The sequence below is a fragment of the Strix uralensis genome, chromosome 14 (genome assembly GCF_047716275.1).
Source record: "Strix uralensis isolate ZFMK-TIS-50842 chromosome 14, bStrUra1, whole genome shotgun sequence".
NCBI lineage: Eukaryota > Metazoa > Chordata > Aves > Strigiformes > Strigidae > Strix > Strix uralensis.
Genome location: NC_133985.1, coordinates 22193836 through 22336661, shown reverse-complemented (window position 1 = coordinate 22336661; position 142826 = coordinate 22193836). Strand labels below are relative to the sequence as shown.

Below are 142826 nucleotides of genomic sequence, written 5' to 3'. Positions count from 1 at the left end.
TAACCAGGCTGAAACGCTCAGAGCATCAAACACGAGCAGACATTCGACGTACTCGAGTGTTTTTCTTCCCTTCTTCAATTGCTGCTTTGATTCTCTGACTTTTTCTTTTTTTTTCTGACATGCAAATGTTACTTCAAGCTCTTCCTGTTCTCATGTCAGGTGCATGCAGCCAGCTTTCTCACAGCAAAATTGCCCAAAAGCTTTAAAGCCTAAAAGACGGGGGATTGCCAAGGAGGAGAGACTTCATATACACCCTCATCTCTAGAAAAACACCCCGGATGCTCCTGAACCAGCCTGGCCCAGCCTCCAGTGCAGCCAACAGCCCCTTCCCAGAGATGCGGATGCAGCGTGTGCTTTTGAGGATAGACCACGAGAACCTGATTCTCAGCTGATCCCCCAACACTCACTTCCTCACACACATTAACCAGTTTGCCAGTTGCAAAAAAACACCCTTTCTATTTTTGGACTCACACCACTCGGCCACCAAGCCCCCACAAAAACAGAGCTTTCCAGTTTAATGATGCTGAAACCAGTGCATAACCCTGGGCTGCTGTAACCCCACACACCCCCCAGCACAATCCCACCCGTGCACCCTTCCCACGCAACGAAAACAGCCATGAAATTATACAGGTATGAATGCTACCGTTAGAAATTCATCGTGATGCTGTTGGAAACACAGCGTGGTTACCCTGCTCCCGAAAATAAATGACCAAAAAATTGAAACGCGGCTATTGGTGTCAAGTTTTGGGCAGCCCATAGTACTCAGGGTAGTTGGTAGACGGATCAAACAGCTCCAGAATCACCAGCCCCACAGACCTGGGGTGCCCACGCTTTACTTCCAACCTCCTGAGACATGCTCTGGGCAAAGCTTTGGCAGTTCCTGACGATGCCGTTTCAGCTCCAGGTGGCTCAGTCTCAATATTCTGTTCTAGTATTGAGTTTTGGCTCCTCAAGCTCCCGGCCCAGGCTCAGCCCTGGGTGAATTCCCACTGTCCCCAGGCACCAAGCACCAGCCAGTGGAAAAGGCAGGGTAGGGCTGCAGGAGGGCCGGGGCGCTGCCAGCAGCTATTACAGCCCCGAGAAATATCTGAGTCAGCCTTACGCGTGATAAAACGTTGACTCATATTTTCAGTTTCTTATTTTTAATCATAATGCTTCTGTGGCAAATTCATGCAATGCCATGCTCTCCCACAACCCCCACCCCTGCGATGGATTTGCGTCCCTTAATACTTAATTACCTTAAAATGTTCATTGCAGTGTTTCTCAATAACAAACGCAGTTCCTAAGGTCGTGTTTTCCAAAAGAGCCCAGGCATCTTGTGAGGATAGAGATGTTGAGGAGCTAAAGCCATCGCTCACAGCCCTGGCAGATGGAGCACCCTCAGGGAGACCTCAGCGGTTCTGAAGGCGCAGAAGAAAGCAAGAGGCAATTCAAAGGCAATTATACGGGAACAATTAACCAGAAATGGGAAGCGGCACACATTGAGGGAGTTAACCACAGGAACATGCCTTCGGCGCTACCTGCCAGGATTACCAACGCCAGCAGGTGAGTTGGTAAATCAGCACCTTCCTGGAAGCTTCCACCAGCTTCACAGCATTCCCCCCTTTATCTGTAGTACTTTGCCATATGGGCCTGATCCAACACACATACACACGTTTTCCTGCTTCCCTGGCAGTTTATTTCTATTTTTCGAGGATGTAAAAGGCTCACCATCCCCACGCGTGCCAACACGGATGAAACCCCTGACTTTGAAGAAACCCAGGCACTTCCCGCGCTCCTCTGGTGTGCTCAGCGTCAGCTCCTGGTAGAAATTTCCAACAACTCCCAGAAGTTGCCCGAGTATTTGCCACTTCTGCAGGCTAGGGGAGACGATGGGCCACAGCTCGTTCTGCGAGGCTGCTTGACGAGCTGTCAGCAGTGCCTGTTTGTGAGTGCACGTGCACATCCGTATGCCCAAAAGCTTCCCACTCCCACTTTTCCCGTGTGACATACCATTTATTTTCAACTGTCTGAGAATTTCTGTAGGAATAATGCTTCGTCTCAGGAGCACCTGAATATCTATCACCTTAATCAATCCTTGAGTCATTCTAGCAACTAAATCAACAAAGCAAAACCAAGAGTATGGAAAAGTCCAGGCTGCTTGACTATCTAGCTAAGTAACTCCAATAATTTAATTCACCTAAACCATGTGAATCAAGAATATAACGAAGGTCATCGGGGGAACTGCTCTGCATCAACAGGAAGCGTGATGTAACGCTCAAAGCAGAAGATTAGGATCAGGAAACCTGCCACTATTTGCTTTTCCTCTCTATTCTGTACTTTCATCATCTATAAAACAGGAATACTGACATTTTTCCTACAGATGCACATTAAACCACTTCATTAATGTTTATGCAGCGATTGAGGTGCAGATGAGAAGGGCTGAAGATACCACAAAAGGTTGTGAGTGATTCAGAAGAGCTGGTGCCCTGGGAAGCACCAAGGTGCAGCGTGAGCATGGGTTGCAGGACTTCTCTGCAGGCAACGCAGGGGCCACGGCGGGTGCAAAATAAGCACCAAACCAGGGTAGGAAAGTGCTCTGGAAACAAATGAGACAACGCAAAACGCTACGGCTCAGTCCCTCAGAGGGTGTCCCGACCGAATACTCCTTTTCAAATTTATTATGTTGCAGCGCCGTTAGAGATCTGTCTGTGGAGGTGCAACCCCCCTCCTTGGGCTGCTCGGTGCTTAATGCAATTTTCCCCCCCTTGGGTCACACGCCAACCCAAGAGGAACAGGGAAAGGTGGGAACCGGAGCACAGATGCACTCCCTTCACGCTCCTGACTCCTGCCTCCCCCGTTGCTTGGGGACGGACCACGTGCCAACCACACGCCTCGGGAAAGGCAGTGGAGCAGAGCGTTAAGGTGCCCCCACACCCACCTGGGTCCTGCCCCCCCTCTCCTACCGTCTGAGAACAATGACAAAGGCGGAGGACCAGAGCATTAAGGCACTCCCTCAGCCCTCTTGGTCTCTGCCCCCTTCTCCTACCGCTTAAAGAACAATAGGAACCATCAATACCCCCTGACAGCCCAGTACACCTGTACCTGGGTTGTGGCCCAAAGGGGTGATACCAGAACTCCAAGATCTAGCAAGTTCTGTGCCTGCACAACTGGTAGGAAGTACCAGAACATTCCGTCATCTGAGTTGGGCTGAGATGGAAAAGTACCTGACGAAAGTCAATTTTCTCAGACCCTATAAACAGGGATTCCAAGCGAGACCCTTTGAGCTCTGCTGGATGGCAGCGGCTCTGACCAGCATCTCCCCTGAGCTGGGATGCCTCTCGGGCTCAGACTTCTCGAAGTTTGAAGATCATCTGCCCACAAAGCCAACAGAAGGTCAGGGTGACGTCAGACTTCTTCTCAACTCTCAATTTTCACCCCCTGAGAAATGCATTGTCAGTATTTGCTCCAAACTCAAGAAAAGGGAAATTTTAACTACAGGTTAGTCTCTTCCATCCACTCTTTACCTCCCATCCACTCTTTATTCTTACCCACATACACACGTTTGCCTTCACGAGTGTGGATGTCTACATATTTCACTGAATATTCAAATATGTCCGTGCTGTCTGTGTATTTACATACACATATACATATATTCAGAATACCCTGTAGTAAGTTAGTGTGAATCTTGTCATTCTCGCATCTGTAATCAAGTCACTATTTTAGTCATACTTTACTAAATCACTTTGTTAATCTTTAAATCGACCAACCATTAAGTGCTGCTAAAATTTAACCTTTGATCTACCTCACACTACAAATAAATTTTAAATTGTTATTCAATCATAGCTGTGTGAGATACTTTCATCTGCGACACCACCTAGGAGTCAAGACTTACTTGGGCCATTTCTTCCTATCGCTGGAGTCTGGGACAGGAAAAGATGCTCCACATGGCAGCTGGAAGGGTTAAAATAGTAAGGCTAAAATAAAACTAAATTATATAAGTCAGTCTAGGAAATATTGGCTGTAACACAACTCCAAAACCAAGTGCTAGCTGGATTTGTTAAATAGTCATAATTAAATCAACTATATCTCCATTAGCAACTTATTATGCTGTAGAGCAGGATTCATTCAGCAAGATGGTTCAGATTTTTATGAGTGCATTTTATAATACCTGGACAGCAGAGCCGTTCTCTGTGTGCGCAGTCCAGCAGTCAAAATTACGATTGCTATTAGGCAGCAATTAAGTGGGTACAAAGCACTCTGCCCACTTCACTGTGTAAGTGCGAGGACGAGCCAAACCTTCTCTGTCAATTTGCTTTCTTTTTTTTTAGCAGAAAACTGGGTTTTTGACAAAACAATTTGCTTACAGCCACTATTTGCTTTCTGAGTAAGTTCCCTCAGCGACGTTTTTAATTTTCAGTGGGTTAAATGCTGCTGCAGCTTTCTGTAAGAGAATTAAAATAGTTTTGTTTTGCCGGTTTTCTGGTAAGGGGGTATGTGCTTGTACCCCACTGCAGCCTTAGCTGCTGCCTTAATCCAGACCAGCCCAAAACAGCCTCCACCAGCCTGTTTACCACTCAGCTCTGCGTGCCTCTGCTGCTTCACCCTGACTTACGGGAAGCAATATTTTACATCCCGATGACTCAAAGTTCACGCAGCACATCCATCGTCCCTTCTTATTTACAGCACGGTGACCCTTTACGTGGCCGCAACGACACACGGCACGACCCGCTCCGGCAGGTTTAAAGCGACTGTGGATGCTCCTCACCACAGTAACCCTGATCATCACGGTTGGGTTTGTTCTTTCAAACCACAGGATTTACCCCCAGGGTGTCTAATTCCTGTTTAATTCAGCCTCTCCTGTCCCCGTGGCCAGGCTTCCAGAGCTGAGCTGCTGTGACTGCAGCAGCGAGGGGTTCAGCTACTGCCACGCACGAGTATCTCCAGCCTCTGGCACGCACTGAGTTATTTCTCTTCTACTTTTTGCCACCTTTCTGCGTCTTCCATGTTATGCTGGAGCTCTGCAGGATTTGATGATGTACTTCAAGATACACCAGCAATAACGACCAGATCACGGGAGCACGAATCAATGACCCAGCAGTGGTAACTCCAGGTCCATCACCTCACCCGCCTCCTGCCAGCTCTCCGGGCTTCTGCATTCGATTTCTGGATCAGCTTCAAACCAACATTAAAGCCAACAACTGCTTCATCCCTTTTTTTCTCCTTTTTTCTTCTTTCCCCCTCCCTTTTTTTTTTACTCTCTTTCTTTTTTTTTTTTTTTTTCCCCAAGACCATAACAGCAACAAAGGAATGCTCCTGCTAACAGGGACTCGGTCATCAGGGCTGTCTCAGCATTGCAATGCAATCTGTTCTCAGAAACGGCACTGCCAAGAGGAAGCCAGACATGTTCACAAATACGTGTCCAAATCAAACATGTCAACATTACAAGCCCTAACAAACAAAAAACTCACTTGAAAGCTGCAATCCTTCCTGCTCAAGGCCATGATACAGTCATGTTCTCAGGCTCACCTTCATCGGGCTCAAAATAGCCCAAAAGTCCCCAGCCCACCGCAGCCAAGGCCAGTGTCCAGGCTGGCTCCTGCCGCGGGGCTGTACGGCACATTGGGAAGGCAAAACTTGACCCAGGGCACGCACAGGGTCAGAAACACGGCTGCAAGGGCTGCAAAGTCAGCCAGCCTTTAAGCTGAATAAGGCGCCTGGCAAGCCTGGCTCCACTTCTTCAGCTGTGCCCGTTGGGATGGAGCCCTGGATGCTCCAGTCCAGTTGGGATGGAGCTCTGGATGCTCCAGTCCAGTCCAAATACCCTCTGATGGGAAGCCGGGCATGAGGAGAAGGGGGACGGGCAGTGGTGCACACCTCTGCGTTGACGTGAGCGAGACCCAAGACCAGACTCCTGCAGCCCAGAGCGTACAGCGAGCAGCTACAGACACGACTCCCAATCCCAAAGCTTATCCATATTCCAGCTGTATTACTTAAATAAAAAAACAGTGTTATCCACCAGGGATATTCTTTTCTTTTTCCCATCATGTTTCCAAGGCAAAAGAACTGACATTATCAAGCAGGTTTGCTGACTATAATAGAGAAAACTCGTATTATTGAACACTCACACAGGCTTTTCTGTCCCTTGCTCCATGTACGCTCTTGGTTCTAAACAAAGGAGAACAGACAGGATAAATCAGAGGGCACGATGTACTTCAACAAATAGATATACTTCTTTTTTTTCTAAAACTGTCTCAATTCTGTTTATATTGGCTAGGAGACAGCATCCTCCATCCTCCTCAAACATACCAAACAAAACCCAAGCTAATGACATGATTCCCGTAATCAAGGTCACCGGCCTGGTTTTGCTGGAGCGTGCAGCTGAATTTTATACCCAGGGCGGAACTCAAAACTTAATTTAAAATGGGCTAAGTATCAAAAATTTAAATAATTTGCTTCACAGGAAGAAAAGCACTCAGGGAATGCTTTTCCCCCAAAAGAAAAGAGGAAAGTTAGAAAGCTTGCAGGTCTTCTTGAGTGTTTCATCTAGAGGAAGCTGCCAGGTAGCTGTGATGGTGCTAAAGTCAAGGGCAAAGCTCCTCTCCACCTGTGTGAAAGCAGGATTTGACTCCATCTCCTTTGGGCTACACCCAACTAGGAAGGAGGGTAGTTTGAAGAGAGAAGGGATGGCTCACTGCTCAAACCTGTCTGCAAAACAAAACAAAAAAAAAAAGTCATTTCCCAGCTGAGAACCTCACCTGGGGCATCAGGGCTTTAAAACAGCAGCTGTGGCTCTGCCACAGCAAACAGCGGCCACTCCCTGCGCACGCGAGGGGTGCACGCCACGGCATACGGGCGATTTCTCTCCAAAGGAGGAAATCAGCCTAAAAGGAGGACTTGCAGATTGGGTTGTTGACACAAGGAAACCTGCTTTAGCTCGTAAGTCTGTAGTTTGCTTGACACAGAAGAAAACAAATCGGATTTGAACCGCGCAGTGAAAAGGCTGGGATAGCTCGGGGTGCGGATGGAGGGGAGCGCGGTGCCCGGGGCTTTGCGTCGTGGCTGCTTGGAAAACATGCAAGTGCAAGTCCTCCGTCGTCCCCTGCCAGCCCGGCTCCACCACGCTGCCACCGTGCAAGCCAGAGAGGGATGCCCGCGGCTGGCAGCAGCTCTTGGGGAGGGGAGAGGGGAACGGCTCTTTTCTACAGATGATTCCAGCTTAAAGTGTTTGTGAAACACTCTGTCTTGGCAGCAGGCAGAGGTGAGCTTGCATGAATCATACAAGGAAATACAACTATATAAAACTGGCAAAGCTGAAACTACTGCAGAGAGGGCAGCTTTTTCAAAGATGGGGTGTCTGGTCTTCTGCTCCTAGCCCTACATTTGGGTGGGTGAGGGAGAGCAGTGGGATAGTCCCACCCTGAGAACCCCGCAGAAGACCACGAAGGCACCAGGGAGCTGATGAGCAAGGCCATGCTCATTTAGATGATGAGTATGCTACTGCTCGCTCTCCTCCTCAAGGCAAGAGGCAAGGGACTCTCCCCAATAGACTTTGGGCATGAGGAATAAGAAGGAAACACAGATGATTCGACTCATCTCCACTGACCCATCATTTAGGGGAAAAAACAGCTTTCTTTTCATTGAGCAGAAAGGATAAGCAGAAGAAAAAGAAAAGCTGCAGGGAATCCCACACAAGTTTCTTATAGTGCACTGTACTTTATCTATCAGAACTAATAAACACAGTTACAGCTGCAGGGCATATATTCACACAGCTGGATATAACATAACAGAGTCGCTGTGAGGAACTACATCAGCACTATTAGAAAAGGCTGCATTTTATTTTCAGACCAGCATCTAGCCTTCCGTATAATGCAGACAGACGTGCAGGAGCATCCCCTAAACTGCTCCCATAGTGAGCTCAACGCCTGGGTGCCTGTGCTACCCGTGCCTGCAACGCTTTCTGCACAGCACGAGCCAGCTTTATTTGCACTGTATATTTAATATAAATTAAAGCTCTTCCACTGCACCTTCATGTGCTGAGGGACCTCCCACATATATGCTTGTTACCACCAGGTTGTCACACACTACACTTATTAACCACAATACTTCTTCAGAGGAAGATGATGCAACGGCTGCATGGGAAGTGTTAGCTATTTTGTACAATGCTGTTTATTGTTTCAGCAAAGAGATTTTCAAAATGGAACAGTCACTGCCGTGTTTACTGACCTCCTCAAGAAGGGTTTTGGCTGTGCCTTTTCTTTCCTGAAAAGGAGGCAAAAGTATCAGGATGCAAAAGTCAGTACCGGTTAGTGAAGTGGTGAAATCAAGGAGCCCCATCCCTGACCCGTGACCCTCCTCTGCACCCACTCTGGCTCCTCCTGGGGGCTGAACTCCAAGGGCTGAGAGGATAAGACAATCCTTTTTCTCTATCTAATCTCTCCTCTGCTGCATTATCTCAGCACAAACACACACTGGTTTCTCCACCGCTCAGTTAAACTCTCTCGGGGCGGGGGGGGTGTGCAGCAGCCACGGTGCTGCCCGGGGTACAAACAGGGCTGGGGGAGCTGGTCCATCCCCTGTTGGACAATGCTGCCGAGGAGCAGAGGTGGCATCGCCATCCCCAGGGAAGGATCGCGCAGGGGAACTTTGATCTGTGCAAATAACGCATGTGGAATTAAAAGGTCTGCCTGTTTTCTTTTTTAAGCTTGCAGTTACCCTTCTCTCATAAGGGGCATAAATCAGTTCAGCTTCATCGGTTCCAGCCATCTCCATCATCCTTAACCTCACAGGAACCTGCTGCCTCCAGGCACTCTACATCACACAGCAGCAAAGGACGGACTTAAACCACAACATAATATATTGACAAAACCAGATGTAAGTGATAAATAGTAAATTATGAATGTGCATTAAAAGCAGGCGGGTAAGATAATAATGAATCACTAGAAGCAAAATTATTGTGTCAGTCGACCTGCGGCGGGGCTGCTCCACAAAGCCATTTCCTTGGCGGCAGAAAGCGGCGTGTGGAGGCGAGCGCTGAGCAGAAGCTGCAGCGGGGTGCTGGGCAGGGTGCTGCTGTGCAACGCAGCCACTCTGGTGATGTTAAATAGTCGGTAATGTAACCTTTCCACTGCACGGCCTGTCGGGGAGCCATTAGCTTTTATTGCTCTCTAGAAATCATTAACTCTAGATCCAAAAGTCTGTGAGGACAAAACCAGGATAAATGGAGAGTGACAAAACTAATTTTTCTCCAGATTAAAACTAAATTCTGTTTTCAGACTTTGAGTGCACTCGCACTCTCAAAAGTGAAATTGTGTGGTTGCCCTCCACCCGGCAACTGCTTAATCACTCCTACTATATGCAAAAATCACAATTAGCACGAGCAGCCCTGGGGACCCGGCTGTGCAGGACCTGCCCTCCTGCAGACACACATTCCTGCAGCACCAGCTGGGTTTTGGTCCAGACATGCAAGGATGGCTACAGTCAAATTAATTAAGGCCCATTGACATCACGTGAAAACCAATTTCATGCTTCCAGAAAGCGAGGTCAGGCCAGTTCAGTGCGTCCCATCAGCGGGCGCTGCTGTCTCTATAACGAACCGAGGGTAATTAGCTGTCCAAGCCCATGCGCCCATGCCTGGCGGGACCACGCAGCCCTGGCCTGGGTAGTCCCCAGCACCACGGCTCAGCGGGATTCAGGCAGGGTGAAACCCAGGGCTCTGTGCATCTTTCACGGCCAAGGTTCATAGCTCACATTCCCCAGGAAGGAGCAATGTCATTTTTTTAAGCTTGCAGAAACGCTGCGGGATGTGGACACAACTAAAGCTTTTCAACAGCTTTTATGGGAAACCCAGAGAAAAGAAAGCAGAGGCTCAAAGCTTGTCACCTCCAGATTTCCCCATTCTGCACCTTCCACCAGCAGATGAGGCAAAGGCAAAAGCTGTTTCATCTGTAGAGCCAAGAGCGGAGAAAGCTGCTGAGTCGCATCCATCAGCAGACACCTCTGGTTTACACAAGGCTGCCTGATGAGAATCTCGGATTTAAGACGATCCTTTTCCTGTAAAAGGGTGGCAGAACTGGTTTTGCAGCCCTTGGGTCATGCTGATTTGCTGATGGAAAACAAGGTGCTTGAATGGGAGAGCAAGCAAGCGAGTTTTATTCAGCTTAATCACTGAGTTAATTAATTGTGTACCAGATGAACACCATTTAAGTTGTATAACTAGTATAAAACCTCCTTATGCAGGGTTCACTTACAACAAGAGCCTCTCACCCATGAAACCACAGCCTTCCCTCCAACAGCAAGTCTCTGTTGCTCCCAACAGCTGATGGAGGCACAGGACAGAGGAGAAGCTGCCCTGAGGCTTTTCACTAAGGTCAATAAAATCACACAAGGTGTTCCCCATTCACCAGGGAGACAGTCTCAGCTGGGACAGACTTACTTGGGCTCTTAAATTTAGCAGCATAAGGATAAGCTGTGGAAAGATCTTGTTAAAATAAATGCAAAGGCTCTATAAGGCAAAGGGGACCACCCCAAACTCCTCTGAAGTCTCTGAGCACTTTTACCAGCAGCTTCATTGCCCCTCAGGAGAGGAATCCCCACCTCTGCCCATGACTTGCCTTTCACAGAGAAGGAAACAGCTACGAGCATTATGATGAACAAATGGACGGGCTCCCAATCTAAACTAAAAATGCAAAAAACTAAAATGCAATCCATATCGGGTGGGTATCGGGACATTGCAAACAGAAAATAATCCTAAACCAGCATGGACTGTGCTGGGCTGAAGATTTCTTGGTTGTTTTCCCAGCTGTAGAAAGCCTACAGACTCCTCCAAAGCAGCGCAAGAACGGCTGCGCTGGAGGAGGAATAGATTATATACCGATGAATTAGTGGGGAATGACAGGCTCGTTAGCAGAGTAATTTAATGTGCTCATGAATACGACTTCTATGCTGCACAACATGAACTGGGCAGCGAAACAGCGGTTCCAGGAGTTCTGGATCCTGATGAACTCAGCTCGAAGCGGTGGCTGGCTCGCCTCTGTGTAAATAGAGCTTCCTTTGTGCGGGCTCAGATACCGACCCAGCGGGAAGATACGGCAGAGGCTGATCCCACAAGAGCAGGCGAGCGCTCTGCCCCGCCAGACGCCTGCAAACCACTGGAGTAATTTTTATTAATCCACTGAAGAATGACTGCCCAGTGAATGTGAGCTAGAGAGGGAAGAACCTGCTCTTCCCTTCCTCAACCTCAGTGTCCCAGCAAGGGTGTACAGTGCTTGACACCTCCTCTGCCTGTTTCTTAGATCAAATCTTCTTCCGCAAATAAACCCCTCTTCCAGGTTCCCTCCCGCCTCCCAGGTGGCAGAGCTCTGCCTGCATTCGGTGTCCTGCAATTTCCCTGCAATGCTCCGTAGCGCCCGTATCGAAAAGGCTGGAGTGTTTTGTTATTTTTTTTTTTAAAAAAAGACTGTATTTGCTTTTTTTTAAGCTTATTGTAGCTGAGCCGGCTCCAGGATGAGGCTGTGTTTGGCAGATGTCCATGGCTGCTGTGAAGCGATAAGTGTGGCGGCCGCAGCAGCTCGCCTTCCCCCACGGCAGCTCGAGACAAGACAGGAAAGGGTGGGATGGGTGTCAGCTTGAGAACAAGCTGCGACAAACATGAGGCAGGAGACTGAAACCCCTGACATACCAGAGATGCTGAAAAGGCGACCACAGACCTCCTGGGCCATGAAGGAAACGAAGCCCCGCCGAGCTGCCCGGCACATGGTATGGGTCCCAGAGTGGCACAGATCCAAAGCCAGTTGTGTTTTTCATGGTTTTATACATCTTTCTCTCCAGCCGTGCTTCACCCTACATAAAAGCTCTTTGCTGTCACACCACAGACCTGAACTTGACCTCTAGCCCTGGGGATAAACTCAACATTGGGGGTGAAGCCAAAGGTTTCTGTGCAAGGGTCCCAGGACAATCAGATGTGGCTCCCAGCCTACAGCTCAAAGCCACTGCTGGAGGCTGGCTTTGGCTTCCAGATAAAAAAAAATGGGCAGAAACAAGATGGAACCATGCCCAGGCTTTGCGAACGGGGGGCAGCCACTCCCTTGCGCCTGTCAGACAGCATGGCCATTGTGTACAGCAATTTTGGGATTAAATAAGAACAGAGAAACATTCTGTTGAGGAAGAGTGGCAACTGCAAGCTCCACTTCCAGCAGATGAGAGAAAAGGAGACGAGTAAAATGAAGTGCAGAGGAGGGCAAAGGGACTGGTAGTAAACCACACGCTCTTCCAAGTGCTCAAGGCAAAGCTCTGGCACAAGATTTTGATCCCAGACTGGTATAAGTGAGCTCAGTGCATTCATTTCTTCCTGACTGCTGCACCTGACAGCTCTGATAGGACCAACAGTTCTCTACCCTCAACCTGAGATGCTCCTCCAAGATCTCTCGAAGCTGCTGCTCTTCTCTCAGGGTTCCTCAGGATCTGGAAGCTCTTCAGAGTGCCCAAGTCCCCCCAGAGCAGCAAATGTTGGGGTTTCCCAGCTGAGGCCCTCTTTCAAACCCCTCCTCCAGATGCAGACGTGGAGGCTACCCTGAAGTGGCAGATGATGGTGGGTGTCTCCAAGGTCTGAGACCACATGGACTGCATGACCACGGGGCCTCCCTGGTTGCACTTTGAGCATCTTCCAAGTCTCTCTGCCTCTGCACCTCACCCCAGAAATCTCCACAGGCTCCACGTCCTCACCTTCACACGCTGCCCAGGCAGAAGGGAGCTGCTGCTCCCCTTGTTCTTCCTGCATGAGCAATTAGCAGCTGCAAAGAGAGCCTGACATACCCCTCATCTCTTGCGGGGGATGTTGGGGTGGGGCAAGGTGGGCTCGATGGGTGCTCTGCAACTGTTTTAACCTGTGCCTTGGTTCAGGCACGTGGAGACTCCTTCCCATCAGAGCTGGCTCCGGGAATTGCAGAGCGGGATGGAAAGAGAAGGAGGAGGGAAGCGTGCACTGCGCTTGGTTCCCATCACCCTTGGAGCAGGGCTGATCCTGACCCTGACCCTTGCTGTGGGCAGCTGACTGTTGGCCATCGGGGCCACGTAAGGAAGCGTCACGGCGGCGGTCACTTGTGCCTTGCCTTGAGCAGACGTTCCCCACCGCTGTGGCCGGGAGGGATGACAGCACTGGGGCTGGGACACCCTGTCAGTCGCCAGCGAGCCACCAGCCCACGGAATAACCTGCACAGACGCTCTGCAGAGCAAGACAATCCACGCAGAAAGACAGAGCCCGGCAAGAGGTGCAAGGGATCGCACCCAGCCTGCTCTGGGGTGGCTCCTCCAGCCAGCACCCCGGGCCACCCCCGCTTCTCGTGGGTGCCACTGCCCTCTGCAGTCCCCAGAGGAAGACGCAGCTTGTCACCATGCAAGGACGTCCCTTGGGTGTCCTCTCCTTCCAGCCCCACCTCACACGGGCTTCCCTACAAAGTCCCAGCCCAGAAAATAATTCATGCAAAGAATTATCCCGCAGTGGGAGCACTGGGGGCAAGCGGGGGCTCTGATCCCCTGTCCTGGGCATCGCACCAGTGGGGAACTCCCCAGCCAAGTTGCAGTTCTTGCAAAAGCTGCCGAGGAAAGGCTGAAAGCCTGAGCAGAGCGTGTTATCCCACCCTGATCCCTCCACCCATGTCCTTTCACAGGAAACCTTCCCTCTCACAGCCGGTTCTGAGAAAGCAGCTAAACATGCCCCGTACATCCGAGAGCGGGGCCGTGGCCAAACGCTGCCTTCACTCATGTAGTTTGGGCCGTCCCTGACTCAGCACAGGTGTCTCGGTCTAAACTGGCTACTTTAGGCTGTGATTATAGTTGGTAAAGACTCAGCCAGTGGAGTGCAACACACTGGGCTTGAGCTGAAAGTGGAAGTCACAGAATCAAAGAATCACAGAATCATCTCGGCTGGAAAAGCCCTTGAAGATCCTCCAGTCCAAGCATTCACCTCACACTGACCGTTCCCAACTCCAGATCCCTCAGTGCTGGGTCAAAGCGGTCGAGGTGAGGAGTCAGAGAGCAGCACCAGGAGGGGACACACCGCGGACAACAACAGATTTAGCAACTGGTGTAAAGGTCTTTGTTGAAGCTTTTTAGACCGCCAAGACCTGGCTGGGTCAGGATCAGGGCAGTGACAGCTCAGAGCCAGCTCTTCCTCAGCCACCCGTGGAGACGCATCGCTCCAGAGGCAGAGAGCTGGTGAGCCATGGGGACACCTCCGAGTCCCTGCTCTTCCCCACATGGAGAGATCAGGAGAAATGCCCAGGGAGTCTGCTGGCTGCAGGGAGGTGTCCCGAGGAGCGCTCTCGCTGCAGCCCAGCCTGGCACTCCTGCCCAGCCACCTCACAGGCTGCCAGCTGGGACGGACCTTGGTCTGAGCACACTGGCCATGCTGGCATGCTAGTAGCCATGGTTTTGAATCAACATTGCTGCTTTGAAGGCTTTTCTTAGTAAGCCAGGCAGATTATAACACACAAACTCTACACCTTCATGCAAGAAGCGGAAATAGAGCCTCTTGTTTTATGTGTCTATTAGCACAAGCGCTGAGCAGTATTTGCTTTGTAGCAGCGAGTTAATCATAAAGGCAGTCTGGTATGTGGCTTGTTTGCAAAATGGAAAGCAGAAGATAAGAAAGGGCATCTGCGCCGAGGGCTCTGGCACCTGGGCGCTTCTGACATAGCTCGAACAAAGACTAACACCACCCACGGCTCCCCCATGACACCCTCCGCCGCCCCTTCCTCCAGCCCCGCGTCCTGAGTCCAATTTAAAAAGGCTCTGATAATATCGCCGTTAGAAACACAATCAGGGTAAGAACAACAGCGAGGCTGGGCCGATTCCTGGGGGAGAAGTGGCAGAAGGATGTTCCCCGACAGAGCTGGAGCTGAAGATTGAGATCCACCACCGCTCCCTGATCCCAGTGCAGCGCAGAGCGCTCGACTCCCAGTACCATGAACTGGTGCCAATTTTCAAGACCTGATAAGCTGAACAAGAGCCTGCGGGGCAAATTCACCCAACGTTTAGTTGTGTCAGAGCTCATACAGTTCTACCGGTGATGAATCTGTATCTTCAGGTAGAGAATCGTGATGGGCTCAAGCGCTCTGGGAACAATGTTTCGATGGAGAAACAACAGGATGGCGGCGACAAACTCAGGCTCTGAACACCAAAATCCCCCAACTCGCATCGTTACAAGACACTTGGGCAACGTCAATACATCTCCGCTGTCCCTCGCCCCGTTCCCTGCAGCAGAGGAATGGTGCTCACTCGCTCTGTGCCGTCTCTCCACATTGCTCAGGCCTGGCATTCGCCGTGCTGGTAAAACCCTGCTCTGAGGACAAACGGCACCATCCCACCAGCTCTTCCAAGGTACACAATGCCGGAATACTTATTGTGCGATTCAGGGCTTGGCTTTTTGGTCTCACTTCTTGGGCTGGGACGGAACTGCCGTTCTAGTGACCAGCAAATATTCAAGTGACGTCAACAAGCGCTTTACACATCCGAAGCTCAGCTCACTCTCAGCTCTGTGGCTGCTCCGAGCACTCGGTGCTTCTGAAGAGCACCTCCCTGGCTGCTGCTCCTGCCCGCGCCGTCCCCACCAGCCGCCCTGCTGCCAGGCTGGGCTCCGGACACAGCCGCCTCCTCCAGCCACCGCTCCCAGAGCTCCCTCCCGGCTCCTGGGCACAACACACCAGCCTGGGACAGGGATGTCAGAGCCCCCTTCACTCCACCACAGCCTGAAGCACGTACCTGATGCCGCAGCCTGGCTCCAGCACATACCTGGGGTCAGCACACACCCTCGGTTTAAAAATCAGCAAAATGGGACCACGCTGAGCCAGCGGCGTGAACACGGGCTGGAGGCAGACTGCCCTTCCAAACATGCCGTTGGCTCTGTGGTGAATGGGACCTTCTCCCCAGCTGCAGCACCCATTTTTCGCTTGCTCCACCCGTCCCTTGCAGAGAAAGCGAAGGGTGTTACTTGCTCTTCACTAACCTACAGCTGGGCTATAGGAAAGGCACATCCCGAGCATGGCTGGAGCCGTTTGATGTGTTGAGGGCTCTGTTCTCAAAGGGGGGGCAGGCAGAGATCACAGCTGTTACTAGAGGAACAAACTGAATTTCACCTGCCAAAGGCGAGGGTAAAGCCTGGGGCACTCGGCTCCAGCAGCAGACACCCACGAGGGGACCCTGTCCCCACTGGTCTCCATCCTCAGAGCAGGGTTGTCTAGTCTTAGCCTAGCCTCAGCCTTACCACCTTGTCCCAGGCCCCCAGCTCACACAGTTCCACCAGTCTCCTCTAAACCCGCATTTATTTCTCATCCTTTGCAGGTTCCTGACCTTAACCTCTTTTTCCTGCTGTGGCACCAGCAGCATGTTCCAGACCTACAATTAATACTTGACCTGACCTAGAAGAGAAGGCAATTAAGCTTATAGTTTATAATGTCTGTAAATCAGTTTACATTTGGGCAACAGATTTACAAGATTACAGATTTACAGAATCTGTACTCCATTCCCAAATGTAAATCCCTTGCTTGGAGCAGAGAGGGAGGCTGGGTGGGCAGCGCTGCTGCAAGGAAAGGTCACCGGAACTACGGCCATCTGAGGGACAAGGGTCAATCCTTGCCTCCTTCTTGGCTGGAATAAAATAAATACATACAGCAACAAAAGCCAAGCTGAGGAGGACATCCAGGATGGACCACTTTCAGCTCTAACAACTAAAGTTGACAGAGTTATAAGCAACTGGAAACTTGAAACCAGGAACCTGCAGCGGGATAAACTGAACAACCCGAGCGACGGGCAGCAGCGCCCGGTTCATCAACAGCCTGGAGTAACCTGTTATCTCTGGCACCACACGCACGAACCCAAATATAATTTAAAGGTCAGACTTTCACAGGTTCCAGCTTCAACAGGAGCTCCCAGCAGCCCAAAAATCAGGCCCTTGGGGTGCAGGGAGCCTGCGGGACCCTCGGGAGCAGCTGGATAGAGGCAGTGGGGAAGGGGGAACAGAGGAGACTTTATCACCTTCTCATCTGCCAAACAGGCAGTTATTTCACTCAAACTCCCACCTGCCTATAGCAGAGGAGAGCACTAAGGAGCCAAGAAGGGAACCAGAGACAGCAGCTCTCCTCCACTCCCCGCAGCAAAACCCTGCCCCGGCGGGCAGGTACCTATAGATCCATATGTGCTACCTCCCCCGCCGGGCTTGGCCCCGCTCCCCAGCCACACGCAGCCCCTTTCTGGAGCACCCTGACCCTCCACTCCCATCCCTGCAACCCCGGCCCCTGGGGGTGTGTGTGCCCCCCCTTTTCCCTAAGCCTGCAGGGGATGCCCAGGGACCGGCGAAAGGTGCTGCTTACCTCCTGCTGCCGCGGGGGAGGCGGGGATGCTGCGGTCAGGGATGCTGCGGTCAGGGATTGCTCCGGTTGGGATGCTCCGGTGGGGGATGCTCCAGTCAGGGATTGCTCCATTTAGGATGCTCTGGTTGGGATGCTCCGGTCAGGAACTGCTCTGGTTGGGATGCTCTGACGGGGAATGCTCCGGTCAGGGATGCTCCACCCGGGATTGCTCCGGCCGGGGATGCTCCGGTGGGGCCGCGGTACCAGCCGAGCTCCCGCCGCCCCCAGCCCAGCCGCGGCCCCGCTCCGCAGTGACACCGCGCTGCGCTTTCGCTTTCCCTTTCCCCGCGGAGAAGGGGCGGCCCCGGCTTTCGGCCGCCCTCCGGGGAAGGGGCTGGGGGGCGGGGGGGGAGCAGCAGGGCTGGGGGAGCCCGGGGGGGACCTGACCTAGAGCCAGGGGTACCCCAATATCGGTGGTCAGAGCGACTCCTCACTCGGATGTTCCAAAGCGAGTTTCTGGCTCCCTGGGGTGCCTGAACACGGTGTTTCCCGGGACCTGCAGCACAGCAGGGCAAGAGGGACCTTCGCTCTCCCCCGAAGAGACCAGAGTCCCTGTAGATGTGACAGAGCTGGCCCCTGCCAGGTGATTGAGCACTTGGTTTGTGAGGGAGAGGCGCTGGGAATGGAGGCAGCGACTGCCTTCAGGGGAAAACAGAGGAGAGCTCCTGCCCGGCCCCTCTCTGCAAGTGTAAGCAGGAGCCATATGAACTCTGGTAGTTTGGGGGTCGGGGGGTGGTGGTGGTGAATTCTATCAGAGCCATAAGATTTCTGATGGCTAAGGACAATTAATCGAAAGGAAATTAACTTGGTTCACCCCAGGGTCAAAGAACCCTCCAGATGGTCACAATTAAGATGCCTCGAGAAGTCTCACTTCCAGGGGGGAGCCAACAAAGAGCTTCCCCCCCCACCACGGCCGAGGGGAGGAGAGCTGAGGCTTTCACGAGCAATTAGCAGGAACAACAAACCTCCTCCTCAGCTGTTCTGCTTCAGTCCTCCTGTATGGCTGCACGCTCCAGGAGGCAACCTGGTGCTATGGGGAACATTCACTTAAGGCTTTAAAGCTGTTTTCTGCAGGAATGTAACCAGTTACCCAGTGTTCTTGGGCATTTCCTGCTTATCACTCTCATTATTTACCTTGCCTCAAAACAAAGCTAATGTAGACGCTTGCAGAAGGGATGTGTGCAGTTTTTCAGAATTAAAGAGGCAAGTGATGGAGGTAAGGGCTGCTAGAGTCAGAGGTCCGGTGTAAGTGAGGCAGAAAAATGGTCTCCCTACAGCTGTGAACATCCCTCCCCAGAAACTGCACCGGCTCAGCAGAGTGCAGTAGCTGGTTTTGTTTTCCTCCCCTCTCTCAGCAGCACTTGTGTCTGCACAGGGATTTTAAAGATGCTGCTCATGGGCCCCATGCAGAACGACTCCAAATCTAAGAAACACTCCAGTGCACAGGCTGCTGGAGGCACTGAGGATTTGACATTCTTAAAAGGGTTTGTTTTGATTTGTTGTGGTGGGTTTTTTTTTTTTTTTTGTGAGGGAGGGGAAGAGCAAGGGGAGGGCTTAGCCTTGGATCCAGGGCAGCAAGTCCTGATTGCACAAGGGCTGCTGGCAGCTCTCCAGCTGAGCTGAGGTGCAGGATCGTTGCTATTTGGACATTCACAGAAACCCCTTATACAAAACGATCCCGTGTACAAACAGTCCAAGAGATACCAGACCAACTGTGAAACAACAAAACCTCACACTAACAGCACTTCAAATAGCTTCAAGATTTATTTCTAAACTATGTCACAACTGGGTTAAAGAAAGAAGGTTGGTATTCGGTGAAGCAGCAATATCTTGCCCTTGTCAAACGTTTTAAAAGCCTCACAGAATCATGATCTTTATATTTTGCAACTGGAAAAATTAAGCCGAGAGGAACTTCCCAAGGAAACAGCCCCCAGAGCCCCCAGTCCCCATAGAGCGTCCCATGGGCTACACAGGTTTTCAAGAAATGCTTAAATGATCTGGGAATCTGAGGCACTGCTTCAAAAGTAACCTGAATTCTAGCTCCTGGGGAGACTTGCTGAAACGTCAGTTACCTAAATCATATTTGAAAGGTGGGTCATGGGAACCAGTCACCCAGTTACTTCGGTGGCGGACTGCAGGGGGTGCACGCCCTGTGCACTCGCCCTCTGTGAAGTTTCAGACCCTGGCCTAAGAGCCATTCCTGGCTGCCAAGAGATCCGAGCTGTGCACGTCACCGAGGGGATTTCTGCATCTCTACCAGACTGTTTTAACTTTCACCCTTGACAGAGTTGAAGGGGAAAATAGGGAACTTGGGAAGAATCATTTAGATCGATGAATGCAGAGAGAGGAAAGCGTGTCTATTTAGTGACATATTCATAAACACCTCAAAAAACCTGGAGTCCTGCTTTACCTGAGTCATGGTTCTGGACTTCTCCAAATACACGAGAGCAAAGCAGGTACTCCCTCTGCTACCACAGCTGCTCAGGACAGCCTCTTCCTCACGGGACAGAGCCGTGAACACGCATCTCATCACAGGGAGGCACTTGTGACCCCTCTGCAGTACAAGTTAGATCTCTTCTTCAGTGCAGGAGCGTTGTTTTAAAGGTATCCATTTCTCTTTGCATCTCAAGACTTCTGCACTACAAAGAAAGAAAAAAAAAAAAAAAGAGAACAAAACCAAAACCAAACCCACACCCAACCAAGCTTTCCCACGTGTCTACCAGGGGAATCTCAGCCCCAGGGCAAACACACTGCTCCCTGCGCCTGCCCTCACCTCCCGGTCGCTGTGGCCCTTTCCAACAAGGGTGGGTTTCTTGAAAGCAGACTGGGAAGCTGCTCCCCAACCCACCTCCTGCTGGGTAAGGGGTTCTTCTCCCTTTCTGGGGGCCTTCACCCCTCCCTGAAGGGGTAAAATCAGCAATTCAGGCTACAGACAGCAGGGGTTTATTTGCAGACAGTCAGCCAAGTATTTAGTTCTGTAAACATCTTAAGTAAATTCCTGCTGCCCCATTACCTCACCTTCATACTTCCCCACTGTTTTACTGCATTTATTTAAAAGGAAGTAAAATGTATTAGAAGAATAGAAGTGACTCAGGTTTTAAAGATAGTTTGTGAAGGTTGGTCCAAACTCAGAGGAGAAATTTCTTCACAAGGTGGGCAAAGATTTTTACAGATAAACCAGACCTGCGTGTACCATGTACAAGATGGGCCAAATGCTAATTATTGAGTGAAAAAAACCTCAAAGAGTCCCTAATTGTTTCTTAAACTTCCTAGTGTATCACACTCAGCTGATCTTGCTGGTGGTACTTCTGCTTACAGCTTAATATAGCACGTGCGGGGGAACCCCACAAAACCCCTGAGACTGAGTCTAGTGATGATGTTTGCACAGCTCGTTATCTCGGGCCACGTGATGACTCCCATACAGTTTCACTACAAACATTTTAGTGGCACCTTAGAGAAGCTTCTTGCAATTTTTCAATAACCTGCCCTTTCTAAATAACTGTTGAACTGCTGGTTCTGTGTGGTGCTGACATTTGGAAAATGCTCCCCAAGAACAGGACCCACAAGATGACCTTTCAGCAGATCAGGTGCCCACACTGCTGCTCCAGCACCCACCTCCCATCCCCTCTTCCATGGCCAGCAGCCACACACAGCGCTCAAGTTATGAAGTTCTTTGCTTAGAACAAATATTTAAAAAAAAAAATTATGGAAAAAAGTCATTATATATAATACAAGATTAATCAAGGTAAAGCCTGCAAGACTACACCAAAAAAAAAAAGCACCTCTGTTACACAAATAACACATTAAAACATGAGGATGTAAAAAGAATTATGAGAATGCTTCATTTTAAAGATAATTCCAGATATGATTTTATTCTGAATTTTACAAATAACAAGCATTTTTCTATAAAAAACCTAGGGTAAGAATCAATTTAGTTACAGCTAGGAATATTTACATTGTCAGAAGACATTTCTGGATTTTTCTATATACAAGGCTGTGGCCATTACTGAAGTACCCCCAAAGGCATTTGTAAGGCATTATGGTACCTGAACCGATTCTATGCTTTAAGAAAACCATCTACAACTGTCAAGATGAAGGTTCTATTCTACAAATACTGAAATAAAAATTTGTTCACAGAGACAGTCCCATCCGTTTCCTCATGTGCTTACTGTGCTCACGTGCGCAGGCCCCCAGAGAGCGTTAAAAAGAAGAGCCCCTCTGGGTGAGACTATAAAACCGAACCAGCTGTAAAGCAGAGATGGGTATAACTCACGTTAATCTCAAATTCCATGGGATCAGCAATACAGCAGTAGCATCATCATAGCTCAAAATGGAAGTCCTCTGAAAAAAAACGTATTTTTACAGTGTAGTTTGGCGCACAGTGACAATGTTCCAGAATACCTCACAGGCAGCACACTGAGGGCAGTTTTGTGTAGAACTATGAAGGGGTTGTGCAGTTAAAAGAAGATGATTAAGCATTCAGAACCCAATCCTTGGCTTGACTTACTGCAGTCCAATTCCCTGGGTACTGCACCACCTCCCTGAGCCGCCGCCTTCCGAGCAGTACCTTGGGAACGGGGGAGGAGGCATTCACACCTCCTACCAAAAATAGTGTCAGAAGTCATCCAAAGCTGCCTGCTTCTGAAAGATGAAATACTACACGATGCTCATGCGAGCATTACATTCACTGTCAGGAGTCAGAGAATGCAACAAATACAGACTGTGGAGCATCACAAGAAATTAGGGTTAGCAATTCTGAGTATTTCGACTTGCAAAGAAACGAAAGTTACAGGATTATGCAACATGCCCAAGATGATGAAAGAAGTCAGTCCAAGAGCTGGAAAGGAAGAGATCCTAGTTCCCAACTCGAGACCATATGCTGTCTTCTGTGGTGAAGATAGTGTCGTGTGCTTTGTTCTCTAGCAACAGAGAATTTTGCCTAGCCAGGTAATTTTGTATAACCCGTATTGCTGCTGTAATACAGGTCATGGGCACCAAAACTATTCAGTGTTTCCCAGGTGAAGGTTAGCCTGAATGTCAAAGTCTCTATAATCTTCCTCTGCAGTACAAGGAGCTCATAGGTTTATCACAACTCCTCTTTCAAAGACAAATTCTGTCCCTTCCCCCTTACAAAGTGTCACTCACTACTTCTTGGACGACAACAGGAGCAAAAGGCTTTCCCAGAGAGCAGGTCCTTCCCCACCAGCCAGTGCTCTAGGCAAGACTCATGTTTAGGCGTGGTCCTAAACCCATCAACTCTTCACAGAAGGGACCATCTGTGTGTGACTCCACCACAAGGCCAAAAAAAGCATCTCCCACGCAGACCATGACTAACACCACAGCTCCGCGGGGGTGGTGCATGAGCAAAACAGGTCTCAAAAATGCAAAGTTCCAGTGGTCCATTTAGGGCAGAGTCTCAGAAAGTCAGTCCCAATCCTGCTTTGCACCAGAGTAACGCAAAGGGCCGTGCCAAGATGTGTATTCATGAAATCAGACCTCGCCTGGGAGCGGGTCACACCTGACAGCGCGGGCCTCGGCAGACGCCCTTCGAAGCCCCGACACGGTGCGGCACCGGGGCTTTATTCTGCAGGTGTATCTGCAGCCACACGTGGAGCTGCAAACCTTACCCGTCGCCAGCACTGATGCCACTCTAAGATTTGCCAACGACTGGATCAGGTCCTTTCATCTGCATCTCATCTGCACAGATCAGATCACCTACCAGTATTAAAATATTCCCTCTGTTTCTTCTGGATGCCTATCAGTTGCATTCTGCCTAGCCACTAGAACATGCTCCTTGTTTTAGAGATAAACTTGAAAAGAGTAGGATAAAAAAAAGTAAATAAAAATTCACCCAGTATGCTATATTAAACATACTCTACATTTCTGACTCATACTTTTTGTTTTTAAAAAGATAAGCAAGTAAAAAAATGGGGTTTTTTTTGACACAGAGATTACCATTGTGTTTTGTAGTATTAGTCATAACCAGGAAATCCCCCAATTTGTCTGGATTAAAAAAAACCCAACAACAAAAAACCCCCACAAAAATCTTTAGTAAACATCAGAATATTTAAATATTCAAGAACAAAAGCCTCACTGTCAAGGCACATACCTGGATAAAACAGTGGATAACAGTTAAATCAGACATTAAATGGACTCTGGACTTTAGGACAGGAATTTCCATGCTAGATCATGTATCAGGCAAGCACATATCTTACATTTCAGGATATTTTCTGAAACTGTTTACAGGAAGAGACTTATGGGACGCTGTTGTTTACCTTGGCAAATTCATTACAAGGAAGTTGCAGCTAAATGTGTTTTGTCTCAGATTCCTGCGGTTATTAGATAATTCTTCTACAACACACAGAAAAGAAGCTGCTTCCAATTGTTCCAGTTCCTAGAAATAAGGTTTACAGAGAAGAATATCCATATCAAGTCTTAGAACATACTCTTTTGTTTGCAATGAATATTTGAAAACAGAGGTGGCAAGCCCGACAAATTGTACCATGCCTTTTGGGCAGGGGAGACTGGCCGTTACATGCTCTCTCCTGACATGTATTTGCTCATGTCAAGGCTGTTCTGTGGTGTGCAGCGAGGCGTGCAAAATCCACAGTATCAAGTTTTGCACTAGCTTCAAATCACACGCTGCGTTTTAAACGCACCTGCCAAGGGCCTGTCAACCTATGAAACAGGGGTGACACTGAACCTGCCCAAACCTTTGGATTTCTCTCCTCTGAAGAACTGATACTATGACGAAACTGTGTTTCTCAGTATTATTCGCTGACCTGGTAACACTGGCCAACTTCCTGCTGCATCCAGAAATTAAAATACTAAATGAGTAGGTGAGAAAACGCAGGGAAAGCGGAGCAAACCCTAAAGCTCAAGACACTGGTAGGAAGAGTTTAAACACGCCAAACCACCGTAGTCTACCCAGTGTTTTCTACTCTCTTGTTTCTAGGACAAACAGTCTGGAGGGCACACATCAGTCCAACTGCAGGAGCCAGTTACCAAGGACAGAATAGGGGGTACTGGTTAACGAAAGACTGGAATCAGCCACTGCCACCTACGTATTTAAATACAGTAGGAAAATGCAAAACTCCCACGACCAGCTGCCGCAGCAGAGAAAGGCCCCTACCAGCTCTGGCTACCAAGGTTTAGATTCTGTTTATTAAGTCTCTGCAAGACAGAACGAAACACAAGTGCCACAAGAGAGAAATCTTTCACCGCTCACATCTGTCAAAGTATAATCAGAACAGCACAAACGAGACTGGGTGTAGGTATACATTGTATGTATTTAAAGAAACACAGGTAATCCCAAGTGTGCTTCCATGACCCAAGGAAAAATTTCTTGGCAGACTGTCAACAAGATTTGTTTGTATTTTTTTAAAAAAACAATTTGAAAACAATTCACTGATTACACGAGTTAAGTGAAAGAACAGACCTCACAGCAATCACACAGTTGGTACTTGAGAATCAAGAAGCAGTGGTCAGAAATAAATTCTGAATTTTGTTCTCAGTACATTCCACCATGAGGTCAACGCAGTGGCACAGATCAACACAAAAATTTATCTCTAAATATATTAATTGTGTGCGTGTGTATGTGCACGTGTGTGAAAAGCACAGAACGAAGAATTGTTTGTCATCCAAATTGCACAGATGACAAAACAACTTACTCATAAAACTTCCACCATGCATCAGAAGGGAGAACCCCAAACTGACACCACTCCCTCCACACACAGATGAAACCTTTTGTATCATTTAAAAGAAATATGACCCAGAAACAGGCCACATTCAGGGTCAGATGTAAACAACTTGACCATACAGGTACAGTTGAAAACCAGCGTTGGAATCAGTGAATTTTGTGAGCAAAACTTCAGTGCTACAAATACATTGAGTTAGAACATATCAAGTTAGAATTAATTCTCAAAAAACTTTGCATCTTTCTGAATTGGTAACAAATTCAGCACGTGCAAAGTCGTTTGAGTGAGATCAGAGAGAGGCTTGTTCTCATAACCTTTACTACAATAAATAAGTTTCCTGTCCAGAGACAGAAGTCAAGGAATCAAAACCAAATAGCAGCTTCTTCTGGCAATTTTTACTTCTTGATGTGCATTAGCTCTGGAGAAGGTTCACTGAAGAATCCAGGTACCCTGCCAGCCCTTGAACTCATTTTCAAGTATCTTTCAGCTGAACCATACACTTAAAGTTACAAAGGATCGATCAGATACTGTTCCATGGTTCTACTGCATTAGAACAACTGTGGCTGAAAAATCTCACTGAAGGCTATACAGTATTTATGTTCATATAAAAAGAGAATGTATGGAACACACTGTTTAAATTAATAAATAAGGTTAAAATTACAGGAAACAAAAGTGTTGCCACTAGCCCTTTCTAGAACGAATATTAGACAAAAAGTCCATTTAACTTTCAGTCCACCAGGAAGTGCACAGGAGTTCCATCAAAAAGCTGTGCTTTTTAAAATCTCTGGATTTTCTTCTTCCTCCTTGGAATCCCTTGTGCTACTAGACGCAGGCCTGAATTCTAATCTGGGGGGGAAAAAAAAAGAAAAGAAAAAAAAAGAAAATAACTTAAAGAAATATATGAGAGAACAGAAAAAAATAAATTCTTTGATATCCTGAGCCCTATTTGACATTACAGCCTCCTCATTTTAATGCTGCCTTCAGCTGGACAGGTCCCTTTCTTACACCAGGTGTATGTTTATTTGTCATCTTTAGCCAGAGCCGTGGCAAAAGGCTGAACGCTCACATGCCTTTTTAGGTCAGTTGAACTAAATTGGAAGAGTTCAGCCCTTCACCAGTACTTCTATGACTTTCAGAACCTAGAAAGATAGATTATAACCCACCAAGTGTCCCTACACCTTTATAAAGCAATACACTTTTACAAATGCTTTCCTTGTATGTACTTTTATTCAGTCCTCAGAGTAAGATGATAAATTTGGAGCCAAGAGAGGTACATATGAACATACACACTTGGGAAGAGGGACCAGGATTCCAGCCAAGCTCTTGCATCTTCAACAGAGCACTAACTATATTCCCTCTGACAATACCTAGGCAAGTCCACTCTTCTCGGAATAGACAACAGATGGGTTAAGATTGGAAGGTGACACTTACACTTTCACCATCAGCATTTGCTCAATCGTGTCTGGAAGAGGCATACCGTAGCTTTCTGGCAGAAATAAAGTCAGAATTCCTGATAGCACAGTCAGGCTCCCCATCAGGATGTAAGGCAGGAATCGATCATAGGCACCTAGCAGAATAAAAAAAGAAAAAAAGCCAGCATCAGCCCTAAGTCTTCAGTAATGTTTGTACCTAGGTACAGGGGTTTATCTGTGCAAGATCTCAGTAAAAAACAAACCAACCCCCTCAGAGTCTGGCATTCAAAGCCTATGTTGCTATAAATGTGGTCTTAGGAACTCAAGAGACTTGGAAATAACAGCTAGAAGAGCTGTCCCTGCTGAGTCAATAATATTGTGAGTCTTCAGACCATCTCTTCAACAGGGCACAAACCACCATTTCTCCACATTATGCCCATTCCTCAGAGATGCCGAGACTCCACTTCTACCTGCAGTTTCACAAGACACCTGGACCTGGAAACAGAGAACAGCAGAAAAGGCCAACAACCCAGAGACAGGACACTGCTTTGGGTAAAAAGCATTGCTTTCCACCCACACGGCCTAGTTAACTTACCAAGGTAAACGAAGTAAGGCGAGAGGATGCTGCCCAGTCTAGAGGCCATGGAACTTGCTCCAACTCCCATGTTTCTCACCACTGTTGGGTAGAGCTCAGCCGTGTAAACATAAACCATTGAAAAGGCTGATGTGATCCCAAATTTCCCTATCATCACCAGTAGAGTAGATAGCGCACGAATATCTGAAATCAAAACGCAGTTAAGGACTTCAGTAAAGCTCTGACCATTCATGCTATCTCTTAATTCCATTGTATTTGTGTAACTCCTGCCTAATTAATTCCAGGATCTTGTGTATTTTTTCCCTGTACATGCCTACAAGCACAGGCAACTTTTTCTTATTTATTTTTTTTTAAAAAAAAACTACCAGGATTCAACATTTTCATTTCCTCTTGAGCATGAGGCTTCCTGCCAAGCAAAAAATAAGAACAGAGGAAGAAATGCAGAGGTCCTCTCAGATTTCAGGGGCCAGATCTCTGCTATTGTAAACAATGCCATATATCTCTTTGTAATAAAGCAAACAAAGTTAAAACATTTGAAACCAGTTATTTTTGGTTTCCTGCTCTGGTTTTTCATTAACATTCCTAGCTATAAGTCAATAATGTAATTATAGGAAGCTGGGTGGACTTTAGCTGGGACAGTTAGATTTGAAAATCAAAACAGATTGTATCAGTGTCCAATCGACTCAAAGGACAGGAGGAAAAAAAAAGAATGCAGCACGTAGGTTACCTGTATAAAATAAGCAAGGCAGTTCTTGGGCATTCTCTTTTGTTTATTCTTTGACTTGTAAACAAGTGCACACCCCCCATCATGTTCAATGTCATTACCAGTTACGACTCCATAACCCTTTTAATCTAACTGGCCTAAAGATACCTATGGTTTGATAATCAGTAAATGTTATTTTGCCCTCCTTTCCAGTTGCCAAACATTATTTTAACTATCAATACTAATTCCGTACAAGCACCTTTGCTCATCAAAAATGCTTCCACAATGACTCCCTTGGGTGTAACTGTTTAAACAAGCCATGAAGAGACAGTCATTGACAGCTCTTTGGGAAGTAAGTTCTGCAGCCTCTTGGTAACCTCTGCTTACCAAATTCTGCTTGGTCTAGTCCTGGTTTTACACTTGGACCTTGCCAGGAATGTATATTAAACGCAAAACTGGCCTACAATGCTAATCCCAACAGATCACAAAGCCAATGACACACCCATAAAAATCTATCTGAACTGAGGTGTTGTGTGAGCTCCTTGTGCAGCCGCACTGAGAACCAAGGAAGAGGGGCAAAGATAGGAAATTTGTATCTGTATTTAGTCCCTTCAGGACACTTTTCCTCCGCATCTGCCCAGTGTGTGGTACTGCACTTCATCTATTGTACATATTCGAGATGAACTAACGATTCCATACGTGAAGGCACCAGCTGAATGAAGAGAAGAACACAGCCTCCCAAGAATAACGCAGCAGCCATTGAATACCGTCGAGGGAGATTTCGAAGCAGCAGCCAGGAAATAACGTAGGCTGGAACTTCAGTCACTGCCGAGAGGAAACAGTTCAAATAGACGTCTCCATGCAAGTTAGGTGTGTCAAGAGAAAGTCCAAAATAACCAACAGAGATTATCATCCTGAAATAAGCAGAATAACAGAATCAGACAAATCTCTCTTCTTCCTGAGGTTGCCAGGAACCTCTTTTACATCTCCGTTAAGCACAGAAATCACTATGTGAGGCAGATTCAGCGTCTGCCAGATTCGTTCAACTCTGAAGCAGCTGAAGAGCTGACTTCGAAACAGCAAGATAACAAACAGTGCTGATGCTTTTTATATTTCAAGATACTCTTGAATGAAATATATTTTAAAAATTAAGAATATCCTATTTAGCATTCACACAATTAGGTAACTCCAGCGCTGTTGCTAGCCTTGCGGAGGCGCAGGCCTACGAGCCCACGGCCGCAGGTGCTGGATGGTCCTGCAGCTACAGAGGTCATATTTCTTTTCTGATGCCATTGCATGACTTTGCAACTGTCCATCCCACTCTCATTCAGATCTCGCAAGGAAGCTCTGGGTATTTGTCACTTTTAGACATCTCATTTGTCCCTGCTAGTCGTGCTGATGAAGAGCTGACTACTTTTTACATATGCCTCTGTATTTCAGGTGACCCCGCTGCAATCATTCACAACACAGTGACAGAGCACTTCCTATTAGTAGTTGTTACAGCCTTAGCCTGAAAGTTTGGACTACTGAATTTTATTTTACTGCTGCTGAGGCCTACAGCAGCTTTTCGTTATGTTTACCAGAGAGCTCTGGGTGGAGAACACTGTTTCTGGGTCGTTACCATCATGCTTTGTGTGTAAAGTCAGAGAGGAGGAGTATGGCATCCTGGCAGACCCAAACAATCCAGGATTTTCTCTGCCATGCCCCAAGCTGGCTGGGCAGCATCCAAGTCACATTTGCATGGCTCGGTGCCTGGGTCGGTCAGTGCAGCAGGACAGAGCTCGGTGGACAGGAACTCTGCCACCTTAATTGTGCTGCTGCCAGATGAGAGCTGGCTTCCACATCATCAAGGGGAACACACAACTGGCCTTGGAGGCAAATCCTGTCGTGTCTTGGGAGATGCTGGGAGGAGGAGGTTATGCTTCACCAATACGTAACATGTGGTAAACAAGGAAGTAATGGGCACTGGATCAGGACGTGTCCAGGTGCAACAGTGAGGCAGAGACCACTCAGCACTTTATCTCCTTCAGCATCTGTGTTATAACAGAACCTGGAGCAAAATTAGCTCTTCCTCCTCCTCACTTCACATGGGAAGAGACTTCACGGTCCAACTGCTTAAAATAAGTTGCCTAGTGTACCTGGGAAGGTATGAAGCCATACAGCTGAGGGTAACCCCCTGCTGCTGTGTGCCCTGCCAGCTACAGTTATTCTTTTCAAAATTAGTCATGCAGTGTTTTCCACGATGCCGTGCAACACGCCCAGCCTCTGCTCCTGGGAGTTATTTTTATATGCAATAAACCGTGCTCACTGGAACTGACTTTCAGTAGCAGTTTGCCTTAGCTTATCACATTGGCAAACCTTGATACAGTTATAAATTTTCTAGGAAAACTTGAAGCCAAACTTCCTCCTCCCTGATGCAAACTCAGCAAAGGGGTTAGTTTAAAGGCCTGCTACTTAAAATTAACAAAACACCCAACAATATGTAAGGGTGATATACCACTATCTGCAACCGTCCTCTTTTACAGAGCTTCTTTTATGAGATCTTTCAGTTCATAATGCAGAATATACCATTGGTATGCTACAGGTTGGAAAACACTGCTGCGAGTTAGTACAAGATGCTTTGTATTTTGGGAAATTCATTAAAAGGAGGTTAGACAACTGACATGCCAGATAGAAATAGTGGGAAAACTGCCCAAATCAGATGAATACATGAGGAGGTACAATCGTCTAAGTCAGTTGCACACGTTTGACTTTTCCTGCCTATCCTAAAACTTCATTTATCACGTGGTAAAAAGCCCTTCAGCAGATGGAATGGATTACATACTGCCACACCACTGCTTCTCTCAGATACTTTGTCCTACCAGGAATGCTGTTCAAACAGGTTTTGCATTTGATTTCTACAACCACACACGCAAAATCGGCTGTGCCTAGGAACTCACCACTGATCTACTCCATGTAGATTAGAAGTAGGGCAGTCTCAGTTCTCTAGCTCACTTCTAATTAAAGGTGAGAGTCAGAATTGGACTTGGAGGTAAGACAACAGCATATGGAAACTGTACTGACATTTTTGCAAAGAACCAACACTACTTCTCTTTTTTCGAGCTGTTTTCTGCTCAAGTTCCTTTCTCAGCAAGTTTGTAGCACTGAGTTTGGTGATGGGCAAGGAAATCTGGCTTAAATATTAGACAAGTCATCCTTTGACCCAAAAAGCCACATCAGCTTGTACACACTGGCAGCTCTGTGGACTGAACTCCAAGGCTTTCCCTCATTAAAACAGAGGAACATTGTTCAAAAAGGCAGCAAATAGACTGAAGTTAGCTCCCAAGAACTGGAGGGACCTTACTGGTTAGGACACTGTAGGTACCTGCACTAATTAAACCTCACTTTTATAGCCTCTGGCAAGCTGTAAGTTACTCTCTCCATTTTCTCTCTTCTGAACAATTATAGCTTCATTGAGATTTCCAGCAGAGGACAATGACAACCATTTAATCAAATTGCACATAAAGTATGGCTTCAGCTAGTGCAAAACCAAGCTGAAGATGGCAGGTAGACAGAGCAGCTTGCAGGAAAGTCTAGGGAAATCTCAGATTAGAACTTCAAAGGCAGCTTTATCCCTTTAAGAGACAATACAAAAGAGATGGGAAGATCATCCCTGTAAGTCAGGCACGGCTGTGTTCAGACCACTGGGCAGAAGTTCTCTGACTGGGAGAGCGCATGACTCATTCCTCTTAGAAGACTTTGTTACAGTCAGATGCAGATTCCCCAAGGCCCAGGATCAGGCAGGATTCCCACACATCACTGCCAGCTGATCTGATTCTTGCTCAGTTCAGGATATGCTTGACTGCTTCAGAAAGAACAAACAATCCAGATGTGTTTCTAGACTGTTACTCAAACGAAGAATCTACATAACCAGAATTTTGTGCTCCAGCCAGCACACTGCTTTTTGAGCCGGTTTTATCCATACCTCTTCAGAATACCTGAGTGTTCAATGAGCAGTTTCTAATTGTTTTGCTGCTTTTGTGCTTACATACTCCTGAACCACACTTACTTACCAAAGGATCACTGACATAATTGTGATAGTTAGGATATTTCGGGTTTTCATTAGATCCAAAATGGTGTATGTCTGTTGCTTCTGGGAATTCAAATCTTGCAGCTGAAAAAAAAACAAACCAAAAAGCCGTGGGAACATTAACTTCCTGCAAGCAGCATTATTGTGAAGGTAAGTCCCCCCCCAACTTATACATCAGTATTTTGATACGCTGCAGAGCTGAAACAGGTGCCTCACTTTTAATCAAACACATATAAGCCATAAGAGCCAACAACCTGCGAAAGTAGTTGCTCCTCCCTCATTTAAAGTCACTTAAAATTTAGTCTGAATTTGGCAATCTTTTTCTCTGCCTGAGGTGTCACAAGGCAACTGTTTATTGTTCCTTTTACACTTGAATTACAAAGCCAAGCATTCATTCACAATTTACGTGTCACTACTGGCAGTTCTTCCGTCCAGTTTTGAGCAGTACACCTTGAGGATCATGCAAAGCAACTGCACCCTGACAAGAAGAGAACAATAAGGATGAGGAGACATCTGAAAAATGTGATCTGTAGAAGCAGAGGGTTTATTTAGGCTGAGGGCATCTTAAAAGACCAAGAATGGTCTTCAAAGATCAAAAAAAAAAAAAAAAAAGTGATAAACTGCCCTCTATGTCCACTGCAGGCAAGGCAAGAAATAAGATTAAACTGCAGAAGGACAGACTTAATAAATGACTGCTCATGCTGGACCTAACAGTAATGTATTTAAACTGAGACAAACTGGCTAATGAGCTGAAGAGTCCCCATCATTATCTAGCCTGGTTTTGAGATCTTCTTCTAAGAATATAAGCAAAAAGACAAGAAGTTTCTCTTTTCCCCATGAAACTTTCCAGCTCCTCAAAATAAAACTACTTCTGTGTGCACAATGCAAAGATATTAATCAGTGAAGCACGTGAACAAGTTTTGTGCTTGATTGTAAAAAAGGAAAGAATTTAAGTTTTTTTTAAGTTTAGACCCCTAACAAGGAGTAACAAAGGAGAGATCTTCCAAAATATGTAAAAGGTGATTTAAGAGGACAAGTCCCATTGATTAAAACTATCAACTCTGATAAAGCAATACTATGGCTGAAGCACCCCAGTTTTCTACATACGTCATATTTTTGTTATCACAAAACATGTTTTCAGGATTTATCACAGGTTACTTACTCATCAATTTAATGGTATTTTTAACAGTCTTGCAGTAACAACATTAACAAGATTTTGATCTTACAGTCTTCCACAGATTCTTTTTTCTGTTAGGATATTTTCTATCTATCTGAATCTGTGACTCTTATCAACAGTTAGAAATCTAACCAAGAAAGAAACAAGCATCCACCTTAGCACTCAAAATTATCAAATAAAAAAATACTGAAATATTTAAAATTTTGACACTTTTTGAATTGTAAGCAGCCAAGACACCTCACAATATTTAAGTGAAGACTTCTCTTTCCACAACCAGAAGAATCACTCTTGCCTGACAGACCTCTATTATGTGCAAGCACAATAAACTGTATACAAAGACTACTTCCTCCCTTGATTTTTCAAGTCAGAGTGATCCGAGTATGTCAAATTAAATTTTAGTATTTTTAAAGACTGAATGCCTTTTGTTGGCACTGTGTACTCTTCATGGAATGTGCAAATGATTATCAATAAAAGTAAACTATGACTGTAGCTTCAAAATAGTGCAATTACTCACTACTTTAAACTTTTCTGAACTCTTTCCCCCGGTCTAATATAGCATCCTTTACTCTGTATTAGTTCAACTTACAATACTTTTTTCCCTAAAACATCAGGCTGGTCCAGCAGAAGTAGCTGGATGTATTGCAGGACACAACACACCAATAAAGAGACAAAAGCAACCATTAGTTTAACTTATTTCCTCATCAACCTCCCTTCCATACTCATTTAGTGATGTTTCTTTTGGCAAGCTATTTCTGGACACTGATTTGGGGCCCTTAATTCTTGTTCCTCAACTCAGAATACACATTATCTCCTCAATGTCTTGTATCCAAGCTAATGAGAACATGAAGTTCAGGTAACCCCTGCAGTCAGGTGAAAATTCTTTCTGAGTGATATTTTTTATCCTCCAGGTCTTCAGAACAACAGCAGTCTGATGTTCATGCAAACTTCAGTGTATCTGCTTTCAGAAATCTTCACTTCCTACAAAAGGCAAACAGTTCTTTACAGCTGATAGCTTCCACTGTGCCTGAAGCCCAGCCTCCACCACACAAACTGCAGTCGGCTTTACAGCTCACAGCCCTTTCTCATAAATCACATGATCTTTCTTAAGTACTCTCCAGTTTTGCCACTATTTGTTGCCAAGAAACCAGCAAACAGGAAACAAAAAAAGGAGAAAAACCAAACAAACCACAAAACAAAATCAGGAACAGTAAAATTCAGAGAGACAGTTGATGAGAAAAAAAGGACCCTGCCTTTTAGGAGCTGGATAAGCAGACAACATAATCCTTAACAGGACAGGCTAGAACAAGAAGCTATAAGAAGGGCAGGGAGGGCAAAATGGTGATTTGAAATTAGATTATCCTCAAACAAATGAATTTCTGACAATTATTAAGACTTAACTGTGATGTGATGTATGAAAGCTTTGATTGTGTTTTGCTTCATTTGTTTCTCAAGGACTCCTGACTCCTCAACTGTTCCTGAGGTCCCTTTGCCTGTTTAGGTAAGATTGAAACGCTCGTTAAGCTCCACACATAAATCACTGATAGCAGACTCAAGGCCTTCAGTGGACACTTGGGCAACTCCTAGAATGCGAAAACTAAGATAAGGGGGGGCTCGATCAAAGAGACACAGAGACCCTGTTATAGGGAGGATGATTCTGCTGATTTAGGAAGGAGGCACCTGGACTTTACTTCACAGCGCATGCTCTGGAAAGAAGGTCAACTAGCGAACACTGTGAAGAAGACTGCTTACTTCTTCCCTTGACCACCGAAGACCCTCAACCTATTTTCACTATGCATGCTCAGACTATATAAGTGAATTCTGGGAACTCATTATCATAAGACACCCCCTTCTAGGAAATCTAAGGAATATATATGATTTGTGTGTATGTAAACTGGTGTCCCTTACTAATTCTTGGGAGCTCTTATGGTGGAGAATCCTCAGGGCGACTCCAGCACTGCTAATAAAGAATACCTGCTTAACAGGAAAAAAAACCCTTTACTGTTGAGTCAATTTCTTTGTTTCAATCCAAACATTTCTATCCCCTTCACATGGGATAATTCAGCCAACCAGGCCCTATTTGTGCTCTGCAGCTTGTCTGTGACTAGTCACCCGCTGGATCCTAATTGGTTTTGAAATCTCCAGAGCCTAAATATTGCAGGTGCTGCTCTCTAGCTGCATGGGGTCAAGGAATACCCCGAGCAGGAGCTTGGGTTGCTTCTCCATCCAGAACTCAAGTTCCAACTGCATGAGGGCTAAGGGCCAGCTGGATTTCTGAGAACCAGTCTGCACTGTAAACATGCTTCCTAAAAACTCAAGAGAGGCTGTGAGCCTTTGCTTCACAGCTCTTCAGAAAGCCGACAGAGGAACAGCATAAACTGCCCACCGATGAAGGAAAGTTCTGCACAGATTTTTTGGTCACAGCATTACTTTTATCATAGAAATGGTTTGGGCAGGAAGGGACCTTAAAGACCATCCAGTTCCAACCCCCTGCCCCGAGCAGGGACACCTTCCACTAGCCCAGGTTGCCCAAAGCCCCGTCCAACCTGGCCTTGAACCCTTCCAGGGAGGGGGCAGCCACAGCTTCTCTGGGCAACCTGTGCCAGGACCTCACCACCCTCACAGGGAAGAATTTCTTCCTTGCATCTAATCTAAATCTGCCCTTTCAGTTTAAAGCCATTATTCCTGGTCCTATCATTCCATGCCCTTGTAAAAAGTCCCTCCCTGGCTTTCCTGTAGCCCCTTTAAGTCCTGGGAGGCCACTATAAGGCCTCCCCAGAGCCTTTTCTTCTACAGGCTGAACCCCAACTCTCTCAACTTGTCTTCACAGACATGCTTTACTTCAAAAAGACAAGACAGGCTTTACTTTAAAAAATAAAGATGGACAGGAGTTCTGTTTTTAAACAGCACCTGTTCATCAAGTTCATTTTCCCTTGAGTATCAGAATATTAATCTGTGTTTCTAAAAGCCGACGTGCAATGATTTATCTGTAAATAAGCACCATGTACTTCAGCCCACCCTGCTGCCAAGGTCAGCATTTCCCCTTGTCCAGTGTTCCCTGGGGCAACACCCCTACTCTTGCCCCTGCCTTCTGCTGCTCCGTACTCCAGCCCCACTCAGAGATGGCAAATGGATCAGTATTTCTTTCTAAGAACAGGCGATAGAGGATTCCAGGAACAATGACCTTAAGCAGATGTTGGAGCCAGAGTCTATTTTCCATTCTCCTACTGCAGTGCTGGCAATAGGCAAGTTTTTATGCCTACAGCATGAGAAAGAAGGAGAAAAAAAAAAATAGGACAAAAGCATGTTCTAATGAAAATCCAGGGGGAAAAGCTTCACGAGAAGGTCTGGGTTTTCCTGGAATTCTCACTCTGTTCCAGGAAGACCAGGATGTCTGTCCTGCTATCTATAAGTCTGAACAAACAGGTTTGTTTGCACCTCAGCTAACTTTGACCCAAGTGAAGCTGTTTCAATCTCAGTAGCAGACACACTACAGTTTAATGGCTAACCACTCTCCTTCACCGGGTACAGAGGCCTTGTAAAGCAAGTGAGTAGACAAGGGATTTTCCCAGAAATGACAAGGTAATGTCAACTATCAGCCAGAAAACAACGGGGCAACTGCCCAGATTCTACAGATCTGCCTAGAGAGGTGCTCAATCTCCTGGATTATGCAAACCGTTTGTCTGACTTTTGGAGGTCATGCCTGAATGACCGTGGAACTTTTTCCACATCTTAAGGTCACCAAAGAGCTCAGACAAAGGGGAAATACCTAGAGGAAACCAGACTGTGTTGGTAGAAATAGATGGGAAAGAAAAGATACTGCTAGCTAATCCACCCTAAAGGGGCTTAAGTTTTGCTTTTCTTAATGTGGAATAGAAATGGGAGTTAAATATGGAGTTGAACTAGAATAACATTATTTCCAGTTCCACTGGCCAGGATTAGTCCTGTGTTAGACTTTTACAGAACTGTATTAGACTGCACAAGCATAAAATCTGTTCAGCGCAAGTGTGTAGATCACAAAGCAGTAGGTACCTCAAATTCATTACTTTCCCAAAAAAAGTAGAGTTTAAAAGGAAAAAGGTGGCTGTAAACTGGAACAAAAAGATGTTTGCATTAGAATGCATGTTGGCATTCCCACAGGAACGGGACAGCAAAGGCTTTGCAAATCTCAATGAAGCGGGGAAAAGGTATTCTGCTTCTCAGGAAAATTATGACCTTTTACACATTTGAGAAGTACGTAATATGCTGCGGGCATAACTCGATTTATATGTCTGGAAATTAATCACTTTACATGGTCATTGACAGGTCCAGCAAACAACTGGACTGTTAAAGGAATCTTACCTCACTAGGGTCAAGTATTACATCCGGGGCTGTAATGCCGTTCGTTTTTGCAGCCTTGCGGATGATGTCTTCTGCCTCTTGAAATCTTCCCTGGGAGATCAACCACCGTGGAGATTCCGGAATGACCCTGCAGAAAAGGTTCAGAATAACGAGCCTGAATTTCCATGGAAAGCACTGCTGCAGGCACCAATACACGTTGTCCAGGCCTGAATTGCTCAAAACTTGCCATATCTTGCAGAAATTAGAGGAATGACAACAGAAGTCAGATTTACAAGAGCAGACTAGCATACTGAACAAGAACAGACTAAAATGCATTTGTGGATTTTAGAAGTACTAAAGAAATAAGCAATGACTCAGAAAAAAAGAGTAAACAAAATCTTCAAAGTATGGGAAAAGTTTAATTAAAGAATTTCCGAAATGTGACACACAAGCAGCGTGCATTAAGAGGCATATCCTTAGAGAGTAACACATATAAAATTAGTAACTGTAAATACTGTCATACAAAGGCAAGTCAGAAAGCAGAATTTGCCTGAGTCATTCAACTCTAAGAAACCGGATGGAATCACAAACCAATGCTAGTTAAGTGAAGAAACACCACCACCATGTGGACTATTTAAACTTTACATGCCACCTAAAAAGTAGTATTTCATTAACTATGGAAGAGAACACAGAAGTCTTACAGATCTGACAAGCTACAAAACCAAGTATTTGCACATCTGTGTCACCCTAACATTGCCCAGCTTCCCAAAACAACTGATTCCTCATTCTGCCCTTAGTTCAGGCCTACTCTTAAAAGCTCATGGATTTCAGCTGGTGCAGAAGGGTGAGTTTTACTTTTTCTTTGCATGAGCACCACAATTTTACAGAAGCCTACAGAAAATGAAGAACAGGCTTTTCAGGCACGAGTCAGATCACCCACAAAGCTATGGACTTGCAGCTAAACGACTGGGAAGAGCAGAGGACACTACATCCATTCTTCACCTGCCCATTCCCGAATTTCATTGGTACAGGCTGGTTGGCTTGGAGTCTAGATCTTAAAAATCTGAAGACTTTTAACTCAGTTATACTCACCACCAGAGCGGGATGCAGAGCAGCCCAGGTAAAGTAAGCGCCAGCAGCAGCATCCGCCAGTCTCTGATGAAGTAAGCAAACAGTGGCAGCAACATGTAGCCAAATGCATAAAATATGCAAACGCCTAGCGTGCAGAACAGCACACGAATTGATTTGCCAAGAATTTCTGTGCCTGTTCAAAACAACAGAGTGAAGATTAGTATTTTAACTTCATAGCAACCAAGTTAGTTACCAAAAATACCTCTAACAATTGGCTTTGAAACATACTGCACTGGATAGTTACAGTATATGGCACGCTCTGCCATCCAGTTTTAGAGGCACCACAGATCTGTTTTGTGTAGTGATCCTCCATCAACCCAAGTAATTATATGTAGAAAAGCAAGAGAACTGGACCATACAGTATTTCTGTAGCTCGAAGTAGCTAATACTTCTATAATTTTATCTTAGAATCTCACATTTTACTTGAGGAGTTAAAACCACCTGACATACTACAAACATCCACAACAGTTAACCTCAGCTTGATCTCTACAGGGTCCTCTCCAGCTTATGGAGAGAGACCACCTTCTTCAAAAGATGATTCAGAGATGCCTAAATTAGGTTCCTGACCTGTATCACCTTCTAAAAGACTATTTCACTATTAGCCAAAAAACCTCGCAGTCTTTTGGTGTACCCATGTGGAGTTCTTGTCGGGTCACTAACAAAGGCCAGGCTACTGGCAGTGGAGTTAAATGAGTGAATGGGGGTCAGTGCTTCCCTTGGAAATGCTTTGGGACCTGCAAATTAAGAGACATAGAGAGAAATATAATCTTCCTCGTTTCCACAGAAATCAAGGAAGATTACAGAAGTTGCAGCAGGATGTCTGCAGTGAAGTTAGCCAAACACTGCTTTCATACTGCACTGGCCTTCTTCAGCCCAAAAGGAATTTCTTGTCAACACTTGGACAGTGAGGTCACTGTAAAATAGCTAATAGAAAAAATTTTTTTCTTGAAATCTCAGATTCATGAGTTAATTCACATTCCCACAATCAAATACAGTCCTAGTTACACTGAAAGTATACAAAGTGAGAATCATTACGCCATTGAAATGTTTACTATGGGCTGTTTAAAGGAGACTTTATAATGCTTACTCTATCTTTTTTCTTTTGCAAGTTTTTAAATCAAATAGGCATTTAGGCCCCAAAATGGACAACAGATATCCCTGAAAAATCATGTCTTACATGTCTCGCCTCTCCAACTAGAAAATGGATTTTCTTTTGAATAATCAATTTCTGGTTTTTTGCCTTTTTAGGATGGTAAGCCACAGAATTAATTCAGATTGCACCTCTACGAACTGGAAACTTCCAAGGAGAGAACGAATTATCCATGCGTGGTGAGGACACACTCTTAACAGTGTTGCTTGGCAAAACAAATCAACCCTAAGCCAGTACTGAAAAGGAGCAGGAAAAGCACAAAACAAAGAACACATACTGTGCCCAGCAGGACTTTCATACCAAGAACAAATGCTGCCACGTAGTTAGATATCTGTCCCATGCCGACCAGCACAAAGAACACTGAAAACATCTCCCAGCTGGTAGAGAAGACCTGTACGAAGCTGAAGCCAGTCTGCATCGCCATAGTTGCAAACAGCACATTCTTCCTGCCAAACCTTCCATGGACAGATTAAAAAAAAGAAAAAAAAAAGATTATACAACAGCATGAATGAAATCTTCAGAAACAAAAAAAAAAATTACTCATATGCATCCTTAAGGAGATACAAAACATCTGCAAAAAGCAGAGTGCAGGTTCACATAACCTCACCCTGAAGTTAGACTTGCCCAGGAGGTCCACAGCTGGTACCACAAGCCTCAGGTAGGTCACAACACATTAAGAACAGACCATATTTGAACCTGCAAAATATTTTGTCCATCTCAATGTCACGCCTGGCCAGCTGGCTGCAGGACCTTCTGTACCAGATGGCAGCAGCAAGACACTGTACGCAGCCTCTTCACGGGGCTGCTGGATGCACTTGGCCTCTTGACCATGAGGTAAAGAGGCTGTTCAGTGCCTAGGAGAGCTGCATCGGTGGCCTCCTCAGCTGCACCTGGTGAGGATCTGGGTCACCATGTGAAGGAGCTGCGGGAGGAGACTCCGTGATTGTGAAGGGGGCAAGCTCGTGGCTTCTGGCACCAGGAGAACAGCTCCTCCTTCGCTATGGAAGACATTCGCCACCCTTGTAGCAGACAAGGGGCTGGAAGCTCTTCTGAATGAAGCACCCGAGCCCTGCGGCAGCACCGCAATGAAGTGGTGGGAGAGTCCCCATGGTGAAGAGGGGAAATCGCCCCACACCTTCCAGTGATCTGCCATGTGAGGAGTTCTGCCTGGGGACGGATGACGAGTAGCATAGGGATTATGTTTCAAAGAAACAGAAATGCTACAGGTAAATCAGCAAATTAGAGGCCCATATATGGTTCTCTGGGAATCAGGAAGACAGCACACAATGCAATGCACAGCAAATCCCAGGGAGAGAATCAGAAAAAGAGGGTTTTTTTAAAGCTCAAACAACTGGCAACAGCACAAAAATTAATGGTGTCTTCCACTTTTTTTTTTTAAACGCTGGTACTGATAAACAAGAAATCCTTGCTTCTCTGGGGTACAGCTGAACAGCATTCATGCTTTGCAGCTTACACAAACACAGAGCATCAGTCTTAGATGCTGCATTTGATGATGAGGGAGAGAAGCTATGGGTGTTTATAAAAAGAGGATTTTAAGTTTGACCTCAAAAAAAGGAAGACATGCCACATGGATCTCTCTGAACATAGTCCAAAGTAATTATAAGGGAATGTTATTGATCTGATTTTCCCAGATGAAACATATGCCCTACACCTGTTTTCTGGCATAAAATCAGTTTGCTCCAGAAGTGATTTTGCTGAACAAATAAACAGGTAAAGGTAACACCCACTAACAATCTTTGTCACATACCGTTCTAGTTCAAGACATTTTCTCTATACGCTCTGTGTATGTTCAGATTAGACAGTCACCGAACAAAAGACATGTTAGTAGTTGCAGAAAGACACTTAAAGGAAACTTCACAAAGAAGAATTGCTTACAAAACAGCATCAAACAGAGCCAGCAGCTCTGGTGTATATACTTTACTTGTCTGAGAGCTGTCCTGATACGAAAGATCCAAGCAGGACGCCCACAAAGAACAGGGAGGTGCTCAGGGGTCCCTTCCAGTCGTCGTCACATACGAGATTCCACTGCAGGGAGAGAGAACATGGAAGTTTTCTAATAAACAGGATTTCCCCTCCCTCCTAAATGCCTTGGCTGAGCCTGGGTGAAAACGTACCCTTTGGACAGAAAACCTCCATGTGAGAAATGAGTAACTAACCCACCGCACAGATGCAGCTTCATGAAAATCACAGGAAGGGACGCAGGGCAGCACGGGGCAAAGGCCACCCGCCCTGAGCCACCTCGGGAGCCATCCAGCCGAGGCCCCAAGGCTACCTTCACGTGTGACCCATGTGGCTTTTACACAGGGGACGGCTGCAGTATTTCCCCCACATGTTTATGAGTGACAGTAACTAATAATTTCATAACTCACTGGATTCAGCTCCCTTTCAAAGGCTCTGCAGCCCCTTAAACCGCTGCAGTTCTGCTGGTTTTGGAAGGAGTGAGAATGGACCCCAAACTTGATTTCCCTGCATATGGCAAAGTTTGCCATTAAAAACACACATTTCTAATTTAAGAGAAATTGAACTATAGAAACAAGACTACAGAACAAAAAAGCCTCTTCCTTTATTACATTTTAATATGGTTTGAGAGTGACTGGAGGCTGTTCACTCCTCACGGGGCGCCTAACTAATGTCAATTATAATCTTCGGAATACAAATTGAAATATACAACAAATGAAGATTTCCAAAATGAAAACAAAAAGGAGGAAGAAAACAAGATATTTATTAAATGAAGGTTGCAATAGTTTCCAATCTCCTACCCACTTCAGCCTGATGTTTTTGAAATAGGACTCGTGTTATTTTTGTATCTACGCCAACAGCTATTATTGAAAGAATCTTAATTTTATTTTGGTTATCTGGGGAGGAAAAAAAAAAAGTGTGTAAACATTAGAAGAAAGGACAAAACCCAGCAGGGACGCCTCGTCCCCTACCTCCCTGCTGTGCTGTGGCTGGAGGAGCTCCCAGAGCTCTCCCTGTCCTGACACACCACCCCGCAGCCCGCTGGCAGAGGGCAGGAGGTGCTGCAGCCCCACCAGGGAGGAATTTGGAGGCAGCCAATGCTTCTGATGCGAGGCCAAACCCTCCTCAGCTTAGTTATTCAAACAGCTCCCACAGGGCCCCTTCTGATGTTTTAGGGATGGAAAATTTTAATTTTTAATCTGTATTTAAAAAGTTGGAATGAAAACATTCACCCTGACCCCAATAATTAATTCCCCTTGCTCCCCAATTCCAAATAATTAACAGTGTGTTTTCCTCTTAGGTTTTTTTTTTTTTTTTTAGAATTTGTACTCGAACACCCCGTAAGATCTGCCCCTGCAGTTGCTGTGTGTCCCAGCTCCACCATCTACCTCATCCGTGGTCCCACACCAGCGTTTTGCTTTGTCTGCCAGTCCCATCCCCTCAGCATTAAGCCTTTGACCCCCGGAATCCCACAGCCCTCAGTCTATTCATGCTACAACTACACCCTCGGGTATGTTTTAAGGCTGGGGGATCACTAAAAACCACGTGCTGAATGGCAAACCACCAGCAATCGCCTTCCACGCCCAGATCCCTGCAGCAAAACTCAGCTGAGCCACCACTTGCTTCACAGAAGAGGATCCAGTTTTGAGTTGGAACTGGAAGTTCTTCTAGAGATGAATGATGCTCATTCATACAGCCTGCACTCTCAGCAGTGTTTGTGTAACTTTAGCTGCCAACCTGTTGACAATCTTAAGAATTCAGCTCACCATTATTATTTTTTTAAGGTCACGGGAGCAAACAAAACGCACCTTTCCCCAATTTGTACCTGTACTCAAGTAATTTCTTAACCTCTCCTTCAATAAATCTGATTGTGGTCTTGTGTCTGAAGAACCTTTCTTTATATCAGATTTCATAGTCTTTGACATTATTCTTGCACTTATTCCCCAAACTTTTTCAGCCCCACACCACCTGAAGCACAGACACCAGCACTCAATGCAATGCTCCAACAAATCCTACCAATCCCATCAATTCTGCATCATTACACAAGTTCCTTTCAGAATTGTGGCTTTCTAACATGCTAACAAATTTATACCACTTATGTAAGGGATTTAACTTACTAAAGTTATCAATATCATTGGGATTAAAAACTCTTATTAACATTTATAATTAAATCTGTATTTATTCAACAAAAGCTGTACTTAATTATAAATTAAAGAAAGTTTGAGCAGTTCTGTGATGACCACAGAGGCTAATCCAGCCAGGAAGCTTCAGCAAAATGTATCTGGCACCTTCCAAATATGCAGCAAATGATCCTTATCAAATTCACATAGGCCAGTGGTTTCAGTGATTTATCATATGTCTTCACAGAATGACACTTACAGGTAAACAAACACCACTCCCAGCATAGATCCTGCTTTAATAAAGACTCACCTATTCACAAAGAATCATCTTTGTATCAGCTTCTGGAGCCAGACATCACAAATAACAGAACTAAAATCTAACCAGCCAAACACCTAGCTCAGTGATTTATAGTCTAAATAAGTCATTATTTCCCAGCTGATCACCCTGTGCTTGTGAGTTAGCCATCTCTTTTCACCTATCTTACACCCTGTACATTGGCACGAGGCTGCGCAACGCTCGGCTCTCCAGACATTGGCATGCTTGTGCCCAGTAAAAAACTTTCTTCAGACCACCGAGGTAGAGACGTTGCTTGGAAAAGTTCACCGTATTAAAATGTTTTGCACTCTTCTGCCAAAAGCTTCTTGCATTAGCAGGTGGAAATATACTGGTTCTTAAAATGTCGCAATGGTTACCAGCTTGTTTTTCTGTCTGCTCGTTACGAGCTGTTACGCTGAAGATCACTTGAACCAGGCACCAAAGCGAACTTCACTATCAAATTTCCAAGGGGGAAAACTACCTTGGTTGTGCAATAGAGGTTATTTACAGACTACACAGATGCACCACAATCAGAACAAAGGGATTTTAAGGTCTGTTAACCCCTGCCCTGATAAAGGAATGCTGAAGTCTTCAACTTTTTGATCACTCACCAACAAGGTTGACTACATTGCCTGCTCCACAGTGGCATCAGTCTTCCAGAACCATTCTGCAACCAGACCCTTCCCTCAGCTGCACGTGGCCCAAGAAGAAGTCACTGAAGCGTTGCTGTTAGAGACCCAGCATCGCTGAGAGTGAGGGTCCCAGGAGTAGTTACTGATTGAATCGCTCTGCTGGCAGTGCTGTTTCGACACAGTATACCGTGACCCAGTGCTCTAAAATCATGTGCTGTTTTCACTTCTTAGTACTCTCTGAGTTAGCCAGCTGTAACAGCCTTTGCCCCAGTCGATGAGATAAGGTTAACCTCAGCAAGGTATCAGGGCTCCAAACAGGAGAAAAACATTTCAGCTTTGTTTCAAACAGCAGCTGCGGATGTTGTGAAGCACGGAGCTCCTAAACACTAGTACCCAACGCTCAAGACATGGCACAGAGCATTCTCACTCAATTATATTATAACTTTAAATGACGACATCCTTCTGTTGGGGTCTCAACTCATCTTCCTAGGCAGACAGATCCTTTGGGCTGTAGCTACTTCCTGAACAATTAATGAGGCTGGAGTAATGTCTTCAGCGGCAGCCTCACACCTAATGGCAATAATCACTTATGCACCGGAGGCGAGATGTGTGGTGAGATATGCACTCCGTAACGGATTCCTGGCTGATACCAGCCACTGGTGAGGACAGGTGGGAAGAGGGGCTGGGAAGAAGAGAACAGGATATGGACACCACCAGAAAATGTGGACAGCTTGGGGGAGAAGGCGGGGGACACCACAAGGGAGAGGCACTGAAGCAGTTGCTTCTTGAGCACAGCTTTGGGGCCAGGGGACGAAGCAGGTCTAGGTATTTACAGTCTTCACTTAAGCATCTCTTCAGGAGAGCACCTTCCAAGTTCTGCTTCACCTCTTACACGGCGAGTCAGCGACCTGGAACCACACCTCCAAATCCCTTACTATAAGGCAAGCCCAGTTATAAAACTGAAAAGGTCAAAACCCCTAAGGTTCCAGCCTTTTATCACAATATAACCTGAACAACTGGTATTCTTGCAAGTTTAGCTAGAATCACACTAAGCAGCATCGCAGAAGCGTGCCAATCTCGCTAGACTGGTATTTCCTGTATTCTAACACCTTTCCAGTATTAAATTGAACATTAATATAACACCTCTAGCCACAAAGAAAACTACCCTACAATTTTCACACAAACCGCAATCACAACGAAATTCAGAGTCCAAGATGAAATACCTGAATTCTTTAAACGACAAACTGTGGACCAACCCTCAAAGCCTAAAACAACAATGTCAAACTACAACTGCGAGGCAAGTTTAGGCTGACAGGATGCCACCAGTCCAGCTGGATGCTGCCATACCACAAGTAAAAAATACTGTTCCTCTAAATTCTCTAGGTACTTCAAAACCTTAAGGGGTAAAGAGCAGCTTCCCGTGTAGAGGCTCTGCATCCACTGCGCTTGCAGAATACCGCTTGCCTCGAAAGAAGAGCTGGCACTTCATGAATTACTGACAGTAAATCCCACAGTGGCTCTCATCCAGACACCAACGCAGATCCCTTATGCTGCTTCACTTTCACTGCAATTATATAGTCTTGTAAGAGATGTCAAAACAGGAAATAACAAAATTCGAGCTGCTAACATCAAGATGCCTATCCTATTTAAGCATAAAATTTGCCCAATACTTTTAATGCATCATAGCATGGAAATTGCAAGTCTAATTATAGGGGAGCTCTTCAAAACATCAAAAGTTCTTGCAGTACAGCGTCACAGCAAACAAATATATATCACCACCAAATATGTTTGGAAAGTTACAGAAGTAGTTGCAAGACAACCAACAATATAATTTAGGACCTCAGTTGAAGAAAGCGTGTTTCTCAGATTATAGGGAACTGTTCCACTGCAGGAGCACTTGCACCTCCCCAGTACCATTACTATCACCCTGAACAAAGATGAACTATGACAAATACAAAAGCTTCTAGAGCCTTACTCAGTTACACCCCTGTTACACAAGGAAAAGCCTTACAGGAAAAAGAATTTTTACAGCTATAATATATCATGTCCTCACACTCTTATTTATTTAAACTTTCCTCTCTTGCTGAGAATAACAGGCATGATTGAAAAATGAGGTGGGACAGCCCCATGTTTTAATATTATCTTTAAAATCAACATTAGCAAGAATTTTTGAAGCTAATCCAATATCCTGTGCTCTCTCCTACCACTTGCTTCTCTCTGCAAGTAGAGGCAGGTTCTTCAAAAAAAAATCTTGCAGTCTCACAACTGCTTATGACCTTTGATTCAGAATCGTCTTGTTCATATTCATATAAATTCTCTGCTTACTTGAGAGCTGTGAGTGTTATTAAACACCCTTTCCTCTAAAAATACATTTGTATATTCCAAATACTTAGAAGTTCTAGAGGTTAAAGCTTATTATCTAAACAAGCAGAAGCCTGTATCTACAAAATATACATTCTGCTCAATTTCTCCCCTTGTAGTTGTTTTAAATGGTTACAGGGTAAAACTTGCATAGAGCAGGAAGGAAAGTGCCAAGTATTTTATAATTCCAGTGCAGAAACTTAACTCTCTCCCATACATCACATTTTTGAGATGGTTGGAGAAAAAGGATACAGGGCGCTGACATCAGAAACTGGGAAACATGAGCCGAGTTTTAATCTAAAAGTAAAGACAGCATGATGGGAACATGACCCTGTCATTAATTGTCCAGGGTACCTCTAAAAGAGCAGTTTCCATTTGAACAATATCAACTGCAGGCCTATAATTCTTTAATAATACTAACCCTATTTTATGTTGGAAGGTCAGAAATGTCTGTACAAGTCTGAAGAGTCCTGCATTATGTGCTTCTGAAATCACACCCTGAAAACCTCAGCACAAGTACTTTTTTTACATCCATCAGACATTTGTATTTACTTACCAAAGAAAACTAGACTTTTTTTTTTTTTTTCTCCTTCTGACAAGACTATTAATACAAAGATTTTGTACCTGCAAATCTCCTAAAGGTCTTTATCAGCTCCTGGGGCTGAGAAGCTGTCAGTGTGAACTCCAGCCAGAAAAGCAAGCAGAGATTAACCTACAGCAAGAAAGAAGACGCACCTATTTCAAAAGATGAGAAATAATGGAGGTGACTAATACTAATGAAGTGTTCAGTAAGAGCTGAACCCAGATGACACAGGCTTGATTTACACATGAGCTACTGGCTCCGCTCTTAGAAAAGCCTGTGGAAATTATGATGTCTAACGTGAGCTCGTGTTTTTATTTTGGTAAAGCAAATCCCTCTGCCTTCCAACAAGGAGTGAACACTGAAACCTCCAGTTCGACAGCTGTACCACAGCGCCCATTTGTGCCATTTCAGATTCCCCCACTGCAGTCTCCACTTGTTTCCCAAAGGTCTGGTATAACCCACGGATCTTTGGGGACAGGGCTCTGACAGCACAGCAGGGCACTCGAATCCCTGGGGTGCTGGGAACAGAAACCTCTGGACCTGCCCAGAGCTTTCTCTGCCTGGATGTCGGTACAGGACTGAGCACCAGCCCTGCGCCGAGCCTCGGGCACTCGGCAATTCCCACCACGCGCATCCTTCCCCTGCAAAAGCCAAACAGGCTCTGAAGCTTGTTAAGAGCACAGCAGGCAGAAAAACAAGCAGCTCTGGAGTACAGCACCTGCAGCGAATTGATTTCAAATCGATGAACAACGCCACGTTTTTAGAAATTGAGGATGAATACGTGTATACAAAATTCAGTGTCTATTTACGTTTCAGTATGCAAGAATTACTCCTGTATGGACTAAAATGTTTTGACTGCTGTATCATCTAACGTCTTCTTGTTGTATTTCTGGTCCACTCATGCTCTTAACTCCACAATTCTATTCCCAGTTATTCAGTGTAGCCCCACAACAGATATGACTGGCAGAAGTTAGCTTTTCCCCTTAATTACCCCTGGCTTTATTCCTTTTACTACCACATATGAACTTTTATTACTCCTACATTCTTTTATGTGATTTATGGAGGAATAAGAACGACACAGATGGCTTCTTGAGCCAAAGTAAAGCTTTTCTTATCCCCTGAGCTACAGCATTTCAAAAAGTAAAAGACAGAAAGGGATTTTGTTACACAGGAGCTGGTTAAATACTGCAGCCTGGCTAATAACAACCTTCTGTTGTTAGTCTGTGTGAGAAAAGGAAGTCTCTCTTCAAATGAGAGGGAACTGAATGTTTTAAGTCTCCCCTGAAAAGCAGAGCCATAAACAAGGACTTTCTCCAGAGTCATAAGAGAGTCAGCAAAAAGCTTTCTTAAAAGAGAATTCCCCCTTCCCCCTCCCAGTGTCGGCTACGGAAATCTGGGACAAAGGTCCTCATGATTATTCAGTAAGTTAGAGATACGCAACCAAACACAGGATTAGCGAATCATAAAAGTGACAGCACCAAGCCAAGAAATTAAACAAGTTTAACACTGAAAACCTGCAAGTATGTGAAAGGCCACAGCTCTTGCAAAACTCACTCAGAAGCATTAATATTAAAGGAAGAACAAAATACTGCCTCAGTGCACGATGTCTGGGCAGACAAACACTACCTCCCACAGACACAAAACATCTGCCAAACCATACAGACAACGGGCCAGAGCTGCTGGGGAGTCTCAGCAAAACGTCAGCAGCTCCTGTTTCCTATAGATTGTAAGACTCCTGGATAGCTCAAGACATTGTAATTCACACCAAACCAAAGCTCAGCAAAGCAGCTCCAGAGACAAAGTATTGGCTGAAACCAAGTCTAAGCCAGGTCAAGCATTATAGTAAGGCACTTGGAACAAAACCCGTGAGCAGGACTAGCCCGACAAGACGCCAACTGCCTTACGCTGCCCTAAGGACACCTCAGCCTTCCACAAGAGTGCATTTCAGCAATGACCAGGGTCTAGAAATTCAAAACAGCTTTCCTCTTGAGGAAAACAACAGTTCTTTAGAAATAGGTGAGGCAACGCCTTGTGCCACTTGTCAGAATCACTCGAGCCCCCGCTGCTGGGCGGTTCAAGGGAAGTTTCCAACAATTCCGGTGTCACCATTTCCATACCTCCCTGTGCTGGTATGGCTCCTCTCCCACGCTCCCTTCCTCACCCCAGTCCTCCTTCTCCTGAGGAAGATTTCTGTGCTCAGATCAGCTTACGGTCATTAAGTACTCACATTCAGCACTATTCCAAACACCCATCACAAGCCATTTTGCAAAGTAATGAATAAAGGCAAATGCAGTTCCAGCTTTGTAAAACCCATTTACAGGCACAAACAGGCAATGGGACTCTACAAATGGTTTGTGAGCTTTCTGAAAAAACTTGTCCACATTTTGAAATTCAAGTATTCCCCAAAATATATTTCCTTGTATCTTAAAGTCAGCCAGCACCTGTGGGTCTGTCCAGCTTACACCTGAAACAAGAGGGACAATCAGCAGAGCTTCAGCTGTGTCTGGCTGCCCTGACCAGAGACTTGCCTCGAGGGGTGTATCAGAGCAGAGGAGAACCTGACCTGTGCAACAGGTGAGTGAGGAGACCAAAGCAGTGGCCGTGACCAAAGCAGAGGCATCGTGGGCACACAGCAAAGTTCAAGGTCCTTTTGGACACAGCATCAAACCAGGGCTCCCCGACTGCTGCATCTTGCACAACTCAGGGTGACTTCAACCACCTTTTTCTTTTTTAAAGAAATAAAACAAACTCTTTTGATATCCTGAGTTCAAAGACCTCTCCGAACCACCGAGTGAGCTGAACCCCTGGTCCCTTACTCCAAGCTGCTTGTAGAGATACCAAACGAGACCCGTTAAGCAGTTCCCCTACCCATGCTGTGCTAGTTAAGGAACCCGGAGACCGCTTTTGCCAGTGGAAGCGAGCAGCAGCTCTCAAAATAAATTGAGTGTGCCAGAGATAACCGCAGGAAGATGCCCAGGCTGGCATCACGGGAAAGCCGCAGGACAAAGCTGTGCCACGATAACCACAGACTTCTCGCCCGCGCTCCCCGGCGCAGCCCCCCCCCCCCGCTCCTCCCGCTGCGAGGGGACCCCGCTCCCGCCGCCGCCGCGCACCTCGGTGACGATGGTGGAGCGGTAGATATCGCGGCTGTACTCCCAGCCGTCCAGGCACGGCTCCTGCTCCAGAGACCCCAGCTCCACGTCGGAGCCGGGCCGCAGCCCCAGCGCCGAGAAGTTGGCGAGCGCGGCCAGGCGGTACCGGCGGCAGCGGCTGGGGGCCGCCCGCCCCCCCCGCAGCTCCAGCGGGATGCTGGCGTTCCGCCACTCGTCGCTCAGGTTGGCCCCGCGGGGCACGGCGCACCGGTGCTCGGGGGTACCGGCCAGGAAAACGATGGAGAGGCCGTTGAAGCCATTGGGGATGATGCTGGCGCTGAGGAGGAAGAAGACGAGCCGCTGGAAGCGGCCCCACTCGCCCAGGAAGGCGGTGGCCTCCTCGTAGTCGCGCATGGCGCGGCCCCGCTGCGGCCGCCGCTACCTGCGGGCCCCTCTGGCGCGGGCAGGAAGCAGCAGCGGCCGCCGCGCAGCCCGCCGAGCGCCATGGGCCGGGCCTGGCCGGCGGGGGAGCGGCCGGGGGTGGGGTTTGCAGGCGGAGGCCCCTCAGGTGGGGCCGGTCGCCGCAGCCCCGCCGGCCCCGGCCCGGCTGCCTCAGCCCGGGGCGGGCGGCTCCCGGCATGCCCCGCGGCCCGGGGGCGCGGCGGGGGCTCGGCCCCTGAGGCGAGGCCGGGCCTGGCGCCGGTTCCCGCGCGCGGAGCTGCCTTGGCCGGGCCGGGCCGGCGCTAGAGGCTGGAGGGAGGGCCCGGGCCCGGCTTGTGCTGGCGGCGGCGGCCGGAAGAGGCGACCCCGGTGCGCCGGGAGGTGCCCGGCGACGCGCCGAGGCCTGCGGGCACCGGGCAAGTATCGGGGCCGCTTTCCGGCTCCCTCCCGGGCCCGGCTGGGCTGCCCGTCCCCTGCCCTCTGCTGACTCCAGCCCATTAATACAGGCGTTATATTTACTGCCCAAAAAGTTCAGAAACCGCGCTTGAGGGGAATTGAACTCAGGTGCCTGCGACCCCCAGGGCTCAGCTACACGTTACTGGGGTTCTTTGGTAAGGCCTGGCTCTGGGTTGTTGCCACCGCCAAGCCAAGAGCCTTCACCGGTGGATTGTTTTGCCCCTTTAGCGACCAAAAGCAGCTTTCCGCAAGACCAAGGGGTCAGTGCTGCCTCGCCTTGTTGCTGCCACAACTGCCATTGTTCCTTCGGCAGGATCATCTGGCTGTAAAGAGGTTTTGCTGACCATGACACTGTTTTCTGAGAGAACACACACTATATGTTTGACAAATAATACATTTAACGAATAATATTCTGTTCTTAGCCCAAAAATCCCAGCTCATTTCCTGGTGGCACTGTCAGCAAGATCGTGTCTCCCACAGGGCTCAGTTAAGCAGCTGTGTGGAACTGCAGAATTTGGCTTTGCTCTCCATAAGGCTAAATCACATTTCCAACTGGCTTTTTTTAGGGCTGATATTTTCTCCACCTCGAATTGATAAAAGCTGTTTTACCAGCCTAATTGGCATTTCTGGAATCACGCAGTTGTGAAATTAAATAGAGAAAATAGAAGTTTAACCTCAAAATCATCTTTAAGCCTGGCTGGAGTCTGTGTCTGGGGCTTTGTAGGGTTGCAGAGTCAGGACTGAACCGTCCGAAAGCCAGAAAAACTGTACTACATCATAGTCTTCCTATGTGGAAGAGCTTACTTGTGGAAGAACTTACTCTAGTTTGGGGTTTTTTCATACTTTATCCATGCTAATACATTTTAAATTACTTCTTTAAACTTCTTTGCACAAAGTGTTAAAGTTAGGAGACTTTATTCTTCAATTACAATCCACACAGAAAGTAGGTTATACAATGCCAGGGCACATTTTTATTACAATTAAGAGAGAAGTTAATGAGTGACAATTACTACAGTTTCATATATGCTTTAGCAGACCCAGTGAGCCAGCTGAGGATCCAAGGTGACACAGAGACCGAAGTGACAGAGGTGACAGACAAGGCACAGCACAACGGCCCCTGCGGTCCGTGGGAGCGATCCAGCTGGTGCTTCCCTCCCGTCCCCAGGTCAGAGCTTTATGGGCACCCCCCCGCTGCGTGTGAGCACACGGGGCCCGCACCGAGCCCCGCTGAGCATCTGACACAGAAAACCCACTGAAGGTTGCAGTGAGAGGTTTAAATAGCTCACTAGCAATAATTGTCATTTCTGTCAACAGCTACTAAACCAGTGCTTGTCCTCTCCAGCTTTACAATTAAAAAAAAAAAAAAAAAAAAAAAAATAGTAACTCGCCAGAAAGAGGCACTCCTGCCCTCCAGATTCACCCCCGTTTGACTCCTCTGCAGACTATTGCTCTTCGGGATTCTTCAGAAATCCCCATGCGAGCCTGGGAAAGATACTGGCGGAGGACAAAAATTCTCCTTGCAAATGCTTCATCAGCTGAAGCAATCTCCTCCTCTCATTTTTACTATGCGCAGACACTGTAAGGCCTTTTAACAACATCACGTACTTCTCAGAAAGGCATTCTGCTCTTGTGAAAGAGTCTTTTTTTCAGTTTGCCATTAAAAATACTAAAATGTGACACTAGCTTGAGATCAATGGTGTAAGAAAAATGAGACTGATTAAAACAAGGTATTAAAAAAACCCACAACCCTTTTTCTTATTTTAAAAAAAGAAAACTAGGTTTTAAGATACTACAAAGTTCAAGAGTACAAAAATATTTACCTTTTAGACACACCCAAGCCTACGATCACATAAAATAAGTATCAACTCAATATAAAAATCTTCATAAAAATATGGCCACCTATATTTAACCAAGTCCTCAAACCTGTCCCATGCTGATATAAAGGTGTTGTTGAGAAATTTAGTTAAGTCTAAACAGCTATTCCATAGATTAACTTTGTAATAAGTAAAAACAAGATTAAATACTGCTGTTATTAGAGAAATTCCAGCTTGAGAACGGATGAGAACAACAGGGGTCACAGGATAATGGTTGCCTCATGCCACATTACATTTATGGCACAAGCATAACTGCAGAAAATTAATATGAAAGCAAATAGTATTTCCTCAACCCAAAGAGCAGCTTGAAATAATTGCACAAGTTCCTTGCATTTAAATGATATAAAGCTTTATATTTGTGCTTGAACTTACAGGGAGAGCCGCATTCCCGTGCCAAGTGCCAGCACACAATCACAGAATCATCAACCGGCCATGAACTCTCACATTAGAGATGAGACAGTGTGTTTTTGTTGGCTCTTACAGAAGGTGAATCATAGCTAATTGTTATTTATAGATGATAAAAATCAGTCTACCAGGTCTGATAGACTTTACGTGGCCAAGAAGTGCATGTACAGCCAATAAATAGAAAAACAAAAGGTATTATACTTTTTTCAAACTATGTAGTGTTCATAAAACAGTAGTAGCACAACTCTAAGCAATACAGTTGTTTTCATCCAGTCTAGCTTTGCTGAACTTTAAAAAAAAAAAAAGCATACATAACCTGTAGGGTTTGAAAAACAAAACACTGGCTCTGTTGGTGGGGTTTTTTGTTTTGAAAAACCTGTGGTCCCAAATTAGCCCTTTTGTGTTTTATTAAAACTGCTACAGGTGAACATCTCCAGTATAGAAGATCAGATTTTTGCAAGCATCAAATCCCCTTTAAATCTGTAAAGGGTAGAAAGGTTTTGCAGAAGCTTTTGAAACTGCAGTGAGCTTTCTCTGAAGGTACAGAACAATGGGGTATATATTCAAAGGAGAAATGAAATGCTTTGAAAAGAAAACCCCAAGAGATCTAAAAAACTGCTTATGCCAATTTACCACAGAAAACCTGAAAGCTAAAACTGCACGGCAGGTTTGGACAGGATCACTGACTTGCTAAAGCCCGTGTTTCTTTTGCATGTGGGCACGGCCCAGCAGAAGGTCAGCAAGCTGTAGTCCTTTCTGTGTTAAAGGCTTCCCCCCTCCCCAAAGACACCGAACATTCATGAAACCCAAGGATTTCAGCGGGCTCAGACTTTATGAAAAAGCATCAGTTTTTACAGGGACAAGTGGACCCCAGGTCCTGGGAAAAGCAAGTGACATCAGAAGATGCTTGATGTCTTGTTTAAAAACCATGTCCTTACAGTGAAGTCTGTCTGCTTTGCTGCAACTAGATTCTGAAACGACTTAATCTATCGGGCTTTGGTCCCAGATTTCAAAGGAGGCCAGGATCCTTCCTTTAGGGGCATGTGCTGAGATTTTCAAAGACAGACACCCAGCTCCCCTTCATCCAGTGAACATAGAGAGCCAGAAAAACCACCAGCAAGCCAATGTTTGCTATCTTTTTTTTTCCCCCCTCCTTTAAGCAGCTTTCATTGAGAACCTGACCAAGTGGAGTCTCTGCTGTGTTATTCCTAAGGCTCATTTCTAGCTTAACTCCTCAAATCAATCACGTTCAGCACATGCAGGCCCCCATTTCTCAACAGGGACCGTATCTGCTGACAAGCCCCAGGTGTCAGGACACTGAATTAAAGACTAAGAGTCCTATGGGAGTAGACAGCAGCTGTTGAGTAAACTATGTGTTTGGGTACAGTAGCACAGGGGATAGTAACTATGGTGCGGTAGCATTGACTGTTGGGTTTGGTTTGTTTTCTTCTGGCAGAAAATGCAGTTTGAGATGATCTTGTTCTTCTTTCAGCCCCTCTGAGAGTGTGCATTCTTCTTCACAAGGGTGTTACCAGAATTTTAGGGCTCTCCTTTGAATTCCTAATGCCAGTGGTTTGTTGCCCATTTCTGAAACTGAAAGCAAGTCAAAGACTGAGAAGCTAAAGAACATTTTACAGGGTGTCACCAGACACTTCCCCCTTCTAATTAGCACCACCAAAATAACCGTGTTACACTATTAACACAAATGTTAGAAAAAATGTAATGATCTGTAAAGTACACCTTTCTGGATGGCAGAAGTAGTGCAGCAAACACCACTTGGAACTCAAATGTAATTCAGTGACTGTAAGTCAGTTACTTCAGTCTGTTTATGCAAGAAGCCTGCGACAGGAATCTGGTTTGACTCCAGGATTTCTAGCTACAGTTCATCTACCGCAAAGCTGAAAAGCCATAGGTCAGACACACGAGAAGTCCCTAATTGTGATTAAAAGCAGCATGCCCTTCTCAAGGAACCTGGCCCGAGAATTCTTCTTATTCTGGAAGCATAATGACAGCTCCTTATACCAACCAGGGATTAGATACAGGCAATTCCAGGTTTTTCAAGCCACTATTGCTTATAAGGTCAAATTCTGCTCCAGTACAAATTCTCAGTAAGCTGGATGGCACCTATGCAGCTGCACTTTGGCTAATTCTCTCTGCTGCTCCCAAGAATTTTCCTCCCACAATAGTAACTAGCAAACGCTGGCCATCTCCACTGCACCAGCACTGCAATGTACGCGCAGATTTCAGTGGAGATGTTTGCTCAGAGTACCCTAAATAGCAATGGTGGTGGGGCAAGAGAGCCATCACTGCTTACAGCTAAAGAAAATAAACCAGGAGAAAAGCTGTCCTGGCATGTCCCTAGCCTCCCAAATGAAAGAGGCTGGGATACTGAAACCCTGTGTTTAATTTGGAACTTACACTGAAAGAGTAAAGTGTTTTGTAATGTAAATCATCCTCCTAAATGAAGAGTTAAGCATAATGAATGATATCAAAGGATGGAAAGCATTGGGAGATATGAAGCAACAGCCTCAAGGTGATGTGAAAGTCAGTGTTGCTTTGCGAGAGCTCACTTTGAAGCACATCAGCTCGCAGGTTCAGAGATACTGGAGAAACTGCATGTCAATGTCTGTCAAATTAACAACCAAAAAGATAAATCTAAAGGGCACTTTGAAAGCTTTGGTGTTTTGCGGTGGATCTGATGAAACATGTTTACGGATTGGGAAAAGGGACTGTGTAGAAAGAGGTCCTGAGTTCCTGTGAAGCACGGGACGAATGACAGTGGCCTTACCATTTCACCTTCAGCATTTGCTCAAAGCTCTCGGGCAGGGGATTGCCGTAGCTCTCCGGGAGAAACAGGGTAAGGATCCCGATCAGCACAGTCAGGCTTCCCATCAGGATATACGGTAGGAATCTGTCGTAGGCACCTGCCAGAACACAGGACAGGACAACAGGACTTAATGTCCACAATCAACAAACCCATGTGTAAAATTTATATTCCAGACATTGCTGTAATGCAGAATTAATTTAGAGTAATTAGCTGAAATCTTCATAAATATCAAAGGTGAATCCAAACCCAAGTTACACCTGTTATCTGCCAGCAAACAAAGGGATTTTTCAGTTTTAAAACTACAACGTGCACTCTAGGATGGTCAACACCTACCATCAGTTTCATGCCCATGTTTGCGTAGTGGCTAATAGGTTTTTTGTATATTTTCAACTGGGATAGCCAACATCTCTGCAAGGTAACAGCTCTGCTGGGCTCACTGCTGGAGTCTTCAGTGCTACACTGTGATCAGGAACCAAATCCTCCTTAAATAATTCAGTGTGAGGAAATAAAAGTGCTCATAAGCAACTAAGCACTCATCAGCTGCCTGGGATTGTGAATCCTGCTGGGCTTGTGCAAAAGAAAGGAAGAGACTGATGGCAGCCGAACAGGCCAGTTTCAGACTAACAGGCTGTAACGGGGGAATCCTTAAATACCTTCCTCACTGCAAGGGGAGAAAGCATCAGGCCTCCCGTGACAGACAAGAAGCTCTGACCTTGGTCTCCTGAGGATCTGGTTTTGGACTGGAAGGCAGCGGCCCCTGCCAGCAGCCTGAAGCTAGCACACAAGTGTTTGGGCAGGATGCAAGACTCATGTCACAAGAGCACAGCAATGAAAAGGTCTTTCAGTAAAGGAATTAGCTAGGAGTTAAAGTATTTAAGGTAGAGAAAGTACCAAACTGGACTTGACAGCTTTACTTTTTAGTCGGGATAAAGCAGTATGCTTCATATTGTATGGAATAAACTAGGATTAAACTGAAGAGTCGGGGGTATTTCACACAGAGCCAAAGTTGGTGATTTGATCTCTTCTGTGTTCATGAGCTGGATGAACTGCGAGATCCTAATTTAGCTGTAGCAAGTAGCAGCAGCTGACAAGTCTCTCCTAAAACCTCCTAAAGTTTAGGAAACTATTCTGAGGACTAGAACAAGATTTTTTTAAAGGCTGAGCCTATGGAAACTTGGGAGAAAAAAAACCCACAACAGTAAAAACTTTATCCTGTCTACATCGCTATTACTGTTACCTGTTCTGCAACGGAGACTGAAGACCCTAAGGAGCATCACAGTCCTGCTGTCCCTTTTACTTCCCATTTGCACTGTACAAGTATGCAATAAAGACACTGTATTTTCATCATTTTTGGTACAGTCACGCTGGAATGTAGAGGTGAGACAACACAGGTGAGCTACAGCCAGTAGTGTCCTCTCTCCTGTCCTGGCACGGTGAGCCAGCGTTCACCCCTCAGCAGTGCACCAGCAATGCTCCGCCAGAGTCGGCAGTCAGGGTCGGTTTGTACCAAAGGTCTCAGCAGGAAGGAAAAGTCGTTAGGTTCAGGGGAGAGCTGAGTTGGGTTCAGTGATTGCAGAAGGAAATCAATCATGTGTGAGCCAAAGAAATGGGAGATTGAGCACCTCAGACTGAGCAGCTGGTATTCACAGGTACTTCCACCCTTAGTCCCCTAATCTCTGTCACCCTTTCCTCTCTGCAACATGAGGATCATTTCTGTGTACTTAAAAAAAAAAAAAAAATTTATCAATTAATATTTGTGCAGCACTCTGAACATGTCAAAATAAAGCCTATGAGGAAATCAATAATTCTGCTTAAAAAAAAAAATAAATCACAAAGGTCACAATTAACCACACTCTTGTGCTGCTTAATGTGTATGTTTGCCCCGTGCTGCTTTAGAGCACAGATTCGGGGGATGCCTGGATTCCCGCCTGGTTCACCTGCTCCTGACATACCCATCTGGGGATGTGCAAGACGAGCACAATGCAATGAATTTCCTGCTGCTAGATTTCCGTCCTTGCTACATCCCTTCTCGTCACACTCTCCTGCAAAACCACCTGGCATCCCAGGGGTGACACCCTTTGCCAAGATGTGACCAATTATCATCCCAACCACTCCGCCCGCACAGTTTAGAAACACCGTCACTGCCTCAGACCAGCTGGGGCCCACACTGGTGCTGTAAGAACAGACCCCAGCCTCAAGAAAGGAAAACCACATCTGAGTCTTTTGTGAAACCCAAGGAGATCCACTTCATTTCTAGCGTGTACAACTGAACTCGGACCCAAGGTGAGAGAAGAGACTTAGACAACAAATGAAGGGACTTAAAGCTGAGCCTGCACTGTGGAAGCTCCGATCACTTCTCTGGGCAGTTGTGTAGTGCAAGGCAAGAAATGCAAAATGTCTCCCCCAGGTAACTCACCCAGGTAAACAAAGTAAGGAGCAATGATGCTGCCCAGCCTGGAAGCCGTGGAAGTAGCTCCGACTGCCATGTTTCGCACTAACGTTGGGTACAGCTCCACGTTGTAGACATAAAGCATTGAAAATGCAGCTGTGATGCCAAATTTCCCGAGCATCACCAGGCCAACAGAGAGGACGTTAAAATCTGGAGGAGAAAGAATAAAATTAAGAGGAATAAATAACACTCTGTGCTTATTACTTGTATTTCTTTTACAACCCAAAGACCATATCACTGTTTTATTTTTCTTAGCAGTTGTGAGTGGTTTTGTTTGGTTTTTAATTATACAATGTATTAGCTCCATCCCTAGATGTCTTGGCTCCAGACTTCCCACTAAGCAAAATGTAGATGCTTGGGTTACTTTGTACTTTTCACATTTTGCTTCTCTCTCAGTAAAACAGCATTCTTGAAATGGAACAAAACTCTGGATTACACAACAACAAAGCACAAGCTGAAATCCACCCCTTTTTCACAAAATCCTGTGGAGATTTACACACAGTGAAATCTGGAAGACTTGCAGGGGTTTTTTTAGCCTCTATGCACAACCAGATAAATCACAGTACACTTTTGGCTCTCCTTTTACAAGCTGGTTCCCCTGGACTATAAAAAGCTCAGTAATTTGACACAATAAATGAGAGCTGTGTATTTTAAAAAAAATCATGGCTGCAAGTTAGATCAGCATAAACTTAACCTCAAATTCTAAATTTGATCATGGTTTCTAGTAGTTTTACAGAACTGTTAGATAAGTATATAAAATGTTAGAAATACTTTAAGTCATGTATTGAATCTTGTACCTGCAGGAACCAGCTGAATGAAGAGGACAACACCTCCCCCTAAAAAAAAGGTGCCAGACAAGGAGTAGCGCCGAGGGAGGGAGCGGAGGAGAAGCCAGGCAATCACGTAAGCTGGAACTTCAATAACAGCCGAGAGGAAACAGTTGATGTAGGCATTTCCATGCCAGTTTGGAGTGCTGAGGGACAGGCCAAAGTAACCAACTGATGTGAAAAACCTGAGAAAAGCAATAAAACCAAATTATTCCAGAAACACCAGTCTCTGAACGCCTCCAGTGTTGCCTCAGATGTTGTTACAAAAATAGGATGTCGCAAAGCATCACCACAGACATTGTGGCTTAAAAAAAACCCTCAGTGGCAACCCCATCTTTCTAATTCTGTCATCCCTTCCAGTGACCATCCACAGCGGCTTGAAGAGACCTCTGATTTCTCTGTCCTTCCTGCATACACTATACCAAGTAAAAGGCTTTGTGGAAGTCGTTCACAAAGGCTTTTCACTGCAATGGGCTCATTAACGGCACAATGAAATAACTCTTGAAAGCTTCCCATGCCAACTACGCTCCTACTTGTAGCCAACTCCAGTGACAGGATCTCCCACCCTCAGCAGTTCCGTGACATCTTATTTAATCTTCACGAGAGCGCTGGATGTTCGGGTTTCAAATCTCACGAGTGCTTTACTATGGCATGCCAAGTGTGCTAGCCAGTTCCTTTCTGCTGGGGGAAATATGGACAGAAAAGGGTCCTGGTTTGTCTATATGGAATTATTGGGTCCTCATTCCTCGTGGCTGCCCAGGCAGGGACCAGGATCTCACTGAGATGGGCACTGTACAGAAACAGGACAAAAACGCTGGCCATGGGTCTGCTCCTTGTTATGTTACTGAGTTGCTGCCTTTGCTTCAAGAAGGACATTTCTCTTCAAATAGAGATTACAGAGATGGGAGCTTCTTAAAAAAAAAAAAGAAAAGCAACAGAATATTTAAAATACACAAGTTGTTACGTATAGTTTCCTAACTATTTTACATCTGAGTCGAGGCTACTGTCTCCATACTCTTGTGCATTAATGCAGTGTGGGTGCAAGGACACCGAGGGCCATGTATCGGCCAAGGACCGTGTGTAGATGGGCTCCGAGGCTGAGACTTATTATCTAAACCTGTGGCATGTGCCCTCAAATCAGAAATTGTTCTATTGCCTGGGTACTTTAGGAATACACATTTCCTTACCACAAAAGTAATGACATAATAGTAATAGTTGCAATGTTTCGGGTTCGAAATAGGTCCAGAAGGATAGCCTTCTGCTGCTGCTGAGGCTTCGAATCCTGCATCTGAAGGAAAAAGGAAAACAAAACCAAAAAAATTCCCACACACCTAAGAGCACAACAACCTCTGCATACCCACAAGTTTGGGCAGTTATGAAGTTATGACTCTATCAGGGGGTAACTAGTCAGCCCAAGGGCCGCTTCTGCACTGGGGAGGGTGGTCCTTAGGTAGAGCTTGTCTCTGCACCCAGCTGTACTCGTGGTAGTTTCCAGTTTTTTGTTAAAATAAAAAAAAAGGGTAGCACCGAGACCACTGCACCACGCTGACTAATTAAAAAGGAGCATCAGCTGACAAGAAAGATGCAGTAACACTTCCTTGAGGACCTAACACAGTACTTCCAGGAGTAACCTCATCACCAAAGGCATTTTCCAGCACGCTGTCCACTGAACTCTCTTCTGTTCAACCTTCACAAACGATGGGAAATAAATGCAGAAAATCACCCAGTTTTGCTGCCTGCCTGTTGGCACCCTGCCAAGGAGGGGGATAGAGGCCAGAGCTCAGCGTGGTGTCCAGGGCTCATCGTGGGAGCATCCACCACCCCAAATCAGAGACGGAGGGTCCAGTTTGAGGCCTGAAGCAGGAATCTTCTGGGTGGCATTAGGGTGCCCTTCTGCCTGCACGGAGAGCCCTCAACAGGGCAAAGCCAGCGCACGTGGTCAGGCTTCCCCCCCAGCCCAAAGAGTGAATCACTTTGGCCTCCCTATGGGCCTACCCAGGAGACTTCCTTTCCCAGGAAGAGAGGATGGTTTCCGAGGAACGTCTTCCTAGCAACGTTTGAAAAAATACTTCCAATGGAGGACTTAATGCACAAACATCATCCTCAGGATGTTTTGCAGACAGATGCTTTGGCACACAAGATTCCCACGAAGTAAAGGACAGCTGAGCTGCCGCTTGGTCTCAAAAATACGCCAGAGCGATGAAAAGCAAACTCACGTGCTGGAGCTTTAAAAAGTCATGTCCAGTATGAAAGACATCTGAACTCTGGCTGTGAAGTGAGAGAAGTGCTTTTCCATGGTTTCTGTAGGATGAGCTTCCCCTAGCTGGAACACACACTTCAATTTACACTAGAACATACACTTGGAAAAGAGATCTTCAGCAGCTCAGCCAACACATAAACGTGACACTCGAGAGAAGGATCCTGCCCATGGGAGGTGCAGCACGTAGCAGCTTTGCTTTCTGCTCTGTCAGGAGGCATAAAACGCAGGTGCTAGGTACAACGCAGGAAAGTAAGGTCTGACATAGAGACACGGTCGCTGCTGACACAAAGCTGGAAGCGTTGCTGGTTTCTTTACACAAGAAAAACATCTGCGGCTCTTCGGCAGGAGCTCCGGTGAGGGCAAAGCCACTAGAGGGGGGGAGAGGAGCACAAGAACCAGCCGTCCTGCCGCGGCGTGCTGCTCCCCGGCTTGCTGGGGTGCTAGGTTTGTGCTAGGCTTTCTCCTTTTAACCGATAAGTATGAAATACAAGAAAAAAAACAGGCCTGGAAAGAAGCTTAATGTTCTTCAGTGCCTTTGCTACCGTCACGGTTTTCAAGTGCCCTCGGAGCACTCGGGTGCTTTGGCTGGTCTGTCCAACCTGAGGAGTCCCTGGGGGCTCTGCACAGCCCTGGCACACGTGGGTGCCAACTGAGGGTCCCCTGCTCAGCCCCCCCTGCCGAGGGCTGCCGTTAAACTGCAAATTGCTAATACTGCGATGGGGACAAACACGTCTTCCTCGGTTCTTCTCAGCGCCCAAAGGATGAAACAATCTGGGTCACCCTTGCTCTGAAAACCACAACCAACCACTGCTGAGGAAGAGAATTTTACTGTAAAAAACAAACAAAAACCCCCTCTGGCTTCTCATTTTGAACTCGCTAACCCAGCACTTACCTCACACCAACAGTCACTGCCAGCCTCTAAGAGCTGCTGGTGCAAACCATTTCTCTGCTGGCATTTCCCAACTAGGCAAAGGGGGAAACTGCCAGCGAGGTAAAGTACCAGGACGGATTAAACATACCTCTGCGGTGTCGAAAAGCACGGCTGGGGCTGGAACACCATTTATTTTTGCAGCCTTTCGGATAATAACTTCTGCCTCCTTATATCTTCCCTGTGAGATCAGCCACCGAGGGGATTCAGGAATGATCCTGCAATAAGTTTCAGAATAAATGACTCAACGTTTTCATGAAAGTAAGACATTATTAAAAACAGATGTATCGCTTTTATGAGTTATGCTCTCATCTCACAGATTGCTTGCAGCAGAAGAGAGTCAGCACAGAAGCATGTAGGCAATGTAATTCATGGATTTGTCCTACTGGGATCAGTGGGAGAATTCAAATATATGGGATGTGTTTATTCTCGTGCTGAAGTAGATGCACGCTTGGGCCCTTGTCCTGGGTGGTTGTTTTTTAAGGAATAATTGATGTCCACCGAAAAAAAACCCAGATGTCACCAGATAGACAGCAAAGATGGGGGTAGCTTAACTAGTGTTGAGCAAAAATATTCTTGGGAAACTGCACACAATGTGGAAATGCTTTAAGTATACGCAGGGTATATTTAAAGGCTCTGTGTCACAGGAATCTTCTATACAAACCTCACAATTTTACCACAACTCTGAGGCAGGCTCTCCCAGGCAGAGGACAGTGGCAGTGTCCCCTTGTGGAGCTGATGACATTTTCTAATCAATTCCAGGCACGTGTTGAGTGAATTAACACCAAACACAGGACAGAAAATCTCACCTTTCCTTAACTAAATCCTTCAATCTTAACAGATGCTACCTTGCGCCCTTCAGCCAGCAGCATTTTTTCCCTTCCTTGGAAAAAAGCTGGTCAGACACTCCTTTTCTGATGAACTCCCTAAAGGATTAACCCGAAGCCACGTCAACGTTTGCGAGCGTCAGATAATTTATATCAGATTGTTCAACCACTAACGTGCCTTTCTGTGAGGTGAGCCGCTCCACTGCTCTTCTTTGTGGGCAAGCTGAGGAACACAAGACTGCAGAGACGATGCTGGGAACCTTCTGGAAAATTTGGAAGAGGAATGAATAAAAGAGCAACTACGGCACGGAGCAGTGGGACGTGCAGGTCACGTTGCCCGTGGGAGCAGTGGGTCCAGGTGCCCAAATGCCAGCTAATACCGACCAGCCTCGGCAGATCCCCATCTACCCCCACACTGGCCCCAGGCTGGAAGTGCCATCCATGGAAATTTTTGGCATGCTTTATGATGTATGCTCTGAAAAACCATGGCAATTCCCACCAAATACATTTCAAAGCAGGACTCTGGGGACAAATTTTGTGTGCCTAATAGTGCCTGTTCTATAGCAGACATCCGAGAGGCTTCCACCCAAAACCAACCCCCCCAAAGAGCAGCTGCTCGGTGCAGAGGGAAATGCCACTGTGTTGAAGGAGTTTGAAACATTTCAAGTTAAATAAGCAAACTGACCCCTCAACAGAAGAAGACTATATCTAAACATCAGATGATAGCAGAGGTGGAGCCGGAAACCATTTTAAAGGTTTGGTTTGAAGACTAAGATGAAAACAACAAACCAAAACCATCAGCAGAGACTTCTGACAAGAATGAGATCTGCAGGAGGTCTTTTAGACTATAGCAGAGTGGGTCTAAATTGCTTAACTGTTCAAGACATTAATCTCTTACTTCTAGGTATAACTCTTTTGAGATAACAGGAAGAATTATTCCCAGGTAAGACTAATAGGAAAGGAAGGAACTACTTTTCTGTTTGTTTGTAAATTATCCTTAAGTGTGAATGGTACCTTGCCTGTCCCTCCTTATTTTCTAAACACCTATCTCTTCAGAAAACAACAGATGACCAAGGCGGCAACAGAACAACGACATCTGCCCTTCTTCAATGCTTCTGACCAGCTGAGAAGAACAGGGAGTTTTCCTAAACTGTTTTTCAGTCCCCCAGGGCAGGTAAGGGTGCACCCACACATCAGCAGTGCATTAGAGCAGGGGTGTGGACAAGTGCGATGGAAAGATGAAAGAAAACATGGACTCAGCCACCAAGATGACAGTGTGGGATGGCTGAGAGGAGGAGGGTAAGGTAGAGCCAACCTTTGGCTTAGCCAGAGAGTTACTATGGGCCGAAGGGGCTCACAAATCAAAGTCCTGCTCCAGCAGCCAAAGCAAAGCTGGGAGGACACACGGCTCCTGGCACGCAGAGCCGTGGGAGCGGGCTGGCCTGGCCAGCTCTGCCGGCAAACGCCTCTGCTTAACGACTTCTAGTGCAATGAGCTGCTTAATGACGTCGAGGGCAAGAAACTGCCTGCTGCTGCGTGCCAAGTGAACGGGCTCAGCCTTCCTCTGAGATTTTAGTACCAATCAGCAGGTGAAACCACATTAAAAAATGGCTTAAAGAAAAAAGGAAGGAAGCAAAGTTAGAACGAATCAGGCAGTGGTACTACAGGAGTAAACCTAGAGGTGATTAACAGTGTCTGGAGTTAGGAGTCAAGTACAGAATTCCCAAGCTGCTCTGGAAAGCTGGTGAAAAAGTGGCTTCAAGCACACGGTCAGCATCAGTGAGGCTCTGCAGATAGTTAAGTTGACTTAAAACTGGAAAAAAACCCCAAACAAAAAATCCCCCCAACTCCCACCTCAAGGCAAAACCTCCTCCCATGCCAATTAGTAAAAAAAAAAAAAAACCACCCAAAGAGGAGAAAGGGGACCCCTCCGCCACCCTGCCATTAACCAGCACCCAGGGCAAGAGAGTGTCAGGTGGGGAGGTGAGTGGGAGCGTGGCGGGGGGAGGCACTCACCACCAGAGCGGGATGCAGAACAGCCCCGGGACAGTGAGCGCCAGCAGCAGCATCCGCCAGTCTCTGATGAAGTAAGCAAACAGTGGCAGCAACATGTAGCCAATTGCAAAAAATATGCAAACTCCTAATGTAGAGAATATAATACGAACTGATTTGCCAAGAATTTCTGTTCCTGTTTAAAACAAGGGAGGTTGGATTAGCATTTTAACTCTTTCTTTTCAATCATGACTAAATACTTTACTGCATTTACACAAAAATAAGCTAAACAGTTTTAGACAACATGGACCCAACCGGTACAGAAAAGTTGCTGGGAGCATCAGGGACCTTCAGATGAAGGAGTGACTTCTGTTTGCTTTGATTAATGCATTGTCAGAGACAGATAAGGGCAGGCACGGGGAATGGCCAGCAGACTTCCAGGAGCCTTCCTGATACCCTCGGCTGGGACACAGCCTGCTCCCCCACTTCACCCATTGGGATTTTTAAGGTGCAGTTCACCTCTGAGCACTTCTGGAGGAGAGCAGGTCGGTGGACGGCCGACTGACATGGGATGGAAGGGCATGAATTTACAGTGAGGTGGGAACAAATGTCACGTTTAGTTTTTGGAACAGAAGGCTGGAATGTCAGACTGGCACATCGCGGGCTGTAGGACACAACCAGGGAAGATGCCACCTTCTACTAACGCTACTGCTCCAGCAGCCAGGCACCAGTCCATGAAAGCACCCCACAACCACTGTGTCACGCGCAGCCTAGCGCCAACCGAGTATCTAGGAATAACAATTGAGACTGTTGTAAGTTCTTTTCCAATAAAATACCCAGCCACTGCTTAACAACATCCACAGACGCCCTCAGGTCCACCTCACTTCCCGCTGAGCTCTCAGCCCCGGGTCTACAGAGCTCCATCAGGAGCACCGCAAGGGCCGTAACTCCCGCAGTTTGATCTGGACTCAGTTAAAAAGCAAGTGACACTGAGCGAACAGGAGGGTCTTGGGAAATCTGGAGAGTGTATTTTAGTTATGTAGTGTGGTAAGAACTCCAAGATTTAATATTGCAGAGAAAAATGGAAAAAATACCCAAGACAGAAAAAAAATCTCCTATTTGGTAGCTACATGAATTTTCATTTTAGAAACTGAATAAAGTCACAGTAAGAAAATGGAAAATAAGAACTTTTAGGGATAAAACAATCGTGTGGGGATAAATTATACCGTCTTCCTCTCTGATGCTCTTGTTTAGAGGACCTCTCTCGGGAGAGGTCTGATACTTGAAACATTGGCTTCTATCTATTAAACATTACATTATAATTTGTGGCAATTCAAAGCCAACATGAGATGACATTGTAGAGAACTACAATTCTTTTCTCTCCTGCCTCTCCTCCCCCCTCGTTCTCCTGGCCAAGGAATAGCAGTTCTGGGACGATACCAAGACGCCTTTACAAATCTCCATAGTGTTTTACAGTCCCAGAACTTGAAAACAACAATTTTGAGCACAGAAAATAACTGAGGCCTACAGCTAAGGAAAAATGCTGCAGAGAGAAATTTCACAGGATGTGGTTGGGAAAAAAAATTAAAATTCTCTACAGAAGTTCTATTCTCATGAAGGTGGGCAGCAATAGTGCGACGGGCAGGAAGAGCCTGGGTGGCTGCGGATGCTGAAACAGGGTCTGAGCTACGCACAACTCAGGTTTGGATGTTGAAAGCTGGGACGACAGGAGAAACCTGTGCTGAGGTGGCCACTTGAAAAAAACCAAAACAACCCACAAACAGAAAACCACCCCATTTGGGGACAGAGGGTGCCAGGGCTGCAGCACAGCCAGCATCAATGGGGGCTTTATAGGTGCTGGTGTCACCGCTCCCCTCCCAAGCCAGGTCACAGCCCTGGCAGTGGTGGGATGAAACAAGGGAAGCATCTCCAGCGCATCCCATGATCAGGGTGGGCTTTCTTAAGGAGTTACTTTTCTTTTCGTGGGTATATTCTCCTATCCAGCACCTTTGTCGCGTGCGGCTTCCTGGAAGCTCCTGGGTTTGCCTTGCTACAGGCAGAGGTTGGGGGACATGCCAGCCATGCAACTACACAGCGTAGGGTGGGAAGTGCCTCCCTCCTTATCAATGACAGGTGGCTGACAACACACTTAAATTAGGAAGCTAATATCTAAGTTAGTTTAGATTAATCCTGCCCTTAGTAACAGCCTCAAGGCTGCTGGGGAGCAGCCAGCATGGCGAGTGCCCACGGCACCTGCCTCTCTGCTGCCAGGGAGTCATCGCTGCCACAACAACTCTACAGAAAACGGGACGGCAGAAGAGACAAGACAAGGGATAAAGTGCCAGCAAATGGCAGCCGTGCAATTAAACAAATGAACATTACTGTGGGAGGCCCAGTCCTATCTCTCAGCAGCGGGGGCATTTGGCCAGTGGGGTGCCCCGGGCCCCCCACCCCAGCTTTCTCTCTGCCGAGCACCGAGGCAGCGTCCCGATCTGCATCCAGCCGTGCCCCACGTTCCCGGGGGGGAGCTTCGGGGCTAATTATTGCCCAACCAGATCCTGCACCCCCATCAGAGAGACTCGTGCTTCACCAACCCCATGTACTTCCAAGAGGATTTTCAGCCAAGCCAGCGCTCCCGACCCAGCGCCACAGCTCCCAGCCTTCTCGCCACAGGCGTTGGCTCCGGCTCCATCGGCTCCGCGCAGGAGTTAACTACCAGGACGGAGGGAGCTGTGGCAATGGCGACTGCAACAGCAAGGGATCTCCCTGCTGACAGCCTGACCTACTTAACCCTCCCTCCGTCACTCGCAGCGGTGACTCACAGCTGCCCGGGGACACGGTGCCGGTGCCGTATCCCCTCCAAAGCACTGATTTCATATTATGCTCTTCTGCTCTATTTTTTCCCCCGTTAAAACCTCATGGGGTAGGAGAGACCAGCATTAACTATTTGTATACGGCTTTAATTTAGACTAGCTCAGGTTACAATCTACAAATTGTAATTTTGACAGCACTGATTTAAAAGCTGACATAAATACATGTGTGCACACTTTAAAGACAGCTCTTGCAAATCCCAGCTCCCCGCCCAGGCCTGCATCAGCCATCCCCGTAATTTCCCCATGTCGTCACCTTTCCTGAAAACCCTGTGACTAGTGGGAGGCTCTGCGGGGTCCCCCCTTCCCCAGGGGTCCCTCCTTCCCCAGGGGGTCCCCGGGCAGCCCGGCAGCCTCCCTGCAGTCACTGGCTCTTTCTTCTGATGCTCCCCATAGAAAACAAAACAGACCTTGGCCTCTAAAATTAGGGACATTATCACTAACCTCGGCTCCAAGACCAGTGATTTTTATGGCTAACGGGGCTCTGACACCCACCTGGCTCCTCTGCTCCCGTCCTGCCTGGAAGGGCTGGTTTGCTCCAAGGTTTGCACCCGGGTACGCACCGACCCCTCTGCAAAGAGGCAGAGACGCAGGGAGGAACCCAAATGTTTTCTCTATCTCAGACCTGCTGCTGCTGATAACAAACCCTGAATGCTGCCTCGAACTTCTTCTCCAAAAAAGGAGGGAAATGGATGTTTATTTAGCCTTTCTGCTCTCTTCTTTTCCTCTAAATCTATAGAAAATATATGCTTGAAGTATCCAAGAGAAAAAAAAAAATCATACTGGCCTAAATTAGGAATTGTATCAGTGAGGATTTACCGCTGTCTAATTAAATGATGCAGGTTCAGAGGGGAAAAAAAAAATAACAGTACGTTAAGCAAGCATTTAATCTACTGCAGACATATTCATACCCAGTATGAAGGCCACCACGTAGTTAGAGATCTGTCCCATCCCCACTATGAGAAAGAGCACTGTGAACATCTCCCAGCTGGTAGAGAAGATCTGCAGGAAGCTGAAGCCAGTCTGCACGGCCATCGTCAAAAAAAGGATATTCTTCCTGCCAAACCTTTTGCAAAGGATAAAGATTATTACTGAAACAGCATGTATTTATGGAGCAGGGCTCTGTAAGAGAGCACGAGGGAGCACAACTATCCAACCTCAAGCAACACAGCTTAGCACAACCTGAATTTTGGTTCATGTTAAAGAATTCTGTTTATCTTCATAAACACTAAAAGAAATTAAAATTTCCAAGACCCAGGGAATAAACCAAGAAGAAAAATGAAGAGCAGAAACTTCAGGGAGCCACTAGACAGAGACTGAGGAGACTAGACAACAGTATATAAGTGAGTCACAGGAAGATTGCAAGCCACACAGCCAAAAGTTAGGAAATGATGGCTTTTAGGCTACTGACATCTATACATGCAACAGCATCACGCTTTGAGTGTGTTAAATAGCTTTAGCGACTGCTTTCAGTCTGAGTTCCCACACGTATCACACCCTTGCTCTCACCCGCTTCTCTGCATTAGTAGCATTTTCTTAAGGAAAGGTAAGAGCAAGCCTACGCACGGGTTTGCATTGCCCGCTGCCTGCAGCTGCCCTTGACTTAGGAAAGGTTTCTGCAGCAGCATGAGGGAAATGGCTCAGGTACAGGCTCAGAACATACCGCTTTCCTGACAAAACATTTCCAAAATAATTCAAGGAATAGCTGAAGCTAGAAGGTGACCGGGCTCTTGGGGAGGCTGGCTGGCCGCGCTGCTCCCAGGGGCCACACGGCACCCACGGGATTTAGCGACTTCCTCAGCTCCCTTTCAAACAGTAACACTGACTGACTTCTGCAGGAGGGCAGGAGGCAGGAGATTAAATTCAGATCATGTGGCATTTAATGCTGGAGGCTTTTGGATTAAGGCTCCCATTGAGTTTTGAAACCCCCCTGCCAAACTCCGAGAGGAGCGCTGCTGCTCCCACGACTCCCTCGGTAACAGGCAGCAACTAAAGCAGTACTGGAGACCCCACTGTAATGATACGGAAAAAAAAGGCTACGGGCTGTATACAGAGGGAAGCACACTTGCAAAAGGAACATATATTCCACATTCAACACTTGTAAGGCCACAACTTCAATGCTGCTGAGATAATTATCAAATGCCTGTAATGATTTTTTGGATATTTTACATCTACTTGGGTGCTATGACATGATTGCTATTCATTTACAGGTTATCTTTTTTCTTCCTCTCGGACATCCTTACTTTATTTCCAGCAAACCACCTCTTCTATGCAGAGCTTCCATTCAAAGGACAAGTTTCTATCCTGCAGCTCCAAGAACGGCCTGTCAGTTAATGTGTGACAAAGAACAACATCTTTTAAACTACTAAAAAGGCCGGATAAAGAAACAAATGTGGTCATGAAGTGAAAACCACCACATCCATCTGCAAAGCAGCTGCATGGGCTCCTTGCAGAGATCAGTTCTTGTCTCTGAAGTGACCAAGAGGTGGTGATCCTACACCTGGGGTAGATCAAGTTTGGGATTTTTGCAGAAGTCAGGCCAGCTACCTCATTTTGATTAAAACTCAAGAGAATTGGACATTTAACTCCTCTATGTCTCTTAAAAACAAACGCACCAGCTGTGGCACCAGGTCTGGGCAGAGCAGGAGCAGCGGCGTTACCTGTCCGAGAGCTGCCCCGAGATGAAGGAGCCGATGAGGACCCCCACGAAGAAGAGGGAGGTGGTCAGCGGGGCTTTCCAGTCGTCCTCGCACACCAGGTTCCACTGCAAGAGAAGGGCCTGCGCTCAGACGCAGCCGCCACGCCGCGTCGAGCCTCATCCAGGCACAAGGGTTATTGGCTGGAGACACACACGTTTCCATGTAATTTAATTTAGTTTCCCCACAGCCGCATTTCCACCCATTGCTGGCACCAGCACTGTTTTCCCAGGAAAGGTTGCTGCCGGAACGCCCTGCTTAAAGCGCAAAAAAACAAAAGGGAGAGCGGTTGCCTCCCCAGGCAAGCCCCACCAGGCTGAAACGCTGGCTGGCAGCCGTCTGATGGGACCCCATCACCTCTGAAGCAGGTGAGTGGCCAGTAACACCAAAAACTCAGTGGGCAGTTGGTGTGTGCACCCAGGGGCCACCCTGGCCCCGTTTCCAGCACAATCTCCCCAACACGCACCCATCAGGCCCCCCGACACCCAGGACCTGGCTCCCCATGGCCCGAGATGCTCCCCACCAAAAAAACAGTGATGGAGAAGGGTGAAGGATTGCCCCATCCCCAGCAAGGGAGAGTTTCCAGTTTACCTGACCTCTGCCAGCACAAAACCCGCTACATTTCTCTAACTTCTGGGGTTGACAAAACATATGCAAGAAAACGCACAGAATGAAATCTCTTTTCCCACCCTGACATGTTTCCAAATTCCTCTCCATCCCCACAACCTGCAGGGCTGACTCACTGTCCATCATTCAGCCTCACGACCAGACCCGGCTGGGGCTGGAGGCTTAGGACAGGAGCCAGCATGGAAACTTCCACCTAAAGCTGCTCATAACCCCAGACAAGGTTGAAAAAAAATAAGAACAGCATCATGAGTCCACCAAAGTTACAGCCGAGCGTGTTTCTGCTGCAGCTTGCTCCCATCCTGGTGACTAATCTCCTGATGAAGGCGGGCCTGGCAGGAGTGCTTATGGATAGACTTCAAACATGTCAGTCTTAGATTAGATAATTCTACCACAAAGGTAAGCTAATTAGATCACAGATCAAAGTCTAGCATAATTTTAATAATTAGTCATGTATCAGAGAGCGGGTACATCGCCTGCACCAGCGCTCAGGGAACAGACGGGCCAAGTCATCGCGGGAAGCAGTGGCCAAGCCCAGGCAAAGGCAGGGGTGGTGGAGCAGAAACCTCCCCTCTGGGCTGCTCCGGCTCCTCAGCTCAGCTGCAGGCAACAAAACGGAGCAACTCTTGTATTACACAGAGAGCCAGGTGCCATCTGACAGCACTGTGAGTCCTGCCAAAACCAAACCAAACAACCGATGGGGCGGCAGCTGGGCTTTGCTTCTGCTGCAGGAGAACAAGGAGAAGAAAACCCCAAAGCAAGGGGCCATGTGCTGTGGCTCGATGCAGTTTTCTCTGGACTATAATTTAGGAAAGAGATGCAATCAGTGCCTGTTTTCAGGCAGAACGAAGGTACGCTGCCAGCGGTGGGGAGCTGGGTACCTCTACCCCTCTGCCCAGCTTGCAAAGTAACACCAGCTATGGGACAAAAAGAGATGAATTGAGCTTTAAAACACAACCCATGCCTCTTCCTGAGAAACACACAGTCTTTAACATGGGGAGATGGAGATTTGAGGACTGAAATACACCTCCAATACTTAGATCTGATTAATAAGAAAAAGAAGCCTGCAGCGGCCATTTCTGTAAAATATTTTCTCGTCCCTGCCAGGAAGGGAGAGGTGGCAAGGCGTGGGCCAGTTTGGGCATGCACCTGCATTTATCTTTGCTGTGTTTGATAAGGTGGATGTGAACCTGCAGGTCAGCAGGGCTCTGATACGTTCAAGAATGCAAATTGTGAGAAATATATACAGGGATCTGCTTCACATGTCAAAGAAAACTGAGATTTCTGTAAAGAAGCTCGGTGGAAATCAAGCCCCGTATTTAAAATGAAGCAAAACTCAGCTTCAAAAAACACAGCATTAAAAGTAAACGTTTCTTTACATCACGCAGGGAAGGAAAGGGCAGCAGAGGGGCAGCTTCTACAAGCTGTGGGAGCTGCAGCAGCTCTGTGCCAGCCAGGCTCACCTGGCCCCACACTACTGAGATGCTTTGCCACGTCCTGCTGCCCCTCCCAGTCCCTGCTCTGGGAAAGCTGGTGTCTAACGAGGTGGCAAAATTTGCAGCCCATACAGACGATTATTAATTATCTGGCTATGATCAGCACCCCGCTGTGGGGCCACCAGCGCAGTGTCTGCTCCCAGACCTTCAGACTTCAGTCACTCGAGGTTAAGGGTCAGTGTTTTTAAAATGCCTCCACTGTGCCAAAGGCACTTTGGCTGCAAAATAAACCTAGCTAAATAATAACTTGCCCGTGAAACTGGGGTTGCTTCCTGTGTTTCCTTGGTGCCAAATGCCTCCCACCCAGCTGTTCACTCTACCTTTTCCCATGACAGACTGCACAGACAGCAAAAATTCACTCTACAGGGTCGAGCCTTTAAAATTTGCGGGATGTGGCAAAGAGCACGCAGCAGCCAGCTGGCCGGAGAGGCGTTGCTGTCCGCAGGAACTCGCTGTATTTGACCCCAAAACACACAAACACCATCAAATCCATCCGCCTCCAAGTATATCTGAAGCTGTTGAGTGAAAACCCACACCACTATTTTAGATCCAATAGCACGTGGGACCTGGGCAGTGATGTATACAGCCCTAGTCTCTAGGTACACCTCATCTTGTCCCAAAACATCAGCCTCCCCTCCCCAAAGGCGCTTGCTCCGATGGAGGCTCATGCCCAGCACCACACGGGGTCCCAGCATGTGTCAGCATGGCAAGATTTCACTAGTGCTTGAATGTACAGGGCTTTAAGGCTCCTTGCAAGCAGTACTTGGGGAAAAAAATTAAATTTAACTTATTTGACCTTTTCCTCAGAGGCTGCATCCATCACCGAGCCCATCGTGGGCACAGGAGCTACAGCCCAGCCACAGCTGAACTACCTACCTCTACAACTTCTAAACTGTCTGTACTGGACTGAATTATTCATTAACCAGACAATAAGTAATTCTGTAATATCCCTGGCTAAGCATACTGGAGAGCAAAGTTCACGTAAACTTCCAAGCAAGTGCTCTGAGTGCTTGGAGTAAGAGCTGCTTGAGGAGAACGCCATTAAATCACTTTATTACCATCGAATCCCTCCAACCCTCTCCCACAAGCTCCCAGCTACTGGAAGCCAATGCTATGGGGCACTACGGATGGAGAAGCTTTCTGAAAAAATGAAACTGCCAGAGAAGGTGCCCTGACTGCTCGTGTTCTCAATCAGAAATCACTAATTAACCATCCTGAGTATCAACCTGTTCATATCAGAGAAGAAAACACTAGCGGAGCCTTGTGTAAATGGCTGAGGCTGTAAACCAGGGAAAATCTGACCTCGTCTCCAAGAGAAAAATCTGAAGACAAACAGCTCAAGAGATATTAAAAAAAAATATTCTGATTACCCATGCTGCACCCTGGGCACCAATGCCAGCAATGAGACCGGCTCTGCCCAGCGCACGAGTGACAGGCACAGACACCCAAGCACAGGGTGGGCTAAGGCTGCTCACTGCTGCTGGAAAAAGCTGTAAGGAAACAGAAAAATCCTTCAGTCGCCTTCAAACCACAGCAATTCACATCCAGCTCCTCACCTCTGCCAGCCCCAAAAGCTCCTGGTTTCTGCCTTCACCAAGAAGTCAGCACCAGGGCTGGGACAGGGAGGCTGAGTGGGGTAACACGGGTGAGAGGTGAAGCCGCCGGCACTCGCTCTGCCCTCCGCAGGGGTCTCGCTGTGGTGCCCGGGGGACAGAATCCCAGAATCATCCAGGTTGGAAAAGACCTTGAAGATCCTCCAGTCCAACCATGAACCTCACACTGACCGTTCCCAACTCCACCAGATCCCTCAGCGCTGGGTCAACCCGACTCTTCAACCCCTCCAGGGATGGGGACTCTCCCCCTGCCCTGGGCAGCCCATTCCAACGCCCAACAACCCCTTCTGCAAAGAAATCCTTCCTAAGAGCCAGTCTGACCCTGCCCTGGCGCAGCTTGAGGCCATTCCCTCTTGTCCTATTGCTTGTTCCTTGGGTCAAGAGACTCATCCCCCTTCTCTGCACCCTCCTTTCAGGGAGTTGTAGAGGGCCATGAGGTCTCCCCTCAGCCTCCTCTTCTCCAGACTAAACCCCCCCAGTTCCCTCAGCCGCTCCCCATCAGACCTGTGCTCCAGACCCTGCACCAGCTCCGTTGCCCTTCTCTGGACACGCTCGAGTCATTCAATGGCCTTTTTGGAGTGAGGGGCCCAAAACTGAACCCAGCATCGAGGTGCAACCTCACCAGTGCCGAGCACAGGGGTGAGATCCCTTCCCTGTCCCTGCTGGCCACGCTAGTGCTGATACAAGCCAGGACATGCTTGGCCTCGGTGGTGGGGAGCAGCCCTGCATGTCCCCAGGCAGCGGCGCTGGGACACAACCTAGCGCGAGGGAATTAACTGGATGTGAATGCAAAACTGGTGCTTGAACCTCTAATTAATACCAGATCTGAGCATCGCTATCTGGAATTAAAGCACAAGTAGGTTAAGTTCAGGCAAAAAAACCCCAACAGACAAAAATACGCATGTTAATGTTTAAATTAATTTCAGAGCACAGATGGCAGAAAGTGGAAGGGGTGGTGAGAGTGAAGCAGCCCCACTTTGGGGTCAGGACCTGCTAGATTGGCTCAAGCCCTCTCGTGCAAGCACGGGTGGCACCGACCCGGCGCAGTGGCTTCGGTGGAAAACAGTGATTTTCTGTGGGGAGAACTGGAGGAGCTGCAGCAGACGGGGAGGCAGCTGGGCCAAGGGGCTGAGCCCCCAGAGCGAAAGGGAACCCTGCAGCTTCCTCGTCTTGGCCGTGGGATCACACCTGACCCCACACTGACCCTGCACAGCCACCTGCTCATCGTTACACTTACAGGCTCGTTCTTACCACCCCAGCCCAACCATCACCTCTCTCACCTGTGCTGTGCCCACACTCACTTTTCTGCCATTATCAGCATTTTAAGACCAAGGAGATGATGGAGTCTGGGAGCCTCTGTTGCCAGGGTTTAGCACATCCCCGCAAACCAAGTAACACCAGGGCTGAGCTGGCATCCCCCAGCCTGCTCCCTTCAAGCAGCAGTAATAACAGGACTTGATGCAACTGCACAAATCAAAAAAAAAACCTCCAGCACTTAATCCTGTACCATCAAGTTTTGCTCCTCAATTGAGTTTTTGAACCAAAGATATTTTTCCACTGAGCTTTCCTGACGGCATGTCCTGGCTTGTCTTTCCTAATACCAAGAAAAATGTTGGGTACAAAAATAATCATCTCAAGTTGAACTGAACTGCTTCTTTTCAGGGTTTCATCAGCGCCTGTTTTCCTTGTTTTAAAACCAAATTCTGTATTTTTTCCGAACATCCATGACAATTTTAAAACAAAACAAGTATCCTTCTTTTCCATCTGGTGTACAGATGGGAACCTGGCACTTGGTTTCCATCTCTGAACGTGCTGTTGCCTCCTCGGCGTGCCCCAGGCCCCACTGCTGCGTCCCATCTGAATCCGGCACGGAAGGCTCTCGTCCGGCATCTGCCAACACAAGTTGTCTGCTGCTCATTAAGAAGGAAGAGCATTTCTCCTCCTTTTGCTTCATTTACTGTCTCCCTCAGAGCAATGGCGAACTCCAAACCACACATTACGAGTTCACAGCCACCCCGGGATAACCCGGCCTCCCTCCAGCAGCGAGTGCCGTGGCGGTGGCTACCAGGCATCGGCCAGGCGGCCGTGCCAGCCCACAGGTTACAGCCGGGCATGGCTGCGTGCAGCACGTGGGCTGCAGCCAGGCTGCTGCTACGGTTCGCCCACGACCAGGAGCAGGACGAGCTTCCCAAGAACTCTCTGCCTTGATCTGGTGTTGACCTGCCCCGTGTCCCCAGGACTCAGACCCTGCCTCCATGTTCCTGGGGCACAGACCCTGTCCCTGTCCCCATGTCCCCCGCACTGAGACCCTGCCCCCAGGACACAGACCCTGACCCTGTCCTTGTGTCCCCAGGACACAGACACTGACCCTGTCCCCGTGTCCCCGGGGCACAGACCCACAGCCACACACCTCTTGGTCAGGACCTTTCCTGGCCGTGCCCCCATGCAACGTTTTTCGGTGGCAGATGTTGCTGCTGAGTCACGGGGACTCGAGACCAAGAGCCACACGCCCGCTCCCCGCTGCGCCGTGCCCCCGAGCATGAGCCATCGGTGCGCAAGCGGGGTGGCCCTTGGCTACCTGGGGCACGCTGCTGGGCTGAACGACTGCAGAGTGTGCCAGCTGGCACGAGGATGAGCCCCATATTCCTCAAACCCCCTCCCACAACACAAGAGAGCAGCAGCAACCCCGCAGCTTTAGGGGAATTGCCTTTTCCTCCTCTACCAGAGCTCCTCACTGGCATGGGCAGAGACGCAGCGTGTCCCTACCGCGGCGCCGTGGCACAACCAGAAAACCCAAAAAAGTGCTTAAATGACCCGTCGCCGCTGACGTCCCCACAGGACACCCGGTACAAGTGATGCCATTGTCCAGCCTTACAAAACCGCAGCCCGGGGCCCAGGCTCGCACAGGAGCCTCCCGCGTGCTATAGACCACGACCACGGCACCTGCCTCGCACCAACTTGCCCAGCCCAGCGCCGACGGCCACCAAAGCCACCTCTGTGGCTAGCAGCACTGGTGCTGGGGGCCAGCCAGGGCCCACTGCGGCTCTAGACCCAGCCAAGCTGTTGGCCCGTTTATGGGAAAGCATCGATGTCCCCATCCAAAGTGACACTGGGAAGATTCCAGCAGATGGGAAGTTTCTGGGGACAGTTGGCCTGCTGGCAAAAGGAAACTACCAGGCTTCTACTCCCAGCCTTTACCTCCCCCTCCACAGAAAAGCCTTCTCCAAATAAATCACATTTCAATGGAAAACGCACCCGGGCTAATAAGGACAAGCGGCTCCTCCTGAGGCCGTTCACCCCACAAACCCCCCGTCTCCCCGCAGCATCAACCCCTTTCCCCCAACCGCTTGACCCGCCGCTCCCTTTTCTTCCCCCCCACCCTACAAGGCAGCGCGTCCCCCCAACGCCCCCCCACGGAGGAGGGAGGAGGGGGAAGGGTTTGGCTCCGCGGCCGCGCACCTCGGTGACGATGGTGGAGCGGTAGACATCGCGGCTGTACTCCCAGCCGTCCAGACACGGCTCCTGCTCCAGAGACCCCAGCTCCACGTCGGAGCCGGGCCGCAGCCCCAGCGCCGAGAAGTTGGCGAGCGCGGCCAGGCGGTACCGGCGGCAGCGGCTGGGGGCCGCCCGCCCCCCCCGCAGCTCCAGCGGGATGCTGGCGTTCCGCCACTCGCCGCTCAGGTTGGCCCCGCGGGGCACGGCGCACCGGTGCTCGGGGGTACCGGCCAGGAAAACGGCCGACATCCCGTTAAACCCGTTAGGAACGATGCTGGCGCTGAGGAGGAAAAAAACGAGCCGCTGAAAACGGCCCCACTCGCCCAAAAAGGCGGTGGCCGCCTCGTAATCGCGCATGGCGCGGAGCTTCCGCGGCTCGGCGCGACCGCGGGAGCTTCTGCACGACGGCTCCGCCCCCCGCCCGGCCCGGCCCCCCCCTTCCCCCCCGCGGAGGCGGCGCGTCCCGCCGGGCCCCCCCGGCTCCGCTCCGGGGGTGTGTGGGGGGGATGCTGCGGTCCCGCCGCCCCGCAGCATCCCCGGGGCCGGGGGGGCACCTGGGCCCCCGCGTTTGCCCCGCAGCTGCGAAGCTTTCCGAGGAGGCTTTTTCCGGTTTGGTTTTTTGTTTGTTTGGGTTCTTTTGGGGTTTTTTTGGTTTGTTTTGGGTTTTGGTTTTGGTTTTTTAAGGGTGTTTTTGTTTTGGGTTTTTTGTTTTCGTTTGTTTGTTTTCAGGTTTTTTTGGTGGTTTCTTTTTTCTTTATCGAGAATATTTCACAAATTTATTTCAGGTTGCATCCAGGGCTGTGCCAGTACCAGCAGCTCAGCATCCGCGCCCGGCCCGGAGCCTGCTGGGCCGGGATGGAACGAGCTGGCCTGGCAGCTGCTGCCGGTAAAGATTGGGGGCCCAGGGATGGTTGTCTGGGGTAGCCCCAACCCCCCTGAGCCCTTGCTGGACCCCTGAATCCAGCCCCTTCTAGAACCCAAAGCAGTTTCCTCCTGTGCTGCTGTGGGAAGATGGACGGACGCCACCGCACAGCTCGGCGAGAGCTGGGCAAAGCCCAGGGTCACACTGATGGTCACTAGATCGGAAACTGGATCAGTTATCGATCAAGGAACGAGCTGGGGGTCTGCAGGAGCACAGCGGGGGGGCAGCAGGGTGCCTGCCCCCCGGCCAGGCGGGCAGAGCTGGGGGCAGGAGGGATGCCAGCCCTCCTACACAGGGCACGGTGGAAAATAAGCACCAGGCGCAGCTTTAGAAATCAAACGTGCTCACAGCCCCTGAAAATCTGCCATTATCTGCAGCCTGGGTTTTTTTCCTAGTGGTGTTTACGCAGCAGACAAGGTCAGCAGCATCTGCTGGGAAGGAGCCTGTAGCAGCTCTGGCTTCGGGAGAGGAGCTTTTTATATTCTTGTTTCCTAACTGTTAACCATTATCGCTTTGCATGTGACTCTTGCCTTCGCCTGGAGCTGGGTGTGTAGATAGCTGGTAAGGCCACTGCAGGAATCTGAGCGACACTGTCATCTTTGGAAATAACTCTGGGGGCGGTGAGAAGCACGATGGTGTTTAAAATACGCCCAGTGCTTGATGTGCTTGAGTGACAGAGCTCCCCGGAGGTGTACGGCCGGGTGCCCGCTCGGGGAACGGAGCTGAGGATGCCTGTGCCGGCAGTGGGTGAGGGCAGGCTGAGAGGCATCCTGCCAGCAGAGACGAGCCGAGGGTTCTGTGGGGTGGAGGCACAGACCAGGGAGGAGAAGCAGATGGCAGCAGCGTTTATCCAGGCTGGGCAGAAATCCACTGCTACTCGGGATAAGGGATGGAGAGCCGATGTCGTGCAGGAAATGGGGAAGGTTTAGATCCCTCCTGCTTGGAGAGAGGCTGGAGGTGGCACCTCGATGCCGGGCTGGAGCCACCCCGCAGCCCAAGCTGACCCTGGTGATAAGAGCAGGGCTGGGGCTGATTCAGGCAGATCAGGGCTTGCAGGCAGCAGCCGTTGCCCTGCCCTGCCCTGCCTCGGGGCAGCGCAAGAACCGCAGTGAAGGCAGACAACGCATGCCTGCTCCCGTGAGGACATAAGGAATTGGGAATGTATTGTCTTCAGCATTAATGTTAATGCAATCTTAGTAATTATTCAGTCAACAGTAATAACAGCAATAATTTGCAGGGCTCATAAATAAGTGGTTAGACTGCAAATTTAGCACATCAAAAGTAAGCGGTAGACACGTACAACATGCTCGGGTTTATCTGGTTTGCGGATGAATCCTTAATGTATTCTAAATTTCCTCTGTTCAACATGAAAACACCATGGGGTTTTCTCTTATATGGTGAATCCACATCAATTAGTAGTTATGGAAATACCTTTTGTTGTAGCCAGCTCTGCCGCAGCACCACTGGCTGCCACATAGAACCGTTCTAGCCCGGAGCGATGCCACTCTACTGCCAGCTTTTGCTCCCCAGACTGCAAACCCCGCTTACGCTCCAACGGGACGCTTCAACCCAGGCATGGAGATTGTGGAAACCACACGGAATTAGTGGCTGGTGAATGGCTCAGGCAGTCGTGGAGTAAATTCCCTGTAGAGGCAGGACTGGTCCTAGTTCTCCCAAATGACCCCTCCAAAAATGGTCAGTGCATTTCACTGCAGCCTTCTCAAACACGCTTTCAGCTATTAGACAAGAGCAGCGTGTGGGAAATGAGGTGGGAGAGATTCCTGTAAAGTGAAATCAGATGCTGAGTTGCCGGCAGAGCAAAGGAGGAGTACCTCTGTCCCGGGGGGAGAAGGAGCGAGTCTTTGAAGAGCTGAGAAACCACCTCTTGTGCAAATATTTCTTGTGCAAACAGATTTTTCTAACATGGCCTGGGGGAGGAGGTGGCACCGAGGAGCTGCTGTGATGGTGCAAGCTGCCCGACGGCCATGGAGCAGCTCGGCTCCTGCTCGTGTGCTCATGTCACATCACCCCCCCCCGCCCCGTGTGACACTGCTGCCTGGCACGGCCGTCACCATCGCTCCTGGGTGCGATCTTAGACTGGCTCTTAGGAAGGATTTCTTTGCAGAAGGGGTTGTTGGGCGTTGGAATGGGCTGCCCAGGGCAGGGGGGGAGTCCCCATCCCTGGAGGGGTTGAAGAGTCGGGTTGACCCAGCGCTGAGGGATCTGGTGGAGTTGGGAACGGTCAGGGTGAGGTTCATGGTTGGACTGGAGGAGCTTCAAGGTCTTTTCCAACCTGGATGATTCTGTGATTCTGTGGGCTGCTCCGGGTTAGGGTGGTCACAGCAGCTCTGCTTTTTCTCTTCTGCTTGGGCAAGGCCCCTCTCAAGGGATCCTCTGCCTCAGTGGGACTACTGTGTCACCTCCCAGTAGCCATCTCCAGAGCTGGGAATTCAAAAAACCCGTGACCGTTTTGAGTTGTGTAATTCTGCGCTGTTTGCGTAGCACGCAGATCGAGTGGAAGCTTGCTTATCAACGGGGCAAAGCCAAATCCGGTTTGTAAGTGTGTTTTCTGAGTCTGCAGAGTGTCCCCTGAGGGGCTCCATGCCCAGGGACTGGACATGTGCCCCCTGGCCGGAGCATGGCACCACCCTGCTCTGCCCAAAGCCCTGGGTTTACCCTCCTGCCCGCCCCAGAGCCACTGAGCGCATCCATCAGAGCCACATCCCACTGGATTGACGACATCTGGGAAAAAAAAAAAGATCTTTAGCAACTCCCGAAAAGGCTCATGACTCATTTCAGCCTTGCTGCTCTCTCAGCAGTGCACTTATCCATGGAGCAGCGCTGAGAATTGCCTGGTGCAAGGCTCACCTGAAACCATATTAATTTACGGGACGTAGAGCTTTTAAGGGCAGTTGTGGCCATCACTTCCCAGTTCCTGGCAGTGGCGTGTGAACTCTCCCCCTCCCAAGCAGAGCTGGGCAGACCAGTACTCAGCGTGATTATTTTTCAGGCAATTTTCAGGTATTTGTGGTAGGAATCCTGTAAAAGAGATAGAGCCAGGGTGCCTGTAGCACGCGTGTGAGGATTAGGATAACCCCCCCAAAACGCATCTGCTTGAGTGGAGTCAGCTTTCCCAAGACCATCCACCACTCACCAAGGGCTTCAGCCCCTCAGTCTTTGGGTCAGGGCACAGCGACGTGGGTCAGAGCTGCATCAGGGCAAGGAAAGACAAAGGGTCTTTGCCAGAGAAGGGCTGGGATATCTGACGGCACGCAAATATACCCAGGGGACAGGCTCAAACCCATCGTTGTGGCTTAAAACTGCCTCTCCCAGCCCAGCCTTTGCCAGAGATTTCTTAGAAGCGCAGACCTCTGGGGTGGATTTAGCTGTTCCCACCCAGAAACCACCCCACAACACTGGGAATCCTCCCAGACCGGCCCTGAAGAGTGGTGGTGAGTGGAGTTAATTCCAGTTGGTAGCTGGTCACAAGTGGTGTTCCCCAGGGCTCGGTACTGGGGCCAGTTCTGTTTAATAATTCTGTTTAATATATCAATGATCTGGATGAGGGGATCAAGGCACTCTCAGTAAGTTTGCAGATGACACCCAGTTGGGCCGGAGCGTTGATCTGCTGGAGGGTAAAAAGGCTCTACAGAGGGGTCTGGACAGGCTGGATTGATGGGCCCAGGCCAATCATATGAGGTTCAACAAGGCTGAGTTGTTCAACAAGGCCTGAGGTTCAACCCGGCGGTCCTGCTCTTGGGTCACAACAACCCCACACAGCGCCACAGGCTTGGGGAGAGCGGCTGGAAAACTGCCCAGAGGAGAAGGACTTGGGGGGGTGGCCAACAGCGGCTGGATGTGAGCTGCAGTGTGCCCAGGTGGCCAAGAAAGCCAATGGTATCCCAGCTTGTGTCAGGAATAATGTGGCCAGCAGGGACAGGGAAGGGATTTTACCCCTGTGCTCAGTACTGGCGAGGGCGCACCTCAAATACGGGGTTCAGCTTTGGGCCTCTCACCACAGGAAAGACACTGGGGGGCTGGAGTGTGTCCAGAGAAGGGCAACGGAGCTGGTGCAGGGTCTGGAGCACAGGTCTGATGGGGAGCGGCTGAGGGAACTGGGGGGGTTTAGTCTGGAGAAGAGGAGGCTGAGGGGAGACCTCATGGCCCTCTACAACTCCCTGAAAGGAGGTTGGAGTGAGGTGGGGGTTCGTCTCTTCTCCCAAGTAACAAATAACATGACAAGAGGAAACGGCCTCATGTTGTGCCAGGGGAGGTTTAGGTTGAATATTAGGAAATATTTCTTCCCCCAAAGGGTTGTCAAGCCCTGGAATGGGCTGTCCAGGGTCAGGGTGGAGTCATCATCCCTAGGGGGATTTAAAAGCCGTGTAGGTGTGGTGCTTAGGGACGTGGGTTAGTGGTGGCCTTGGCAGTGCTGGGTTAATGGTTGGACTCGGTTGATCTTAAAGGTCTTTTCCAACCTAAACGATTCTATGATTCTTCTCCCATCGTGCCTGAAGCCGCTGGATATTTCAGTTTCCATCACTAGATGGTGCAGGAGACAGGCACAGCGCCCGGCAGGGCTGGGCTGGAGCTCGGCCTGCACCCACACCCCTGCACCCCAAGCACCCCATCTGCCCCTCAGGTACCCCCATGCACCCCCTACACACCCTATATAGCCCCAGGCACCCCCCTTTATCACTCTCTACCCTATGCATTCCTCCGCCCATCCAGATGTTCGGAAAGGCCCTGGGACACACTGCCTGGGGAGCTGGGACTCTCCTGATTCCTGATCATTACAGATCTATCCTGAGGACTGATTAGATACTCCCAGGAGGGACACGGGTGGGTGGTGGGGCCTGGAGACAGGAGCAGGGACTGGGTGGCCTCCTGAGGTCCCCTCCAGCCGGCTTTTCCAAGGACGGTACTCAGTGTCCTTTGGGTGACCATGGCCACTTGAGTCTCCTCTAAGTCAATCAGACGCTCACCACTGGCCTCCTGGCACCCCTCAGGTTTGGGAGTGGAGAACTGACATGTTTCTTCTTCAAAAAAAAGTAGTTGTTTTCCTTAATAAAGCTAAAAGCCTGAAGAGTGCTTGAGCAAGTGTCTTTGCTCAGCAAGAGAGTGACCCCGTGCACATTAACTGCCCAAAGCAGCAGCTGCTGGCCCCCGCCCAGGCCCTCTCCACCAGCTCTTCTTGCACGAAGAAACTGCTTTAGGACTACATAAAAATTCAAAATATTTAAATATCCTGGTGTGAGAAGCTGCTCCCAGGCTGGGGGAGCTCGGTGGGTGTTTCCTGACAGCCTGTGCTTTCCTGGGGAGAAACAAAGAGGCAAAATAACTTGCAGATAAGTTCCCTTACAGTCAGGAGCAGTTTTGTGTGTTTTAGTGTATGTGTGGGGAAGAATTTTTTCCCTGAAGTAAGTAAAATAGCCTCTTTCAGACTTGAGAAAGAGAGGAGAGGGAACTTTTCCAAAGAGCCTCTTTCCCTCTACCTCCCCTCCTATGGCACAAGGACTTTTATCCTAATACAAATGGACCAGCTGAGCTTTTTTTAAGGTCCCTGGGGCAGCCATCCAGTAACAAAAGCAAAGTTAAACAACTCCAAACAAAAGCAGCAGAAGAAAGGGGGTGTGGTGATGGAAATAACGCCTGGCTAAGTAGGAAACTTTAATGATGATACATGGAAAAAGTTAAACAATTAGAACTTGAATCATTTGGCCTCGGTCCCACCTCATTTAGTTAATAAACGGTGCCCTTCACCGTGTTTGATCTCATGTGTCTTTTTTTTCCAAAGCAGAGAGGAGCCCAGAGGAGGATCCCGGGGTTGGGCAGGTCAGACAGTGGCTGCTGCATGGGCCGGGGCTGCCACAGGGACTGGGGGGGTGGGGGTGGGAGGGTGTCTCAAAGGGACCCCAGGGCTGCCCAGACCCCCTGTGTCCCCCTCTTCAGTCTCACAGCTGGGGATCTCCCCACCGAGCTCAGCTGTGGGGCTGAGCCTCACAGCACCAGTGCCCAGGGCAGAGGGGCCGGGGATCGCGGTGGCTATAACATATAAACGTATCTGACAGACCTTCAAGGGTGAATGGAAAAAATCACTAATTGGAGAGTCATAAGCGTGTTAATTACTTGAATATGTGCTGTAATTAGACAGGGAGTTACACAGACCCAAACTGTATGGAAATCTTCCATGCCACATGTGGATCCTCAGAGGCTTTGTCTTTCTAAATATATTAAGCACATACAAGCAACAATTTCAAGATATGAACGCTGTCCAAATAAAACCTTTTAGATTAAATATCTGTTGGAGGCACTTAACTCACATTACTTCTGACTTTCCCACATAGCAGTGAATCCAATACCAATCAAGTATTAAAACCAGGCCTATGGAGATCTAGCTCCATAAACAAACATCCCTCTACGCTACAGCTGCGAAACCCCAGCGAGCTGCCCTCACCCCCCATCCCCGGGTTCCTACCACCCAGCGGGTTTCTGCAGGTCGAGCGTTAATAATGACGGGGGTGGGACAGGGCTTTTGGGACCGGCTTTGCCCCCACCATGTGGTTTTGTCCCCGCCATGCGGGTGTCACAGCTCTGGGCTCCCTGTGCTGGCTTACGGAGGCTGAGCCTGAGCAGCGGGGCAGCCAGCGCGGTGCAAGGGGATTTTCAGGAGCGCAGTTTGCTTATGGCTGTACCGTGGGTCACATCTCCCTCGGGGACAAGGGTGTTTTCCAGCTTGGGTGCTGCCTGGATCACTCCAATGACGACGGGGCAGGTGACATCCCCAACTCCGCAGAGCTGCAGCTCCTGGTCTGGCGAGAGCCTGGGCCCTCAGGTGGGAGAAGGTACCCTTGGAGCAGCACCGTGGCTGGTTAAACGCTGCTAATTAAATTAATTCATTGGCCTTATGCAGGGGTAAAGGTGGTAAAGCTCTGGACCATCACAGGATGAGCTGGGTCACACCAGCGGAGAGAACCCGCGGGCGTTCAGGTCACAGGCAGAGACACGATGGCCCTGCCCCTCTCTGCGCCCAGGGAGGTCTCATGAGTTTAAAAACACACAGGTCAAACCTCAAACAAGGCTCTCGATGCACAACGCCATGAGAAGTGCAGCGCTCCGTCTTCGAGATGCTTTTTAAAGTTTATCCAGGGTCCTTATCTGGATGCTGAGGGACCCCCAAACATACGGGTACTGCCACGGGAGAGCCCCAGCTGGGCACCGGGCCAAGGCCAAGCTAAGTAACACGAGACATAAAACTGACAATACAATTTTATTTTATATTTCATAAACGGCGCCCTCCCCACGTTTTACAGAGTTAAGCAGCGTTACCTGTGGCAGGGAGGCTTGCTTGTCGCAGCTCCTACAGACCCCGTAACGTGAACGAGGTGGCCTGAACCCGGGAATCAACGTGCCCCGGGATGGGGTTGTTCGAGGCAGCTCCGGCTTCAAGCTCCATGGGGGGGATCAAATGAGTTGATTACTCCTAAAAAAGGGTATCATGAAACAACTGCGAGGAAAAATTGATTTGTGGGAATTTCGTTTTGAATTAAAAGAAAAGCCTCATACCCAGCACTCCCAGTGCTGTACTGGTGCAGCAGCTGGGTGAGACCACCAAGGATGTCCCACCAGCAGCCTGCTCAGGTGTTCAAAATAAGGGCAATGAAATAATTTATGAATTTCTAAGGTGTCCCCTGTGCCAGGGCTGCCAGACGCCTGGCATCGCTGCAGGACACAACTGTCGACATGGAGGGACAAGACAGGAGACAAGAGCTGCAGAGAGTGGCAGCTACAACCATCTGCTGTGGAAAATGGGAAAAGCCCCCTGGGCCATTCATGTTGTGAGTTTTCCATTGCTCAGCCAAGCTGGATTCAGTCCTGGGTTTGGGTGATGCCTGAACTTTCACGCTACAGGCACTGGAGCTGAGCCCAGCAACATGCGAGGTTAATGGAGGAATTCAGAACAAATGTTTCTGACAATGACAAACTAACGAGCTCCAAGCAGAGGCCTGCAAACAAGGGCAGTAACGCTTCCCACCTGATTATTGTTAGTCCCCTCCTCATTCACAGTTGTCCCAAGTATTTCCCTTCAGATGGTCCAACCTACCAAGCAAGGCTGTGCAAATACAAGAAAAACGAGGCTCAGCGCTGTGATACAAATTTCCACGTTTCTTGCACTTTAAATAATTAAAAATCCTGATGGCAGAAGGAGGGGGAGGAGGATGTTCTGGTGCTGGCAGGAAGGCACATGGCCAGCATCTCTGTGGCTGCGAGGTGGTACCCAGCTGGGACATATGCTCGGGCAGCCCAGCCCTGCTGGGAGGCTGCCGGGCACCGGGCAGGAGCAGCTTCAAGCCCTATAAAGCACCACATGAAGAGGTCTAGATGAAGCCCGGTAACACCCTAAAATCCTTACTCCCTTCTGGGGTGCAGAACCTGTAGGAAGAAATTGCATGCTCAGCTCCCAGCCCTCCTCCAGTCCCAGATTTCTCAGACCCCCGTTACGGAGAGCCAGAAGTGCTTTGGCCATCGCCCCATCTCTATTTTCCTTTTCCACAGAAGGGAAGCGAGCACAGACGTTTCTTTTTCTCCCCCACATCCTCCCTCTCTCAAGTGAGGAGGAGGAAGGAGGCTGTCACAAAGCAGAAGTAACCTCGTGGTACCAAACACACAGCTCCTACCACCACGTGCGGTGGCACCCAGCAGCTGGGTGACTAAACTCTCTCTCCTCCAAACACTAACACAAATAAAACATTTCTCCAACAAAGCAACATCCCAAGATCCTCAAAAACTTTTCCCCGTCAGATAAAGTGGACGACAGGTCTGAAAGCGCAGCCTTGGGGCACGGGTATAAATCCAAAGCCACTGCCCTCTGGACTCGGGGCTCACCGCCTCTCCCGTTACTTCCTAAGTGCCTGGAGGGATTTTATTGCCACCTCCTTGCTGGGAGGCAGACCCGGATGGCAGCAGTCTGGGGATCTAGAAATAAAAGACTACAAAAATATAGCAAAAATTGGGGAAGAGTCAGAACGGCCAAAGCAAGGACAGAGGTGGGAGCATAGGAAGGGGGCATAGTCAAGGTGGGCTCTGCGCTATTTCAGTGTCCTTTGAAGGTGTGCTCGGGCAATCGGGTGACAGAACAACTGAATTAAGAGTGAAAGAAGAAATAAAAAAGCCTGGACGCAGTGTGGAGATCTCTCGGGGAACTCGGATTGGTCCGTGTCAGCCTCAAACTGCAGTGCCCTGATCCAGGGAATTTCACAGCAAATACTGTTTTAAGAAACTGTCCTTCCTTGGCACATCTGCTGGGATGGGGCTGAGCCAGGGACCCACCAGTACCACATCCCAGACTCGTCAGGGGGTCGGTTTATCACTGGGGCAGCCGGAGGGCAGGACATTAAGGTCAGGATAAAGGAGTTAGCTTCTTTTGTTAAAGTGCCTTATTTTCTTTGAGCTTTTAAAACATCTTCCTCACTTTTTCAGAAGAGGGGAGCAAAAAAAAGGAATACTGGTTTTATATGAAACAGAGTAGAGAATTAATCAGTATTTACACAGATCTTGGATACGGTTATGGCACAGACTAATAACCCAACACAGCAACCCAAAAAGCAGAGTGTCAAAAAGAAGGGAAAAACTTGTTCATATGCTTTCAACACCATCCCCTGGAGATCCCAAGTGTAAACGGTTTTATCTAGGAAAAGGCATTTTAACTTGGGCTTTGGTAATCGGGGTTGATTACAGCCACATTGCGCAGCCGGCGGGGAGGACGTGGGTGGGCGCGCGGCCGCCCGACCTCTCCAGAGCACAGCCTGGGTTTAGACAAGTTCAACTTTAGCGTTTGGATAAACAGCCACCACGTCATATCCCTCAGGGGGCTTAACCCTCTCCTTCGCGTGTGTCTCGCAGTACAGCTGCTCTTCGATGAAGAAATACCCTCTCTGCTTCAGGTTGAGGCCACAGTCGTCGCACATGAAGCACTCGGGGTGGTAGAGCTTGTCCCGAGCTTTGACAATCGTGCCCCTGGTGAGAGATGGGGAGAGCTCGGGTGAGATGGAGAAACGACGAGTGTAAACAGCTTTTCCTGCTGCCTTGAGTAAAATGGAATAAGGAAAGCAGCGTGTAGGGGCACGTAAGGGTGTTATTGTGGGCTCCCATCCCAACATCTCAGCCCACCCAACGCTGCCGCCCCGCTCCACCGTATTTCTGCGGGAAGGGATGCTCCGTTCCCGTTTGTCCTTACCCCCCGCAGCACCGCTCCACGGCTCGATGCAAAGCAGAGCCTTAAATATCTACGCTCAGCCTGGATCTGAATGTCGGGAGCCAGCATCCCCCGAGCGCTCTGGCAGGGCTGGGGCTGCACACACAGGCACCGCGGCTTTTGGAGCCGAGACCTTCAGCTCCCAGCCCCAGTGACAACACGGTCACAGGCGTTTGCAGAGCAGAGTCTCAGCCAGCAAATCTGGCTTGAGCAGAATGTAAATTACAACAGAACATAAATTACAACACGACGGAGCAAAAAAACGCCCACATTCTCTGAAATCAGACTCAACATCCATCCGTCGGAGAGGAACTCTTCAAACAAACACACACAAATAATCTGCAGACCGTTTCTACTTGACCCTCGACGCGTTTCTCCCTCCGTAAGGCAGCGAAAGAGTGTGAGCGCCGCCGGTGCTATTCATAGTCCCCGGGCAGTTACTACGATAAGCAGGGCAGAAACCATCCCATGAATCATCCCCGTTTTGCTGCAAGATTCCCTTAAAAGGGGCAATCCAAACCGTATTCCTCAATTCCAGGTTTATATACGGTTAGCAAAAGCCAGGAAGGGATTCAAGGCATTCTGCTGTAAACGCAAGGTATTCTGCTGGAAATTCGAACCCACGTGTCTGGCAGGACCCGGCCCAGCCGCGTCCCCGCGTTCCCGTCCCCACCGACCCGGAGGCTCCGGTGAGACGCGACACTCACACGATCCCGTTCCCGCAGCGGGTGCACTCGGGGAGCATCTGCAGCCCGGACATGGCGCCGCCGAGCTTTGACACCGGGGACTTGATGTTTCGGGGGTTGCTCAGTTTGTCGAGTTTTTCACCTGCCAAGAATTTTAAACAGACACAGATTGAGAACTTGTCCTTTCAAGACTTTTTATTTTTTTTTCCTCATTTTTTTTTTTCTTAAGAAATCAGAGTCACTGCGTGTCACAACAGAATCTGCAACTTGCTTGTAAGGAAGTAAAAAGCAAACAGTGAGACCAACTATCTCAAAAATCACAGGGCATTCAGGTTCACAGATGGCGGCAGGACACTGTGCTGACCCTCTGCTCACCCTAACGAAGCACGGACGGTGGCAGAAGCCCTTGGCTGCATCAGCAGACGATCTCTCCCTGTACTGTGACAGCACCAACTCAGTACATACACCCTGTCAAAAGGCAAAGCAGCCTTAATCTAGAGGTGAGAGGTGAATTTGGCTGAAATACTATTTAGTGAGTTAAGACAGATAAACAGCAAAAATCTCAGAAAAGCTCCAGAAAGAAGAGGTTGTATCACACCAACATTTCAGGTGCACTTGGTAGATCCACTATTAGTCAAGGAGACAAAGATGAAAGCCTTTTGGAGAATTTGGCAAATTAAAACAAACAATAATAGAATTACATGGATTTTTCTTCTTAGAACACTCATTTAATCTCAAATAATCTAAAATAAAACACTGTGATAGAAGATAAGCTCTTCTGGGGCACCAAGCCTCCTTTCATAAAGGTCCAAAGACAGGAAAGGAAGAAATGAAAATTCTGTGCATACGAACAATATCACGGCAAAGTTTTCGGTGTTGCAGCCCCCCTCCCTATACATCATCTATCACCTGCCCTCGTACTTTCGACAATACAGACATGCTTCTTGCCAACCACTGGGACACTTCAAAGCTTCCAGTATTCACCGTGTGGTTTTTCACGGCTCACAACTGTCTGGTCTTTTGGGTATATATTGATCTGTGGTTCCTCTGTGATGGCCTACGGTTATAGAAAGGAAAAGCTCATGAAAAAGGACGATGTATTTCAGCCCAGCAGTTGACAGAGTTTGGGAACGCAGCAGAGGAGCTCTTGGATGAACAAGCCATTCTTCAGCATTTGGAATTCCTCCGCTCCCTGAGCTTCCAGGGTATTTCAGCCCCATGGTCAATGTTAAACGTGTGCTGAAAGCCTGAGGTGCCCAGGAGGTCTCAGCAGGGGCCCAGGCTCGTTCTGACCCAGGTGTCTGTACACACTGCGCCCGTTTTGGATACTTCCACTTGGATCTTGCTCTGAAGATCCCCCCACACTCCAGGAACTTTCCTAAAGTGAATTGTTAGTACATGGAACTGGTGTGTCACGGCCAGCGGTCGCTCACTGATCCCGTGTGGGAGCTTCCTTCCACGGAGAGACCCCCCGCTCGCCCCTCCGGCACATCTCGGGAGTGCCCGCTGGCTCGGCTGGGGAGGAGGGAGCATGCCCGAGCCCAACACCCCGGGGTTACCCTGGGGATGCGCAGGCACCCTCGCACAGCAGAGCCCGTCTCCAGCCGTGGCTCTGATCCAGAGACCGATGCTGCCAAGGGTTCTAGCCAAGCCAGTTTGGGACTAATTTCCCACCAAACCCCACTTTTCCAAGATATAACATGGTGTTTGGAGATGCTGAGAGCCTCGATATGTCTGAGACTGCCTGCCCAGGAGCGGACAGGGGCTGCTCCACTCCGGGGCTCCTCCAGGCACTTGGCTGGCTCCAGCCAAGTTCACCCATCGAGTCTTTCCGCTGCCTTGCTGGGAATAAACAGAAACAACTGCTCAAGCTGTTGGCTTCCCTCAGCGTGAGATATGGCGTGCTTGGACTAGACACGCTCCTCTGCCAGCATTTAACAGTTAAGCTGTCACAGTCTCTCAGACAAAGCGCTTGGATAAGCTGCTTAAAGGCGGCGGGGAGGGGGGAGAAGAGATTTTACAGCAAAACAAGCCCTGCAGAGAGGGTTGCTTCCCATCTTCCCAAACGACGGATTATTTCCTTCTATTTACCAGCCCACAGTCTCATTGTAATTTATGGTCCTCAGCAAGGCAGTGGGATGCCTTAGCTCCACAACCATCGCCGTCCCCACGTGTGGCCCCAGTGCTCATCCTTCCCGCACCTACGGAGGCAACCACGGCGATTCCTCCAGCCTCCGCCAGATCCTCAGCACAAAGCTTTGCTCCTTAAGGGTGTGGGATGGGGCTGGCGACACTGAAGGAAATACAGCTTCCAGTAGAAACACCTTCCATATGAAACAGGTCGTCATCTGAGACACGCAGCTCCTCAGGAGAGGAGATCTTGACTTTAAAAGGAAAACACACAGCAGGCTCAGGGGCCAAAATGTGTAATTTTAGGCTTAAGGAAAAAGGAGCAGGGGTGGAAGCTGTAAAACAACGCTCCCAGGGATTTAAACCGTGCTGAAGCATCACAGAGCTTTATGCCAGGAGAGATGCTTTTCATGTAATTTCTCATCCATTATGAAATAAACACTGATAGCATTGTAATGACCAAGGCACGAGCGAGACCATGCCTGCAGACAGTCCCACATCCCCTCTGCCTGCACAGCACAGCTGAGAGGGAAAGGGTGGGTGGCAGAGCCCTGGGAGGTGACACCTCCAGCCTGCCACCACGCTGCCTGGTACCCCTCAGCATCACCTCAGCCCCAGGCTCCAAACCTGCTGTGCTGCACCAGCGCCGGGCTGGTGCCAAGACACTGTCAGAGTGAGCAGACATCCAGGATTGTCCTGGCACCCCTTTGTCTTCCCCTTCCTCCCTCCTTTTCTTTCTCCCTTCCTCCTGAAGGCCAGCGCTGGGTTTGTGCCACCCCAGGGCCGTGGGATGCAAGGGGAGGCAGCAGCAAACCAGAAAAGCTTCAATTTTTCTCCCTTTCCCTGACACAGAGACAGCAGGAAGGCAGCAGCGTTATTAATTGGATTAACACAGTCACTTCCTAGTTGCTTCCTCCTAACAAGGAAACCTGGGGGAGCAGCAGGCACCTCACCGGGGAACTGCTTGTGCTTGCTCTTGGTGAGGGACCCGAAGGTACATCTGGAACTTGTAATTAACACCAGTTTTCCTGCCAGCCTCGAAGGGGCTGTAATATTTACACCCAGTACTGCCAAGGCCAGTCCCACCCCGTGCTTTGCGGACATGCCCAAGTACCACTGAGAAAACTAAAACTGGTAGAAACTCTTGATGCTCAGATGTTACCCATAGTCACTCTGCTTCTTGGGAAGCGAGAAGCAATATCCTTCTAGTCAAAGAATATCCTTCTCCATCATTTTATATACACAGAAACTGAAGCGCAACAGCTTGACTCGCTACCTCTCGCAGCTTCATAATGAGATTTGCAGCAGTTGGTATTTTCCCATAAAAACTAAGTTCCTGGATTCACATGATTGGAGTATGAGGCTCTTGGAAGGAAGAAGAATGAAGAGTCTTGCCCTAATGATTGTAAAGTGAAGCCTCAAAGTTTGAACATGAAAGCCCCGATGGACTTAAGGTTGAAAGACAAACAAAAAGAAGCTGAAATGTATAGTTTGGGGGTCTTATTATTTAATGCTTAGAGCTGGCTCCTTCCCGCATTAACGACACAGGCAGGAAGCCATGACAGAGCTGAGAAGTGAGCCAAGAGCTCCTGATCTCTATCCCTGCATTGCTGAGGACCATCCCACGTCCTTATGCAAATGCCATTTATTTAAGCAGGCCTACGGTTCTCCACCGGTGACCTCACACAACTGCTTTAGGCCATTACATTTCATAAACCACCTCAGGAAAACAGCTGCCACACAGAAGCTGTTTGTAAATCCAACTTTCACACGACGCTCAAATCAGCCACAAAATTTGGTAAGCCCCCAGATGCTCAATCTGAAACCCTGAATTGAAACCTGCCCCCCGGGCGTTCCCCCTCCCAGGGTGCCCGGACCCTCCCGTGTCGAGCTGAGCCACCTCGGCACCGAAGCGATGTGTGGTGAAATGACAGAGGAGAAGAGTTTGCCAACCCCATCAGCTTTCAGAGTCCTTTAGAGGCTTCTCCAGCTTCTGGATCTCAGCAAGGGAAGGAGAAGGAGGCTAAGCCTGCAACAGCAACGTGGCGGGTGCAGAGGGACCAAACAATGGTTCCTCCCTGGGCACGGGGACGCGTAGGGGACTCGTTGGGACACGCCATGGGTGCCAACCTCCTTACCATTCTCGCCAGCCTCCAACATGCCCTGCAAGTATCGGAAGGATCCAGACTGCTTCGGCTCTGAAACGGGCTTCTCATAATCCTGAAGCATCTTGTAGACATCCGACTCCACATCAATCCCATTTCTGTTCCGTGGGAGAGACTTCAAGGGGTCCAGGCTGTTTTAAAGAAAAAGCAAGAAAGGCTCAATTCAAACATAAGCAGCAATTGTCAGCTCATCAGGGAGGTACTGAAACCTCCACATTCCCACGGATTCAATTCAACAGTCTCTGTTCCCATGTTTCTCTGCCTGGAGGTACGCCTGGCCCGGGAACAGCCACCGAACCCGGGAAGTTAAACTTGCTCTGATTGAGCAACACAGCCAGGGCTGGCCCAGTTACCATTTGCCTTCAGGAAAGAGGGCAGCTGCCTACAAGCACTGTAAATTGCTCTGCCACACATGGAATTTATCAAAAAAAAAAGTGGTAAATTAATTATGTAGGGCCAGGGGAGCCACCCACCCCTGGTACCGCTGGGGAGAGGGGGTGCTGCTGCCAGGCACAGGCATGACAGCAAATCCCCTCACCATCCGCAGGCGCCTCTTCTGAGTTAGTGTTTCTGTAAGTGACAGCGTTAAAAGATTCATTTGCCAGACACAGCCCACAGCTTAAATGAGAAAACCACCCCCGGGGGCTGCTCAGCACCACGGTCAGGACAGGAGAGCAGCCCCATACCCCCCCCCCACCTTCAGCCCCAGACCCAAAGCTGCTCCTTGAGTGTATGCAGTGTGATTGGGGTACAACAGGCATCAAATAGTAATTTAAACCGTTAATTCCAGTTCATTTGAGACATCAAAACATGAAAAGTGTCGTTTGGGATCAAAAATATTTGGGCACATGTGTAAGTGTCCTGCTGAGTAGAGACAAATTCAAGTGCTGTTGTGCTTTGCTGCAGCCCCAAAGCACAGCACAGCTTCGGGGAAGGGGCTCCTTTTCCTTTTTAAGGAGGTCATCAAGGTCATTATAAAACCAATAAAACAGCAAGAGCCCTGAACCCCATCAGACAGCTTAACACATTTTAGTCATCATCTGACTCATTTTTTCCACCAACATTATATTCATGCCCACTTAAAAAAACAACAAAACAAACCCACAACAACAAAAAGAAATAAAATTCACTTTCAAACAAACAAAGAAAAAAAAGCGCCAGACAAAATTAACTTTCAAAGAAAAGCCGAAGCTCTGTTTTCCAGGAGTGACCAGCCTCTCGAGTCGAGGGGCAGAGGTGCCGCTGCCACAGGAGAGGACCGGTCCCTGTGACTCCCTCCCCACGTGCCCCGAGTGCCCATCTGCCCTGCTACAGCCCTCTCCTACATCAGTTCACACATTTTCAGTGAAAAAGGGCAGGTTTTGACCAGTGCAGCCTGATCAAACACAAATTCAAAGAGAATGCACTTCTGACACAATTCTACTCAAACACCCAACCTAATCTGGTTTTTGGCTCACACACTGATAACATCAGATTTTGTTCTCTGTATTTTTTGTGCGGTTCTCTTCTTTCCAACTTCATTAACTTTCCTGGAGCAGCACAGGGAATAAGCTGGCTCACAGCGTCACTGAAATATGAATTCATGCAGGCACAGGGTTCCCAAGCTGAAAAGAAACTCTCTTTGCTCTTTGTATTTGATACAGACATTTCTTTCTTGCAGAATATTTTGCCAGTCTGGAGGAGCATAAATCATCAGCAGCATGAGCCATGTGAAAGCATCACAGCCCACAACCTGGCCTGTCTCAAAGTCCGAGTTATCCACCCAAAGTGCTCTTGGCTACACAAAAGCTTTTTCTTTCCTACAAGCATTATTTATTTCCCAGCCTCCTGGACAGCTGCACTGAGCAGATCTTACACTTATAAACATCCCAAGTTTACCGGGGTTAATTTTCTCTGCGGATACCTCCAGGTCCCAGGCCAAGCATTTGCTCTGGGGTCTGTGGGAGTGTGATCCCCACTCCTAGGAGGATAAACCCCTTCCACCCTGCCTTGAAAATATACTTTGAAAAACCACAATGCTAACGTCTGTGAGACTCCCTGGTGTTAATCCCAGCCGGGGGACTGGATCTGATGCCGCTCATCTACCCACCCCCATCAGCAACAGAAGGATCTTATGTAGATCTGGAAAACCAGCGCCTTTACCCATCTCCAAGGTAATGAGTTGAACGTTACTTCAGCATCACAAGCTTAAATTCAGTGTTGCAGTTGCTACCTACATACATGTGGACATTTTGTTCAGAACTTGGCACCTCCAAACCCCCTTTTTTTTTTTTGTTCTGTTGGGTGTGGTTTTTTTTTTGTCTCCCACCTACACTCAGCTAACGGAGCAGGAGCTGAACCCAGCATCTCCGGAGCTCTGGGAGCACCGCACCCTCAACGCACACCCCTGAAACTGAGTTTGCAGGAACACTGGTGGGATGCAGAGCGTGGGCCGTGCTCTTGTCCTACCTCTGGGCAGGAGTGATGTGGAGCCCGCTCAGCTGGCCCGGCAGAGCCGGCTCGGAGCCGCTGTTGGCGTAGAGCCGGGTCGGGTGGTGATGCTGCACGTTCAGCATCTGCTTGTTCTCCATGGGGCTGCCACCAGTCCCGGGGGGCATTGGCCTCCTGCTTTGGGCAGACTCGTTGTCCTGGAAGAGAAGAAAAAGCAGAAAAAGCTGAGATTTATAGTTCTTAGTGTGATACACACAGAGAGGCTGCGTTGGGACGTGCAGTTTGCAGTAATAATATTTTATACGTGCTGTGGAAAACAGAGATATGCAGCAGGAAAAGAAAAACTCAGGCTTGACCTGCAGTTAAATCTTGCTGAATCTATGCAGCTTTCCTTGGTCTCCGACCAAATGAACTTGCCTGTTTCTCCACGGTGAGCCACTGCCAAGTATTCTGCACTTACTCTCCTGTAAAAGCATATTTGTTATTTCCGCAAAAGAAAGTCTGCTTCTCGTTTCACGTTACATCACTCCAAGAGCACTTATCACTCTCCTGACTTCGGGGCAATCACTCCTGATTTACATTAGCAAAACACGATAAAACCCAAGCTCTGCAGCTACCCGGCACAGGCTGGGCAAGACCTGAACCCATGGGGCCAATCCTGGTATTTCCACTTACTTGCAGCTACCCTTGTCCCCAAAAATCCGTGTTTGTTTCGGGAGGTTTTCTCCCAAAATAAGATCATTTACAGTGTAAGAAACGCATGGGTCAAGGGTTCAGCTTAGTATTCGTATTTTCATTCAATTCCCAAGGCAAACTACGGAAATTCTTTTGTCATATGACCTCAAGTCAGGAACTCGGATGCCATTAAAACACAAGTTTTCCATATTATTTTACCTACATAAAACATTACCTATGTGTTTTTCCAAAGCTTTGTTAGCCAGCCCCGCACACACCCATAAAGCCAACAGTACCTTTTGCTAATCTTGCCACGAGCCACCTGAGCCAGGCTTTACCCACTAAAGCTCAGCCTAGGGAGCAACCAGCAGCCCAGAGAGGGGCCGATTCCAGCTATGGGGAAAAGCAGCAGAAAGCTGGACACAGCTTAAGGACACACGCCGGCTGCTGCTGTTTCCAGCCACGCGAGTCAGAAACACGCCTGTACTGACGGAAGGAATAGATGCTGGTATGAGAGGCTGTAATCTGTTTAATTGGGTTTAATTTGTTTCAGGGCAGATCCCCAGCGATGCTGCCTTGCACCAGCTTTTCAGTAGACTGAAGCTGATGCAAAACCAAGCAGAAAAAGAAAACACCGTCCTGTGAACAAAGTACATATTGCAGGGCTCTAATACAAAGCTTACTTCTGACTAAAATAATCCAATAAATACTAATTGGAAACAAATGTCTATCACTGGTGTATAGCAGAAAATACTGGTGCTCCCAAGTCTTGTAAAAATGAACAGCTAAGAGAAATAAAAAACAGATCCTGCTAGAAAAAGTCCAATACTTCAGTTTTTCCTAAGGCAAAACTCCCATTGAGAAAAACCGGGCTTAATTAAGAACTGCAAAATGGTGCCTCTGAGTTTTTTTCTGCCACCAGCTGAAAAACTGCAGACTCCAGCAAGCTCCTGGCGCTTCCACCCCCTCCAAAGCCTCGGCAGCCACCCGAGCCCTCTCGGCACTGCTCCTTCCACACTGTGCATGCACACACACGTGGGGAAAACTGCTTCCAACGTAATAACTTCAAATTATCTATTAAAAAAGGAATTTTGCTGCCAGGAATAATATAATTTTAACTGTTCCCTCAATTTATACTCTTTAAAAAAAGTACAACCAGGCTATGGGTTTCCAATTCCCAGATTGACATTATTATTTCAAGGGAAATAAAGAAAACACTTTCAACCGTGACACAGAGAGGAAAAGAAGGATCATAAACATTTCGGGGAAGAAAGCAGCGGCCCATGGTGGCTGGCAGGCCATTGCGAGCTACAGAGTTATGCTTTTAAAAAGCCATTATGGTTAATTGTCTGTGCACCGGGGCCCAGATGCACACTCGGTCCGAGGGAAGTGGCAGCTGGAGCTCTGTCTGCCGAGAGGGCAGGATCCTCTGCTCCCCTCTGGCCCCACGGGCTCCTCACACCAGGGACACCCAGACCCTTCGCCGGGGAGCACGGCGCTGGCCATTTTCTGGAATGAAAACCTCCTCCATCAAAGGGCCAGGAGAGCATCATCTCCATGGACTTGCTTTAATCCAAGGTAGCTTGTAAAGTGTTGCCCGTTCGTCCCCGTTAAGCTCAGCAATTTGTACATTGAGAACAAATGTTGTTATAAAGCTAAAATTTAGTGCTTGGGCACTCTCCAAAAGGCATGAAAGGCCGGTGATGGAAACAGGGCATTTCAGAGCCCTCCCTGCACTGCCGAGCTGCTCGGCGTCCCCGGTTGCCACCAGCTCCTTGCCCCTGCAGGAGGAGGATGCTCACGGTGGTGGCAGCTCAGCCATGTTATAAAGCCACAGGTGACCCAGCAGCATCCATAGGGATCAACAGGCTCCCCCTGAAGACATTGGAGCGCTCCCACTGCCCTAACACCTCCCAGACCACGGAGAAGAAGCAATGGATGTCCCTCAGCCTTTTCTACCAAGATCTTTGCAGGCTTTGGAAAGCTGTGCTTTGTGTCAGGGACAGCTAACGGCTTTGTGGGAAGCACACAAAGTGTTTATCCCTCTGAGAGCACACCAGTCTTCGCCTTCCTCATTGCTCTCCATTTCTCTGCCATGCAATTTGCCTGTTTCAGAAACAAACAGCTGCTCCTGAGACAGAGCTCAGTCTCCTTTTTCTCACCTCAAAGGCTGGGAGACCTCTGCAAGGCTCCACATTGTGCAAAACACTCATGCATTCGTTCTCAGAAACCTAGAACCAGATGGATTTCTTTCCAGTTCTCAAATTCAAGATCGGAAAAAATTTCCCCCCTTTGGGATCTCATTTGCTTTTTTTCTCTGCTGGCTTTTCTTCCTGCTTTTTATGGCCTCCTTTAAATGAAGAGGGTTTACAAACCCTTCCTAAGAGCTGGCCTGCGAAGTTTCACTGAGAACTCTTTTAGCCTACGAAACAGAAACTCATGATATGTTTTCTCACGCTTGCCTTCAAGGACCATCAGTTATGAAACGTAACCAACCTCCTGACATGAAGCATTTGGAGCTCCTGGAGCCCTGGCCTCCCCACTCCTGGCAAACAGCATTCACAGAGCCATCCCACACCTGATAAACGCGAGGCAGAGCTGGAAAGGAGCTGTTTGAAGTCCCAGTCCCAGGGAGCTGGTGGGTTTTGGGGTGGGTTTGTGTGTGGCTGCGGTACCGATGCAGCATGACATGCAGCGAGCGCCTTCGGCCCGTGCCCGGCCAAGACCAACCTCTGATCCCCACCTTGCTGGAGACCCCCAGCCTGTCCCTTCCCACCAGGGGAAGGGATGAGCAGAGGAAAAGGGATCATTTGGAGGAGAACAACCTACAGAAAAGAAAAGAGATGCCCCGCAGCAACCACCTGCCTTGGCCACCCCATGCACAGCCTCATCAAAACACCTCCTCCTCCTCCTCGAGATGCATTTATCAGTGCCACACGAACACAGTCTGTGCCTTATCAAGCACAGGGCAGGGCTGCCCTTACTGAGACAGTATTTATATCCGGAGGAACTACTTCGTGACACGGTGTATGGGTGAGTTTCTCTTGGCAGAGGTGCAGGAAGCTGGGGCAGCCCGTCTATACGGAGCTGCGGAAGGAGCCGTGCTGGCAGCACGCAGCGCCTTGCCCAAGGATGCCCTGGGGTGCCCATTGCTTCATCTCTGTGGCCTTGGTCTGGGAGGTGTTAGGGCAGCGGGAGCGCTCCGGTGTCCATCAGGAGTCGTCTGTTGATCCCCATGGATGCTGCTGGGTCACCCATGGCTTTGTAACGTGGCTGAGCTGCCACCACCATGAGCATCCAAAAGCACCAGCGAGGGACCGTGGGTTGGCTATTGTGTCTGGGCTACTGCATCTCCTTCCACTGACCCTTGGTCACCAACAGCCAGATAACATCAATTTTACTTGCATTGAGCTGTAGCTCCCTGTATAGAGTCTCAAGCACATTCTCGGGTGCCACCATTTATTATGATAGGAGAAAAGAGAAATTTAACTGGTTTTTGGATGCCTGGCTCTTGTCCCCACCCCACAACGCAGCATTGAGAGCACAAAAAGAATGATTTTCTGAAGCAAACAGCCCATACCCTAATCAGCTGAAACATGTTTATGAATGTGTCTATAAATCTCATAGGGGAAAAAAGTTAATGATACATGCATGAGGAAATCTGGAAAAGAAAGAGGCTGTTCTACCCCAAACAGGACTGATATATCGGGTCTGCATCTTTGCTGGAAACAGGAACAGGTCTTTGATTTCCTTAATGAAAACCTGCAACAGCCGTTGGCATAAAGGAGTGTTTGCAGACAGTGACCCTGCCAGCCTCGGGCCACGCTGAGCACGCCCGCCCGGCTCTGCACCACCCACAAGAAGTTTCTGCTCACGTAGATATGCTGAGAGTTAAGGCTGGTGCTTAGAATGAGACTCTACTAACAGGAGACTGATGCCACTTTGATTATTGTAAAAACATACTATTACACTGAAAACCAAACAAAATCTCTCAAGACCCTTAGAAAATAAAGCATGAAACAAAAACCATCCTGACAACACCAACAACAGGTAAATTATTCTGGCATTCATCAGAAAAAAAAAAAATATTTAAGAGGGAGAAAAGGGGCTCAGCTGAGCTACTCAGGAGCTGGTGGCCCTTGAACCCAGCGGGTGCTTCTGCAAGGGGCAGCACGCCCCGGCACAGCACCCATCCCAGCAGCTCCTCCAAAGGGGAATTCTGTGCTGGAAGAAACACAGTGTTCTTAAAACATGGGATTTCCTTTTATATTTAAGGGAAAGATGCTGAATGAAGGATTTAATCCTGGGAATTCCTCAAAGAGACAGAAATATGGAAAGGTTTTTTTCCTTCCTGCTTCTACAAGCACTTACTCCATTTCTAGCAAGTCCCTCTGTTCCATGCCTGCCTATTAGCAAATCGTTTGTCCCCTGTATCAGCTGAAGGTATTTCGTTTAGCTGCACCGTGATGCCCGGACACAGCCAGTGGAGCAATGAGCACAGCCAGCAAAGTAATGAAGATTAAATGCTTTTCCCAGGACGTATCGTTTCCAATTTCAGGAAACATATAAGGGACATTAAAAGAAGCAAGTTGAAGGTTTCAACAGAAATACTCTGTGGCTTCACCCCGCAGAGCTAAAGCATACTCTAGGTAACGAATACGAAGAGAGGCTTTGCCTGCTCCTTGCAGTTGTGCCCCTGACTCTGCTGGAGTAGCTGAATTGAGACACTTTTGTCCCTCAGGGTTTTTAGTCAACCTATAATAGGACAGAAAACTCAAAAATTAAATACTCCTACCAAGCTAATCACTGATGAAATAAGTTTTCCCACAAGCAGGAAAACATGTGGCCGATCAGGATTTTTCAAAAGGTTTGAAAGTCAGTCTCTGGCCCCAACTCTTTCATAAAGAGTTTATCATATTTTGAAACCACCTTTTGTAGAGCCAACAGAAAGCATAAATCTCTTCAGATTTTTAAAATACATCAAGGTGAGCATGCAGTTTCAGCTGTCTAACAGGAATAATGTTGGGATCCAAAGCTGGGAAGAGTTTAACTCGCAGATTTAAACCTAAGCCCACCTCTTGGCAAGCAGAAGTCCCCCGTGCTCGTTGCCTCGGCTGCTCGTGGTACCAGCCAACCTCAGCCGTGCTCTTCAGGGCTGCGCTTGGCAGAGCTGCAGGAGTTAACTGCCCTTCGCACTCAGAGAACATGCCATATGAGACATGATTTCTTAAGAGTTTTGGGAACTCACATTTGTATTCTGATACAGTTTGGTAAAATACATCCAACCTTACCTTCCTAAAGTTTGACCGCTTTGATGCCTCAAGTTTTCTTATTCTTAAGAAAAAAAAAAAAAGATTTTTTTTTTTGGTCATTTTGCAGAATGCCCTATTTGTCCTTCCAGCCTTTTCAACTACAAGTCTTTAGCTCTAGAGACCACAGGTTTTAGACACAGCTTTAGAGAACATCAGACTTCATGTTCTGATCCAAAGCATTTAAAGTTCATTCACTTCACAGTGTTTTAAATTAGACCCTTAAAAGTCCAGAAGTACAAACAAAATAATCCATCTCATTTTCCAGACTATCAGACAAAGATTAAAACTGAAGACTGCTAATTTGAGAGGCCAATGTTGGCTCCTACAACCTCGATGCAAGCACCTACACCCATGGCCTGGTTTGGGAGGACTTTCAGCAATGGTAGCTTTGGCATATCTGAGAAACCTTCCTTGGGAGCAAACCCCCCAGCTGCAGAGCCAAGCACACCTCTGAAATTACACCTCCGAGTCCCAAATCCATCCTGGAGCCCAACTCTGCAGTGGTGGGAGAAGATCTGCAGGGACAGGACCAGCAGCAGCTCCGGTTCCCACCGGCGCAGGCGCCCGGCCGCTGCAGGGATCGCCAGCAAGATGTTTATTTTCCTAAGCCCAGGGGAGCCAGTTCTGCTCTCTGTTATAAACACGTGCTGCACCAGACTTAAGCAGAGCTGAAGGTCATTAACAGCTTGGCTCAGCTGAAAGCAGTTTTCAGTTTGATGTACTTCAGACCCACTCTTCCTAAAACCAGAACACGATCAATCAGTGTCAGCTATTCATTTGCTGCCAAAATGCTGAATTAGAGACACAAGCATTGCTATTTGTGCACCAGCAGGTCAAAGCATCCCTTAGCCATGGGGTTGCCTGGAAGAGGTACCTCTTGTGACCACGCTTGGTCACTTGTGTCCATCCTGAAGCAGCGGCAGGAGGAGCCGAGCCTTCCAGCTCCTCACCAGCGTTTGACTGCTCCCTCCCTCGCTCCGAGCTCGGGTAATGGAGCCCAGCTGTGCTCTGCAGAGACCCCGCCAGCTTTTCTCCAACTGCCTCTGCAATATATGGCTAAAAGATGTGTCCCTGGCATCGGCCCCTCACTGCCTACCATGGAAGAGAAGAGGGCAGAAGTACCTTCCTGCAGAACCAGGCTAACGTTTGTACGTCGCTATTATTATTAGGAGACCATCTGCTCCAGTTACACCCAAAGGAAGGTCACTCAGAGCAAACCCATCAGGGTTCCTGCAAGGCTGAGCAGCAGTGTGGGACCTGTCCCCACCGTACCTGCTGTCCAAGGCACCCAGATAGCATGGTGAGGGGCTCTCTGGCTTCTCCAGTGGGCACTGCTGGCTGCCCAGGGCAAAACGGGACTCGCTCAGACCTGGCAGCAGGAGGAAAGGATGGGAGATGGGCGAGGATTTTTTTAAAGCAAAGCTGCAATTTCAGCCTGTGGCTGCCTCTTCTTCTGACCCAAGGGGTTCAGTGGGACATCAATGACCTGACTCTGACTTCTCCTGGCAAAGGGCTTTTTTGTGGGCAAAATTCTACTGCCTTCATTGCTGCAAATCCCCTTTCATGCAAATGTGACAAGCAATTAAGCCTGAAGATATATCCTAGCATACCCCGACATCCTCAAGGCTGAAATTCAGCCTCTGTGCAGAAGACAATTGCAATAGAATGATCCCTTTCTCTCCCTGCCCTCAGCTTTTCAACAAAGACAGTGCTTTGTCTCTGATAAACTGGTTCAAAAGTCCTAGAAATGGAAATCTTGTTATTACCCCACAGAGGAGGTGCATGGAACTGACGGCACTGTTTTCATTTGAATGCAAATAACAGATTTACGCCGGGGCGGGATCAGTTCTCCAGCTCACTGCCTCGAAAGAAGTCCCATGGCGAACCCTTATGTCAAAGACTGCCCCCAAAGCTGAGGGAAAAGGATAAAGTTTGAAAGCTACACACATTTTAATAGACATTTCCCTATGAGCACAGTACAGATGTCCTATTGAGATGGTCGTTTTCCAGATTAAGCAGGCTTCAATCTACCTTTAAAAAGCTCCAGTAAGTACAATCCTACTACTTAGCTCAGCTCAGAAGATTATCAGATAAGAAAAAATATCAGGTGTAGTTTGCTGAAGCTGGATGAACAGAGTGTGTGGGTTATTTTATGAGATGGATTTCAAATAGTCTGCCAAGTTCCTCTTCCAGCGTATACCACGGTCTGAAGAAAAGCTTTATCCATCACGTCCTTCTTACTACACTCCTTTCACAGGCATCAGCTAAACACCAAATTCGTTTTTCAGATCTCTCTAAGTAAGAGACCAAACCCTTAACATCAGATGGTCTTTTAGTTAAAAGGCCCCAGACAACGTTCACGTGAAACATGACTCAAGCTGGAGCCTGGCCGAGCCCCAGCCCGCCCGCGTCCTCAGGACGGTCTGTACCCTGAGAAGGCACGGCTGTGAGCACACAGCAGACGAGATCTCAGGACAGGGGCTCAAAGTGAGCCCCACAGCCTCGTGCTGGGTCTTGAACGTGCTGAAAAACACCTGTGGGTCGTGTCCCAGCGGGCAGAGGCGCAGCCCCTGCAAGCATTGCTACGGTTTGCTCAGCTTCGTGGTCTCAGACCCAGCAGTCAGGCTCATTTCTGTATTACACGCTGCTGAAACCCCTGCAAGCTACAGCAAAAGCATTATATGAAAGTCTCCATTGCTTTCTATTTAATTGCTCTACGGCAGGGAGCATGCTGAGGTCAGCCCCACCACCTCCCGTCAGTGCGAATTTCCAACCACAAAACCCCATTTCCACAGGTATAACACATATTTTCCACAGGTATAACACACATACCTTTGCATACTTCAGCCTGGCTTTGTTTTTCAGGAATAATCCCATGACTCCAGGAGCTGGGGCTTGACCAAAAGCACCCGCTGCCCTCACCCTGGGCACTGCAGAGCCGCTGGGGCTGCGGCTCACCCTGCTGAGCACGCTGGATCAAGAGTGACAGCACTGGAGAGGTGAAAGCTAAACATTTCCTACTTGCTTTAAATAATGCGTCACTTTTGACAGAGTTAGAGCAGCCCTGACAAGAGTCGTCCGAAATGTATCTACATGACAAGGAAGTTTCTAAACCATTTGTAAACGATGGTTGGGAATTTCTTAATTTCCAGGAGGAGGATGTCCACCTCTTTCTGAAGGAGCGATCTCATGAGAAGCAGCTCTGTGATGTAAAATGAGATATTATTTAAAAAAAAAAAAGTGGTTTTAGGATAAGCTCGGAAAATATTTCAGCTCTATATTTGCACATGTTCTGTACTACATATCGTGCAGCACAAGGACAGCAGACATCTAACCCAGGGACAATCTCGCACAATGGGAATTAACCTCCACAGACCCCGCACCACCTTCCACTGTGGTGCAGTCACGCTGATGGCCACCGGCGAGGGTCTGATGGCTACTGGCTCCCAGCGGCTCCGGCAAACAGCTTCACCCCCCAGGAGAAGCCACAGCCCTTGTGTGACTTAAAGAGCTCAAGAGGGACTTGAGCTGCAATGCCACGACTTTATCCCTTAAGCTACCTGGCTCCCCAGGGGTCTCTTAAAAATCCACAGCAATGGAAAAAAAAAAGTTACCCAAGACCGGCAAGAATGATTAAAATGTGTTTCCATTTATCTCGCCTGCTCCAGCGCAGAGGACGTGCTTTTAATATCAGGGGTGCAAGGGGGTGTTTAATAAGCAGACAGAGGAGGGCTTTGTACAAATGCATCGGTTTTATTAACACTTTCATAAAAAAAGCAAGATATCTGGGGATCATCGGCTCTGCTGAACTGGAGGGCACAGGATATACCGGCTGCATTTTCAAAACACCTTCTGGCAAAGCTCTGCAGACAAAGCCCTTCTGCACAGCCAACGTAAACACATTTGGACATGGGAGTAACTACTGTGTTGCAGCAACACCATAAACGTGTGTTAAGGCTCAGGCTAGGTGTGAGTATCGCCAGCTCTCATGGTCCTAAGACTAGCTCAGTTGCACATGTGAACAGAACTAATATTCATAAGTAATTTTGGAAGAAATTAGAGTAGGTGAAGAAACCTAGAATTTCTCTGTATCCTATAAGTAGTAGTTAACTTTCATCCATACAGAAAAATCTAATGACCATTAATAGACAAGAAACATCAGGGAAAACTCAAGGTCCTTTTGCAACACAATAACCCTGGATAACAAAGGCAAAAGAACCTTAAAGTTTCCTCCTCTCTCTGGCAGCAGCAGTGCCCTCCTGCCAGATGACTACCTAGCCACAGCTAAGCTCAACGACAGTCTAAAAACCCTCAAAAGGATTTTTTCTCTGCTCCCAGCACTCAGCGTCACCTTCCCAGCCCAGGAGCAGGCAGGCAGGGTGCAGGAGAGCACTGCTCAGCGTGGGCATCAGGCTGATGCTCCTGCCAGTGCTCCGCCTCAGGCTGCCCCGTGTGCTGTGTGTGTTGGATCAACCTCCCCAACGACAGAAAACAACGTCTGCTATAGAGGGGAAAATCCCCCAAACCATCCCAACAAGCGTCCACCCCAGCCTCCTGCCTGCTCCCCCCACTCTTAGGGAAGATGCTCCTGTTCCCATGTCGGTGCCACCTGAAATCACTTAAATCACTTGTCTCACCATCTGGTGTTTGGCTTAAAGAACAAACTCAGTGAGCTTAACACTAACAGCAGTGTCCTGATTTCATCCTTTTCAGCTTACTGTCTCTCTCCTCTACTCCCAGTTGGGAGTTGTTGCATTTTCAGGTGTTATTGTATCATACTTTCTGATTTTCTTTCCACAGCTATTATCAGCAGCTAATCGAAAGAAAAAAAAGCATTACTGGCAAGAAGCTAAGCTTCAACTTACAGAAATATTACACGCTTAAAACCGAAAGATGCCTACTTCATCAGCGTGGTTTATCTGAACATCTCTTTCTGTAAAAGCCAGGGTAAGGTACACAAGAAAACAACAAAAGCAATTAGTTAATTTTTTTTTTTTTTCATTTTGGAATGCCCCAACTTTTTGCTTTTACTCATTAATAAAGAAGATAAACTCAGCTCAAGTCAAAAATGTGTCTCAGGCTTTCCTGCTAACAAACAAGCCCTCCAGTGCCCATGGGACACCCCAACCCTCCTCCCAGGGGATGGGAGGCAGCTGCTGCTGCTGCCCGGCCAACCCTGGCTCTCCGCATGCCCTGTGCCCCTTGGCTGGCCGCAAGGAGCTGGGGGGATCACAGCAAGCATCCCCCCCACACCCAGCATCCCTCCTCAACCCCCCCAGCATCCCTCCCCGCACTCAACATCCCCCTCCCTGCACCCAGCCACTCGGGGACTGCTCTCCCTGCACGCTCTCACCCCAGCAGGTCACACAAGTGACTGCAAAGAGCAATTCATTCATCTTAAGTGAGCAATAAGGAAAAATTAAATGGGAGAAGTTATTCTTCCCCGATGGGTAAGAACAGGAACACTGTGGAGTCCACGTGTGCTTCCACACAAACACTCGCTATTTCTGCATACACAAGCAGGCAGTTTCCTTCCCTGCGTTAACAGAGCCAGCACTGAAACTGATGTTATCAAGTAAAATAACATGGTATATACCTCTGTTAACGCTTTAGCCAACGGCGTTTTCTGTTTTGTCCTAAATCACCCCACGTTGTTACTATTTCAGTATAGCTCCTATTTACCTTCGATGAGAACAAGCTACCCGGATAGAAGAAAACACCATTTTGAAGTTTCCATTCTCAATTTTTTCCCTTTACCCTAAGACTGTTTTTTTCCTCCTTCATATACGAGGATTATTGAAGCTCACTTAAAGATGGTGATTTACAGAAGAGGTATATCGAGGACGTCACATAAAAGGTTACAGCTACAACAGTTCGACATGTTACAGTGGTCTGTGAGAATTCCTTTGCTTTTGGATGATTTAATACGATATCACAGGGAAAAAAACATGAACACAAGTGCACACCGACTTGCGTGTAACCTCTTCACCCAGTAAATTAGATCAGCAGATTTTGGTGGGGTATAAACCCCTGATATTTGAGCGTGAAACGCTGCCCGAGTACTCGCAGTTCAAGGCAGACGCCGCTTGCAGCGGCCGTCAGGATTCAGCATGTTTCTGCTATTAAATCAGTCCTCAACCAACATGCTGGGAGTTCCCATGCGACGGGAACGCAGTCTCGTGCCAGGGCATTATCTCATCCTTTGTTTTCCCAAAAGTACGAGGCAGACATTTTCCCCCTCCTCCTGCCCCGAGAGCACCAGCCGATGCCCACGCGAGGGCCAGGGGTCCTGGCAAGAGCTTTCCCAGGAGCAGCCACGGCCCATCCCCAGGGGAGGAAGGAAGGTCGATCACCTTGAGAAAGGAAATTCCACCTCTTCAGCAAGGAGGCTTTAACCCCCGATTCACAGAAATAAGTATGGCCTATGCCATGATTTTGCAAAGATATACATGGAAATTTCCTGCACGACACCAACCCACTGAGAACTTAAAGCAATACTTGGCGCCAATTAATCAAATGAGGAGTCATTCATCCTTAATAAAAAACAGTAACAATAATCTACTGAGACCAAAAAATAAATATGAGAATATTTAAGACATTTTTAAAGCTGCTAAAATCAGAGCTAAGGCACGAGTTAGCACCAACCCTCCCTCCCTGCTCCGCTGTGGGACACCACTGCTGTGCCCAGAGCTGGGACACCAGAGGCTCAGACTCACACCTGAAGCCCACAGATAATTTTCTTTAGTTTTTTTTAATCAGGAGCAAGCATGAGCAGCAGAATAATAGACTGATACTATTACAAGGTGGCTATTTCTGAGGTGGGGGCAGGCACACAAAGCTCATGGGGGTGATGCTGCAGAGGACGTGTAGAAGGAAGAAGCTGGTCTTCAAATCAGGCACCAGAAAAGCAGGGTCACCCGTGTCCTGCCACCCAGCACCGCCTCTTCAGCATGTTCCAGTCCCGCAACCACACAGACCGGAGCCCATCTGACAACAGTACTTTTATCAAAGCAAATCTGGGTACTTTTGTGCCATGTGTTGGCCTGGCTTACACGTAGCGTTGGGTTTCTTGCACTGCCTGGTTCAGGCTGCTTGAACAGCTACGGTAGATATAAGTTTGCTCCAGTTCCTCCTCTTTACCCCATCCTGGCTGGTGTTTTCACATGGCAAGCTGCATGCCTTGCACCTGATTTAGTCACAGCAAATTAACATGAATCTCTACGGACTGAGAATTTGGTGTCGAGCACAAAATAAACATTATATTAAAAAAAAAGAGAGTGATGAGAAGAAACAGCCTTCTCATCCTTCCTGTACAACTCCCCTGACACTACGGAAGGACCAGCTCTTCCCCACAGCTCAGAGCTCAGCCCTCAGTCACACAGTCGGGCTCGGAAAGCTGCTGCTCACGGGGCACAGCACGAGAGAGGACCCAGCCAAGGGGGACCAGGAGCACCGACCCACCGTCCCCATCCCTCCTCCTGAGAGGGACACGGGTGCCGCTCTGCCAGCTGGGTGGCACTGGGATGCCATTCCTGTGGGAATGGGGCTGAGGAAGTGCCTCTCCCTCTCCGGACACCGGAGGAAACCCAGCCTTTCAACCCAGCCTTTCCACTCCATGTAGCTTATTTTAGCCAAGCGTCCAGGTTTGGGAGGACTCATCCTCTTCCAGCTCTGGCTACACGCTGCCAATTTAATTTCTGCTGCAATTATTCTCACACCCAGACACCTGATCTACTGTCAATTAGCACTGACGGGGCTCTGCCCCAAGGCCTGAAGCCCACATTTCCAGCCCCCCCCAGCCAGAAAGCTGCCAATTCTGGCAGTATGGGAACGGTCAAGAAAACAAACATCCTCTCCTTTTATTAGCACCACATGGCAGTATTTTGACTAGCAAGCTCATGCTGCAAGAAGCTGAAGACAGCAGGATTTCCAGAAACTGATAGATCAGTGCTCCTGCTCTCCCTGTCTGCCAGGGAGGGGGGAGCCGGGGCCCTCGGCGACGCCAACACCGGGTGAACAGTCAGTGGCAAAGTGAGTCCAGAGATCCCAAGACGTCAGCAGTGATGTCACGTCTGCGTGACGGCGATCCTGACGTCACACAACTGGCTGGAGAGCACCGAGCCACCCCCCAGCATCCCCGTGCGTCCCCCCCATGGCCAGGTCTGACAAAGACGCAGCCCTTCATTATTTAGGATGCAAGTCTGAACGTCACTGAATTTGCATCCTCCTCTACAAACCCTTGCTGTTAAGGGCAGACTCGCATAGTGTAACTAACCGATAACCAAAGTCTGCTTTTTTTAAAAGTATTATTTCACCAAGGTGACTCACAAGCATCCTGTTCACTGAAATTTCTGCTGGTTGTGAACAAGCAGCTCTCTCCACTTCCAGCTTCTTCAGCTGTGAGGGCAGTTATTCCCTGCAGTCATGGCATTAACCAAAGTTTTAAAGAGGAGGATTGGTTCCATTCTTGGTCTCCAAATAGAGATTTTCCGCAAAACTCATCTGACAAACCACAACAGATGTAGAAAGAGAGGACAGGAGAGCTCAACAGCTGATCCATACCTTGCAGGTTCTCCAGCACAAAAAAGCAAGCCTCACTGCCTTCGAGAGAAAGATTGCACCTAAATAAACTAAAATGTAATTATAGGGTACATGCTTTCCTAGAAATCACAGATTTAGGCATTCAGCTTATGTTCACGTGTTTCAGGGCCTCTAGCAAGAATTACTGTAGTCACAAGTCAAAACTTTCAAGACCTCTTTGCCCAGTACAATGGAAAACTTGATAGAGTAAAACCTGGGAGAAGGAAAGACATGCACTCCACGTTACTGGAAAGGCCACTTGGGGTCAAACTCTCAAAACCCTTTTCAAGGGCAACCCCAAACCTATTTTTGTGATTCGAGAGCAGAATTCCAGCAGAATTTTTTTCCCCTGTGTTTCAAAGCAGATTGCTTTTTTCCAGATGCGAGGAAGTGCACCTAAAGGTTGCACGTTTTGAGCCAAGCTATTACTTTACAACGACTCTTTTCTCTCTCACAATCTAGTAAGTGCTTTTGCTACAGGGGCTGAATGACATCAGCACAGGACAGCCCTGGGTCACACGGCACCGCTCTGATCTCCACTCCTGGGGGACAGGACGTGGCTGCAAGCACCCACACTCTTGGGTGCCGATGCTCACCCTTAGCATCCTGCAAGTCAGAGGACGTTTGCCCTAACACGGGGGTTAGGACAGCTACTGCCACACGTTCTGAGCAGAGCGAACCACGCTCGTGGTACAGGCAGTTTGGGGAGGGAGAAGAGTCAACCAGCACATTGAGGGTGCAACCACCACAAGAGTGCGTGTGGTGTCTCCTTCACCTCCTCTCTGGGAGACCAGAAAAGCCCTTAAGCGAGGCAATGTGGAGATACAGCCACTGAAAAAAGAAAGCAAAAGCAGGAACCTGCTGTCTGTACCTGTGTATCCTTGCCCGTACGCCCCTCTCGGTGCCCGGCCACAGACACACTGAGTACTCCACAGATTTAGACATTTTCAGCGCAGGTCTGGATTCAGGAAAATCCATCTCTACCCCCTCATTATATTCTATGTAACTGTCTAATTTTTAAAAGGATCCATATGTAACATATATTAATACTCAGATTCAAATCCAATCTGCATTAAACCTCAGAAATGTTGTATCTGGCAGCGGAACTGCTGCACATTTGGTCCTTATTTAATATTATTCATAGGATTTTGGGCACATCAAAGTCTATTAAGAAAAAATAGCTGTCAAAAAAGATTGCTGTAATTGATTAATGAAGCAAACATGGCCAGAACTCAAAGCCCAAGCACACAGATCACCCTCCTCTGTCAGTCAGGGCAGCAAAGACGAGCAGACCCACGAGTCGCTCGCGTGCGATACTGGGGCGGGTTTGCTGGTGCTGCCGTTCTGCTGCCGCTCTCCCCGCTGCCCCGGGGCAGGGATGCAGAGTATTTGCAAGTTCTACTGATCTGTCACAGGGCTGCAATGACCAACACTCATAGCTGTGACCATGTGGGTCTGCTCTTCATAGGGTTTGGAGAATCTTAACCCCATCCTTGTCATTTGGCGATGTCTCTGCTGTCAGTGCCATCTCCCTGCTGCTCAAAGGGAAACGAGGCCAACGCCGCTCCTCGGAGCATCATCCCACCCTCATCCACCCTCACAGGTCTTTTATTCCTTCTGGACTGAGCCAAGGAAGGGCTGTGGGAGGGCCCTGGGACCCTTGTCAGGACACATGAAGAGCAACCTCTAGGAACGAGCAGCAGAGCTCAGCCAGCAGCATCTGCACGTGGGCACTGTGCAAGGGCTGGAGAAAAAAACTCTGGTGAAACAGCCCATAACACAAACCACCTTTGTGGAGAAGGGAACTGTATGAGCAATGTCTGAGCACTCAGCATTGGCACAACAGTGCTGCTGTGTTGCTGTGGCAATTGCGGGGTTGTTGTGTTTTGTTTTTTTTTTTTTGTCAGCCCGAACTGATGTACTTTTGTTTTCTGAAGCTTGCAGGCAGCTCTGGTGCCTCCGCCAGTGCTCTGGGAGGGGTTGGCCAACCTGCAGCCATGAGAAGTCTCAGCAGACTTCAGTCCTGCCATCCATAACCTCATGTGCCCTGGGAAAGCCTGCAGCATGTGCATCAGCTCAGCACTCACCCGAGGAGGAGCAAGGCAGCAGGAGCTCCCCCCGGCCCCATCCCCTCCTCCTCATCCCCTCCTCATTTCTCAGATACCTCTACAGTATCACCCACAAACCCAACAGTCAGGTAACTCGGAGGCAGAAAGGGAGGAGCGAGACACTGTTGCTCTTCCCTTTGAGGGGCCAAAGCAGAACGAGAGTCATCTTTGACCTTGCTAACGAGCTATTAGTCAAGAGATGGATACGAAAGATGGAGATCTGTCCAGCTCCATCCACCTCCTGGTAGCAGGCTGCTGCTGGAGACAGCGCTGCCCTCACCCCAGCTCTGAGAGACCCCGGGGTGGGAAGGCAGGGCAGGCTGCAGGCAGAGTGCTGGCAGGAGGAAAAAGAGCTGAAGACAGAGGGAAGAGACAAGCTGCAAAACAGAGAGAAGGAAGAGAAAGGAGTGAGACAGGAAAAAAAAAAAAAAAAAAGAGACTATTACAAAAGAAATATAACATCTACCACCACATGAAGTGAATCACTGCCATGGGATTAGGAGGGTGCGGTGGATTTTGGAAGCAGCCGAGATGGAGGCACGTCGGCCGGGGCAGATGCAAACAGCCCCCAGGTGTGCTGTGCTGCAGGAAGGGCAGGCGGCAGGCAGCACCCTTAGGAAGGCTTCCAACAGCCCCAGAAAAAATAATGCTGACCACGAGCTTGGTCACTGGCCTCGAGGCAGGTCTGGTGCTGGGTGCTGCCCACCCAGCAGCACGGCCCGGTCTCCTCGTGCCACTGGCAAGCTGATTCAACAAAGCCTAACTTGGGTGGAGGACAATTACAGAGCTGGCTTTAAGCCAGATCAGTTCAGGGATCTGGTTCACCACAGCAGCCTGAGCTTTACCAGCCCAAGGAAAGCACAGCGAGACCTGCGCGGAAAAGTCTAACGAACACGACGTTTTAAAACCACACACAGAAACTCCTTAACCTCTGGAAGGACTGCAGGCAGAGCAGAGGGCTTTCCAGATTCCAGATATGGATCTCCTCTCCCCAGAAAAACAAGTTGGGAGAGCAGCCTGTGTGCAGGGCTGCTGCTGCCGTACCTGCGGTTCCGGCTCTACGTTGATCCGGTACGCTTGAGCCTTGCCATCTTCCAGAACAGGGGGTGACCAGGTCTTCCCTTCGGCTCTGCAATGGGAAATTCAGTAAACTCAACTTAAATTGCTTTAAAAATATTAAAAAACCCAAACAAAACCCCAAACAGCTACAAAAAAAAAAAAAAATCAAACTTCTTAAAAAAACCCAACAAAACCCAAACATATGTATAATATATAGGCCCACCAGGGAATGAAAATATCTATGTGTTCATCTAAAATTATCCTCAGAAATAGTACAATGGTGAATAGAGAAGATGCCAGTTCCAGGCTATTAAAACCACAAAGCTCAAAACCGTTCTTGAACTACAAGCTCCCACTTGGTGCGGAGTTTAAGATATAAACTCATTTCAGTTCAAGAAATCAGTCAACAGGCTTGTGGTGGTTCTTGTTTTGCATAGTCCCGGCTTTGCCTCTTTATTCTGGCCCTGCATCCTGAAATGTATTCTGATTATGTGTGTGTATATATATATACATATCTATGTGTGTGTATATATATATATATATATATGCATTCCCTGGCAGGCTTATATACTAGACCACAGCAGGAATTATATAAATGTATTTCAGGGAGAAGGCTTACATGACCCTGTATGAATCATCTTGACCCTTTCAACAGGTGCCAGATAGAAAAAGCCCTAAAAATACAGTTTCCATTCGCAAACGCATCTTCAGTCCTGCCAAGTCAGAGCAGGGCGCTGCCACTGTCCAAAGATTTTCCATGTGCCTGATCATTTTTTCCCCGCAGAGGCATCTGGGGGCACGGCTGGGATGCAGTCTCCAGCGTGGCCGTCCTCTCCCACGCTCGGGGCACGAGGGAGCTGCAGGGGCCCGGGCAAGGTCCAGCAGGCACATACACAGGCTTTTCTGGATGCTAAGAGGTGGAGTTGGGAGATGGAAACTGCATGAAGTACAAGATAAAGTTTGCAAACACAAACTATTCTGTTTATCCTCACAATCTGCATGTGTACCACTTCATGAAAAGGGGAGGTCTTGTTCCAATAGACACAGATCACTCGCTGCGGCCACGCACCCTTCGTCGGACTCCGGCTCCTGCCACATACCACATTCAGCTTTGGTTTAATTATCTCCAGAGTCCAAGTTTGAAAAATAAGGAGCATGGTTTTAACCCAGGAATCCTTGAGGTGATTTTTTACCTTTGGTATTTTGCAGCCAAACCAGTCAGCTTACAAACCTGCCTTTCCAAATTCAGGGTCTGGTCCAAAACCTCTCAAAAGCAAAGACTTCTCGACCCCTTTAACACACTTTGGATCCATCCCCTGAGGATTTAAGGCTTTTTTTGTTCCAAACCACTACTCAGTACTACCATCACAGCTTTTTCAACAGGGAAATACATGCTCTTTCTCATAGCTAGATGTCTTATTCTGATAAATTATCTTTACTGTAATTACTTAATTTTAGGCTTTAAGTGGGTCTTTCCAACTGTTTTCGGTGGGACAAACAGTCCTTCCCAGAACAGCAGCATTCCTAGCAATCCCAGCTCGCTTTTTGCCACAATCCAGTGCTGTGTATATTGCTTCCACATTGAGAATTTCATCCGGAGGCCCAGAACAATGAAAATGCCTAATTACATTGGCAGAGATCACCATTATAATTTCCGTGCTTTATTCCCTACATTGAATCAGCCTGATGTGTGCCGCTGAGAAGGGGCAGTTACAACATTCCCCATCGCTCAGCTCTGGAGCCCACATGCCAAACACAGCCTGAAGGATCCCTGAAGACTTCAATTTGCCACTAAAAAAGAACCAAGATTCAGAAAGCGATTTACATTGCAGAAGATAAGAACAATAGCAGCAAATTGGCTCTGTGTGAAACTACTCCCTTCAGTCACCAGTACTACCAGCATTTTCTCGTTGGAGTTTCCCAGTTCCCCATACCCTGATGAACAAAGAGCACACTGCCTGTACCAGAAAGCAGCTAAACTTGTGTTTTCGAACATCATTCTAGGTGTCTTCACACCCCATGCAAGTCACGGCCAGACTTCGGTTTGATGTAGAAAGCCCCTTCATAGTTTGTGCTTTTAATGATTAAACTCAGGGCTTCACCATCAGTTCTTCAGAGCGTTCAAAAGTTCTTGGTGTAAGCAAGACAGCCCCGCACAGCTGCCAGCAGTGGCCTGAACAAAGCCAGCCTCACCTCAGCCACAGCTTCCACTTGAATGACTCTGAAATTAAGCTGATACGGCACAATTTAGGTTCTATTTGGCACTTTCAAAGGCAAAGGAAAGGGGGCTGGGAGAAACACCAGCCTCAAACAGAAATGCAATTCGTAAGTTTGATAAGTGTTCACGCTTACACGAGACTCCCTCCTTTCCCCAGGAACAGCAGAATACGAGGTAATCTGAAATAATTAAGAGGTGACTCTGACAGAGTATGATGCCATGGGCAGCTACTGCCAAAGGGGCTGATGCTCTGAGCTCACACCCAACTCCCAGCTGCAGGAACACCCCCCTGCCCCGCTCCCTGGCAGCACCAGCAGCAGAAGGGGGGCCCCTGCAGCCCCCCAGGACAGGGAAGCCGAGCAAGCCCTGGATCAGTGGGACCTTGGGGTCAGCATGGGCACCCCAAGCCACCCTGGCAGCAGGTTCATGCTACCAACAGTCAGAGCTTTGTGTTTAGGCAACAGCAAAAACTAATCACGCTCTTCTAACGTAATGGGTGAGAGATCAGACGTCGCACTCAAATGTTCCGAGTCGTTTAATTTACAGCTCGAGGACAGGGAAAGTGTTTTCAGATGTGTTGTAGGGGATTAAAGTCAGCTATGTGGAAATCATTACCCTGCACTAACAACGCTCTACTCTATTTTAATGGCTGCTGGGACAATCCTAAAAAAATAACTTGACCTAGGTTAGTGCTAGGCCTTCAACACGGGGCTTCGTGGGAAACGGATCCATTAACAAGACATAACTAAAAAAAACAAAGTTGCAGACACCTTTTATCCCACCATTTGTTTTCTAAAAGATTCAATGTCATTCTCAAAAGAATACTTGCACATGCTCACATATTTTACCAAAATGTTTTTTCACCTGGTAATGATCTGCAAGTCTTGCTCTCTACATTTGTAGAGCTGCTTCTAAATTGCAAGAATTCCTGGGTCTTATTGAATTTCTGATTTCTCCATCCCCTTATAAACTAACATTTAGCACTTGGGAAAGTGCCAGACCGGACTTGGGCCGCCGCCGTCTGCTGTTGTGCAGCCACGCAGGTGTGAGCAGGCGACAGCTACGCAAACCTCCAGAACCACCAAATCACTGTTTTTCACCCCAATCTGTATAGTCCTGTCCACGTTTGCACAGGCTGGTGAACAGGAACAGGAGCTGAGCTCTGCTGAGTGCCCCAATGGACCTGGCTCATCCTGGGTACGCAAAGGAAAAGTTGTGGGATCTCTCCTTGTTCATTCCTCTCGGCTGAAACCATCGCTGTGTATCGAGGCTCTGGAAAGCTGCCGGTTTTCCTCTCTATTAGTCCTCAAGGAGCTCTGGAGGGGAAGCTGTGATTCACTTTTTCAGTTGTACTTTTACTGGAAACTTGAGAACATCATACACTGCCATCCTTCCCATCCTCCAGCAGCAGACAGACCCCAACAAAAGCTCCACGAGCTGGGGGAGGTGGGAGGAGGGCTCGGAAGAACATCAGTTATGGGATGTTCCAGGGACTTTTGGGGCTACACATCCAGTAAACTCATTACTGGGCTTTCTCCCATAGAAACTTCCAGAGAAGCTCCCTCTCTGTACAGAGAGCAGCAATAAATAGAAAATCTTCATACTCCAATTCTCCGAGCCAACTCGGAGCAGAAGCGTAACGGCGCACGGGTCCGTGGGGGCTCTCCACAGGCTGCTCGTGCCCTGGGAAGCCACCCCAAGGTTATCCACCCCAAGGCAGGGCACAGCTCCTGGCCACGAGCCTCATGGTCACTCAGCCTCAAGCAAACGAGAGCAAACCCAACCCGTACTGCCAGGGCAACGCTGCACTCCATCGCTGTCTCAAACAATTTGGGGTTTCCTAGCCCACACACACCGCCTTGCTTTCTCCCCAGCCTCTTGTCTGCCAGGGTTGCACAGAGCAAAGCAGCTCCCAGAGTTGGGCAGGGGTTTCTCCCCAGCTGCTATTTAAAAAGAAGAGTTACCATCTCCAAAATACCTTCCCTCCATGGGCGAGGGCCCAGCAGGGCCGCTCCTGCAGCACACACACACCAGACGGAGGGGGAAGAAACTGCTTCCAGGATTTATTTTAGATAGAAAGAACCAAAGGTGAACCTTTGAGGATTTACGCTTTGACACTACAGTCAGGAAATAAACACAGCGCAACCACCCCAGGGTCCCTGGCTGCGCCTGGGGCCAGGCAGGCCTCAAGCACCCACCCGGCCCCATGCACAAACAGCCCCAAAAGAAACAGCTGTGATTGGACTGGACTGGGAAGAACGGCATCAAATTTTTTTTTTTTTTTTTTTCCTCCAAAAAGTCTCACAACACACATGAATTCCTTCCTGCACATCACAGAAATATGACCATGTTACTCCCAGGGCGGAGGAACCAGAAAGCACAGTTCTTGCCTGATAAGGAATTTCTTCATCTGTGTAACTTAGAGACAACTTCAGAGTGAGAAAAAAAGAAAGAGAACAAGTTCTACCATGTGATCATCCTTATCCACACATTTAAATTATTTAAAACTCTGAAATCCTTGGCCGCCAGTCAAATGCATACATTTTGTGGCTAAATACCAAGCTCTCCATACCACATTTCTGTGAGTAATAATTCACAGGTCTGCTTAACACCTGGGATCTTCTCCAACCAGCTGCCACATACCTGCCCATACCCTCCCTTGCAGGTACCAGTAAGGCAGGCGGAGCAGACCCCGTGCTCCCTTGGCTTGGGATTCAACAGCTGAGTGACAACACTGGAAGGGGCTGATTTATCATCAGGGCACCCCAAACCGACCCGCTGAGTCTTCATCAGCACCATCAGCGCCTCCCCCCGCAGCCCAGGTGTCAGGCACTGCTCCAGCCTTACTAAGCCCACTTGAACTCCTGGCCTTGCATTTCAGAGCTATTAACCACGACCTGAACGCCCACCCCTTGTTATGGGGATGTCGAGGTAATTCCTCACACGTTACATCAGCACCCACACGAGCATTGGTTACTTCTATCGACTCCTTTCATGAGCTGATGAGGATTTTCCTCCACTCCGTTTAGGAACAGTAAAGCTACTGTGCTGCTTTGCTTTTCACAGCACCGCTGCCTAGAAACAGCCCTGCACATCTCGGGGCAAAGCACAACCTGATGAAGCCGGACAAAACACTTCAGGGGGGACAGGGGCTAGCCAAGAAAGGCGTTAGAGAATGGGGGTGCAAAGGAGGGAGAACCACCCCAAGAGCGCTTAAAGTCCCTGATAAAGGACAGAGTAGAGAATTTAGAAAAAAGAAATGTATGTAAGCCCAGCCTGAGAGCAGGGGCAGCCTCAGACACCAACACTCTGGGCTGCAGAGGACACAGGAGAGCCACAGCCCTCACCACACTTGAAAAGCTGTAACATCCCCTTCCCGGCAGTTTTCCCACTGTGGGCTTGGGGCCAGCTCCTCCAGGAAGGATGCAGCACAAGCCTTCACTGTCCCAGCTGGCAGACAACAAAAGCTTCAGAGAAAGCTTTCGGGCTTGCCTTCCCCCTCTGGCACAGACGGGCAGGTCTGGACAGTGCTGCCAAGGACTTTCCAGCCGTGTGCGTCAGCAGGAACAGCATCGGTGATGCCACAAGGTCTCCTGTCCAGCGCCTGAGGTCCTTTGGGTGCTCAACCCTCTGTTCTCAAGCGGTGGTTTCAGCGAAGCACAGCTCCAACCAAATTTAATGGCTGCTTTTCTTTGAGGCATGACCCGATTTGAAGTAACAAGTCTTCCCTAACAACCAGCGCTGCAGCATAACCACGAGAGATGTTAACGATCAAAGTTCCTGGGAGGGCTTTCTTTAAAAGAGATAAGAAAATACACAGTAATGTGTAAGCAAGAACAGGGCAAGCTGTGCTGCTGAGCTGGCTATCTCTGGGCCCCAAGCTGCTTGTGTGCACTTGCCTGGACACTGACTGTCTTCCAGGATAAGAAAGGGTTGACTGGAACAAATAACACTGGTTTTAATGTGCAAGTACTCATTCACATGAACACACATCACTGCAGAGAATCCAGATGAGGTTTATCAAACCTGTGTTGCTGGATCCTTTGTTACTGTTAGAAAACAAAACAGCTTTTCCATCCGAGGTGACCACTGCCCAGGCTCTGCCAGCTTCTCACCACGCTGCACGTTCTGATGCCCTCCAGACACCGTCTCCCTCAGCCTCCCCAAAATTATGTGAAAGATCAGCTGCAGAGCTGCCCTGAGATCTGCTTTTCTTTGCAATCCAACAGCCCATATTTGTAGAGCTCCCTCCTCAGTGCTGCACCCCTAGCCCTGCAGGATTCATAACCAGTCCAGGGAAACTGGGGTGTCCCAAAGAGAGAAAACAAATATTCCTCCAGTTTCCCAGGAGCTGTCGTACAATGGTGCCAGGTACACTAGGAAATGATGTGGTTCCTTTCTGCCCATATAGCCATGCCGTTTGCACCGCAGATCTTTCCTGCTGCCTCAGAACTTCATTTCCCCAGGGGTCCTGGTGCCACTGACCCCCCCCAGCTCCCGTCAGAGCTCAGTGCAGCTCCCAGAGAGCAAAGCCAGAGCAGATGTGCTTCCCAGCAGCTGGCAGGGTCCTCCAGCCGGCAGAGCCACAGGGAGTGTGTTACAGCGTTTGGAAATTACATGTTCACCTTTGATTAGAAACTCTCAGTTTTTCTCCTTCCAGACTGACCAGATGAACAGATTCTGCCATGCAGCCGGGTAGGAGAAAAACAACGAAACCCAGTGTGATGTTCCTAACGACAGGCTGTGCTCATGACAGATGCACCGATCTATTTGTGGTCTGGCCACACGGTCACGCCTGACTGTGGCCAAAGTTTGTGTCACAACAGAAATCCCACTCACTTCAGTTGTTGCCTCCCAAGTACAGGGGAGAGATACTGCCTGCGCCGCGTGGGAAAGTTTTACGCTCTAATTGTTTATTCTACCCACAAACAGTCAGTCCTCCTGGCTCTTTACTTGTTTCTCCACCAGTGTATCCAAATGTCTTCATGAAGCAAATTTGATTAACAGGATAATCAGCATCTTCTCCCATCAAATTCCGTGGGTGCTCTGCATCCCCAGCACCCCTGAAACCCAGAGAGGCCACGTCGGTCTCAGGACATCCTGTCACACCACGCAGTAACTCCCCCTTCTTGTCTTCCCCCACATGTTTTCTCCTCATTCTGATTTTCCTACTGAACTTTCTAGTCAAAGGGCATTTACTGACTGCAGTTTGGAAACAAAACCAATTTTGTTCTCTATCTTGGTAACACATAATGTCAAGGGTTCATGGAGAAAGGGCATGGGATGGAAGAAGTCCAGAGAGCACCAGAGGGCTGGAAGCCCTTCGCTGCCCGGCTCCCTGCCCTCCCTCAGCGCACAAGCCCGGCTGGAGGAAGCAAAACAGAATTAAAATCAAATTTCATGTGTCTTCACTAAAGATATAAACCAAACAAGCTCATTATTTCAAATATATTTCACACAAACACACTTATTTAAAAGAATAAAACCACTTCTTGCATTGATTTGCAAACTATATTTTGTTGAAGGCAGTGTGCAGAGAGGACACGGCTTGGAGAGCATCCTTCTGCCCGAGGGAGAAGATACTAATCCAGGCCTCTGCACGTGGCATTTTCCTGGAGCTCAGCCTCACAGTGGAGTCCAGGGCGGTGACCCGCAGCCATGACAAGCAGCAGCTGCTGGACACACACAGAAACCAACAAAATCCCCGTCACTGCCCCAGGACGTGGTGCCCTCGCCAGCACCAGGTCACCCTGCTCTCCAGGAGGCAGGTCCTGGAGCAGGGATCTGCTCACACCGAGGAGGGAGCACCGGCCACGCTTCCAGCTGTGAGTAACAGCTGGGCAGGGTCATCTGGATCCAACAGGTCGCTTGGGAAACAGGAGAGAGATCCAAGAGCCATGTCACTGAGCACTCGTTTTGGGCCAAACCAAAAATAGACCTAATAGAGCATGACTGGAGCTGCTGTCCTTACTGTAGAAAAAAAGAAGCTATTCAGTTTTTCCTGTCAAGAGAAAAGCCACTCCCACAGGCTTCTCTGGGCACAGCCAAGGTACGTTTTGCTCTTGGAGGAGACACCCAACTGACCCAACAGTGCCATCTCCTCCCTGAGAGGAGCCACCCCACGCTGAACAGTTCCTCACTGTCACCAGCTCCTGTCTGTTCCTCTCTAGCAAAAGCCTGAGCATTTATTTTTGCCTGAGATATAAAAGCCTTTAAAATCTGCATTTATGAAGACTTTCAGGCCTGACAAAGCCATCGCAATCCTCTTGCCTACCTTCCTGCCTAGTAAAGCCGAGGCCACCTCTCCCACAAACCACTGCAAGGCTGCGGGCCATCACCAGCAACATCTGCTATAGAGAATCCACCACTCCTGGGGACACGCTGCAAGGTCTCACAGTTAAAAATATCCACCTTGATAGGTGGAGTTGGGCACACCCAACCTGAAGCCACAGACCCTCCTGCTGCCAGAAGTCTCCCACACAGCAGCTTCCAGACCACCATGAGGTCATTAACGAACATTTCTGCATCTCAGAATTAACCCCACCAAGGCACTGGTGTGAGACCTCCGCCCACTCCTCTTGCGATGGAGCGGAGCTGTACCCGTGTGACACAACCCCTGTGTCCACGCAAGAAGTCACCTCTTTGGAGAGGAGATGCACTTCCACAGAAATACTACTGACACCACGTACACCGATGTAGCAGCTACCACCACCAGTAAGGTCACAGCTACCACCAGCAAGACTCAAGCACCTCTTCCTAACCACAAAGATGGGGTGGACACCAGCAGAAAGCTGGGCATGTACCATGTTCCTCCCATGGAGGAGGAGTAGTCAACGGTCCGATCTTAGCCAACCAGTGGCTAAAATGAGGTGTAAAAGTGGGAATTCAGCCCATAAATTCACACAGCAGAAACCCTCATACATGAGACTAAAATGCTGCCATGCTGCAGGTGAAAGCTGTTTTCAGCAAAACTTTATCCTAACTCCTGACAAAGTTGTTCTGCTGCCAAACCACCTCAGAAGCTGGTAGCTCCCCCAGAACCTTCTGTCTCTACATGAGGATTTCCATCTCTTCCAAAGAGAGCTCCACCAGCCTGTGGACAGCCAGGAGGGGAACCCTCGTCCTGCCCCAGGAACAGCCCCCATTTGGGGTAGAAGACCATCCACTCTCCCTAAAAGTGTTCCAAATGGGAAGCAAAATGGCCATTCTCCTCGGCTACGGGAAATTCTACCTGCATGAAGAGTTTTCTTGGTTTTCTTTTTTTCTTTCTTTCCTAATGCTGAAGCCACATCATCCCCACAGCATGGGCCGGGCTCAGGGGGCTCTGCTTCAGCCGTTCACCTCAGACACCGCTGTCTGATGGACCATGAAGAACCAACGAGGCTTTGCTCCATTTATGGTAGCGCTCCTTCCCCGCGGCCCAGGCTTCCAGTCAGAAATTGCATGTTTTCCAAGAGAAGTACAAACAGTAAGTGATAGCTCTTTATAGCAGGAAATGCCTTTTTAATCTGAAGTGGAAAATTGTATACACTTAATCTATTACAGATAACATTAGCCATTTGTGAGCCTTATAAGGAGCACTCATTTTGCCTGGATAATTTGTGATTTGTATTAGGAACCGTTAACTACAGAATTAATTCCAATGGAAAGCAAAAAAAACCCCAAGCCTACATTTTGCTTTGAAATATTCTAAAAAAGTGAATTTGGCAGGACCTTCAAATGTATATTCGTTGAACAGATGTTTAGGAAAAATCACAGATGGATGTTAATGAAGTGGGAGGCTTTGCCCAAAGGAGATTTCAATCCCAGTACTACTCTTGCATGAGTTGATAAAACCTCCATTGGGTTGAAGGATCTGACCCAGCTCACAGCCTGGACAAGCCTTGCAAGGTATAAATGATAATCAACACATACAAATGAGCTGAACCCATTTTTGTACCGGTGATCTTTAAAAAAATTTGTTTTACTGTTTTTAAAAATGCATAACAATTACACAGACCACGAGGACGCCCCAAGAACTGAGCTTAAGGGCACATCTGCTCCAGGGCCAACTGCAAACCTTCCGCAGAAGAGCCAAGCAAAGCTGACACGAGCACATCAAACAGAAGAGGACCTACCTGTTCACGGAGAGCAGTAGCTGGTCCATGCATGCTTTGATCTTGTTTTGTGCTTCTAGGTGTGTCATGTTCTCTGTGCTCTCTCCATTAATTGCCAGAATAATATCTCCTGGGCACAGGTTTGCCATGGCTGCTTTACTGCCAGGGTTAATCTAAGCAGGGAAAAATAAAAGGGTTACTTAATAGAATGCTCGGTTTTTAAAAAAGTCCCGTTTTCTTGGAATAAGCAGCAGATAAAGGGAATAGTTATTTCTGAGGGAGACGTGTTTTGCCTACCAGGCATCTACCAGAGGTTGGACGTCAGAGCCAGGGCTCACAGGTCAGTTCTCCAAGGGCCATCCTCTACAACAATGCTCTAAATAAGAGATTTCTGTCAACCCCAGTCAGCGTGCGACCAAGTCCTCTCTTCAGATTTGTCTCTTGCTTGAAATAACGCAATACCTTCTTTCCAGAGAAATGCTTCACACTCCTTTGGCTTGCAGGCCTTAAATCATGCTGCGAGAGTCAATCCCCAAAGAGCACACGAAACCCTCCTCTTTGGCCAACTGCGTAATTAGAAGATGAGAGCAGTCACCCTAAATGCTTCCCGTGGAGAGGCTACATTTGACATCAGTTTTTCCTGACCGTCATTCAAATGACTTGTCTCTTTCTGGCCCTGCATGGAATATCACGCAGCTCGTTAAGTCTCCACAACTCTTTCCTTCTGGTTTTGTAGGAATGCCAGATCCTTACCAAACCCGTAACTTCTTTCCTGAGGAACTAATGACAGGTCCAGGTACTGTTTGTGGTAAGCCATAAGACCAATCCTGCAGCCCATAAATGTTACTTGAGAAATTACCATTTCATTTACATCAGCCCAAATGTTTTTTTAATTTTTGCAATAATATAAAATGATGCAAGGCATAGGCAAGACAGGTAAATGTGTCTGTTTAAACTCTTAATAGCTACGTGTTTGCCCTCTAATTTCCTCTTCAGTCACTTGGAGCATCTGCTAACACTCCACTAACCAACAACACGGTTTATCAAGTGAGAAAATACAGCAAGTCTGACTTGGTTATTCGTATTTCACCGCATTTAGAGTGTGATGGTGCTTCGATTCTGTTTAGCTTTGATTTACACAGGTACAACCCCCCTGTCTGAGGCAATGGGTCTCTGCTCCATCACACCCCGCTCAGAAGATCCAGGCAAGAGGATCACTGCTCTGTCCTCCACCTCCCCTCACACACAGCTTATGCTGGTGCACGGCAGCAATCAGACGCTAACGAACCACGTACAGCTTTCCAGACACCAAGTGGCGAGCACCACGGAGCAGGTGGCCACAAGCCCACTGACCACCGCAGGCCATCCTTAAACAGGCAGCTTTTTAGAAATGGAGGCATGCACACGTCCCCTTCTCCAGTTCTATTTTCATAGGGAATTTGAAGAAGATTTAGTCGTACCACTGAAGCCCTTTGTGGATCACACCGGGGCTGCTGGCAGGACTGAGGGCGGTAAAACAGGCAGCAAGAAGCACCCGGCATAACCCAGACGTGCTGCGCCGCTCCCTGTGCGACTACAGCCACCAATACCACCGAAACGGGAACCTGAAGGTGTTTGAGGGGCTCCAAACCACTTTTTACTTTTAAGTGGAACTGGCAGCCTGAATTAAGCCTTTTGTTGTGTTGTCAGAGTAAATCAGCATTTGCCATTTGCTCTTCAATAGTTTCAGCCGGGCTATTTCACTCCAAAACCCCATGCCAACTCCTTCCCTGCTCGCAGGCTCCACGGTGACTCAGCTCGGAGCAAACAGGAGGATTTCTGAACACAGCATGCATTAGCTGTAGAGCTCTGACACAGGACATTGCAACCCAGGAGAGGTTTACTTTTTCCCTGGGGTTTATTTCTGTCCCATTGGGGTTTTTCTGAACCTGTGTAAGAAGACATGGCATTCACAGAGCGTTAAGGGTCCTTCTACAGCCACAGAAGCTGCCAGACCCACCAGAAAGTCAACCAGAAGCTCAGCTTGCACCTCCAAGGAAGCATCTCCATGCTCTTGCCTGTTGTTATCCGCTTCCCTTGGCGTCTGCCCGCAGGCTTTTGGACTAACAGACTTTTAGCTTGACCCAGGACAGCCGTATTTTGTTCTTGTCTATTCAGTGCTGTCTAGATGTCCAATGGATTTTTCTCCCTGCACTGATCTTAACCAGATTGTAGGTTCCTTGGAGAATAAGCTGTTCATAAATGGGGCTCTTAGCTGTTTCCTATTTTTAGATTCTGGTTTATTTCAGATTATTTTGGCAGTATTTTCATATAAGCATTTTATCCTAGCCATGGAGATGACTGAGGGCTTGAAATGGAGCTGCACTCCAGGAACTCATTAGTTTGAGATACAGCATCAGTGTCACAGCAGCTCAGGAATCAGTACTGTAATGTCTGTCAAGGCCAACGTTTGTATTTTAGTGAACAATGTTTAAAATACTTCAAATCAAGTTCTCTGAACTCACAACTGTGCAAAGCCATTGACACCAAACATGCCACAGAAAGCCCTGCGAGCCTGGTTACGGGCCAGGGCTGTGCTTGAATCCTCATGCAAGGGTCCTACCTGCTTCGCTCCGTGCAGATCCCTGCAGACAGCCTCCTGCAAACCCGGGATCGCCATAAGGACAAGGATGCAGTTTTAAGTATAGTCATTTTGGTAACAGAGCCTATGCTTGGAGCGAAACATCCAAGAAAGACGATCCTCTATTGTCACATGGAACTGAACAAATGCACGAGGAAGGAGAAGGGACCTGGGGGGGGTCTTGCTCAAGCACCCACGGAGCTACAAGCAGCCAGCACCCACACCCAGCAGCAATGGGCTCAACCCAGAATTCTCCTTAACCAGCCTCTTCCTTTACAAAGGCCAGTTACTGCCCCACCAGCTGCTGAGCATTTACTATCAACAAGCTCATAGAAAAAACAAGTGTTTTTTTGTTCAAGTGATGAACTTTGTTTTGCATATTAGCCTGTTCTCTGGTGCTGTAACTACAGCTGCCTGTATTGCCTGGGGGTGTAAGGTCTCTCCAGGGCAGTGACTTTAAAGCCCAGCAGTGCACAGAGGTTTTGGGATGGAGCTTTTACCAGAGGCCCTGTCTCCCTCCTGAGTCCCCTGGTCTGCCGTGAGCGAAGCATGCACGAATTTGAGATTAACTGGATACGTTACGAAGTTTAAAACGCTGCAAAGAAAACGTGCACCAAGTCCCTGGAGCTCCGTGTTCCTGAAAGGGGCCTCCAAAGGGATTGAGGTTTGAGAATAGGATAGGCTTAAGAAAACCAGTGATAAGTTTTCTGTTTATTTTTGAAACCAAGGTTGAATGAACAGAGACCAAGACAAGATCAGTGGATACGTAATTTGAGGTGGTGTAAGCGGCCTCCCCGGGACCAGGACAGGTTGCATCCCCCCACTGCCACGCTGCCTTTCAATGGGCAATGCAAGTGCCCAAAAGCAGAGTCTCAGCTGGGGCTGAACATGGCCTCCGTCCCCCAGCCCTGCTGCGCCCTGCGTGTGCCATGCCTCAGCCTGCCCACGCTGGGCTCCTGCCAGGATTTGGGCTGTTTGTCTGCTTTTTCCTTCAGCAAAGAGCTCAAGAAGGGCAATTACACACTAGCAAGGAGCCAGCCCAGCCCCTCACACCCTGCTAACCCCCAGGGCTGCAGGGCCGCATGCAGGTGCTGGTATTTCAGGGCTGAAGCAAGGTGCTGGTGGAGAATTACACGGGTGGACGGGGTGGTCTGAGCCCTCGTGCTGTTGGCAGCTCACGGGGTCTCAATTCCTGCACGGCCACGCGGCTCCCAAAGGGCTCTGCTTGTGCCATGGGGTGACAGCAACCTCAGTACATGTTCAGAGCAGTTGAGTGTATGGCTCTGAGAGCCAAACCCACAGCAAACACCTCAGGCTTAAAGAAATGTAAATATTTTTATTAAAGTTCCCCTAAAGGTCTGTCTTTTTCAACCATGCAAGAATCCTGCCTCATTTGGAAGCTCCGAGCTCCCAAAGCCCCAACTTTATACAGCAATGAAGCAGCACAGATGTGAACTCCCAGCCACCAGTTAATTTACGCTGCCAGTTATTGCCCTGCACTTGGAGATATTCTCCCACCAACATCAATCCGAAGCCAACTGATGAAGATTTGGGGTGAAGCTGCCCAGGACAGCCTAGTCAAGCCTACAGCTTGCCCATGAGAGCGGAGAGGACCTTCTCTCTGCACCTTCCTGCTCCCAGGTGCCATCCAGCCTCTTCCCTTGTCCAGCCCTGGTGCTCAGCAGTTTAAGCACGGCCTGGGATGCAATCCAGCAGAGCTGAGCTGTTTTCTGAGGGTGAATCAAAGCAACTCAGAGTAATCTGGACCAGGGGAGGGATGGAGTTAGCTGGTGGCGAGCTCTTCATGAGATGATTAAGCAGATCCCACGCAGCGCTATACACGGAATAGCCGCTACCCATCACCTAATCACTGCTGCATCTTCAGCAGGAAGGAACTGAGCCCAAAATACGTGCAGGACCAGTCGGTGTGCTAGGGAGGTCACTGGCACTCGTGTTTTCACAGCTCCTTTTATGCCCATAGAAGCACATTGGCGTGTGCTGCACCCGCGCACGCACAGCACGGCCTCTGCTCCGGGAAGGCAGCGAAAACGTGTGTCATTTTTAGTGCTCTCCCAAAATTAAATAAAGCCAAGAGAGAACAATGTTCTGCATTTAACCCCTCCAAAAAATAAGGAGCTGCTTCTTTATTTCTCACCAAAAAAATGCAGATGCATAAAAATATTTGTAAACAAAATACTAATAGAAACAACACACATGCACAGCCGACACTACTGTAGCAGCAGGAACGTGGAGGTTTGCAGAGCGTGTGCCCTCGGTAAGTAACTCCAGGCTCCTGAGAGCACAGAGAGCAGCCTCTCCCTGCACAGCGTGCCTCCTGCAGGGATTCGCTCCAGTAGAAAGCCAGAATGTATTTTTTATCCCTTTTCCAAAAAGCATATTATTCTCCCTAATCCCCTCAGGACAAGTCTCATCTGTGACGCCTTTGTATGTCCTCTACATAGCACTGTGCTTCAAAAAATACTAGAGGTCAAATATTGGCGCCTGTCTCGGTCCTTTTATATTATTCCAGCAGGAAAAGGAGAATTTTAGAGCAAGAGACCCCACTAAACAGCCCTTGTCCCACTGTCCTCTGCCTCCTCTGTCACTGCAGGAGGTTTGCTCAGAGCTGTGAGCATCACCCCCACGCTGAGGACAGCGTCATCAACCAGTGAACTGTATTTGCACAGTTACAAACCAATTTTTTTAAATAAGCTTTTTCTAATTATTTTCCCTGCCACTTTTCCCAAGATTACTGCCCACCTCTCTCCTCTCCTCCAAGGGGACCAGCCTCAAGCAGCCCCTCCCCAGCCAAGTGGATACTCTGATGCTATGGAACAGGCTGGAAAACCCCCAAAGCCAGCAGCAGCTATCTTATCTGGCCACCGGAGCCTCGTTAGGATTTACTAAGTGTTAGCATCTGACATCAGGCCAATAAAATAAAGCACATTAAGGCAACTGTTGTCCTAAGCCAGTTGGTGTTGGAAGCTGTGCAATCTCACTTACTAAGCAAGATTATGTGCACTGAGAGGAGTTTACTCCTGAAACACACGTCGCGTTCTACTTTCCCCCCTGGAGATCAAGCACTGAAGCGTGCCAGGGCTGCGAGACCAGAGCCAGGCTCAGAGGGCAAAGTCCCCGGCGCCTCGCTGCGTGCATCCCGCGGCCCACGCGGGGACAACCCCGCACAGCTCGGGAGCAGCTTTGCTCAAGCCATCTCTAGAACTGGGCCAACACCACAGGCTGAAACAATCAACGCTGTAGCAAGAGGTTAATACATTGTAACTTAACACCCACCCACCTCCTTTTGTTTGTTTTTTTTTTTTTACTCTTTTCCCCAGAAACCTGCCTCTATAACGTCACCTGTGTCAGGACCCAAGGACAAGGGACATGGTTCCACCTCACTGCCTGCACAGGTCTCAGCACAGCCACTGGAAAGAACTTCATATTTATTGCCCCAGTAGTTTTTACTCAAATTAACAAAAGGTACTTATTCAGGCCAACCACACCTACATAATAAAGGCAGCTTTCTCTCTGCCAGATCGCCTTCACTTTTTTTTAAAAAAAAAGCGCTACTGTAATAAAACACACCATATCCCATCAATTAATGAAGTCATCTCCCCAGAATTTAATGGGTTAAACCATGCGAGCCCATACAAGCCTACACAGACCACACCACTCTCCTCTTAATCAATGGTAGTTTGTTACAGACAAGTCAGGAAACTTTCTGTTCTGCAAGCGTGATCAAAAGGGCCTGATTAAAGCCTTCGAGAGGCTGTCAAGATAGTGTGACAAAATTCTCAGTTTTTGAACAAAGCAAGCCTGTTCTATTATCAGGAAGCACGCTACGAGGCAGCAGATGATCTTACGGTAGCAATATCTTTTAAAACAGGAAGAAGTAAGAGTTAAATGACTATCTAACGAAGATAAATTGCCCAAATCCTTTAAGCATTCTTTCCAGAGGTTCTCCTCAGCTTTTCAAAGCATTGTGCCTGGAACTGACATACATTCCTTGCCAATCCATTTGCATTTTTCTAATTGCTTATAAAAAGTCCAATGTATCAAGACATTATTTAGGTATGCTCCACAGACCAGTAAATGAAGAGCACTGTTTATGCAACATGAATTAATTTAACTACTGAAGAAAACGAGAAGCTTAAGAGCGTAAAAGGGAAAGAACCAGAGTACGAGTGTTATAAAAGGCAAGACACTTGAAAATCCTTTTCAATCCAAGTACTGATGAATCCAAAACCAAATTTAGGATCAGATTCGTAGTGTAGATCCTAATTCAGCTCAAAGGGTGAGGTCTCTCTACAAAGAAAAGGCTGAGAATCAATTAAATCTGATATGAATTTTAGAGCAGCCAACCACATAGCCAGAGTGCAAACCTCAAAATGCTGATTGAGAAAGTCACAGCTCGTTCAGACACTCACCTCTGGTTTATTTTGCCAAAAGCTTGCCTTGCTTAGCCCAGGGGCACCCAGAACTCCGCAGCCCTCAGACCAGGAGCCGCAGCACCCCGCGCTGCCCACCACCTTCACAGTCACCAGGAGCCCGCTCACCCCTTCCTCCAAGGACAAGTTACAGATACGCTGCTTTACTACCCAGAATGACCCATTCTTAACCACTATGGCTGCTGCTACACTTAGATCTGCTTTATGCTTCCTCTGCTGTCTGGGGAAGCAAGGCTAACACCAGGCTAACACCAGCTAACCCCGACGTAGGTGCGCTCGGAGCATCACTGCCGTCCCCGAGACACCGCACCATTGCGCACCACTCAGCAAACCCGATTCTGCAGCATCAGAGAAAACATTTATGATCACAATCGCTTCATCTCCTTTAGAGGTGCAATGCTCAGTGCTCCCATGAAGCCTCCCCTTCTCAGACACCTCACAGCTACAGTAGGGCTCCCTAAACCCTCCTTTGGAGAAACCCTTGGGTGCTTTGGAGCTCTCCCTTTCAAATCACCGCCCTTCTCAGCCAGGAAGGTGGGTTGATACTTTCCTATCCAAAGGAAAGTGGCCACAGAGTTATCTCCAAACAGAAGAAAATTCTCTGACACAAAAGGACTGACTTCATCTGGCGAGCAAATCTGAAGCTCCGTTCTTGCGAGGCACGTAGGCGTTAATCTCGTGCAGACCACGGGGATTTGTGCCTTTGCAAAGCGGCTGCTTCTCCCAGCGCAGTTGTGAACACTAGATATTTTGTGGGGTTTGGTCTTTTTTTTTTTTTTTGTACCAAAAGCTAAAGGCCTCTGGGAAGTGTTTTGTGGCTTGTGGGGAACGACAGCATTCAGAGCCAGCATCCTGCAAACCTCCCAGCTGAGCAGCTACTCCTTGGTGTCTGTTACTGAAGGGTCCTGGGTTCGATTGTTCAAGACAGTTTCTCATTTAATTGTGCATTGCCTATATCTGATTATTAATAATAATTACTTTAGATATTCTTCAAGCTGGTATACTCTGCTTTCCCAAGCTTGTGCTGTAAAATGTCACTTGCACATAATCTGCTATCAGTCCACACAACACGTAAAACTACTCAAGGTTTAATGGGTGTGAATTTGAATTGCTCTGGTTGACAAGAAAGATTGAGTGTGGCATGGGCTTTGAGACATCTTTATGATGTTTGGAAAATTAATTGGCTGAAATACTCTTGCACAGCAAATTTTTTTTTTGGTTTTTTTTTTTTTTTTTTAAAAAAGAGAGCTCTGTTCTCTATGGTGAGAAAGTGGGGTTTATTTTAGGGCTCTGCTGGCTGTAAAAGCTACTTGAATGTCACACTGTGGCTCGACATTTTTGCAATTGCTCCAAGTAACTGGATGAATCCTGGGTCTACTTGAAGTTTTTGTGTAAGTCCTGAAGTAGAAACCAAACATAACCTTATCTCCCAGGGCTTGGGCAAGCGTGGCATTGACGGCAGCGTACAAATCCACTGCGTTAACAAGCTCTGGCTGAACGCGCCGCGGTTTGCTCCGGTACGTGTCTGGCAGTGCTGCACTGACAACAAATCAAGCAGAGTATCCTCTGTGAACAAGTTTGTTTTAGGGTTTTTATCAACACTACCAGATCTTGAGAGATCTACTGTTTCCTTTCACGCTCTAGCACCTGTGGGCACAGATGACTTAAAAAATAAAAATATTTTCACCAAGTGTTTGGGTGTCTAAGAACCATGAATCAATGCATTTTAAGAGCTTAGAAATCAAACAAATTCAATTAGGAATACTATATTTAAGAGGACTTGTGCCTTCTAGGATTTGCCACATGACTCCTGCAGATGTGTGATATGCATTTTCCTCCCAAGCTACAAAAAAAATAATTTAAATTGCAACAGTCTGCACTAATTCCACACAATCCACAATGGCCTATTTGTATTAAAGGGCTGATCTACCCCCAAGCAGGACCAGGATTATCACTACCTATTGTGTTATACAGCCATAAAAAGTTTAAGAAAAAAAGAATAATTGCATATATTTCCCCTTGCATGCTTCCTACACTAACAGGGCCATTTTAGTAAGTCTGCTGTCTAACTTTATTCTCTTTTATCCCTGCATCAAGTGGGATACAACCATGTACTTTTCCAAAACAACTTTGAATGCCTGCCCCAACAGGCAATCTTTCAATCTTCAAGAAGTTAGAAAAAAAATTGACATCACCATCATTTAAAAGAAAAAAAACACAAAACCACCAACCCAAGCCACAAAGACCCTCACCCCAGCTCTAAACCCCCCACTCACACTGAGCCCATTCTGCTTTGTTCAGCCTGGCAGAGGCTCGAGTGTTTTCAAGGGTGTGCTGGGTTTATTTTGCTAAACTCGCCCCAAGGTCAGACCTTGCATGAATGGACCTACATGAATCATTCTTTCCGCCTGCTTTCCCCGCTCTGGATTATCAGTGTGCTTGATTACGGTAATTAGCATTAGGCTTTCATTCCAGCATATTCTACCATTACTGTCTCCTGAACCAGCACAAGCATTTATTCTTCTCTTTCAGTTATTAAATAAAGCCTCAGTGATAGAATAACTTCAGCAACAAGTATATTTGTTACATACTTTCCTTAGTTCTTATCTGTAGTTCAGATTAACTGTTAAGCACCACTACAGCTTCAAGTGTAACCACCCAGATCTCTCACTCCAGACTTTACAACAAGCAATCATGGGAAGGATGATGAGACCAAAAAAGAAAAACAAGCAAAACTATCTCCTTCCACTTAAAAGGAATCACCCCACTTGAACTATTATAACAAACATGACTAGCTAGCACCTCTTGGTTCTTCCACACAGGCAATAAAACCACTAGAAGTCAGCAGAAATCAGCTGGGGTCCTAGTTGTGGGATTCATTGACACAGAGCAACTTCTTCAGCCCATTTGGGAGCTCTGAATGGAAAGCGCATCCTGGCCATTTAATAAACAATCAAATAGATACCAGTTACACATAAAACCAGGAAAAAACCTTATGGGAAGCAAAGAAAAAAACCCAAAACAACCCGTTCCCTTTGCTGGCATCTCTGGCTCTTGCCTTCTCTGCCGACATACGTGGAGTTCCTGGGGTACCCAAACCCAGACCCCCCAGCACTGCCCAGCCACAGGCCTGCAGAGCCCTTCGTGCTCCACCACCCAAAACCCCCAGCACACATGAACAAGCCTCACAGGCCACCCCAAAAATTATTCCTCCGAGCAGGTACTCTGCATTCAAGCGGGATCACAGCAATGCACTCAGGCATTTACCGGCTGCCCCGAAATGGAGTCAACAAGACAACTTCTACTGGAATTCCTCCCTCAGCAGAATTCCTTCCTGAGTGTCCTAACCTTTAACAGGACACATATTTCCTCAAATACAAAAGCTACTTAAGCTTAAGAGTCAACCTTAACTCAAACAATACCTGGATAATGGATCACAGACCAATTATTTCTCACCCTTCTTGTGTTACAGTTCCAAGCCAGCACTGAAAAATGCATTTCTGCTGCTCTGCTAGTGAGTAAACTGATGTCAAAGCCAGCAGATAAAGGAAAAACTATATTTAAAACTTTTTTTAAAATACCAGAATCAGTCCATTTGTCGATTACCTGTTTAGCCAAACAATTTATCAATTATTCTAAAAGCAGCAAGTGCTCAGCTTAACACCGGCAGAGTTGGGTAGGTGACGACATTGACTGGTCTAGGAGCTGGACAAGCAAGTTCAAGTGATTAAATGCATTCAGCTCCTCTAGTTACGCTAATGACTGATTATCTTTTAATTCCAGGCAAGGGGTAGATCAACTGTGATCCCACACAGAACCGCAGCACTCACTGATGTGGTTACAAGAACAACACTGAGAGCAGCTGAGTAAGTTACTCCATTGCTGGTCAAAGGCAATGCTGTTGCTACCTTGAGTACGAGCCCCCTTTCCCACAAAGGGCAAGCACAGTCTCCAGTTGTTAACCTGCTCAACCAAGGAAAAGCAGCTGTCAGCTACAGATTAAGTCTTAAAAGCACTTTCTATCAAGTCATTAAGGCCAACTCTAAGCAGATGTTTTAAGTCATTCCCCTACCCCTATAAATATCATTAGGAGGAGGAACCATTATTAATTATGTGATGTACTACACCCAGTGTTAGCTGACTGTAACTGTGGGTGTAAAACAAGCTGGGTTTCTGCCCCAGAGCACAGCCTGGGGCTACAATTCTCTTCCCAGCACTGTGCTGACAAGACACCAGCACCCCAACCCCTCTACACAGCTGCTGCAGGGCCCTCCAGGGCTGCACGTCTCCAAACCAGCCCAGCAAACTCCAACCCTGCTCATCTGGGTCCTCCAAAAATGCAAGAAGAAACAGGGGGGGAAAAAAGGGCAGCTAGCACACCTAGGTTTTTATGTGACCACATGAGAAAGATGCCCTAAGCACGCCCTTCTGGGTTTGCATTTCTCTTTCCTTAATACTGAAGATTCCAACTGCAGCCCTGGCCTCTTTAGGGCAGTGCTCAGCATCAGCTGTTCCCACTCATTTGGGCAATCAGATCTTTACCACTTGTCACTTAAGACTGATCAAACCACAGAGGGAGGTGACCTGCTTTCAAGGAAAATACATCATGCCTTGATTTTGTGAGCATATCTGAAACAGCTGCAAGGGATGGGCTCAACACCATCAGCTGCACCTGCACAAATGCAGTGACCTCGCAGGGGGCTAAAGGCTAAAGCAAGTCCTGCCCAGTGAGTCAAGTCCCATTCCAAAGCAGGACTGGGTGATCATTATTTTCCTTGCTACCAAATCCATATTTTTTCAAGTTTATCCTTTGACAACACTGTCACAAGCCACTTTTGGGGACTACCTTCAGCTTCACACTGACTGCTTCATTATTTCCCCTCCAGCTTCAGGACTCACTAATGCAACATTAAGGACCTCTGCCTTTGCTTAACCTGGAGCAAGGACACTCAGACAGGCTTTGGAGAAGCAGCTGCACCCTTCTAGGGTCCCCTGGCAGACAGCAAGGTATCGCTTGCAGTGGCTCCAGGGGTTGCAACACACCTCTGCACTGTCACAGCTAGCGAGAGACCTGGGGAGAAATTGTTTCCTGTAGTAGCTTAGCAAAGAGTAGGGAAGACCAACCTATCAATGACCAAATAATTTTATTTTTTTTTAAACACAGATGAACTTGTGTTTTAAAAGCAGGCAGCCAGCCTCTGGCACCCAGAACTGAACCTGGGTGGCTTCTGGATGCCTCAAATCCCAAACTGCAACCTATGAATTCCCAACATAACTAGTCCAGGTAGGCTGCTTGCAGAGCTACAGCCCAAGCACCCTGAGGCACATCAGTTCTCAGCCCCCCTCGGGCACAGAAGTGGGGTGCAGCAAACCTGCACCCCTTGGGCAGCCCATCCCACCTGGAGCATGTCAGCATCTTGGGCTCACAGCTGGATGGGGGACTCCCAGAATCTGGCCCCACCTCCCTGCAGAATTTCTGCTTTTCAAAATATTTTTGTAATTTAATGGCATTTTAATATAAAACAATTAATTTTTTTTAATTTTTTTTTTTTTTAGAAAAAAAGCACTGTGAAGGAGGCAGAAGTCAAAAGCCTCAACCATTAGGCTACAGCAAGAGGTTCCCTCCCTCCTGCAGCCCCCAGCCCCCTTGCCCAGGTTTCAAGCTGGAAAGAACAGATCTCCTCGTTAGACAATTAACCTAATTGTTTAACTAGACAGTTACAGAATAAAAGTGAATATGGCACCACACCAGCCACGCTCAGTCCTCTCCAAAAGGCAGAGCTGCACAGACCCACCACCCAACAAAGCCCTGGCTTCCCAGGGAGCCCCCAGCAGCCCCTTCCTGCACCCCCATGGCTGGGAGCTTTGGCAGAAGCCACTTCCCCAATTTTAACATTTTCAGATATTATTTCCAAAGCCAGTGAGGTGTCCTCTTGTGTCGAGAGACTAGAGCCCAAGCAGAGCACCCTGCACCCATATTTACATCCCAGCGAGTTGTTTATCACCCTCCGGGAGCAGCCGTTAGTGTACGGCACATCAGAGCATCACCCCTCTCTGCGGTGGGAGCAGAAATTAAAAAGGATCTAATTTAAGAGGCTGCCACACTCAGCAACATGAAACAACACCCCACGACTGCTACTTGTGTTACAGCTCGTTGTGATCCAAAGCATGACTGGCCCAATGAGAATTATCCTCACACCTCCCAGGTTTGCTGAATCAAACAAGGAATTTGGGAAGCCACCTGCCTAGGCAAAAGCAGACTTTGTTTTTTCTTGTTTAATATTAAACCAAACTCTTTTCAAAGTAACAGGAAAACAGGCTCCCTTGGCTAAATTAACATGTCCATCTTCACAACGGGAACACTTTTACAGTCACTGAGAGGCGATTTTGTGGTTTATTGTGATACATCCCACATTACTGGGGGGGAAAAGATGACTTCCCTGTGCACAGGAGGCAAATGCTGAGCCCCGAAAGCCGAGTGCCTCCCCGCTCAGCACAGACACCCCAGCTGTGTGTGGGTGCCTGCCCGACCTCACCGGCTGCTGCTCCCTGCACCACTCCAGCCTTCCCCCGTCCAGGTCTTCCCTCCTCTCCATCCGTCTCCTCCTGCTACTCCTCCAAAAAACCCCTGGCTGGGACACTTGGTAAGAGACAGCCCAAAACCAGAGGCATGAAGCTGTGTAATGGGCACATCTGAACTCAAATACAAACCAAGCCTGTTTAAAACACGCTCTCTTCCATAATTATTTCTTCAAAACTCAGGGTACATGTTTTCCCTTTTCTGTCACAGCTTTGGCAGAGGATTGAAAAGGCAGCAAACAGCTTGCATGCGTTATGGCAATATTTCTCAGTTATAGCTCCTTTCAAAGTCCTTCAATCCTCTCGGTGTTTTTGTTCAAGTGCTCCAGCAGCGGCTGCCTGGGAGAGTTCGGCAACACACGGCCCGGGCAAGGCAGGGCAGCTCCGGGTGTCCGGCCCTTTCCCAGGGAGCCCGATGGTGATGGAAACACCAGCGCCCGCAGGAACGTGCCCAGCACCTCATCCATCACACAGCCCATCGCACCACCTCGCCGCGCTCCTTCCTGCACGGGGGATGGTTTGTTTCCACGTAGAGCTAACGCACAAAGCCTGTTTCAAGCTAGCCGCGGTGTCTTAGCAAAGAAGTTTCCAGAATACATCTTTGTGAGGTTAAAATACAAGTGTGAGTACACTCACACAGTAATTACTACCAGCCCACTGGGACCCCACAACGCAGCAGCCTGCGCAGAGAAACTGCTTACTGACTTTACTTGTGCCTTCCTAAAATAAAAAAAAAAAAAACCCAACAGCCTGTGAACTCAGTCCAGGGCACAAGTCCAAGCCCTCTGTAGTGCTGAGCACTAAAAACTTTGAAAGCAGATCTTTATGAATTAACATCCGAAGAAATAAAGCCGGGAGAATGCTATCTGCTGTGCGTTAGCACAGGGAAGAGCGGCTGAAACAGCGCTGCGTTAAGAGGGGGGGACTGATTTTTTGTATTTGGGGGGGATATATAATAAAATAGACTTTAAGACCCGCCCTGAAGATTTTAAAGGGGGTTCCCGCAGCTCCATCCCTGCGGTCGGTCCCCGCTCCGCTCACTCCCCCCTTCCCCCCTCCCCCGGCCCCGGCTCACCCTGGAGATGGTCAGCGGGGCGCTGAAATCTTTACCGCCCACCAAACGAAACCCCCACGGCGAGGGACCACGCAGGGCCACTGAGTGGGACATCGCGGCGACTGGGCGCTCCCTGCCCGCGGGCGACGGCGGCTCCGGCTCCCACTCGCGATCCCCTTCGTGCCGGCTCCTAAACGCCGGGACGGGTCGGTCCCACCTCCCCGCCACGCCCCGCGGGAGGCGGGACCGACCCGGCCCGGCCGTCGTCGGGGGGAGCTTTAAGTCGGGTTTTTCCCCGCACGCTTCTATCGGTGGGGTTTGGAGCGACTGCTCGCGGGAGTACATGCGCCTTCGTGCTCTGGAGTGGAAGGAAAATGATGCAAAAGTGTAGTCGCGACTGGTTTATTCGCTGCCGGCAGTGTGTTGAAGGGGAAAAGAGAAAATGTCAAGAAAATCATCAGGCTGGGTTTAAGGTAGTTTGGGAATCCTTTGTGGTTGTTTCTTGGCTGAAAGATAAACTTCCACGAAAATAATCAGGTTGGGCTTAAGGCAGTTTGGGAATCCTTCATGGTTCTCACTTGGCCAGAAGATGAACTTCCACGAAAATAATCAGGTTGGGCTTAAGGGAGTTTGGGAATCCTTTGTGGTTCTCACTTGGCCAAAAGATGAACTTCCATGAAAATAATCAGGTTGGGTTTAAAGCTGTTTGGGAATCCTTCACGGTTATCACTTGACTGAAAGATAAACCACCAAGAAAACAATCAGGTTGGGTTTAAGGCAGTTTGAGAATCCTTCATGGTTATCCCTTGGCTGAAAGATAAATTTCCAAGAAAATAACCAGGTTGGCTTTAAAGCTGTTTGGGAATCGCTTGGTCAATGCACCCCAGCATCACTGTGTCCTTGCGGGGGGCCCTGGGGCAGCCCCAGGCACCGCAGAGCATCCCCGTTTCCCAGCAGTGCAGCTGAGTCCGTGACCGTGGGCGCACCCACGGGATGCCCACGCTGCGGAGGGTGTTTGATGCGAGGGCTCGCAGGCGTGCAGGGGTGGCTTGGGGGTGGGAGGGGTGGTCAGCGTCTTCCCCAAAAGCTGAGAGCAAATCTCAAAACGCCTGTAAACCTCCCTCTCTTCCTGGAAAGGGCTGGGCTGGAATAACCCACTTCAAAAAACAACCTAACAAAGGATGAATTGTTTGAGAAGTCCAGCTTCATCACACACCTTCTTGCTGCCCCGTCCCTGTGAGTGTGATTTACGTGCTATTTGCTGTGAAGTCTTTCTGTATGTGTTTGCCTGTGACACGGGAAGGTTTGTGTGACCGTCCCCCTGCCATGCCCATGTGATGCAGGTGGCTTTGGTCTGAGACAGGGGGTGGGAGCTGAGACTTTTAAACACCCTCCCGAGCTACGCCACAGCCTCGTGATTTAGCAACGTGAATGCAGTGAGCACACCATGTTACCAGCCCGAAACACAATAACCTTTGTTTGCTCTGCTAGAAAGGTGCCTAGAGAGGAGCAGCTCAGGGGCAGCTGGGACCTGCAGAGCTTCCCCCCGTCCTCTTCGCTCCGTGTGAGCGCGTGTCTCTGCCGAGAGGGGCTACAAAAGGTGACTTGCTGTGCAACTGGTGATGAATCACCTCCTCGTTCCTGCATGATATCACCAAGCCTGCAGAAATCTGGGAGTAGGCTGGCCTGAGGTTTCCTTGCTTGCGTTAGAAACTCCAGCCAGCCGAACACCGAAATTTGTCTTGCAGAGAGCTGGAGGATCAGTTTGTGTCCCCCCTTTCCTGCTCTCCTTTCTGTAAAAGAAACTAAGTTTGCTGGAAAGTGGCGACAATAAAAACAAAAGGAAAAGAGCAGAGAAAAAAACCAGAGCAGTTCTGTGGAGTCAAACATTTTCCACTGGCATTCATCAGGGCTTCGTTAGCGGGGTGGTTTCTAAATTGCACTCAGGCTGTGAGTGGCAGGCTCTGCCGTGCAGCAAACCGTCAGGGTTTTCAAAGTAATTCGCGGTCATAGGAAGGAGATGATCAAAACACAGAAATCCCCACTATTAAAGTATTCATTTCAAAAGCTGATGGGAAAGCTGCTGGCTCCAAGGCACTTTCTCTTCACGGCCTTTTGAATGCTCGCGTAACCCCTCATGTAACTTGAGGCTTGACAAAAACTGAACTCAAGTAAAATACAATTAGAATTAACCAAATTGGCATAAACTTGCTGGTGTGCTTATTCCGAATGAGACTATATTCACAATACATTAAACTGAGCTGAAGTAGAGTCAGTTTTACTCTGAATAAAAGTATCTGCAGCTGAACTGCTCCTGATGCAAAGTTTCCACATGTAGAGCAGCCCTCCGATTTCAGAACTGCATCAGGAATTAATCTGGCACCCCTCTATCAGCAGTAGATGGGTTTTATTCCCAGGATTTGGGGAATGAGAATATGAGCTAAAGAACTCCACATTTCACAAATGCCTCATTTTCTTTCAGTCGCTCACACACCTTTCACATGTGCTTTCGTTGAGCAAAGCCAATACAATTTTGCAGCCTGCAAAGGACCCAGTCATTCTCTTACTTCAATCAACCAAAGTGGGCTCATAACTTTCTGTTTTTGTCTTTGATAACTTGAGAATTTTTAAATTATATTTTAAGTCATTTCCAAAAACTAATTGGAGTTTTGCTTCTGGATGAGAAA

The 142826-nt window shown here is 48.1% G+C and overlaps 3 protein-coding genes across 10 annotated transcripts; all 3 read right to left on the bottom strand.

Annotated features, from left to right (window-relative positions):
- Positions 1–21228: 21228 nt before the first annotated feature.
- LOC141949523 (organic cation/carnitine transporter 2-like) lies at positions 21229–51325 on the bottom strand. 3 transcript variants are annotated; one of them, XM_074883219.1, is made up of 10 exons: positions 50741–51325; positions 41578–41681; positions 39936–40090; positions 38447–38618; positions 37376–37502; positions 31844–31944; positions 28491–28705; positions 27089–27271; positions 26513–26648; positions 21229–25927 (listed from the first exon to the last, which is right to left on the bottom strand). In XM_074883219.1, the coding sequence occupies exons 1-10, from the start codon at positions 51131–51133 to the stop codon at positions 25840–25842; spliced, it is 1674 nt and encodes a 557-aa protein (XP_074739320.1). In that variant the 5' UTR covers positions 51134–51325; the 3' UTR covers positions 21229–25839. The 3 variants fall into 3 exon arrangements, 2 of the variants coding, with proteins under 2 accessions (XP_074739320.1, XP_074739321.1); XM_074883220.1 differs by having other exon boundaries at positions 21229–25894; positions 26515–26648; XR_012630803.1 differs by lacking the exon at positions 21229–25927 and having other exon boundaries at positions 26517–26648; positions 28481–28705.
- A 1189-nt stretch (positions 51326–52514) lies between these two features.
- SLC22A4 (solute carrier family 22 member 4) lies at positions 52515–79199 on the bottom strand. 6 transcript variants are annotated; one of them, XR_012630799.1, is made up of 11 exons: positions 78764–79199; positions 71536–71639; positions 69787–69941; positions 66030–66201; positions 63278–63404; positions 61186–61286; positions 59969–60183; positions 59139–59321; positions 57960–58442; positions 57056–57181; positions 56731–56819 (listed from the first exon to the last, which is right to left on the bottom strand). XR_012630799.1 is itself a non-coding variant. In XM_074883217.1 (10 exons), exons 1-10 carry the CDS (start codon positions 79154–79156, stop codon positions 55413–55415), a joined length of 1662 nt encoding a protein of 553 aa, XP_074739318.1. In that variant the 5' UTR covers positions 79157–79199; the 3' UTR covers positions 52515–55412. The 6 variants fall into 6 exon arrangements, 1 of the variants encoding a protein (XP_074739318.1); XM_074883217.1 differs by lacking the exons at positions 57056–57181; positions 57960–58442 and adding an exon at positions 52515–55488 and having other exon boundaries at positions 56684–56819; XR_012630798.1 differs by lacking the exon at positions 57056–57181 and having other exon boundaries at positions 56723–56819.
- Positions 79200–86972: 7773 nt separating this feature from the next.
- PDLIM4 (PDZ and LIM domain 4) lies at positions 86973–140343 on the bottom strand. The gene is made up of 7 exons (XM_074883866.1): positions 140161–140343; positions 125457–125608; positions 115107–115191; positions 97406–97584; positions 94931–95088; positions 90684–90804; positions 86973–89738 (listed from the first exon to the last, which is right to left on the bottom strand). Exons 1-7 carry the CDS (start codon positions 140251–140253, stop codon positions 89534–89536), a joined length of 993 nt encoding a protein of 330 aa, XP_074739967.1. The 5' UTR covers positions 140254–140343; the 3' UTR covers positions 86973–89533.
- Positions 140344–142826: the final 2483 nt, after the last annotated feature.

Coding starts and splice junctions, on each gene's coding strand:
- LOC141949523 (XM_074883220.1), bottom strand. CDS start 51,133: ATGCGCGACTACGAGGAGGCCACCGCCTTCCTGGGCGAGTGGGGCCGC. Junction 38,619..39,935: donor CGTGGCAGCATTTGTTCTTG/GTATGAAAGTCC, acceptor TGTTTTGAACAG/GCACAGAAATTCTTGGCAAA. Junction 31,945..37,375: donor TAATACTTGACCCTAGTGAG/GTAAGATTCCTT, acceptor TTTTTTTTTCAG/CTGCAAGATTTGAATTCCCA.
- SLC22A4 (XM_074883217.1), bottom strand. CDS start 79,156: ATGCGCGATTACGAGGCGGCCACCGCCTTTTTGGGCGAGTGGGGCCGT. Junction 66,202..69,786: donor CGTGGTGGCCTTCATACTGG/GTATGAATATGT, acceptor TGTTTTAAACAG/GAACAGAAATTCTTGGCAAA. Junction 61,287..63,277: donor TGCTTTTCGACACCGCAGAG/GTATGTTTAATC, acceptor TTTTTCCTTCAG/ATGCAGGATTCGAAGCCTCA.
- PDLIM4 (XM_074883866.1), bottom strand. CDS start 140,253: ATGTCCCACTCAGTGGCCCTGCGTGGTCCCTCGCCGTGGGGGTTTCGT. Junction 115,192..125,456: donor CTACTGCTCTCCGTGAACAG/GTAGGTCCTCTT, acceptor TTCCCATTGCAG/AGCCGAAGGGAAGACCTGGT. Junction 97,585..115,106: donor ACGTAGAGCCGGAACCGCAG/GTACGGCAGCAG, acceptor CTTCTCTTCCAG/GACAACGAGTCTGCCCAAAG.